The sequence below is a fragment of the Ptychodera flava genome, chromosome 19, assembly GCF_041260155.1.
Source record: "Ptychodera flava strain L36383 chromosome 19, AS_Pfla_20210202, whole genome shotgun sequence".
NCBI lineage: Eukaryota > Metazoa > Hemichordata > Enteropneusta > Ptychoderidae > Ptychodera > Ptychodera flava.
Window position 1 is genome coordinate 26,513,215 of NC_091946.1, and position 116,401 is coordinate 26,629,615.

Consider the following 116,401-nt stretch of genomic DNA (forward strand, 5'->3'; position numbering starts at 1 on the left):
GACGCAAGCAATTTGCGTCTTTTTCTGCATTTTCTACACCTGATTAAATTTGATTAAATTGTATTGAATGTTCCATTTTTTGTGTCATGCTGAGTTGCCTTGCCAATTATATTTGGTTTGGTTTTAATATAAAACCAATCTGTGCTGGGTGAATTTTACGACTTATTATGGTTTTCTTAACTTGAAAGTGCCGCTCCAAAATGTTATATTTATATATAAAGCAACGCCTAGCCATGAGGGTAAAAGTACGGAGAGTAACACATGTATTGATATCGGACGAAAAGTGTACATACATTACACTAGGCTCAGCTTTCAGGTACGTTAAAATTTTTGCTAAATTTAGCGTGTCAATAACGACTTGTAAACATATGGTCACGCACAGAGATACCAGTACTACCTACCAACTTACCTACCTACATACATACATACATACATACATACATACATACATACATACATACATACATACATACATACATACATACATACATACATACATACATACATGATCATGCTTTTTAAACATTCATATTTTCCGAAATTCCGCATCAAAAATCGATTCTAGATCATCTCTGCATCATATCATCCCTCAACCCAGGTTCATTATTAATAACACGTAAATGGGGTGAAGTTCACGTTAATAGAATGTCGGATAATGTTAGATCAAAATTTAATCGAGATCAAAAATTTTATTTTATTTTTTCCAGCTAAATATGTTTCACGACAAAATGTCATTCGGCTTTATTTTGCGGATATTATTTCTGCTCACGCTGTCACAACTCTGTGGAATCCATGCTGACATATCTGAACAAAACGAACGCCGGGGAGGTCAGTAGAAAATAATGTTAACGCATTCTGTATGGCTGTACGTTAAAAAAACACAGAGCTGTCTTCCGTTGTTATGAATACGTGTGTATGTTCGGTACTAGTTAGAACGTTGTTAAAGCACGTGTACTTGCCTTATGGCGAACCAAGTTCTGTATCTTCGTTGGATGACATGCTAAATTTGTAACGATGTAAGTGTAGACATTGCGTGAAGATCGAGATTCGACTTAATACCAGACCTGTCCTCTGAAAGTCTGTCCAAGAATATTCTCAACTGAAAAGGCCAGTGAAAAAGTCTATAAAGTATATTTAATAAGGGATGGACCATTAGACCTTGGGAGGGGGGTGGTCACAATGAAATTGTGAAAATTTTTTTTTTACTATTGTAAATTTCTGAAATTTTTTTTTTCCAATTGAGATTAGCTGTGCAAATTTTTTTTTTCAGAGTAAATTTTCAGATTTATAATTTTTTTTTAGTTCGTCGCTGTCTGAAGATAAAGAGGGCAAAGATGTGGTGCCAAGCACCACAAGCGGCCAAGCAAGCGGTCACGGGGGAGGGGGGGGGTCAGGAGAGGGGTGTCCCCCTGCTGCTGTTGGAGCTTTTGAAAAATAGAGATTAAAATGGTGTTATTTGGTGGCACTTGGGGAGTATTTTTGCGGGGGGGGGGGTGTCAGGAGGGGAGGGGTGTCCCCCTGCTGCTGTTGGAGCTTTTGAAAAATAGAGATTAAAATGGTGTTATTTGGTGGCACTTGGGAGTATTTTGCAGGGGTGGTCAGGAGGGGGTGTCCCCCTCCTGCTGTTGGAGCTTTTGAAAAATAGAGATTAAAATGGTGTTATTTGGTGGCACTTGGGGAGTATTTTTGCGGGGGGAGGTCAGGAGGGGGGTGTCCCCCCTCCTGCTGTTGGAGCTTTTGAAAAATAGAGATAAAAATGGTGTTATTTGGTGGCACTTTGGGAGCATTTTTTTCGGATTACACATCTTCCTCTGAAACATGGTCTTCTTGCTCCTCAGTAGCTTCCTATAGTTTTGAAAATTGACTATTTTGGTTTCCTGGCTTCCCTTTCTACTGCGTGGTGAAATGCCTACATTCACCCCACCAAACATCATGCATATCTCATGATTTACAATTGATTTTGAGAAGCTGAGAAGCTAAAATAAGCTAAATAATATAGTTAAATTTGCATATTTGTGTTTTTAGAGCAATTGTTGCCCTTTTTTCATCAAAACATCTATTTCTCTGTAGCAGCATGTCCAAATTGATTGGATGTGTATAGATGTGTTGAAATTTCAACATTTGTCTTTTTAGGGCAATTTATGCCATTCATGGTCAAAAAATCTGTATTCTCTGAAAGGGCTTGTCCAATTTCTTTGAAATTTGCTACACAAAAATGATTATTCATGCAGATTTATTCAGTATTTGCTATCGAGAAACTTTCGAAGTTCAACCCTTTTGTGTTTTTGTGTTGGGATTTGTTGGATAGATGGCATTCTACGTAGTGTATTGTTGAATGTTAAAACATGTGTTGCTGTTGTTTTTTGAGGCTGTTTTTTGAGAAAATGCGTTTTAAAAGCAAAATAATACATAATGACTTGATATGTTGTTTTATCATTATTGACGTGTTTCTACTTGTTCACCCATTCTTGCATTCGTCATTGCAATAAAATGCTATGAAAAAAATGAAACTGATGTGGCCTGCATCTGTTTACCTTGATCTTAAAAGGCAAATGCAACTTTCTGTCTTGACAACCATACCATAGTTTTGATGTTTTACCTAGTGTACCTGCTTGGTTTGTATGCAGGAAACAAGTAGAAAACAGGCTCTATAATTTCATAATTTTCAAGTGATCAGAATACAAAAGTCCTGAAAAGATAAGATAATCACAACTTCCAGTATAAGGGATACAGTCACTCTAAATGTATAAATTAAATTAAAAATGTGCCGGGAGAATGTATTAAAAATACAGAAAGTTGCTTACTGTCGGTAAAATCTAAAAAAAATCAAAATTTTAAAGATTTTTGCAGATTTTTTTACGCCTTTGTCTTCTTATTTATTTTTTTTTTATTTTACAAACTAGTTTGAAGATTTTTTTTTCCTAACTTTCTGCTCTGAAATTTTTTTTTTCTGTTTTGACCACCCCCTCCCAAGATCTAATGGTCCGTCCCTAAGAGCTTTAAGGAAACTACATGCAGCTTGCCCTACAATGGGTGGATTTTCGTCGACCTAAAGATGTAAGTCTTTAGTTATCACATACTTGTCCTTGTAATTTTCCAGGAGCGAAACGACTACCAGTGGATTGTTATGACATCCTTACAAAAAAGAAGAACTCTGTAAGTGGAGTGTACACCATTCAACCTGACGACCAAGGAGCACCGTTTAAGGTCTTTTGTGATATGGATACAGATCATGGTGGATGGACGGTACGTAGGAGGGCGCACTCATAAACAAACTGCCAATCAAAACTGACGTATAATGCCATCATATTCAAAATATGCGGTTAGCAGTGTCGTTATTCTGTGCTGCGGACCATGTGCCTAAAAAACTATCACATATTTCTGAAAGTAGCTGTGACCGAAGAGTTCCTGATTAAAAGATTCATGCATTTACAACTGTCTCATCGAGAAGATTTTTTGTTGTCTTTTAGCAATGTAGAGTGCACCTCAATCTTGTTCGAAATAACAAAATGTATTGTCATTGCCAAATTAACGATAGAGTTGTAACATTTAGGGAGCTTTCAGTAATTACAAGGGGTGGGCCGGGGGAATTGGGGGAGGGACACTTTTTACAGTATAAGTCTATCTTTGGGGAGGGTCACTTTTGAGTAACAGAAGAGGATTTTACCATTGACATTTCCTAAATAGGACATTGCCGACAAAATACATTGATTCTTTTAAATATATACACATTATCGACAAGCTTCAAAAGCGAAGAAGATTTAGTGTTATCCTACATTAAACACCTTCAACAGTTAAAACTGATGAAAGACAAGAGATAAAAACATATGAGACAGATGGCAAAGTGTATATCAATTATCAAATGTCTATAAATGCACAGATATTGTTAGTTTTATGTTTTATATTGGCAAAAAATTGATCATAGATTCCTCATAAACTACCATGTATAGTGAGTGAATCAACATTTTGGTGAAATTCCAAAATCCAATGTCTTGCACACACATCCATTTGTAACCACCCTAGTCTAATCAAGTACATTAATATCAATAATCAAGCGTACATAAATACACAGATTTACCTATTTTTGTATTGGAAAAAAATATTCATGGTTTCCTCGTAGACTACCATGTATAGTAAATCAACATTTTCAATGAAATCCACAAATCCTATTTTTTGTACACACATGCACGTTTTACTTTCCACTTCAAGCAAAGTACATTTACATATATTGTCAAACATATATAAATGTAGCATGTTGTGTGGGGAAAATTGTCAATAGTTTGCCTGATAGACTCCCATGTATTATGATTTGATATTTTTGGGTTAAGCACTATTTCAACCACATCTTCCCGCCTTATAGTTGCGCAAAATATGGTGAGTCTCCTGCAAATGTATGATCCTTCAAAAATGCTTGCGTGATAAATTGCAACCCTGCCTTGCAAAACGCCAGCCCTCACCCCTGTAATTTCTGTCCGGTATCTTACATAACAATTAAACTAATTGTTAAGTAAATTAAATGATACTTTTGCAGTTATTCCTGGGGAGAATACTGCAGTGATTGGGGAGAGGGTAAAGTTTTAGAATGTCGGAAAAGGGGGAGGGTCACATGTTTGACTCAAGGATAGGACAGGGTCACATTTTACAGTACAGGTGCGCAAGGAATTCTCCTGGCCCACCCCCATCATTACTGAAGGCTCCCTTAGTTACAAATTAGTTTCCATGTGTGACTATGCCCCATGCAACAGCGTGAAATACAGTATATTTGACGTTATGTGAACAATTAGGAATGAAAACTTAAAATGAGAGACATCGTCATCACATAAGTTCAAGTAAAACCAGATACTAATACTCTGTCTAACTTTAGCTTTGCAACTTTTTGTAACCAAAGAAATTTCCTAATAATTGACAAACAAGTTCGTGTTTCATTTGTTTAAAGTTACTTTGGCCAACTAGCATGCAAACAGCCGAAAGGTTCTAGAACGGGAACAAAGTATTGATCATGCACTTGAAATTACAGTGAGGTGACCGCTGGACCATTCACTTCAGTTAAACAAGCTCGTAATCTTAACAATGCGATGATGGAAATGACTAAAACTCTTTTCTTTCAACTATTAGGTATTTCAAAGAAGACGAGATGGCAGTCTGGATTTCTATCGATATTGGAATGACTATAAGAACGGGTTTGGTTTCCCTGCTGCCGAGTTTTGGCTTGGCAACGACAGACTGTACGCACTGACTAATCAACGACGTTATGAACTTCGAATTGACCTTGAAGACTTTGATAATGAAACCAGATATGCCAAGTACGACAACTTTATCATCGGTGACGAATTCAGCAAATATAAATTAACTCTGGGCGAGTATTCCGGAACTGCAGGTAGGTACATATATATTGTGCTGTTGTGTGCTTCGGATTTCAGAACTAAAAAAGAGTGAATAATAGTCCCTTGATTACACATTGGCTGTGGCTCGCGAGAATGGTGTACGGTTTCTAACTTGTTTGTCATTACACCAGCAATATTGTGGACAGAATCCTATTTTAATTATTTACAGACTTTATACAAAATTCATCTATTTACTAATTTATCTAATACATCTATTTCTATTGTTAGGTTGTTCTTGTACACATTTCGTTCAATTTTGTTATTGTCATAATTCCATACAATCAAATCTTATGTAAAATATAGCCTCCTAAAACTGTATACTGTAAAACAACAGTCTGTAATGTTTATTTTTGTATATTTCGAATCTAAAATTTGCCTTCGCTAAGATAAAGGTATGTTGCAATGCCAATAGTTTGAATTGTTAATGCGAGTCTGTATCTTTTCGCCGACAAGTGCCACAGCAGGATCATGTGTGATTAATTTCCTGTAAACGTAAACTATTTCAGAGACGCTACACGCCTTTACTTTGATGAGAAAATAAATACGTCTCATCTCATTTTCATTACAGAAGACGATCTCGAAGTTCACAATGGCAAACCCTTTTCAACGAGGGACCGGGATAATGACAACACGTCTGAAAATTGCGCTGCATTATACACTGGTGCGTGGTGGTATGACACCTGTCATTGGTCCAATCTTAATGGCGAATACCTTGGTGGCGTGACGGAATCTTACGCAAAAGGCGTCGTTTGGTGCCAATAGAAGGGTTATTATTATTCCCTGAAGACCAGCGAGATGAAGATAAGACCAATGTTAAGAAAGTAGAGAGCGAAAGTTGAAGTGAAAAGAAGTTTATTGCCTAATATTAAGAGAAAGTACTGAGTATACTTCGCGTTCTTTGATTCAAGACCAGGCCACTTTGAATTTGAAATAAAGCATTTAACACATCATCCGCACGAAAATGACTCGTCATTTATTCTTTTCTCCTGGTAACAGTCAAACTTATTCGTTTCAAACCACTTCAAAAGGTCGATCGCATTTTGCCCAAACTTCCTCAGCTAAATCAAAGTTTGAAAGTTCGAAAATCCAAGGACGATATCATGACCCGGACTTCTCCCAAACGTGATCGATTGCTGAAATGTGTTATTGGATGTTTAAATTGTTGGCGGCCTGAGTTTTTGAAAGATTAATGAGTTTAAACAAAGTCTGGTTGGTGATTGATCATCATTCATGTACACAGTTGCTATAGTGTACCTGTGGTTTATATTAGTCCAAGTTCACAAGCGGCAATCGAAATAATCTCGAACCTCACTTTCTGAAGACGAAATCGTTTCCCATTATTATTATCGACGGCCCCAGTGTAAAAGAAAGAACTGTTTTACATGAATTTAACCACACTGGCGAAGATAGACTCGTTTCGTGTCATAGAGTTTGCTGATCAAACTCAGCTGTTTTCGGCAATGTCTATCTTTCCCTTCTCATAATATTCTTCGACTGCGAGGATCAGTGCAACTTGACTCGAAAGTTAATGAGCATCTAGCCGCTTCAGGATTTAGACCACAGGGTAGCCAGCTAGGAAGAACAAACAAACAAATAAACAAACAAATAAATAAATAAACAAAAACTATACAAACATACAAAGAGGCAAACAAATACATAAATAACAAACAAACATACACACAAACATAAACAAACAAACAATATCATGAATAAATAAACATACAAACAGATAAACATCTATTCATATTTATATTCTATCTATCTATATCTATCTATCTATCTATCTATCTATCTATCTATCTATCTATTTATCTATCTATCTATCTATCTCTATCTATCTATCTATATATATGTATATATAGATAGATAGATAGATAGAATATAAATATGAATAGATGTTTATCTGTTTGTATGTTTATTTATTCATGATATTGTTTGTTTGTTTATGTTTGTGTGTGTATGTTTGTTTGTTATTTATGTATTTGTATGCCTCTTTGTTTGTTTGTATAGTTTTTGTTTATTTATTTATTTTTTTGATTATTTGTTTGTTTGTTTTGTTCTTCTGGCTACCCTGTGCTTAGACCGGCAAAAGAAGGAGAGGAGGGGGGGACTATAGTAATGTGGATATGTGAAAAGGAAGTCGTGCATTCTTCATAAGTGACTGACGGGATGAGATTCTATGTTCTCACATTCCTGGCCGCTGGGAGTGCGGGATCGACAGTGTGGGAAAAATCGATATCGATCCCACACTCTCAGAAACTGTCCCACACTCTGCAGTAAATATAACACGAGCTCTGATTGGATGATAAACAGTCTGTTTTGTTCCACGCGCAAAATGTTATCCAATGGCACGACGAGTAACACACAGACCAGAACTACAAAGTAAGCAGGTCAAAGTACAGTGGCAGACGACAGCCTTGTCACGATTTTGGATAATGTTGTACATGTCCAATGTGAATTTAACGCATTTTGTGGTCATGTGAGAAAAAGAATCTCACACACCAAGGACCTGGGATCAGATTTCTCACACGAGTTGGGGATATTTTGTCTCACACTCGCCTGCGGCTCGTGTGAGACAAAATATCCCCAACTCGTGTGAGAAATCTGATCCCAGGTCCTTGGGGGTGTGAGATTCTATGAGTCCGGATTGGACTGTCAAATTATTCATGTGCCCCATGAAAAAATTGTGATCCCCTGTCGACTCTATACACAATGATGGCCCTTCAGAAGATGATAATAAATTCACGATCCCCCACCCCTTACCCTCGAGCGGAATTGCCTGAACAAATTTTGACATTTTGTTCTTCGATACAGTTGCAGTTATCAGCCTTTGGTTCGACATCACAGTTTATGATACACTATGACACGATAATTACGAACTCTTTAAATCTGGATTGATATTCCTGGTTGTGAGCGAAAACTAAACAATTATAGCAACTACCAGGACATACCTTTACATACACTTCGGATTAACAAAGACATCGATATGGACAGAGCTTTTTCCCAATAGCCCGCTCTTCATCCAAATTTAGTATACACAGTGTACTGTGTCTCGGAAGCCAGCAAAAAGCTATAAATGCGCTATCTTCATCATCTTCAGCAGAGTATAATTCTGCATGGTCGTGGTATGCCACAATCACTGTTCTGTAGTGTTCCTCATTCCTATTCCCCTTCTTTTCTGTTCTTTCATGAGTACAACAGGAAGTTTTCTTCCTTTTTGCCATGGTTGGCAGGTTTCCAACCATATTCTGAATTCTGCACTAGATTTGCTTCTTGGGCTTACTCCGGGGAGTAATGTTCAAGATAAACTTTGCTTTCTCACACAAATTCATTCTCTCGTAGGAAAGTACATTTTGAGTGTTTAGGAGTTGCTTGACGGTCGTCGTGCCTCACCTACATGTATTCAAGTGACAAGGCCATCAACATGCGCCAGTGTCGCACTCGGCAAATTTGCCGATGCGTCGTTGATTCACATAATAGTTAGATAATCTTGAATTGACAGAAGTGTAGCAGCGGAGAGTTCGGCGGATTATGTCAAAAATTTCCGATTTACCGATAACACGATTGGAACTAATTTGGGAAAATTGTATCTTTATATTTTTCAACTTTCTCAAAAGTGTTTGGTGTCATACAGCTAAATGTTGCTATATTGCAAAATAGTCATAGATACAAGGCCATTGCCTGAAGAGAAAAGCGGATAAGCTTACATTTGCAGATTAAACCCAAAATAGTTTCACTCATGTTCGATATAGTTGTAATTAATCACTTTTATGTCCCTCTTGAACATGCCGGTACTGTTATATTTGTTGCTATCCGGTAAGTTCAGTGGAGATCGGAATTTTTATAGGTAAATTTTGTTACTGGGGATGACCATTTTTTGAACTACTTTAAGACCATTTTGCCGATTGCATGGCACTGTACCAGGCTGTCTGTAACTATCTCTTATCGCCCGATTCGATGATGTATCTAGTTCATTTTAGATCTCTTATTTATTCGAGATGTGAAAGAAACAATGTGATGACATTAGTGGATTCTACATTTTGAATTTCTGAGAGATGGATATGTATAAAAACTACAAATTGAACCATATGGATTTTTAAAAAACCAAATGAGGAATGGGCCATGGCATATCAGTAAATTGGTATTTTTACCACCCACTTGTGTGTCAGCTATTGACTTCGTCTTGGTTAAGGCAGTCAGCGGGTTGGGGTACCACTGGTGATGAGGCTAAACTTTCAACATTGCTATCAAATAGGAAAACTTCAGTGTTCGTCAACACAGCATCTGCTCGATAATCATTGGTAAATCGTACATCCTGTGTCTGTCAAGCATGACTACGAAATTTTGCGAAAACAATGACCCGTTTTTATCTTTCAGGTCACCAAATTTTCATAATAAGTACACCATCGTCATTTCACATCTGTTGGCCTCCTATGGTAAGATAAAATTTGCCAGATGTTGCATCTAGGACATGTAAAGTATAATGGCGTTCGTGCTAAATTAATTTTCATGTGGCCTTGTTGAAGTCCAAATTATTAATGTTCTTTTATAGAATTATCTCCACTTCGCTTACCGCATTTAAAAATAATTAAAGGTAAACAATACACTCAGTATGTGAACTCTCTAATTTATAGATTTTAAATAGCAACTTAGCGATGGAAAAATTCTATAATTCTAAATGTAAGCTATGAAATTTATGTACTCCTTATAAAAAAGGAACAAATTGCTGTAAAATTAGCGAAGGACATACAGAAAAAATGAAGAAACGAAAAGCTTTAAAAAGCATCGTGTGCATAACAATAGCGGCATAGAATCGCAATCAGGATGCCCGTCAGATATCTTATCCATACGGCGATTGCACGATGTAAAGCTTTTAGAGACAAAATAAAAAATTAAAAAGGATGCAAGAATATAGGGGTCTAAGGTGGGCGATAAAATGCTCTGAGATAGAGTACATCATCTCCTCAAGTTTGAAATATGCGTGGTAAAATATATTTCGGTAGTGTGCTTGGTAAAATTATTCTGAATCAATTAATGTTGGCCTTAATACTGTTGTCAGTTCTTTAAAACACATATGCATGGCCTCGTTTATGTATAAACCAACGTGTGGCCACGCTGAAAACAACGGTGAAGCAGTCATCACTTGCAAGCCATCCATTCTATCCCCTGTTTTTTTTTTCATTTCGCCTGATTGACTTTCATTGAATATTTTCAGCTACATTTGTAAAACTCACGTTGCTATGAACAAGGTTTCCTCAAACTGAAAATTAATTAATTTTTAAAAGTGACTTGTGTGGCTAATTTTTCTTCTTAATGTTTAAATAAAGTGCCAACACAAATGTAATATAAAGCCCGCTCTTGAACTAGCGATCCAATACAGATACAGGAGTGTTAGCGTCTTACAACTGACGATCACGGTCTCTCCACTAAAGGTGCAGTATTCAGGGTATGTTACAATCTTTGTATGTGTGGAAATGGGCCTACTGTGTGAACTATTATCTTTCTTATTTTTAACTCATCTTCATCCATCGATGCATCCATCAATAGATAGATAGATAGATAGATAGATAGATAGATAGATAGATAGATAGATAGATAGATAGATAGATAGATAGATAGATAGATACATACATACATACATACATACATACATACATACATACATACATACATACATACATACATACATTGTAGATCGTGTCTGCATTAAATCATCTGAAATGTGATCGCTCAACAAGAGGTGATTACTTATAACATAAAATGAGTTGAAATTCATGTTAATGAAATGTCTGATAATGTTAGATCAAATAGTTGAGAGTGATCAAAAATTTTATTTTCCAGCTAAGTACGGTTCACGACAAAATGTCATTCGATTTTATTTTGTGGACATTATTTCTGCTCACACTGTCACAACTCTGTGGAATCCATGCGGACATATCTGAACAAAATGAACGCCGGGAAGGTAAGTAGAAAATAACGTAAATGTATTGTGTACCTCCAAAAACATAGCTGTCTCCTCTTGTTATGAATGTATGTTTATGTTCAGTATTTAGAACATTGTTTTATGCATATACTGTACTTGTTTTATGGTGAATCAACTTCTGTATCAATACTTCATTGGATGATACGCTAAATGTGCATGTACTGGATATTGCGTGAAGATCGAAGATTAGGCGCTCTTTCATCTGAAAGTCTGTCCAAAAATATTCTCAACTGAAAAGGCCGGCGACAAAGTTTATAAAGAATTTTTCAATGAGAGCTAGAAGCAAAATACATATAGGACTAATATACAGCCAACCTTAAATATGAAAGTCTTGAATTATCACTTACTTGTCCGTGTAATTTTCCAGGAGATAAACGACTACCAGTGGATTGTTATGACATTCTCACAAAAAACAAGAACTCTGTAAGTGGAGTATACACCATTCAACCTGATGACCAAGGAACACCATTTAAGGTCTTCTGTGACATGGATACAGACCACGGTGGATGGACGGTACGTGGGAGGGCGCAATGACTAAAACACTGCCAATCAAAACCCACGTTTAATGCAACATGGTTAGCAGTGCGAATCATATGTCTAAAAAATCTATGACATATTTCTGAAATTGACTGTGACTGAAGTGCTCCTGATTAAATTTTTTGCATTTACAACGGTCTCTTTGAAAAGTATTTTTGTTGTCTTCTAGGAATGGAGAGTGTGTTTCAATCTTGTTCGAAACTGCAACATATATTGTCATCGACCAGGGTTACTCTAGTAGAGTGACCGTGCATTGACAAACTAAACAAATTCCAGTGTGATTGACAAATTAACCAGAAAGTTTTGTTACAAATTAGCTTCTTATGTGTGAATATGCGCCATGCAACAGCGAGAAATACAGTTTATTTGACGTTATGTGAACAATTAGGAATGAAAACTTAAAATGAGATATATCGTTATACTAATACTCCGTCTTATTTTAGCTTTGTAACTTTTTGTAAACAAAGATATCACCTAGCTACTAATAATTGACAAACAAGTTCCTGTTTCACTTTGTTTAAAGTTACTTTGGCCAACTGGCATGCAAACAACCGAAAGGTTCTAGAACGGGAACAAAGTATTGATTGTCAATGATGGTTTTGAAAATTTTCACCGTGCACTTTAAACGGCTAAGAAAATTCCAGTGAGATGACCGCTGGACCATTCACTTCAGTTACAAAAACTTGTAATCGTAATTATGCTATGATGGAAATGACTAAAACTCTTTTTTTTCAACTATTAGGTATTTCAAAGAAGACGAGATGGCAGTCTGGATTTCTATCGATATTGGAATGACTATAAGAACGGGTTTGGTTTCCCTACTGCCGAGTTCTGGCTTGGAAACGACAGACTGTACACACTGACCAATCAACGACGTTATGAACTTCGCATTGACCTTGAAGACTTTGACAATGAAACCAGATATGCCAAGTACGACAACTTTATCATCGGCGACGAATTCAGTAAATATAAATTAACTCTGGGCGAGTATTCCGGAACTGCAGGTATTACATACATTTTGCTGTTGTATGCTTTGTGATTTCACAACCAAACAAGTAAATTATTGCTTCCTTGATTACATGTAGGCCGGCTTCGCAAGTAAATGGCGCAAGATCTTTCAGTTAAACATATAATATAAATAACAAGGTGTTACCCAGGTTACCAAATTAGAACTTATACTACCTAGCAAAACGGACTTTTCTTGCCGATCACTATATTAAATAGCGATTCTCAACGTTGTCACATACGGAACCTGTCGCCATGAACGTTTCACACTTAAACAGTGTTCACAAACACCTTCGGGGGTGTTTGAGGTTTGGGGGAGAATCCAGAAAAGTGTTCTCTTTTCTAAGATCCCTTCTGGCACCGAAAAAATTTAAGTACCGTCTTCCTACTCATAATAATAATTACCCATTTCCTCTGAGAATACCACCACTGGGAGTCGACATCAGTGAACTTGGTATCAAAAGTTATTCGCTATAAAAATTGAACGATTAATAGTAGGCATAATTGTCATGACCAGAAATGTGTAAATCATTGTTCTGTTCATTTTCATTTTAAAACTGATGCAGTTCTAGTCATTGAAAGTTCGATTCATAACTATCTAATACATCTATTTCTATTGTGTCTTAGTTCTTGGGTCTCTTTGTGTACACGTTTCGTTTAATTTTGTTTTTATTGTCGCAATTCAGTACAATTAAACCTTAAGCAAAATATAGCCTCCCATTACCTGTGCACTTTAAAATTTGACCCTCCCCCACCACGGCAGTCTGTGAAATTCAGTTTTTGTATGTTTCGAATCAATAAATTTGCCTTCGCTAAGATAAAGAGATGTTGCAATGCCAATAGTATGAATTGTCAATGCGAGTTTGAATGTTTGGAAGTGCGACGACAGGATCATGTGTGATTAATTTAGTGTGAATGGAAATTATTTCAGAGACGCTATACGCCGTTTATTCGACGAGCAAATAAATACGCCTCATTTTCATTACAGAAGACGATCTCGAAGTTCACAATGGCAAACCCTTTTCAACAAGGGACCGGGATAATGACGACAGTTCTTCAAATTGCGCTGCATTATACACTGGTGCGTGGTGGTATGAAGCCTGTCACAATTCCAATTTGAATGGTCAATACCTTGGTGGCGTGACGGCATCTTACGCCAAAGGCGTCGTTTGGTGCCAATGGAAGGGTTATTATTATTCCCTGAAGACCAGCGAGATGAAGATCAGACCGATTTTAAGAAAGTAAAGAGCGAAAGTTGAAGTGAAAAGAAATTTATCGCCTAATATTAAGAGAACAGTAATGAGTTAATTTGCATTCTTTGATTCAAGACCAGGCCACTTTGAATTTGAAATAAAGCATTTAACTCATCATCCGCACAAAAATGGCTCTTTTTTTATTCTTTTCTCCTGGTAACAGTCAAACCTATTCTTTCAAAACAATTCGACTCGTCAAAAAGTCAATTGAGTTTTACCATGAACTCCCGCTCAACTAAATCAAAGTTTTGAAGTAAGTTCGAAAATCAAGGACGAAATCATGATCCGAACTTCTCCCTAACATGATCGATCGCTGAAGTTGGTTATCAGAAGTTCAAATTTTTGACGGCCTGAGTTTTTTTTTGAATTTTATACAAAGTCTGGTTGGTGATTGATCATCATGCATATACACAGTTGCCATGGTGTATCTGTGGTTTATATTAGTCCAGCGGCGATCGAAATAGAACTCTAATCCCCCTTTCTGAAGACGAAATCATTTCGCATTATTATTATCGACAGCCCCAGAGTAAAAGAAATGACTGTTTTACATGAATTTAACCACACTGGCGAAGATATCGACACTTTTCCCGTCGTAGTGCTTGCTGATAAAAGCTGTTTTCGGCAATATCTATCTTTTCCTGCTCATAATATTCTTCAACTGTCAGTGTCAGTGCAACTTGCAAGTTAATGAGCATCTACAGTCACTTCAGGACTGTTAGACGGCAAAAGCCGGAGAGGTGGGGGCGGAGTTGTAATAATGTGGATATTTGAAAAGGAAGTCGTGAATCGTTCATAACTGACTGACGGGATGAATATATTGTGAATGAGTACTCAGAAATAATTACCATCAGAACAAATAAACTTTGGCCTGACTATTTTTTGTCATTGCTGGAAGAGATCACGAGAGTCACGTCAAAACTCACTAACCATTTTGTTTTGTAAAATATGTATTCTCATTAGAAGTGAATTATTTCCTGAAATTGTATTTCATTTTGTATTCATTTAGTGTGTCCACATAATATATGAATACTAGAATATAGATAGCGGGTTGTTGTATCCTAAGTGCTTTCAGTGTCTTATGGTTATACACGGTTCCCCGGCCACTCTAGTTTCAAGAAAACTGCCCAATCATTAGCTGGTACAACAGTTCGTCCGCCCACTGCGTTGGTACTAATGATTACAAAAGACCCTTGGAGCAAGAGTCTCTATTGTTGTCACCGGGGGGGAGGGGGGGTATTGCACTGAGCAGAATATCCGTTAAGGCTTACTATCTCATGAAATATTTCCAACAAACAATTCATACCATGGTTCGTACCTTTTGAAGGCGTAGAATACTGAGTATTGGCCAAGGGTGCCACACTTGCTAGTGATACACGAGTTTCAATCCTAATCTTGTGGAGAGCGCGCTTCAAAAATATGCGTGAGACTCTACGGCAGGAATTGGACAGCCTTATTATTCATGTGCCCCGGGAAAAAATTGTGAACTCCAGCCGACTCAAAACAACTTGACGACCACTAAGAAGATGATAATATTTCACGACCCCAACCCTTATCCTCGCGCGCCATTGCCTGAGCAAATTTTTATATTTTGTCCATTGATACAGTTGCAATGAGCAGTGTGTCTGGTTCAGCATCACAGTTGATGATATACTACACACGATATTTACGAACTCCGATATTTTCGAAATTCCATTGTCAACAACAACTAAACAGCCGCAACTACCGGGACATACTGGTACATGTATTCGGATTAACAGAGACAGCAGTGGACAGAGCTTTTCCTCAGACCCCGTTCTTCTGCCACATCTATAGTATTTACTGTGTACTGTGTCTCGGAAGCCATTAAAAAGTTATTCAATGCAGCCGCAAATTTCATTGGTTACGATATCTTCATTCATCTTCACCAGAGTATAACTCTGGTCGTGATACGCCACCATCTCTGTTCTGTACAGTTTCAAAATTATTTAAAATCCGCATCCTCATTTCCCTTCTTTTCTTGTCTTTCCAGAATAGAACAGGAAGTTTTCTCCCCTTTTGCCCTTGGTCTGCAGGATTCCAACTAAATATACATTCTCTGAATTTTGTACTAAAATTGCCTCTTGGGCTTACTCCGGGGCTAACTTTTAAGAGAAACTTTGCTTTCTCGCACAGATTCATTCTCCTGTAGGAAAGTACATTTTGAACTTATGCGACCAAATATGCCGAACAGCTGGTGTGAGTAATGCGAAGACATTATGCACCGGAGTGTTCAGAAGTTGCTTGACGATTGTTGTGTCTCACCTACATGCATTTAAGAAAGAATGTCATCAACATGCGCCTGTGTCAAACACGGTAAATATACCGATGCATCGCTGATTCACAAAACAGTTAGATAATCTTGAATTGACGGAATATGGCAGCGTAAAGTTCGACGGATCACGTCAAAATTCCCGATTTACCGATAAAGATGTGATTAATAGTTTTACATCCCCTTTTAAGATCCCAGTACTCTTTTATTTTTTCTCCGATGGAAGGGACCAGAATTTTCAGAGGCAATGTTTGTTATCGCTCAACGGAATTGTTTCTAATGAAATTGACGAAAATGTCTTGTCGGACAATTTTTAAATGTAGTTTTTGTAGTACTTAAAGGCCATTCTGCCGATTGCATGCTGTACTATACCAGTTTCTGTATGATTCCGTAATATATACCACCCTGCTATCTTTCTCCTATCGCCAAATTCGATGATGTCTCTAGTTTACTGCAGATTTTTTATTTAATCGAAATGTGAAAAAAACAATGTAATGACGTTCGGTTAGTGGATTCTATATTTTTAATTTCTGACAGATTGATGTGTATAAAAACTACAAATTGAACCATATGGATTTTAAAAAACACAAATGAGGAATGGGGCCATGGCATATCAGTAATTTAGTATTTTTTACCACTCACTTGTGTATCGGCTATTGACTTCATCTTAGTTAAGGCAGTCAACGGGTTGAAATACTACTGATAATGAGGCTGAACATTCAATATTTCAACCAAATAGGGAAATTCCGGTGTTCGTCAACTCAACATCTGCTCCATAATCAATGGTAAATCGTACATCTTGTGTCTGTCAAGCGTGTGTACGAAATTTTGCGACTTCAATGACCTGTCTTTATCTTTCAGGTCACCAAACTTTCCATGACAAGTACACCACCGTCATTTCACATGGCGTGGCCTCCTATGGTCAGATAAACTTGCCAACTACATCGCTGTGCCAAAGTAATTTTCATGCGATGTTGTTGAAGTTCAAATTATTCATGGTCGTTGTTAGAATTATCTCCACTTCGCTTACTACATTTAAAAATAATTAAAGTTAAACACTACACTCAGTATGTAAACGCTCTAATTTATAGATTTAAAATAGCAACTTAGCGATAGAAAAATTATTCTAAATGTAAGCCATGAAATTTATGTACTGCCTCCCTTTTAAAATGGAAACAAGGTGCTGTTAAATCAGCGAAGTACATATGGACACAATAAAAAAACGAACTCCTTAAAATCACTGTATGTATTGCATATAAAAATAATTTCAAATTAATATTAATGATTGCGGCATAACATCGCTATCCATCAGATATCTTATTCGTACGGAATTTTGCACGATGTAAAGCTCTAACCGACAAAAATAAGATAAAAATGTATAAGAGGGTCAAAACTGGGCGAGAAAATGTCCGACTGAGATAGAGCACGTCATCTGATCAACTTTGTAATGTATTTCGTAAAATCTCGGTAATGTGCTTGATAAAATTATTCAATTGATCTTGGCCTTCAGTAAAACATGTCGGTCTGTTATCAGCTTTTTCTATGCACAGCTTCACAACCGCTAAAGCGAGACGCTGCAAACAACGGTTGATCATGTCAATACTTGAAAGCCATCAATTATATATTCTCTGTTTTCTCAGTTCACATGATTAAATTTCATTTAATACTTTGAGCCACATTTGTACAGCACAACTTGTGTCCTATGAACAAGGTGTGCTCAAACTGAAAATTAATTGTTTTAGGGGACATGTGTGGCTAATTTTTCTTCATTATGTTTAAATAAAGTGCCAACACTAATGTGATATAAAGCCCGCTCTTGAACTAGCGACACAACACAGGTATACAGGCGTATTAGTGTCTTACAACTGACGATCACGGTCTCTCCACTAAAGGTGCAGTATTCAGGATATGTTATTATTTTTGTATGTGTGGAAATAGGTCTACGGTGTGAAGTATTATCTTTCTGATTTTTAACTCACATCTATCCACCCACCCGTCCGTCCGTCCGTCCATCCATCCATCCATCCGTCCATCCATCCATCCATCCATCCATCCATCCATCCATCCATCCATCCATCCATCAATCCATCGATAGATAGATAGCTGCAATAATTGTAGCCCTGGTGGGCTGGGCTGTGCGGCTTGGACTAGATAGATAGATAGATAGATAGATAGATAGATAGATAGATAGATAGATAGATAGATAGATAGATAGATAGATACATACATACATACGTACGTACATAAGTAGATACATACAATATTATATTCATATATTCATACACAATCATATAATATCCGTAGTATAAAAAGTAAGAATATCCGAGAATTGATGAGAACAACAAAATCATTCCTAGATTGCCACTGCATTCTACAGTGCGATTTCTTCACGTCGATTATCAGCCAACATACATAAACGGGGTAAGGTTCACTCATAGCATTAGAAATGTTTGATCAACATAGTAACACAACATTGATTTACTTTCCAGCTAAATACCTTTCAAGATAAAATGTGGTTCGGCTTCATTTTGCGGATATTATTTCTGTTCATGCTCTCACAAATCTGTGAGATCCATGCTGAATTATCTGAGCCAAGTGAACTACAAGAAGGTTAGTAGAATCAGAAATGCAAAATAAATGAATTTCTAGCCGATAAAATCTCCAAGATATAGGCAGTATCTGTATGAGGACATTATAGTCGGCAACTTCCCTTATATGAATGGGAATGTTATATGAGCAAGCTTATGAACCGAACGTTTCTTATGACACTTTTGAGCCACGTTAAAATTCCCGATTGTTCAAAGAACACGCGGTAGCTGTCTCCCTTGTTATGAATATGTGTGTATATTCTCAGTGTTTATAACGTAGATCTAGTTAGGTAGTTCTTTAGGGCGATTCAACTTCTTTACTACGATGGGATTCACAATTAATTAAGAATGGCGTTATTGCGTTAAGACTAAGGATCTTGCGCTTTTCAAAATTGTTACTAAACGACGCGTGGTGATTGAATGTCTGTCCGATAATATTCATAGCTGAAAAGGCCTGCTAACAAGTCCATCAAGACTGTTTAACTTTAGAGAAAAACGTATGAACATACGCCCGACCTTCCGATAAATGGATTGTCGCTGACTGAAAGATGGATGTGTTGTTGCTGCTTTTTTGAGTTATTTACTTTTTCGTTAAATAATGACTTTCCAGGATCTAAACGGCTACCAGTGGATTGTCACGACATCCTTGTCCTGGAGAAGAGAACTGTAAGTGGAGTGTACACCATTCAACCTGATGACCAAGGAACACCATTTAAGGTCTTCTGTGATATGGACACAGATCATGGTGGATGGACGGTACGTTGGACGCAATTTTAAAGAAAATGTCAAACAGTGTCACTTATAAGTGCCACAGCTATCAGGTAGTTAGTTAAGAATAGTACTATCCGGGCCCAGGGTTATTTATTTGTACCTTAAAGTTAATGTGTATGACATAATATTAAGTCTAATAGTGCCATAAACTGAAGTGTTCCTTTTAAACCATTCGTACGTCGCTGTCATCTGTCACCTGTCTCTTGTGGGAGTTCTTGTGGTGGTTTCTGCAGGAATGTAATACGTCCACTTCGTTCAAGCGAGACAGCAAAATCTATCGTGATTGACAAAGTAGAAAGTTGAATCAGTCGTAAATTAGCTTCCTATGTGTGAATACACACACACACACACATACATACACACATACTTATATATATATATATATATATATATATATATATATATATATATATATATATATATATATATATATATATATATATATATATATATATATATATATATATCATTTGGACCATATATGCCAGGTCTTGTCTTCCTAAAGCTGCGCAAAAACTTGTGACCCTCCCAAAAAGGCATCCGCGAAATGTCAGGACCCTTAAAAAATGTTTGCGGCAAAACTGGCGACCCACCCACATACAACATCGCCCGTGTAATTCTGTCCAGTCCCTAACACTATGTAAAAGCAATTTTATTTCACGGAAAATACATGTCTTTCTGGTGAGATGACTGATGGACCATTCATATCTGTAGACGATATCGAAAAGGACTAAAACTCTTTTCTTTCAACTATTAGGTATTTCAAAGAAGACGAGATGGCAGTCTGGATTTCTATCGATATTGGAATGACTATAAGAACGGGTTTGGTTTCCCTACTGCCGAGTTCTGGCTTGGTAACGACAGACTGTACACACTGACTAATCAACGACGTTATGAACTTCGAATTGACCTTGAAGACTTTGACAATGAAAACAGATTTGCCAAGTACGACAACTTTATCATCGGCGACGAATTCAGTAAATATAAATTAACTCTGGGCGAGTATTCCGGAACTGCAGGTCAGTACGCAGATTGTGTTGATGTATCTTTGCTCATCGGGCATTTGAAGTAAAATAACTCCTCCCGTGGTTACATTGAGGTTTTGATCATGAAGCCCACGATCTCTCAGTTACGACGCAAAGATCACGGCGTGTGTCTTTCCAAGCTAGCTCATTTTACCACCTAGCGAAAGGTTGTCTTGCAAATTAACACAGTGTTTTTCGACACTGTTAAAGAAGACAATTTACTGTAAATGAGCTATATTGCAGAGACCGATTATTATACGGTGAATTCTCACATAACGCACGTTTATTCAGCATTTCAGTTCAAAATGATTACGTCTGATTTCCCATTAGGAGACTCTCTCGGAAACCATAATGGTCAACGCTTCTCAACGAGGGACAGGGATCATGATGCCGTTTCGTACAATTGCGCCGTAACGTTCACTGGTGCGTGGTGGTATAAAAGCTGTCACGAGTCTAACCTTAATGGTCAGTACCTTGGTGGTGTAACTGGAGCATATGGTACAGGTGTTGTCTGGTTCCATTGGAGAGGCATCTACTACTCATTCAAGGTTAGCGAGATGAAGATAAGACCGATTATGCTAGAAGTGGAAAGCGAGAAATGAAGTGAAAAAATGTATTTGCATCAAATAATAAAAGAAGATGTCTGAGTAAAGTTGCATTTTCTGATTCGATAGTAGAATACGCTGAAGGGCTAATTTGAAATAAAGGATTTATCGCATTATGAACAGACACATTTGTCATGTATTCTTCACTTAATGTTGACAGCCAAGGCGAGGTTAACAAACCCATTACAGACCAAAGCGGCTAAGGTGGCTGGTAATAAGTTACACGACCCTGAATTTTGCTGTGAACGCATATGCATAGTTCTCGTCATCTTTAATTTTCATCAATGTTGTTGTGAATGACATTTTCCATTGAGGACACGCAGGGTTATCTAAACTTATCGGACTCAATCCTAACCCTCCTGAAGGAAAGTTTGGAAGCTAGTGCACGTGTGAAAATCCGACGGCGAATATTATGATTTGAACTTCCCTCAAACACGGTACATTTTTAAAGCATTGGTGTAGTCAGAAGTCTAAACTGGCAGAAGAGTTTTCATATATTTCTCAGCCAAACTCTTGCTGATTGAGTGTCATGCACATACACGGTTGCCATGGCATCTATTTTATTTTGTATTGACTGTCTCCATATGATATGCAGAGTTAAGTTGCTATGAATACTGATGGTGGGTTTCTGTGTCTAAGTCGGTACTTTTCATCGTCATATGGTTAAGCTGGCATAGAGTGACATAGGATGTGTGTGGAAATCATATCCCCTGAATAACTTAATTAGCTACAGTTTGATTTAAGATTGTTCTATGTTAAATATGAACTATTGCCCGTCGCTAGGCAAAGTTTAGAAAAGAAGAACCCGACAAAGCGGAAACTAAGGGAGGTTGTGAAATGTTTATCAGTAGTAAAGTAACGTGGGCAACTGGGATGAAGTAAGAATTTTACACCCCATTTTATTCATTTATCTACATGAAGCGAAGGAAAAATTAACCATCCATGTAACTAAAGTATGACCCTGACCTATATACGAACTCACGCACGCGCAGCAGTGCATTGTCCTGAACTAAGCGGGCAAATTCCCTGCTGAGTCACACACAACATGTTTATACATGTACGGGAAATTCCGTGTGAGTCATCACCATCAAACTAGCCTATATAAAGGAGCTTTTTTTTACCCCCGTTGTCAGTCAGTCGCGGAGTCTAGCTTATGTGAATTTTTCTACTGCATGACTGAGGTCTGAACTCGGAGTTCCTATCGGTGCGAACTTGTTCACCTGATAGATAAAATTTTAGTAATTTCCTCTGAACTTAAAATGTGACGGAAGACCATTACTTCAAATAATATGAGACGTTTCAGATGAATGGTACTGATATCTAAAGTGTTCACTCTTTTATCTCTACGTACAAATGTAGTTCCTAAGTCGTTCTCTATTCTATTCCCACCAACAAAACATTCAATACTCATTTCCCCTCCCCGATCTTTATCAATACTTATGATAATATCACAAGTTGTTCTGTTATCTGTTTTCATAGCGTAATATCCAACCAAATCATCAAACTCGTCTCCTGTAGCTAACTTTACACATCTAATGAGAACTGTACCATGTTGAAGTATTTTCATATTATCAGTCATCTGTTGATTTACTGTCTGTAAAGTTAATTCAGCTGCCTCATCACCAACACTTTTAAGACCTAGTTTCTTAAAGTTGTGTCCCAAAATAATCTAACTGGAACTCCGCTAGCTGTATACGAGCAATAATTCTCCCCCTCGTTTATCCACCTTCTTAGTGTATTATCTGCCTTCATTATTGTATTAAGAGGACTAATTTTAAGGTGAATCGGTATACCAAGAAGTGCAATGTATGGATTCGTAGGAGTAAGCCAACTACGAAAATCTAACAATTTATATTTGTTTACATTGCTATCAAAATAAATCACATTCGGAGTTCCTGGTGGTTCAGCAACACCACACTAATTTCACTATCCAATATATCTAAGATGTTACGCGGCACATTATAAGGCATGAATTTCTGACTAGCCGAATCCCATGTCAGAGCAAAAGGAGTAGGATCATTCGAAGCCTTTGTGGCGTCAATTACAGTTTCATCAATGTCTTTAAGTTCGGAAAATTCTACAGCATGCTCGTGGGGTGGCGCCGCGGCATTGGCTAAAACGAAATATTTTTCGCGGTCTTTATAACGAAGGACGTAATCCTTATTATGATTAGCAGCCATCTTAGTATTATTGTTAACTTTAACATCACTCAGATCTTCAAGCTCAAGATTTTGCATACGAATTGTACCTAGACCGAAGCCACTTGGATCAGACATACTCCGTAGGGACCTATATACAGTGAAAATTAAAATAATACCTTGTAATATACACAACCATGGCTTCAGCAATAGGAATGACAGTTCTCGGTGCTGTATTAAATGCAACGGCATTCACAGGAGGAAATATTATCGGACAAAAGCTTTCTGGTAATGGTGACGCTCTTATTGAAGAAAAGGTCCGACATGATAAAGCATTAGAAAAATTTGAACATGATCGCAACGTCTGGTCAGAAAAAAGATTACTACAGGCTGACTGGGAAAGAGAAAATCAGGCAAAGGATGCACATGCTGCGGTAGAATTAAGAGATACAGATGCAGAAATCCTAGAAGAAGCAGAAGCGGTGCAAAGCCGTTCCGAAGGGGCAGTTCAATTCTCAGATTATTATCAACCCAGTCCTGAGCAAAAGAAATATGAGATGATCTATATTGCTGGAGGATTGGTCGTGGGATGGTTTATCTTCCGATAGGGTTACACCGGCCCCGCTTCGGGACTACAATAATTCAATACAAAAGCTAATTGGCCAGTTATTGAAATCGATCATGTTCCCATCCTGATCCGTTATCCAGATACGAATTGAATTCATGTAATCTCCCCTTTTCTCAATGGCATAGAAATTGCTCCGTTTTAAAATCGTAAGTAACCTTTTCACTTATTTCTCTCGTATCCCGGATGGGAAGTATTTGTAAACAGTTCGATACTTTCCCCTGTATGTATCCTCCGGAGGCACCCGAACCAAATGAAACATAATTTCCAGTAACATCGACTACATCTGAATGAACTATATATTTAGTGACTGTTAAGAAATCCACTTTCTTCGGACTCATAGTACTTTTTATAACTGGGTTGTTCTCAGGTTTATCTGAAAAGCCGACGACGTTGGCGAAGCTACCTGTGGCATTGAAATAGACTTTAATATCTTTAGCCAAAGTTAGATAAACATGGTTTGTCGGCAGATGTTTTTCAAAATTAATTTTTTGCTTCAACCCGATTGCTTTGTTTAACGTATCGATATTGTAGTTACCTGGACGTATTGATTTAGTCTTCTTCGGTTGGTCACCTTCTTGATATTTTATTACATTATTCGTCGATGTTATGTTATGCCATGAATTATATAGTCCACACTCTAGCAGTCTTATCTTCGTAAACTGTGTCGTGTCAATGCAAGGGTAAAAATTAACAGTAACAGGTTCACCTGTTTGACTTTCAATCCAAATGATCATTGTTGTGCGCTGTTATATATTACTAAGTATAAATGTTCGATGAATATTATTATTACGAAGTATAAGGTTCTGCAGGAATAATATTTTTCTGTTCAAGGAGATCTTTGGTCGCAACCGCAGCAGCAGTCGCACCACCTAATTTTGCCAATCGAGTCAAATTTGGTCGACTTGGATCGCCAACCTCTATTTTCAGAAATTTGCTGGAGATCATAAGATATCCCATCGCAAGTCCTGCGATTACAATACCATCGTACATTGTGTTTACAACTGTTTTAATATCCATGATTGCTGACTAGTATATAAAATAGAAAAATAAAAAATAAAAAATATGGGGAGTTAATCCATCTCATACAATGTAGAGGAGCTGGGTCCCCCCTCCCCTGTCGGAACTGTTCCGGAGGGAGCTGCTACGTGCTCTGTTTTTTTCGCTTTCTGGGGAGGATCTTTCCGATCTGGACTCGATCGATTAACGGGACAAATATGCCGAGCACGCCCCCAATATAGCCCTAATGCAGTCAATGAAACTCCCACAATTCCTAAAACAAGATAACATTTATTATACCAGCGTGAGCTATCACACTGTTCTTTCATTGTAGGCGGTAGGTCTGCTACCGCATCGCTATCATTCCCTCCATTGCTTTTAGTTTCTTCTCCCTGTTTTGCCTGTTCCATTCCGCTAGTCGCTTGCCCGCAGCAACTCTCCCTGGATTCTTCGTCGGTAACGTCATTTTCTCTATGTTGCACTGTGTCGGAGGTGCCGGTGTTGGTGGTAGGATCGTCCCTGGTAGGATCGTCCCTGGTAAGGTCGTCCCTGGCGGAGCCGTTTGCTGAGTCGGTGAAGTTGAATCCATTTATTTCAGGTACTATATTAAACCCGATTTTTTTAAAATTTAAATGTTTACCCGTAATTAAACCGGTGGAAATTAGAGCAATCAGGGGCCCCCACGTGTAAGCTATCCGTCCTGATAATCGTTTTATTTCACTGTTTAGAATAAAATCCTTTTTAAGATCAGTGGCATAGTTATCTCGATCATCGATTGGAACTACCTGACTTATTGCACGGGCTCCTAGATCTATGAACTTTGAGTGATGGTATCACTTATAAGAGAACTGTATTTCGCTTCATAGACTTTAAAGGCTCGTGTTATGAATTCATCTTTCCACGTTTCCACTTCTCTAACTGTAAACTCCTTACCAAAAAATAACTTACTTTGACCACTTGCGATGACACAGAGTATTTTTTCACGTTTTGTCTCTATTATGGATTGAGCGTCCGAAGGCACCGAAGGCGCCGAAGCCCCTTCGGAATGCGCTGCCATATTTGCCGCTGCTGATGACTTTATTAAATTCTCCATTGTTTGCAGTATGTTATCTATTCTTACTAAAAATAAAAAATTCGTTTAAACCTGAATCCGAAATAAAGTATTAACATAGTCTGGAATGTTAGTACCCCTAACGTTCCGATAGGGATTCCGACAGGGATTCCGGGAAAATTCTCCTCCATTTAAATCTATATGTATATAGAAACACGAATAATGAGTACAGACTTATTCCCAGTTGCTTTTCAATTGAATAAGACGAGCGTACCGACAGTACAGCATTCTGATATTCCTTCCAAACCGGACGGGGGAATAAAACCTATTCTCATGGACTTAGAAATATATGTAACGCCGACAGAAAAATTTACTTTTCATCCTCGGGATGTGTTCAAAGATAACGTAATCACTCATCGATCAGCTAAAGAAAGTAATGTCTGGCTGGGCAGCCCAAAGATGAAATACTGGGACCAGCAACTGAATTTCGCTGTATGGTGTAGCACTACTGGTTGTGGTATATCATTCGCCCATCTCTTTGATAAGAAATTTCCGCCCCAAATACGATCATTCTGCCGTTTCCATGTATACTTTACAATACGTCGTATCCTTCACGAAATGGGCGTTGCACTTCCAGACGATACCCCCACCTTCAAAGCGGGCGACAATCCGTACAATCTCGTCCAATATGAACTTCTCTGTACAGAATTTGGAAATATAAGCCCAACGAAGTCCGACTTTCGATATCGAAAAGGTCAAAATAAAGGTCTTGGTTATGGATATGAATATTACACTAATCGTGGCCCTGTTCGACAGCCAAAAGCGATATACAACGGTCGGGACTTTTTCCTCTCCGCCGACGGAGGTGTTTTCTATACACATACAATTTTTGGAAAGAAAAAACACGTACTGTCCGACAAAGACCGACCGCACTACTATTTCTTCCGAAATGATGGATCGGAGGGACAATATAATAGTTTCATTCCTCTGACAGGAGACTCGGGACTAACAAAGGCCGGTCTCGCTCGCCTCAATGAAAGCCTTGAAGCCTACGTATATTGCATACTCGGCGCACAAGCTAATATTCGCAGTACCATAGTAGGCGATACTGGCAGCGCAGAGCAAGTCCGAAAAGAATTCGGCGTTCTCCTCGAAGATGAAATTCGTAATACCGACAAAGTAATCAGTTATAGGCGATATCAAGACACAATAATGAATACTGGTGTCAAACTTGATATGGCAGTTTCGCCCAATTTACTTCTCTTACCGTCTGAGATGGTCATTCTTTCGGGCCCGGCGATCTCAGGTTATAATAATGAATTGCAATACGCAACAGAATCTATGTCCTTCGGGGTGAATGGTGATATAAACACGGAAGTTCGAGAAAGTGCTATACATGAGATGGAAGGAGGAGGGGAGGGGGGAGATACTGTGAAGTGGCAGGACGAGCCCGGAGAGTCACCACCACCTCACAATGACACGACTCGGGGGCCTCCCCTCCCCTCCCCAGAACGGGCAGCATCTGCAGACCCTATTCACGAATATGGTAAAATTGGTTTGTTATCTTTAGCAATATTCATTACTATTGTAGGTACTGGAATAAAGTCACTAACTATATAGTTCATTCAGATGCTGTCGATGTGACTGGGTTTCATCTAACTCGAACCAGTAACTTAAAAGAACTAGAAGAGATTCATTAATTTACAGTATATAGATCCAGAGGAAATGTCAATATACGTAACCCCACCATTCAACATGATTATAACTGGACCGACATATTCTGGCAAACAGAATTTATGTTGGACCTCCTCACCGGTCCGTACTTAAGGAAATTCGAATATGTGATATTCATTTGCCCAACATTCATGAATAATAAAGCGTATAATAGAAGATTCATTTTCACCGATGATAATGTGTTTATATTTCCAGTCGGACTCGATGCAGTGGATGATACATTAACCTACGTGCATAAAGAATGGGCTGGAACGAACACTTTAATAATCCTCGATGACTGCGCCTCGTCCAAAGATATGAAGAAGCGCAGTAACGTTTTAGTCCAACTTGGTTTCAGCGCAAGACATGACGGATTATCTGTCTGGGTTCTGACTCAACAATATACTAGTATTAGTAAACCATTTAGGGAAAACATACAGATGTTAGTACTATTTTACACACCGAACAAGATAGACAACAAAACTATTATAAAAGAATATGGAATGGAGGTGTCAGAACGGGAAGCCGTGGGCCTAATCAAGCAATTGAAAAGTAGGCCATTCAGTAAACTAGTATTTCGTTTACGGAATCCGTACGACATAAAATTATTCGTATAATATAGCAATTATGGAAGCTGAAGCCGAAGGTACTCTTAGAGAATTATATTACAACCCGAAAACTGGTTTTGGAGGTGTACAAAAATTGTATGACGCAGCACGGGCCAGCGGACTGAAAGTGACCAAGAAAGAGGTGCAGGAGTGGTTAAAAACTCAGCTAACTTATAATCTACATAAACCGGTACCTCGTTCTCGTGGGGGTGGTTCGGGCGGCCGTCGCGTTTTGTAACATCGATAGACTCTCAATGGCAAGCGGATCTCGTGGAATTCCCTCCCCGTTCGCAAAAGAGAACCGTAACATTCGATACATGCTAACAGTAATCGATGTGCTCAGTAAATACGCATGGGCTAGGCCGATACAGTCAAAAACGGCAGATGATACGTTGCAGGCACTACAAGACGTGATTAAGAAATCCGGGAGAAGACCCGACAAACTTCAGACAGATGAGGGGCTGGAATTTACTAATCGAAAAATGCAGGGGTGGTTGGAGGAGGTGGGAATTCACTGGTTTCACACCTACAGTGACAAAAAAGCTAGCGTCGTTGAACGTTTTAATCGGACTCTTAAGACGATGATGTGGAAATACTTCACATATAAACAGACACGTGAATGGCTTTCTATTCTACCAGAACTTCTTGAGAATTACAATAACACCGTTCACGGAAGTATCAAAATGAAACCCAGGGACGTAACAGAGGAGAACGATTGGCAGGCATTTTATACACTATTCGGTCCTGAGTTGGCAGCTGGGGGAGTTAACCCTGAATTCAAGCCGGGAGAACGGGTTCGAATTACAAAATACAAGACCACTTTTAAGAAAGGGTATTTACCAAATTGGACAGAGGAGATTTCGTGGTTTCAAAAGTTGTGTACGCAGCTGGACTAGGAACGCCACCAGTTTACAAAATAAAAGATCTGAATGGAGAGGAAATACTTGGCACTTTCTACTCCGATGAACTTCAGAGCGCACCTTCAGAACGCGACGAGCTGTACAGAGTAGAACGAATTTTGAAGACGAAAAAAATTAGAGGAAAGAAATATTATCTGATAAAATGGAAAGGTTATCCAGAAAGTTTCAATAGTTGGGAGCCAGAGGAAAATGTTATTAGAACTTCGTAAGTTCCTGTCCATGGTACTTGTCAAGTACTACGTAAGTTCCTGTCCATGGTACTTGTCAAGTACTACGTAAGTACTAACGTAAGTATTTACGAAAGTTATTCAATAAGTACCATGGAAAAAGTCTTAATTTCTTGAAAGCCGAAAGTGTCAGTTTACCACCCCACTTCCACCCCCCACCTGGCCAAGTATTTATCATGTACTGTCGTAAGTAATGTTCACTTACTGCATCTTTTTCGGCCGTATGTGGATGAGGTGGTAACTCGGTTCCTGAACATATTAAGTTTGCAAGATCTTCAAAACGACTTCTCATGTTGCCATAGTCCGTTCTTTCGAGTCCCCCTTTTTCAGCTTTATCTATAAGTTCTGGTTGAAGTATAATGTACACAACTGACATGAGCCATAGACAAGTAACTTCAAAGTCCCTTTCGGAACCGTAGGGTTTCATAATGTCAAGTGCTCGTAGGTCAAACGAAGCATTATAAGCACACACAGATTCACAAGCGTTAAGAAGTTTGTGTAGGTTCTTTAGTGAGACTCGAGGTTGTTCTAGTTGTTCTTGACTAGGTGGGAAGTACGCTTTTTTCAAGTTCCTCCTCCTTGAAACCGTCTATTAAAAATCCCTGGCTGCCGCTATCGCGTGAGCTGCCCCATGCAATTCCAAAGTCAAAAGCTCGTGGATATTCTACTGGTCCGACTGTCTCGGTATCAATTGTTGGATTAAGTATATTCTTGAGAACGAGGGGGGTAAGAGCGTTCCGAATTACCAAACATGGAAGTCTGTAGTCGTGGCAAATTTCTAAGAAAGTCTGTTTGAACTTGTTGTGAATCTCTTCTAGTTCTTCTAAGGCGCCTATTTCGTACGACCTGGCTCGAGTCAACACATTCCGCCTGCAATAATCCCAAGGCATATCTTTGAATATGATAATGAAACTGGGTAAATGGTCAAATGCTCTAGAAACAATCTTTTTTTCTTCCGTTGCCACGCCCCGGATTCGAGAAAAAGTCAGATGTTGAATTATGGAAGAGTCACAAATAATGTATTGTTCTGAAGGGAGGGAAACCTCCCTCCTCCTCCCAGCCTGACATTGTAAACTAAGAGTATGTTCTATAAACTGATTCTGAAAATCGGCAATCGAAACGTGGCGCCCATTATAAAAGTCGGCAATGTTGCTGGAAAAACTAGTGTCAAATTCTGGTACGTGATACGGATCCAAATTTACTGCATCGTAACTCTTACCACTTCCAGTTGGTCCATTTATGAATATGTATGACATTTTAGTATACTATATCATAGAAAAAAATTTTTATTAAGATATATACGATAAGACAATGACAATCCTTTCTATTTCAACTGCAATAAAAATACTTGAAACCGGAGAAGAGAATATTCAAATCAGTGACGAAGGGAAACTCATATTTGGTGAATCTTTGGTAGATCCTATTATATATGTAGACAGTGAGCTAGAAGTGGTTTTCAACATCGGACCTAAATATGGATCCAACGATCCTGCTACATGCGATGAAATGTGTGTCCGTTGGCAACCGAGTCTTCAAAAGTTTACTGATTTAATAATATTCCGTACCCTAGGTGAAAGTTTCGATGCAAGCGGGGCTAAAAGTTATGCTGCAAGCCTGGCCGCTCACTCCAAGAATACTACCGGATTTTACAATCCATCTAAAGTGTATCAGAAGCGAGGGAGCGGGGCGCAGCCAGTGGCGTATTTTAAATTTCAGTTTAAAAGAGGGGGAGGGAGAGGGGCTCACGATTTCGCTACATGTATTGATATGGTTCAAGAAATTGACTGCGGTTTTAAAACAGTGAGTCCATTGCCAGTCCGAGAAAATCCTGCTATTGTACCTCGTAATATCCGAAAAGGTAGTAAGATAGAATTCTTAGCATTTAAACCGCGCTTAAGTAAGCGTGCTCTTTCTTTCACTGTTGAGAGGTTATTTTGTGCTGCGCCTAATAAACCAGAAATTCAAGATGCGGAAGAACTAGTCGACTTAGAAAGATTAGGCGAGATATATAAACAAATAAATGCTGCCAAAAATATTATAGTGGATTTTGATGACCTATCATAGAATAATTATTTTTTCATTTTAAAAATTTTTAGGATAGTATATATCATAAAGATTATTATGGCCCGTCGATTACATACAGCATTCAAGGGAGCAGTTTTACGAAAAGAATTTCCTGAAGTCAAGCGAGTCAAGGATATCGGGGAGCTGGTGGATATTGAAGGTATGGTTAAAGAACGAAAGATGTACTCTGTTTATACCGAAATGGAAGTCAAATTATCGGATCCGAAAACTGGTAATACACAACCGCGTTCATTGTATGTTAAATTAAATGATACATACACAAAAGATGTAAGAGGATCGGGATCGGATGTGGGGCAACAATTAATAGATCGCTACGATCGTATGCTTGATACAATTGAAAATGTTGAGGGTTCTGGTCTCGTTCTCGAGGAGATACTTAATTTTGAAGTAATTCTAGTAGAAGTTTTACTCGGGCTGGCCCGGGGGCTGGCGCAGTCCAACTTCCCAGATGGTTAAAAAATAAGCATTGTGTTAGCGATCTGGTGCTACCTTCGGGCAGCGAGAACTGTTTTCAATACGCCATCGTAGCAAGTTTAAAGTTGGCCGACCCCGAGTTTCGTGAAAAGAAATGTGGTCAGGTAAGGAGAAAATGGAATACGTACGCCCCATTTATGGCTGACTACTGTTGGGAGGGAATACCCACGCCCACGCCTGCCGATCTGACTGTATTCAGGCGCTTCGAGCAGCAAAATCCAGGCATCAAACTTCAAGTATTTCAGATCTACGAAAATGATCCCGCTCCCCCGTCCGACATAACTGTGTTATATAGTGCCCATTCCGAAGGTGAAGCCGATAGGAATCAAATAGCAAATATCTTACTGATAGTTGGCGAAGACGGCGGCCGTTCTCACTTCGTACCAATTACTGCGGAAATCGCCTTCGTAATTCTCGTACTAATCGAAAGAATGAGCGCAGACGGAAGTGTATTTGTATGGTTTGTAAAAGAGGTTTTAAGTCAACAGAAGAATTAGAAAAACATCAGGTATACTGTGGAACAGACACTGCCCAGCCAGATTTTCCTAAGGAAGTGTGTCAATTTGAAGGACATCGGAAGAAGGTTCCTTCTCCCTACGTCGTCTATGCAGATACTGAGGCAATTATTGAGAAGGGGACCGGCCGACACATTCCAATTTGTCTTTCGTATGTTATGGTGGAACGGGGGTGGGGACCTTCGGAACGAGGCCCGGGCCGACCCACTGTTTATGGTAAAAGAACATTCACAGGTCTCTCCTGTGTTACAGACTTTCTAAAGGATATGAAAGAACGGGCCGAGTATTATTCTAAATCGTATTATTGGAAAATAATACCGATGAGGGATCCTTCTAATTACCGGCGCGACGGATGTGATCCAGTCTGTATTGCATGTGGAGAGCCGGCAGGATACCGAGTAGTGAAGGAGGAGGCGACCTTCTATTGCGAAGGATGCCGGCCGTCGAGAACCATTCCTATCTACTTTCACAACCTCAAGGATACGATGGTTCTTTTATTTTGAAAGAATTACATGAAATCGTTACCGAAGGAGATGATGGGGGTTCCGGACCAGAGCCTAAAATCATAGCTAAGACGAGCAATGGTGGAATTATGGGTCTCTCGAAAACATTTATTTTTCACGCCTCAATTGTTGTTGATGGGAAGAGGGAGATAAAGAGACGTTTCTTTTCTATAAAGTTTATGGACAGTGCTCAGTTGATGATGGGGTCATTGGCGAAGTTGGCAAAAACTGTGCCGGAGGATGGGTGGACGGCGGCGCCACTTTCGTACCCGAACATTCAAAGGGCGAAAGGTTTCTTCCCCTACGAATATTTAGACTCGGTTGACAGATTAGAAGAGGGTGAGCTCCCGGAGAGGGGGGAATTTTATAGCGAATTGACGGAAGAGGGGATTTCTGAGTCTGATTACGAACATGCTTTGCGAGTATGGGACGAAGTTGGATGTAAGACGATTCGTGATTATATGGAATTCTATTGTGAGACGGATGTTCTCCTTCTTGCTAATATATTCGAAAATTTTCGCGACACATGTTTAGAAGCATATAAGTTAGATCCGGCCCATTACATGTCAGCGCCTGGCTTGACATGGGATGCTATGTTACTTTACACGGGTAATAAGTTTAAACTCATTCAAGATGCTGAGCAGATGACTTTCGTACAACGGGGAATACGAGGAGGTATCAGCCAGTGTAATATTCATTATTTACAGACAAATCATCCGGCTTACGCTGGCCCCGCCGGCGGGAATTACGATCCAGAGAAGCCGGTGACCGAAATAAAATATCTCGATGCAAACAATCTCTACGGCTGGGCAATGAGTCAGGCAATGCCTACGGGCGGACTTCATTGGATGACGATGGAAGAGTGGGAGGAATGGGCCGCCGGCGGAGCGGGGGGCGGAGCCGGCGGAGCGTGGGGACCTGGTTCCACCTTTCCACCAAGTTTTCTAGAAGTAGACTTAGAATACCCAGCCGAATTACATGAAGAACACAGCGATTTGCCATTAGCACCGCATCACTATGAATTTCCGAGGCAGGGCGGTCGACTGATTACAAGTGTGATGGATAGAGAGAGATACGTCTTACACTACAAGTTGCTGGAATTCTATCTTCGGATGGGAATGAGATTGAAAAAGATTTATCGGGTGCTTGCTTTCGATGAAGCTCCATGTCTCGCGAAATATATTGACTTTAACACTAAAATGAGGGCAAAGGGGAGGACAGATTTCGAAAAGAATTTCTATAAGCTGATGAATAATGCAATGTTCGGTAAGACAATAGAAGATGTTCGAAAGTACAGAGACTTTAAATTTGTTTCGGACTGGAACGGCACGGATAGTGGACGTAAAAGATTCAGAAGTATAATCCAAAGATGAAACATATAACTTTCATAACTTCCGAAGAGGATGGCGATTCCTGCGACAGTGCCCTACTGGAACTGAAAACGGATGAGCATAGATATGTAAAACCAGTTTTCATCGGCGCCGCAGTACTGGAACTTTCTAAGCTGCTTATGTATGAGACGCATTACAATTACTTTCGGTCCCAGTTCCCTGGAATACGATTAGCCTACATGGATACTGATAGTTTTGTTTACAGTGTGCCAATCCCGGATCCGGACGTAACTTTCAATGATATAGTCCGAGAAGATGTGGAAAAGAATGGTGAGAAGTCTATATATGATACTAGTGGGATGAGCGGCCCCGCCCCCAACTTTCCGAAGATTAATAAAAAAGTGATAGGTAAATTTAAAGATGAGTTGAATGGTGAACCTATTCTTGATTTTGTTGGCATACGCTCGAAAGTGTATGCTTTTCGAACTCCAACTTCGGAGACGAAAAAAAATAAAGGGGTGAAAGATGTTTGTGTTAGAAAACATTTGAACTTTGAAGATTATAAAGATCTGTTTGAAACTGGGAAGAAGCCGGAGCCGGCACAGTTTGTACAGTTTGTACGGAAAAAGGCTGGAGAAATCCGTAGTGAAAAGCGTAGTAAAATCATGATGGCGCCAAATGATATAAAACGTGTGCAGTTATACAATCCAGACACGGGCGAATGGTTGGCAGAAACATGGCCGATAGGACGGACGACGGGTCATGGTTAATATTGTAAAGACATTAATCTACTATTTTCAATAGAGACCAGGGCATCACTGATAACATAAATGTGGGCAAATATATTATCATTGTGAGCGTCATCGCCACCCCACTCGGTATCTTTCTTCAGGAACTCAAGTTGAATTCCGTCCTTTGTGTTCATTACTTTTAAACCATTTCCATGAAACTCAATATCTTTAAAACTACGCAGATCGATAAACAGACAGAATTTATTCTTCAAATAATCGGCCTCATCTATATCAATTTCACACCAATCTTTATCTTCAGCAAAATACCGTCGCACCTCTCGCCAAAATTGTCTTGGTATCATCTTCTGAGCGTACACTTTATTTGCAATGCCTTCGATTGATACAGACACAGATTCAATGGATGGGTTAAAGAAAAGTTCACTGTTCATTTCTGCCTGATTCTGATTTTTAGTGAAGAGTATAGCGATACCTCTAATGCTACGTCGTGGTACATTTATATTTTCATTGATAACCGTGTCCGATTCTTTGAATGGGATTGTTCTAAAATAATGTATATGCTCGTAAAGGTAACTTTTTCCACCGTTGTAATAACCAGCAGTTGACCTCGCGAGATCGAGGTCAGAAATTGTCTCGTATTCCATTTGAATGTTTTTTAATTTATAATTGTTGTAACAACCTGATTACTGACAAGTAATTGGGGGGCGGGTGCCAACGTAATTTCCCATTCAATATGACTCCCTAACGCTTTTGGATATGCAACTCCATGGCCTGTTATTAGGGGGTGAGTGAGACGAATAGCATATTTTGTTTTATATGTGTCGAAAAGTAACTTATCGCCCACGACGTTTTGATCTGCATCGGTCGAACCGCTTCTCAATTTTCTTAGATTTTCGTTCTGAATTCCGTACAGTGTCATGTTCGTTCTCTCCTTTTTATGTTTGAAGAGATCGCGATAACATTCAATAAGGTTATATTTATTCAATCGAAAAGTGTCTGACCCTCAAATGTGAGTTTCATACGCTCCACCAAATTTTTTGCAACATTTTGTACTACTCGGTTATATTCATCTCCCATTACTTCGAGATCAAAAACCAGGTCGAAAGTATCTGGAACTAAGAGTACTCCGCTTTCTAACTTCGGACATCGTATGATAAGTGTCTGGCCTGGATCTGCTTCACTTGGATTATGAGCAATCACGTGATGAGTTCTTTCTGACTTTGTTCCATTCGGTATTCGTTGGTGAAAGTCGGTGATAATGTTCTATCGTACCCCATTTTTTTGTGTAATGTATATAGTAGAAGAAAAAAAGAAAATAAATCACATCTTTACGTAAATATTTCCGTCTGCCTGAAAGATAAATCGATTGCCTGTGTCGCGAATCAATCGAAGAACCCAATATTCTTGGAGATGATGAGCCTCTTGGTCATCCTCAGTATCCTGGAATACAGCTATGAATTCTAGTCGCTTAAAGAATTAGTCTTTTGACATTCCTTCACGAAAGCTAATATGTTATGATAAAGATTATCATCTTTGAGTCGGACACCTGGATTTGCTCGAAGGATATGTCGATTTACTCATCGGAGTTTGCACCATTCCAATTCGACGGAGAAACCAAACAGGTCTTTATTTTTAGAAAGAAACTTTGCAATATTCTTTTCACCAAACATGTTGATGCCGTAGGGGAGTGTCATATATTAATACATAATTTTATTTATAATGACTAATGTTAAACCAGTTAAAAATATCCATAGCTGTTCTCCGACAAATCCAACCACCGATCCTGCTGTTTTTAATAGAAAACTGACGAGGGAGCCGATTAAACCTGGTATTGCAGCAGCACTTTTTGCGGCCAAGGTTTTTAACCATTCGCCAAATTGCTTTACAATTTCTTTCGCTTTTGTATATACTTTGGGCGGACCTGAACCTCCTGCGTTTGCTCCTCCTCCCCCTGCTCCCGCTCCTCCCCCTCCTCCTCTAGTCACAGCCAGGGCAATTGTTGATATTGTCATTCCAAGGGCAGTCAGTATTGCAGCGATTGTAATACCATTCCGTTTAAATAACTCTGTCAGCTTCAGCCTGAGTGACAATTCTGGATCGGAAATTACATCACGAAGAGACCTAGTCGTAGCCAGTCTTTCATGTGCCCCACTGATCATATCAAGTTGTACTTCAATTCGATCATCAATTTTAGCTAGTCTTGTTCTGAGTTCAGGTGTAAGTTCTGTCTGCTCTAACAGATTTTCTCTTTCACTGTAAGCTCATCAAGACGCATATTTGCCATCTTTAATTCATCAACAAAAGCTCTATATTCAGGGTTTAGATTGTTCCATTGGTCGATTTATTTTCAAAAGCTTTTATTTTATCTGCATTACCAGAAGCATCTCGCCGTAACTCTGTCAGTTTATCTTTGTATATACCCATGTCTTCTGGCGTCATCTTCTCAGCCGGTATTTTATCGGTTATCACATCTTCAGAATGCAATTCACGACTCACATTTTCGGACTCACTATAATTATATACTTTCCTTACAAATTCAGATCCTCCTTCTACTCTTTTTACTGTCTCGAGTGATCTAAATCCACGTCCTGTAGTTTTTGATAGCCTGAGGTTTTTATAATACAGCTTTCCATCCCTAATCTTTGCATTCAAAATAATTCGTTTCATGCTGCTTCATCAGTAATATTATTCTCATTTAAGAATTTTTCAGCCATTTGTATTTCGATTGTTACTCTCTGTCTAGTCGAAGGATCTACCTGCGGGCTCTTCGCGCTTGAGCTATCCCGGTAAGGATCGACTTCTGCAAGGGCATTATCATCGTCTATAAAGAATGTTTCAGCAGTAGCGTCATCATCATCATTTACATTTGCATCATCTAAACCCTGGAGTGGTATATCTTCTCCTCCTTCTGCCATATTGTATTTCTATATTACTACAATTATTTTTTATCATCCCTTACATATACAGTAAAAAATGCACATCTCAGTTGTTGAAAGCGTTGAACAATTGGCTGATTACATAGAAAGAACAAGTGCTGCATATCGACGAAGTTATAAATTAATGGGTCGAATTGATATGGCTCTCAATATTACTAAGGGAATTCTTGTAAGTTCTGCTGTAATAGCAGCAATTCCAACAGTTCCGGTACTGTTAGCCTTAACTCCTATACCTGGTGTCGTTATTGATGTAATACAAGGGAAAACGGGTGTAGCAAAGAGACGAGAGAAGTATAAACATTATTACGTTCAATATAAACAGCTGCTTACACAAATACAAGAAAAAGCTGCAACAACAGAGGCTCCGGGGTCAGAACTTATTCAGAACATATTTCATCAGGCGCTAGAAATTCAAAAACAAGAAGGATTTAGTCCACCTCTGGAAAGATATTTAAGACATTATGGATTGAATGGATATGAAATTTAGTTCGTACCGATAGGAACTTCGTGTTCAACATCAGCTAGACTCCGCGACCGGCCGGCCGGACTGACAACGGGGGTCCTTTATATAGGCTAGTTTGATGGTGATGACTCACACGGAATTTCCCGTACATGTATAAACATGTTGTGTGTGACTCAGCAGGGAATTTCCCCGCTTAGTTCAGGACAATGCACTGCTGCGCGTGCGTGAGTTCGTATATAGGTCAGGGTCATACTTTAGTTACATGGATGGTTAATTTTTCCTTCGCTTCATGTAGATAAATGAATAAAATGGGGTGTAAAATTCTTACTTCATCCCAGTTGCCCACGTTTACTTTACTACTTTTATCCATCGTGTATGGTCAAGCGAACATTCATATAGAACACTTTGAAAAGACCGTTGATGGAAAGCAAAATCATATATTACATCTGAAGTGGCGAATGATAAGACCAAGCCAGTGCGCAAAGCTTATCAAACAGGGTACCCATCGATATATTTCATATTATGATTTCTGCAAATGGCAATCACCAAATTCATCATGAATTATAGTACGGCATGAGATTTCTATCTACATTTCATAGTTTTATACTTTGGGATGGAAGTTAAGCGTTTCAGTTGTGCCATGCATCCGTCATGATAACTATTTCACAAAGAAAGACCACGCCTTACAGTACTTCTTCTGTTAGCTCAATACAACCACCGTTTCCATCATTGATCAAAGTCGTAACTTTAATTAATTCCATAGGCGGACTGCTCAGGGATTTTTTACAGTGTAATTAACAGACAAACAGACGAGCAAACAAACAAATGAAGCATGAATCGAGTATTTCGGTGGAGTTTGTCGCTCGACGTAAAGAAATCCCAGGTCTGTCATTACATGTGATGTTTTTCGTACAAATTTTGTCGACATTGTTGTAGAATTCTCCAATTTTGGAATGCCATAGAAAAGTGAAAAAAAGGAGCAATGACATGTTACTTCTTGTGTATTTGTGCGGCAACATTAAATAAGGGAACAGATGTGATGGTGGAGACGTTGATGAATAATTTCGCTGCATTTTAGCTCATAGGCTGACGCTTATCAAGTCGCCATAAGCTTCACTATTCCGTCTTCTAGAAACATGATTCAACGCGCAATGACTGTTTTATTACTGTGCAGGATTCCTTGGTAGACAAGTGAGGCAAAATTAATACCTTTCGGACGAAAATGACTTTAATTCATGTTTTAAACTGGGAACTTACCTAATATACGTATAAACAGATGATGTCAAGGTCACCGCACCTATACTCACAGTCTTCCTGATTTAACATCATCAGTAATTAGTTGCAATGTTCACTGTCTTACACCTCCAAATAGAATGTAGGTGATGCTGAAACAGTGCAGTTCTCATTCATGCAAAATCACCGGAGAAGGGTTTACATGATTAAGTTGGCGGACCTTGCAGATGTCATTTCAGTGTTGATATTTCCACCCCGTCCATAAGCTTACTAGCAACTGAGAACAAAGTAGTTTAAATGTGTAAATGAAACTTTGGGGATGCTCTTATAAATGTATAAAACAACGCCAAATTTATAAAGCAGCTTACAATAAGGCTTCCTCAAACAGCTGTGGGTCCATAGCTGTGGTGCGTACTGACGGGGTTCCTGCCTTTTTAAGTCGTAAAAGTCAAAACCAGCCCGTAAAAGGCAGGAATGCCGTCTGTAGGCACCATAGCTATGGACCCACAGCTACCTCAAACAGACTTAGGGGGATTTATTCAATTTCGTTAGAGTGCTTACATTCTAATACTAGTATCTTCCTACTTTAATAGGTTGGTCGCTAGAAATCGTTTGATCACGTTGATGAATGAGCTAAGTGAGGACACAGTCCCTTGGTGGGCTTTTCAGCTCTGGGACTATTCGCCCCATAGACGCTTCTGTACACTCGTCTATGGGGCGAACAGTCCCAGAGCTGAATAGCCCACCAAGGGACTGTTGTGAGGAGGGCTCTTTACGTGACAGAACAATCATGGGAATTGTCCGATGTAACCACAGGGAATGGAGTAATCTTGTTGTTGTTGTTGTTGTTGTTGTTGTTGTTGTTGTTGTTGATGGTGATGATGATGATGATAATGATGATGATGACGATAATAAAAAATATTAAAAAACAATGTGTCATTCCTTGCTGTTGTTTGTCGATGTTGTAGATAATTGTAAAAGCAAACTGTAATCGTGACCAAAAAACGACGTAGGTCGATCTATCGGCATACCAATGGGTACAAATTGTGCACCCTTCTTGCAGACTTATTTCTGTATTCATATGAAGCAGAGTTCCTACAGTCTCTCTACAAAGCAGGGTCTAAAAAACTTGCAAGGCGCTTTAACAACACGCACAGATATATCGATGATCTGATTAGTCTAGACAATCCAGACATATCAAATTACTTACATAATATTTACCCTGATGAGTTGGATATCAAAGAAACAACAGAGGGTAGGAACTCTGCTTCATATCTTGATCTGTTCCTACAAGTGGGTACTAATGGGCTACACACTAAGCTGTATGACAAAAGGGATGATTTCGATTTTGAAATCATAAATTATCCCCACTTGTCAAGTAATATTCCATCTGCACCTGCTTATGGTGTGTACGTGTCTCAACTTCTCAGGTATTGTAGGGCTTGTAATTCCTACACTGATTTTCAACTGAGACACAGCTCATTGGCATCAAAATTACTGAGACAAGGATACACAACAAAAAGACTCGTTAGGACTTTCAAAAAGTTCTACGGTCGATATGACGACATTGTGGCCAAATATGACACCTCGGTCACACAAATGATTAACGACAGCATTCCCGGCTTTGACTTATTACAGTGATTCATATCCTGTATCTTTTCATACAATATTTAGGCCTAGACATTTTTGGGACCAATCCTGTCGGGTGTAACATGCTAGCAGGGTACGCTTACCCATTCCGGACACCTGGTACCACCACTAATTATCAGTGGTTCAGGATGGTCCTACTTAAATTTGTAAATCACAATTGTCCCATTGACCTGTAGTCCAGTCAATCTACGAGATTTTGGCACCTAACCCACCACAAATTGCAACAGAATTTTTTTCTTCAGAATGCATTTTAGAGAGGTACCCAGAACAATATATTAAAAGTTTACTCGAATCCACCTTGGGGAAATATGCCTAATTTGCATAAATCAAATATGGCGGCCAACCATCCAACAAAATAACATAATTGGCCATATATTACATGTTGAACAAGCTATTTCAGTGATTTCAAAGTCTGAAACTAGTTATTTGGCCCAGGGAATCATTTTGGAGGTATAATGTTTTATATAGGCACTTCATTAATTTGCATAATTCCAATATGGCTGCCAACATTCCTACAAAATACATTTTCGGTCATAAACAACGTATTAAACCAGCTATTTAATTGATTTTTAAGTCAAAAGTATGTTTCTTTGGCATGGACAAACGATTTTCGAGATGCAATGATTTGCATAGGTACTTCGTTAATTTGCATAAATCAAATATGGTGGCCAATAAACCTGCAAAAGACATTTTCTGTCATATACTACGTATTAACCCTTTGAGCGCCAAAGTCTATTTTTTATATCAACTTTATAAAATGTAGCAGAGTCAATTTTTGTGCTATTTGCCAAAATTTGACACAAAAACCGTAGCTGATGAAAAATGTATCCATTTTGTCCAAAATTATGAAAAAAGTACAGAAAAGTTGACAGAAATTGGTAAAATATTGCATTATAATTTTGGTGTAAAAATTACAGCAGTCAAAGGGTTAAATAAGCTATTTCTCTGATTTCAAAACTAAAAGTATATTTCTTTGGCATGAACAAACGATTTTCGAGATGCAATGATTTGCATTGTTACTTCGTTAATTTGCATAAATCCAATCTGGTGGCCAATATACCTACAAAGGACATTTTCTGTCATATACCACGTATTAATCGTTTGAGCTCCGAAGTCTATTTTTATCAACTTTGTAAAATGTTCCACAGTCAATTTTTCTGCTTTTTGCCAAAGTTTTGATAAAAAACTGTTGCTGATGGAATATGATATCAATTTTGTCCAAAATTATGAAAAAAGTACAGAAAAGTTCACAGAAATTGGTAAAATATTGCATTAAAATTTTGGTGTAAAAATTACAGCAGTCGAAGGGTTAAACAAGCTATTTCAATGATTTTAAAGTTAAAAGTATATTACTTTTGTATGGACATACGATTTTGAGGTGCAATGATTTGCGTTGGCACTTTGTTAATTTGCATAAATCCAATAGGGCGGCCAATATACCTACATTTATTGTCCTATATCATGTATTAAACAATCTGTTTCAGCCATTGTGAAGTTTAAATATATTTCTTGAGCATGAAGAAACACCTTTGGGGGTTCAGTTTTTTTAAAAGACACTTTGATAATTTTCATAAATTAAATATGGTTGCCATATAATGTCCGAATGGCTTCTAATATAAATAAGGTTCTGGTAGAGTTTTAAGAGCTAGGAATATCAAGAAGAAACTGTTAAGATGACACTGCACCCAACACACCGTATTTTGACCAAAATATTTTTTTTTGCAAATATTTATCCAATTGTGATTAATTTGTTAAGCCAAGATTAAAAATTGGTTAAGTTCACTTTTTAGCTGGCAAGCAGTCGTAAGTTGCATGATATAGTGTTAATGTATGCAAATGTATGCTAATCACCCGATTTCCTGCTTCCTTTTTTCCAATTTTAAGATTTTCAAAGAATTTAACTCCAGTGCAGTCTGGCTGGGTCAAATATTCTGAAATTTTCACATTATGTTCTTTAAATGCGATATAACAAAACAATTATTTTGTTTTGCAATAAATGCCTACGTTTTGAATAAGATTTTATTTTGCTTATCATGATTTTAAGAACAGTTTCAATTGTCATTCTTTAAGCCCATGCCATTTTAGAATGAAGATAGATAATGAAAAATAAACTTGTCGTTTTTTTCTTCATATACTCTGAAATATTACACTTCACAAAATAGTTTCTATGGGTTTCCTTGTCATCTTAGATAGGAAATATTCCTTTGAAAAAACTGTATTGGCAATATGCAGCCTCACCTTAAGTCCTTGAACTTTTTAAAATTAATTTTCTTTTAAATGTCGAAAATATACTATAAATTTACTAACAATAACGATCCATTTAAGAATGCAAGTTTATTTTAATATGTGTCTGTGATACCTGAATTGGTTAAAATACTCCATAAATATATTGTATTTTAAAAAAAGTGTTAAAGTGAATATGAAGGACTTACATATGACTTCCGAACGGATTAAAATACATATATGTTTATGTGCGTTTACTAATGAGATGTAAGAAAGCCATGCAATTTTAATTATTTTGTGATTTTTGTACATATGACAACCGTTAATGATTGTTAGTTGTCTTATAATAACCTCTTTCTGAATATAACATTGGATTCATATGTTTACGGCATTACTTATGCTTTTATAAACACGATAAGAACTCATTTGGGATAATTGGATTTTCATATCTTTCAATTTCTCAAAAATGTTAGGTGCCGTACAGCTGAATGTTGCAATATTGCAAATTACTCATAAAAACAAGTGTGTAACGTAAAACGAAAAGCAGATGAGATTAAATTTGTAGATGAAATTGCCATTACTTCGCCATCCAATTATCCAAAATTAGTTCCAATCGTCTTTATATGTGTTTTATACTGTGTCAAAACATGTAATCATCAATGTTTACCTTTTTAAAAAATGTGGCGTACAAAATATTTAGTTTTTGCTTTAGACTGAATCCCCTTCTTAGTGACGAGTGCATCTTATAATTTGGTACATCCCTTATTTGATAGGCAAAAAGTCATCACATATAACAGCAAAAATACAATAAACACAACAAAGGTAATAACAACGTAGAAACAAAAAATAATGCGACCAAAAATAACAAATGCCACAATACAGATAAATTTTGTCAGACTCTTAAAAACTTGATCAACACACAAACTCACAAAACTTGAAAACTGCATGCTTAGCAAAGGCTAAAAATTAATTCAAACAACTCATCAGCCTAACAGAATTCAACTGTTACACGATACAAACATGTACATCTGGAAAAATGACACTTGGAAAAATGACTCATGATGTACTTGTTTGTATTGTGTAATAGTTGGATTCTGTGTTTGGATTAATTGTAAGACTTTGTTAAAGCATGCAGTATTCAGTTTTTTGTAAGTTTGTGTGTCCTTAAAGTTTTTATGAATCTGACATTGTTTGCAATAGATCAAAATTTTAATTTTTGTGTATTATGGCATTTTTTATTTCGGTCATATCATTTTTTCTGGTTTTTTTTAGCTTTGTTGTATTTATTGTATTTTGCTGATATGTGTGATGACTTCTTGCCTATCATCTAGGGGATCTTATAAAGATGCAATCATAAATAAGACGGCGGTTCAGCCCAAAATAAAAACTGAAGATTCTGAACACGTCTGTTTTCGACATTAAACATTACAGATTACATATTTTGACTCTGTACAGTGTTAAACACCCACACAAATTACAAAAATGCCGTACACAGATGAATCTGATGTTATGTTCATAAAGAGAATATATTATTCATAAGACTAACAATCATTAACAGTCGTCATATATAGAAAAATGTCCAAGGACTTAACACTTTCTTCTTGATAGATTCCTTAAAACTATACCAAACCCGTATTTATATCAGAAGCTATTAAGCAACGGGCCATTTATATGGCAGCCATATTTAATTTATGCAAATTATCAAAGGGCCTTTGTAGAAATTGAACCACTAAAAGTGTTTCTTTATACCCAAGAAAAATATTAAATCTTTAAATCACTGAAATTGCTTGTTCCATGCCTGGTATATGACTGAAAATGTTGGCCACCATATTGGATTTATGCAAATTAACAAAGTGCCAATGCAAATCATAGCATCTCGACAAATATTTGTCCATGCCAAAGAAACAGACCTTTAAATTTAAAATCACTGATGATGGTTTAATACGTGGTATATGATGGTTTAATACGTGGTATATGACCGAAAATGTCTTTTATAGAAATGTTGGCAGCCATATTGGAATTATGCAAATTAATGAAATGCCTATATAAAACATTATACCTCCAAAATGATTCCCTGAGCCAAATAACTAGTTTTAGACTTTGAAATCACTGAAATAGCTTGTTTAACATGTGATATATGACCAATTATGTTATTTTGTTGGATGGTTGGCCGCCATATTTGATTTATGCAAATTAGGCATATTTCCCAAGGCGGATTCGAGTAAACTTTTAATATGTTGTTCTGGGTACCTCTCTAAAATGCATTCTGAAGAAAAAAATTCTGTTGCAATTTGTGGTGGGTCTAACCCTATTTTGACTGGACTAATGGTAATATATTACCTTGAATGGAAATGATTATTGGACCAGTTTAATGTCATATTATTATCGTCATCATCATCATCATCATCATCACCATCATCAACAACAACAACAACAACAATAACAACAACAACAACAACAACAACAACAACAACAACAAGATTACTCCATTCCCTGTGATGTAACTCTGCTTTATGTTACCTGAATGCTCCTCTTCATTTCGAGTTCTGAACTCACGTAAACAAACTGGCTCATCTGAAAGGGCGACCTCAGTAAGTTGGGTTCTAATACCGTTTCGTTTTTATGTTTTTTTTTATATTTACCGCCGCTGCATGCGCTAACGCGTATGGCGCTGTCAAACCGTCCTATGACGTCACGTTTGCCGCCATCTTCGAAGGGAGACAGAGGGGGAAGGAGACGTGCGACGGGTACGGCTAAATGACAACAATTTGATCGGGTAAGATACGGGATTTACTGTATATTTATTTCTATATCGTTCGAAAGGTTAACATCACATGAAAACCATGGCAAGAACAGGAAAGTTTCACGTAGATGACTGATGTTGACTGCACCATGCATGGTCAGTGGTGCTGAGGTGGCATACTGATAGGCGAGGGGCGTGAAAACATTGCATTACAATGTATAGTAATTTGCAAACAACTTCGCGGATCTTTCACTGACTTGATCTTATCCTCGGTGGTAGGTACTGTATTACAGGAGTGATAGGAACCAGATACTATACGCGAATATTCTCGAACATTGAAATGCACCGCTTTTGTCTTCATAAGTGCACTTCCACTTGTTGTTTTTGCATCCCATACGCGCTGGCGTCGACTGTCGCGTGTATCCTGATGACATTCATGTGCACACAGCTTTGTGGAGGGACCGTGATGTGCATCTCTGAGGATTTATACCGGTTCATGCTCACGGCGGTGGGCAGCGCTGTGCAGTGTGCTGCAGCCACCCGTAGTCTACCAGTACCACTCCTGGCCCCGAGTAGCTGCAGTACTGTAGTTCGAGGTTTTGACCGGATGTTATGGGTCGGACGGCAGAACCAGACAGTACCCCAAGTTGTGCTGGGGCCCTTACCTACACTCCTCCAAACAACACAAACACCACGCTGAGGTAAAAAAAAGAGAAAACACAGCCAGAGCAGTTGTGGGGAAATGGATCGCAACGACAGTACATCATCATAAAATTATAATATATACAACAAGTCCACCACACTCAAATTTGAGATAGGCTTTCGATACTGGTTTCTCTGAACAAGCAGTAGGAAGTTCAAAGCAGTCTGTTAATAGAAATGCATAGGTAAAACCCACAAGCCACAAAATGCAGCTAGATACAGGTTGTAATAGTGATGGCGGTAGCTGTTGCCCCGCGAACAATGCTGTTTATTCGCTGTGTTATATAGCCTCCCATCACATGCATCACAGCCCTGCTGACTGCTATAGACAAAACTGGTGACCGCGGTCCCAATTTGGACAGTGCAAAAAAAACTTCTTTTCTAACAACTTTTGGCTGAAATCAACTCGATTCTGATCTCTACCTACACTAATTACTCAACCGCTCACAGACTGCAAACAAGTTTGCTCTCGTGATGTCCCAAACCGTTAGTTTTACAATGATGCACGGTCAAGGGCCCAGTGGCCAGCCATAACCACAGTCCCTTTGTGCATGAACGTATCAAATGGCGAGCTAACAGTTTGGGACGTCGCAAGAGCAAATTTTTAAAAACACAAACAATATGACTGAAGTAAACTGAACATGAATATTCAAAATAAAATATGTTTTGTAAACTTTTCCTTTGCCTTACAAATCTGTTGGTTCATACTGGCCTTTTTTTCTGTATGTGTTCAAAGTCCTTGATGATAACATGATAACATTCCACCAAAGACTACCAGGTAACCTCATAGTTACATAGTTTGTTTTGTTTATTTGATCAACCACAAGTGCTGTCTGGTAATGCCACATGATATCCTCATTGGCAGTTTTCCCGCCAAATTTCCCTATAATGGACTGATCGGAATGCACTGCCCACTGTCAGGCCATGAGATTGATGATCCCCAGATGCCATACTGGTAGAAACGGCAAAAACAATTCCTGCTCATTACACAGCAGGGTGCTTCCACCAAGAGGGACCAATTTCGGCAGGGCAAGGAAACTTTTTGTCCAGTTGGCAAAAGCAATATTGAATTAGTAAAACGTCTTATCATCATGGATAGTTTCTCCTGAAGGTAAAAAGAAGTTACATAATAACAAGAATAGAAGTAATTGAAGACTGGTATTAAAATGCCAATTTGACTGCCACACTGTTACACCTATAAAGCACCACTTAGTAGCCATTGGAAAGTAGCTATTGGCAGCCTGGTAGTTTGGTAGCATTGTGATGCAATATTACACATGATGATCAAGACCATGTTCATTAATAATAGGTGAAATATCTTGCTCATGTTCTGTGTGAGTCACAGGTTTGCTCTTCAATACATACTTGCTGATCAATCTTTTTTGTGATTTGAAAATTTCCTCTAAATTTGTAGAGTAGTTTCCATGCTGCCAGTGATACTTTTTTATTCAAATTTAGAAAAATTTCCTAAAAACTGCATTGCCCCATTGTTTTCACTTCAGGGGCTATGATAAGATGCAAATAAATGCCACACACCTCAAGTGGTCGTGCCATAATAAACATTCCTTTAAGGATGTACGATCGGAAAAATATAAGCGTACTGCGCCGATTTCTGCGCAGAAATGTATCCATAGTAACCACGCGCGCATAGTGACGTTCCGAACGTTTTTGCGTTGTACAAAATGTCGTCTGCAGGTAAAGGAAAATCACGTCGAGAAAATGTTCAGCGTGCCCTCAAAACACGCTGGAAGGAACGAGAATTCAGCAAAGAGATAAAAAAAAATGCAACATGACTGTAGCCTGTACAGCGTAAGTCAGAAGTGTGACGTCTGATTCGCTATACAAAAGCAGGTCGTGGTTATAATTCCAATGATAGTGTCGCTAGTAGACTAGACCTACCGGAGAATGGAAGAATGGCCGTCGCATTGTCGATTTGAGTGAACTAGCCGAAAATCTTGACACTTGTGTCAGTTGCGGGCTTGCCTTTACGATTGTCATCGTGTATTGGAGAAACGTCAAGTTCACGGCCTCAGCTCCTGGCTCCACGTAGTGTGTGACAACTTAGTCTACTTAGACTGCATCGAAGTCAACCTAATCCCCACCGATAAGCGTCACGGCAATAAATATTACGCGATTGGTATGCTGTATTATATATTGACTCTAAAAATTAGAAGAACCTAAAAGTCTTTGCTTTGTTCTGTCATTTCCCTCTCATTAAAGTTTACAGGTAGGCTTGAATCATAACCATGCCTGGACAAGGCCACTGCAGGTAGCCCCAGGTAGCCACTGCAGGTCAGCAGCAATTGAAGAGCGCCCTTGCGCGACGAACTCGAGAGAGTACGGTTTATCGCTAGAACCTGTAAATCCTAGTTAGATTTTGCAAAATTTGAAAAATCGAGCTCGGTGACCTACTAAACAAAATGTGGTTTTGAAAAATTCACAAAAAGAGCTATTATTTGGCAAAGTTTGAGAAAATTGACATTAGTAGAAACTATCAATAATTAATAAATTACCCTCTCCCATTCCTAAAATTTGGGGCATATTTGTTGCAATTTTGGTTAAAAAATAAATATGATGACTTTTTAACTCAATTTAAATGTAAGTAAAATCTTCACACTTGCTTAGGTTTATAATTTCTTTATTCTTTTACAGTGTAAACGTTAAAAATGCAATCATGATATAAATATGAAAATGATGACCTGTTTTATTGATTTTTAGTGATTTTGTGAAAAACCGTGAATTTTTAATGTCATTTTGTAAAAAAACAAGTGCGGTGACCCCATGTTTTTTTCCCAGTTTTGGACTATTCACATATGTAGGTATTCAAAAATCCCCATTTGAAAAAATTGACATTACTTTTACTTTTTCCGATCGTACATCCTTTAATGGTGCTGTATTTTTTCCCACCAAAATTTCACTGTAACATTTTACCAATTTCCATGATATTTTCTTTAATTTTTTTGATAGTTTTGGACCAAAAGGACATAACTTTTCATCGGCTACAATTTTTGACCAAATTTTGGGAAAAATCTGAAAAAAATTGTTTAGAATTTAAAACAATCATTGATATTATTTCCATAAGGGCAACATAAACTGACTCCAAATAGCTCTCAAAGGGTAAATAAGAAATAAGCATTTACAGGCTTAACTTATCAATGTCACAGAGGTCGCGTTTACGCGTAAATCACGCGTATTTGACGCCGAAAATATTCATTTGACGCGAAAATATGAGTTGACGCGTCAAGCTTGACGCGCACATCGGCCGCATGAGACGTTCAATTCACGGCTTGCCACACTCACGCAGTTGACCATAGACCACCAATATGGAGTTATATCCATTGAAATCAGCCATGTTTGATTGACAAATGCACGTGCACGCAGACATTGAATCTGTGAAATTGTATCATATTGTATTCTTGTCGTTACAGTATACATAAAATTAGAACCCCTTGTTTTGTCTTGTCACAAAGGAGACTGTATAGTGATTGAAACATTTTAGCTCAGTGGGTCACATGAGCGTCGATACGTCGCTACTTGTTAAATACCCCTTGGCAGAAGTGTGGGACGAAGCAAGGGCAACTAGGTGAGCAACCCAGTGGACTTTTGTCAAGTACAAAAATTTACGATGATACGAATAATTACTACGTTGTTTTGGCGACCTGTCATGACCCCATAACAAACTTCGATTGTTTATCTCAGATCTGATTCATTATTTCATCGCTCATAATTGTTGCAGTTTACAAAAAAATTAGTGCAACCGGATTTTTTAAATACTATTGGATTGAAATAATAGATTACGTCGACTGAGACTGAACCAGCTTTGTATTAAACTGAGGTTCGATGAGCGACTTTTACGGCGTCGGATCGTGTAAGCACGTGGAAAACCCCACAAAGATTGCAACATTGTAATAAAGGACGTCTTTTGACCAATATGACATTTAACGGATCTCGCAGTCACAGATTCAAACGAAATTGTTTGTTAGTAGTGAACAGAGAATTATTGAAGCGATGTCAAAGAAAATTCAATCCAGTTTATTTTCCTTCAATTTCGGCCCAGCCCGTGAACGGGCGGCACCGGCTCCAGACAATGACACGCCACAGTCACCCGAACCTGGCTCGGCCTCTGGCATGTCCAGCCAAGAGGTCGCAAGCAGCCCTCCTGAGAAAAGAGCAAAATCCGCGACGGCGAGAAAGTACCGACCCGAGTGGGAGACGGAGTTCGTGTGGTTGAAAAAACAGAAACTGAAAATTGACGGCCATGAAGTCGATCGAATGTTTTGCTCTATATGCCGTTGCAGTGGAATGAATAATGCTTTCACAAGTGTTGAAGGATGTGGCGACCTCCAGCGATCGGCGCTCACACGACATCGAGAAAGAGAAGATCATAAATTGCGGTAAAATCTAAGCCGCTGAAGTCACGCATGGAAACCGTCGTCAAGCAAAATGCTGATAGGAGAAAAGATTCGCACGCTGGCATGATTCGTACGGTATATATGATGGCAAAAAACGAAATGGCAGATGATTTGTTTTCATCACTTATCGAACTTCAGCTACAAAACGACTGCAAGGCACTATTGGAGGCACCCCTGTACAAACACCACAGTAGCGTTTCTGAAATGCAAGAAGCAATCGCTTATGTTATAAACGAAGATCTTCAACGTGAAATTAACGCCAGTCCGCTAATATCAGTCATAGTTGACGAGACTGTAAATGTGACCATTGATAAAAAACTTATCGTGTTTCTGAGAATTATTGCGGACGCGAAACCGAAGAACGTTTTTTCGGGTAACATTACTATCCCAGCTGGTAATGCGGAGACAGTGACTGCAGCAATTTTCGCAGAGCTTGAGCGACGAAACATCGATTCAAGGAAGGTAATCGGTCTTGGCTCTGATGGAGCCTCGGTCATGACAGGTCGCCATAACGGAGTGGGAGTACGTATGCGTAGGGTAAACCCGTACTTGACACAAGTCCACTGCGCCGCTCACCGAGTCGCTCTTGCTTCGTCGGACGCTTCAAAGGGCGTTGAACAAGTAGCAAAGTATCGACGTACTGTGAATTCTGTGTACAATTACTTCGAGTACTCTGCCTCGAGATACGAACGTTTGAGGGAACTTAACCGCGCACTCGACAATCTTGATTTCTTGAGCCTAAAACAACCGTGCTCTGTGCGCTGGCTATCGTTATCACGCGCCGTGAAATCAATTCAGAGCAATTGGCCAGCCTTGTCATGGAGCTCGATGAAGATGCTCGCACTAATCCTACTGCTGACGGAATTGTCCGACAGTTAAAGCAGTACGCGTTCATTGCTTTGACGCACACATTGGCTGATGTTCTGCCAATCATGGATCGACTGAATTTGGTCTTTCAGCGGGAAAATGTTAACTTATCGCTGGTAAAACCATGGTAAACGCTACGATCGCCAGCCTTGATGAATTACAGCGTGGTCAAATGTCAGGCGTCAATGAGCGAAATTTTGATCGGGAATTTCGGGAGTCAAATCGCTACTTCAGAGGCACCTCCTGACATATGCCAGTGACACCAATGTTGCAGCCTACGGCCGAGTACGCGTGGATTTTATCGCGCATCTCACCGCAAGTCTGAGGGATCGCTTTCCAGAGGAAGATCTCAATTTATTGAGCTGCCTTGACAAGGTTTTGAATGTCCGAAACTATCCAAATGAAAACTTGAACGAGTACGCGATCGCCGAAATCGCAGTGTTGGCAGACTACTTCGGAACACCAAAGGTCAATGATGCTGGTGTGGCAATCGCGCCACTGCTTGACGGAAATCAATTACGCGAACAGTTTGCCACCGTAAAGCGATCATTGGTGGGACACGGCATTGGAAACTTTGATGATGCCTGTCGCGTTCTCATCGAAGATTACGGGGATATTTTCCCATCATTCAAATCACTGGCAAATGTGGCACTTGTTTTGCCGATGTCTAGTGTACCATGTGAGCGGGGATTTAGCACTCAAAATAGGATCAAGACAGCCAGGCGATCTCGGCTGACGGACGATCATGTCAATACACTCATGCTAATTTCAATACACGGACCGCCATTAGCAGACTTCGACATCGATCGCGCGGTGACAACATTTAATGTGAAACAAAGGAAGAAATGATGAGGTTGATTAAAGACAGTTGTGTAAAGTACAATTTTATTAGACAGTGAGATACTAAAATGTTGTGTTGACTCCATTACTGATATTTCCATGGGCATTTCGTCTCTCCGTGACTGCAGAGTTGTCTTCTGGTGTCTCCGTCACGCTGGTTTTACAGTATAGTTATGATAACATTTTCTCCTGTTCAAAGATGTGAAGAATACTTACCATGTTTGTTTATTTTTCCCAGTCTCAGTCAAATATCGAGACTTGATTTATTGTTGACACGGTGTTGAACGTTAATTTTGTAAAGGGCATGACCCCACTATGTAAACATGTAAAGCTTATCTCGCTTTCTACGTCAATGTGACAACTTGTTACATACAGTGTTCAAATAAATGGGCCATTACTCAAGTTTACGCGTAATTTTGATGTTTCGACGCGACATTTTTTATGGACGCGTCAAAAATACGCGCAGCCAAAAATCCTAGCGCGACCTCTGATGTCAGGACAGCATTCTGACCCATGTTTTTTGTCTCAGAGCCTCATTGTAGACACTGACAAAGTATTGTTAATGTTGATACTGCTGTAGTCTGTCAAGGGATGAATGTCATACAAAGTGACAGTAATTACATGTAAGTCTGCTCACTCCACTGACCAGATGAATCAGTCCAAATGGAAAGATACTACAAGAAAAGCTAAATATTGATGATAAACTTGTCAGTCTAATATTTGAAGAATGTGTTTCTGGATACGTTGCCATTGAGAGAATGTTTTTAATCTACAGTTCTGTTTATCATTGACTCGATTGGGTATGTGCTTCCTCTGGTCAGTTCAATAGACTTTCGTTCACCCCCCAAGCTTTCATCAGTGAGTTACAAATGAGAATCAAGGTCGAAGGTCAAATGGTGAAGTTACATGTTCCGACTATACAAAATGTGTTTGTGGCAGGAATCTGACAGCTGGTGTGAATAAGTCAACATGTAACAATTAATTCTCAGGAGCTAGCTAAAAATCTGTTTGGTTCATGATGGTCCTTCTGACAGATCGTAGGGATTACCCACAATGCAACATGGTTTATTCACGTGGATATTGTGTCTTTTAGTCTGTTAAAGTTTTCGCAGTGGTCGTCGCGCTGCGCGTGCGTGATTTTTTTGTTGATAAACATAAATTTTTGTAAACATAAGTCTTCTCAACTTCAATAGGAGTGAGATGGGAGCAGTCCCCCACTTTGTTAAGGCCTTTGTAAGACTCAACATCATGCAATAGTAAACTATTAAGATCGGAAACGAACTTCAGTGGTGTATTTCTATCGATAAACTCGTGTAGAGCTACGAACATTGGGACACTACACTCAGCACATTATGTCGCTGAGTTTACTGCACGAAGACACAGTGAACAAATGGGTTTGATCGCGCGCGTTCACACTGGTTGTACACAATGCTATGTACAGTACAGTGAAAATACATAACTAAAATGATCAACAGTGCCTATATATGTAGACCAGCAACAAGCACAATGCCTAACACAAAGGTTACACTCAAGACCATGATCGGCAAGCCAGAGCAGGACACGGGAGATGTTGTTGGGAGACGGTCACCGCGTTGACGTACACGGATATAGAGAATCCGGTCCCACACGTACCGGCCCGCGACGACTTGGCCCACAACCAACTGTTGATGACCATGTCTTCTCCTAGTATTACGTGGTAAGAAATAGTAAAATGACAGGAAACAACAGACAAAACGAGCGGGTTTTCGCGGCATTTGGCAGGAAAATTGCACGGCTACACCGTGCATAGACGTATCGAGAGATCCCGTGCCCCGGTCCTGTGCACGGTCATGGCAGTGATCCAACCGCTAGCTGGTGTAGGCCTACCGGTGCTGGGCAAACTTCGTTGTTGTACCTCCTGATTGCCGGGTAGGTCTGAATCCTCTTTCAAGTGAGATAACCCCCACATAACAAGAAGACCTATGAAAGGTCCTTCGCTTGACTTGATACCTGTACTCGGAATTCTCGTTTGCACCCCCAAACGGGGTAAACTTTGTAGTTGAGTTGGATTCTCCACAGCCGAGCGTAGCGCGCCATATACCCGGTTTGACACGGACGCGCGGACGTTCATACAGACCACGGAACGGAACAGATGCAGAGATGCTTCTTGCTGCAGCGGGCATTGCTCTGCGAGCTGTAGATTTCTGTAGTTTGGGTTGTTGTCTTTGTACTCATGTCGGGCCTCTTGAAATGAAAGCTCTCGTCCTTGCTAGCGATGTCGAAAACTAGCGCCCGGTCGTTAATAGTCTGTTGGCGTATACATGCGTACACATGCGTACGTCTAGCTCTATGGCTCGAGCGATAACAGTAGCCGAGCCCCAATCAACTGATTCAAGAAAATCATGAGCAAATGTGATCTCGATCCAGCGCGCAATTATTGTTCAATATTCAGCAGATATTTAACTTAGATTAATTGACCTTTTATTGCGTGTTACATTTGGTTAGTTGGTATGCTTGTGACAGATCAGCCGCCATTTTAACAAGCGGCAATATCGCAAACATTAAAATCAACCCGTAACATGTGCGGCGTTCTTGGATTTGTTTACAACAGAGGGGGACCCCCTCAGGAGGATGCGCAGCGCGACGACCACTGCGCTTTAAGTTTTCTGATTTCTCTCTATGGAGATATTCACATAGCAATATCCTTAAATTTTGAGAACAAGAAAGCAGTTTTAACTCCTGTGTATTCGCATTGAGCACGATAAAGTATTTTTATTTCTGTTTATTCTCATTGCGTTGTGAATGAATGAATGAATGAATGAATCGGGAATTGAGAATTTTTTGGAGGATGTTGAAATTTTATGAGAGTTTCAAGTGTAGTAGTATGCAAACTACCGTACTGTAGAGTTAATGTAGATGAATGAAAATAGGGAAGCCAGTACCTCTATATAAGCAATGTCAAAGGCAGTAACTTTTTTTGAACTTATAACTTATATAATTTATAAATGAAATGTACATGTTATCTTCTTTTCTGGCCTCCTGAGTTAGCCATTTTAAGCTTTTGAAATGTGCAATAGTTAATTTGGGATACTCCAAAACCTGCTTCCCAACAATCTTCATGGTTGAATTTTAAACATTTTCAGGATTTGAGAATGTGCTTTTCTCAAACATTTTGTGATTGTAGTTTTGAAGCTAAATTATCAGCTGTTTCTGTGAAGTAGAAGTTAATAGTGTTTAAAAATCAAGGGGACTTATTGGTATTTTGTCATACCTTGTTCCCCAGGATTAGTATCAAGGTAAGTCCAGTTGTACTTCATGTACCATTCCAGTAATTGTCACAGGTACACTACACCAGTTTATTGGCAAATTCACTTATTAGGCAGAAAAAAATAGGTGGCACATGTATTTGATCTCTAACCTCAGATTAGCTTTAATTTCTAACCCATGATTTTGCAGGGAGATGTATTTTGTCTATAGTCCAATTCAGGGGATATCTGTCCAGTTCGCAGGATATCTGTCCAATTCATAGGATATCTGTCCAAATCATAGTACATCTGTCAGATTCAAAGAATATCTGTCCAATTCACAGGATATCTGTACAAAAGATAGGATATCTGTCCAAATCATAGTATATCTGTCTAATTCTCAGGATATCTATTGAATTCACTTAATATCTTTCCTATTCACCAGAAGTACCGTATGTCTAATATACAGGATATCTGTCCAATTGACAGGATATATGTCCAATTCAATCATAGGATATCTGTACAAATCATAGTACATCTGTCCAATTCATAGGATATCTGTTCATTTTACAGATATCTGTCTAGTTCACAGGATATCTGTCCAGTTCATATGATATCTGTCCAATTTATAGGACATTTGTCCAATTTACAGGATATCCGTTCAATTCAGCAGAAATATGTCTAATAACACGGGAAATCTGTCCAATTCACAGGATATCTGTCCAATTTATGGATGTAGAAGATGACTACTAGAAGACACAGATCACAAACGGATGAAAATGCTCCCCCAACCAAGAGGGTGCGTCTGCAGGAGCCACGGAGAGTTGAAGAGTGGGAGGAAGATGAGGAGGGGGAAGAAAGTGATGAGATGGATCAATCCCAGAATCCAGACTTTGTCCCTCCCACAATGGTAAGAAGGATTGTAGCCTCTATCCCTGGTAGAAAGGAAAATCATGAGGGTAGTGGGAGGTAGTATCAGGATGTGTCCTAGTCCTCAATAACAAAAATAAGATGCAGGAATTAGAATGGACTCATCGTCTTAGGGACCGTCTCAGATTGTCGCATAAGTTCAAGAAACAAAATTTCTTCGTTTACATCAAAACCCCCTCCCCCTAAATGAAAGTTCAAAAGTGTGAAATGTTGATGTCTGCCTGAGAGTACAATGTAGCATTTTGCTATAGCTACTGAAGAATATGTATCCACTGAGCACATTATATCATCACATAATCAATTAAATTTGAGTACTAACCATGCCATGACACCACCGAGCTGGAAACAGTTACAGCAAAATTTGTTGGTACAAGTGTGCAGTTTTTGTTCATTTTTACATATAATGTAAAGAGTACTTGTAATGACAAAATAAAAGTGCGAAAGCGAAGTTCACTAATTGAATCGAGGTCAAACCCCCTCCCCCCTAAACGAATGAATTTGGCTTGTTGAACTTACGCCACAATCTGAGACGGTCCCTTAGCTTGTCTCTGCAGGGTTCTCCACAAGGTGATTTTGAGAGGTGGGACCGCCTCTAGGTTATTAGTCCCCACGGACACCGTCCGGGGGGACTTATAGGTTTGGTCGTGTCCGTGCGTGTGTGCGTCCGTGCGTGCGTGCGTGCGTGCGTGTGTGCGTCCGTGCGTGCGTCCGTCCGTTCACGCAGATATCTCAGAGATGCAAGGAGCGATTTCATTCAAACTTGGTACAAGAATTACTTCATATGTCATACAGATGCACGTCAATTTGTTTTGTGATACGATCCAATATGGCCGCCAGGCAGCCATTTTATTACGATTTTTTCATGTACAGAGCCATAACTCAGACATGTTTCAACCGATTTTATTCAAAGTTGGTACAAGGACATTGAGCAATGTCATAGATATGCACGTCAATTTGTTTTGTGATACGATCCAATATGGCCGCCAGGCGGCCATTTTATAACGATTTTTTCATGTACAGAGCCATAACTCAGACATGTTTCAACCGATTTTATTCAAAGTTGGTACAAGGACATTGACCAATGTCACAGATATGCACATCAATTTGTTTTGTGATACGATCCAATATGGCTGCCAGGCGGCCATTTTCTAACGATTTTTTCATGTACAGAGCCATAACTCAGACACGTTTCAACTGATTTTATTCAAAGTTGGTACAAGGACATTGACCAATGTCATAGATCCGACGTCAATTTGTTTTGTGATACGATCCAATATGGCAGCCAGGCAGCCATTTTCTAACGATTTTTTCATGTACAGAGCCATAACTCCGACATGTTTCAACCGATTTTATTCAAAGTTGTACAACTACATTGACCAATGTCATAGATATGCACATCAATTGTTTTGTGATACGATCCAATATGGCTGCCAGGCGGCCATTTTGTAACAATTTTTTCATGTACAGAGCCATAAGTCAGGCATATCTCAACCGATTTTATTCAAAGTTGGTACAAGGACATTGAACAATGTCATAGATATGCACGTCAATTTGTTTTGTGATACAATCCAATATGGCCGCCAGGCAGCCATTTTCTAACGATTTTTTCATGTACAGAGCCATAAGTCAGGCATATCTCAACCGATTTTATTCAAAGTTGGTACAAGGACATTGACTTATGTCATACATATGTACGTCAATTTGTTTCATGATATGATCCAATATGGCTGCATGGCAGCCATATTGGTTACAATTTTTTCGTGTCCTTAGCCAAAACTTGGGCACGTCTCAACTGATTTTATTCACCGATTTTATTTAAACTTAGTACAGGGACATCGACCTATGTCATACATATGCACATTGATTTGTTTTGTGATACAATCCAATATGGCCGCTGTGTGGCCATTTTTTCCGATTTTTTCATGTCCGGAACCATAACTCAGACATGTATCAAGCAAATTTATTCAAAGTTGGTACAAGGACATTGACTTATTTATACATATGTATATCGATTGGTTTCACGAGATGGTCCAATATGGCGACATGGTAGCAATTTCGTTATGGTTGTTTCATGTCGAGAGCCATAACTCTGGCAAGTCTCAACTGATCTTATTCAAAGTTGGTACATGTACATTGACTTATGTCGTAGATATATTGTTGATTTTTTAAACAGTAAGATCAAATATCGCTGCATGGCGGTGAATTTGTTACAATTTTCTTTTGTACAGAGCCATAACTCAGACATATTGCCACCAGTATGTATCATTCAAAGTTGGTGCAAGGACATTGACCTATTTCATACATATGCTCCTCAATTTGTTTCACGTCATGTAGCAGTAACATGTCAATTATTGAAGTTTCGTAAATAGGCTGATATGTCAAGAAATACTGCATCAAATTCATGAAACTTTGTACAGATGTTAAGCTCACATTGCTTTAACACTGAAAAAGACATTTATCAGTGTCATTTTAATTAATTTGTATTTGCATAAGTAATGAACTTTCCTAATTAGGGTGATATAGCCACAAATTAATACAACGTCAAATGTGATGAAACTTGATACAGATGTTGATCTCATAGTGTTGTAAATACTGCATCAAACTTTATGAAAATGGTACAACTGATAATCTGTTAAGTGTTAGGATTGTATGCAAAAATGTTTTGCAACATCCTGTTGATTAATTCCTAGTAGACTCATTTTATGAACTTTAGGATGGTGGCCTACTTTGGTTTTATGTTTTCATCACCATGGAACTCATTCTTGGTCATTGAGTGCCATCTGTATCAAAGTATTTTATCACAGACCTAATTAATGAAGAGGACTCTATCCTCTCTGAGGACATGTAACAGGGCTCGACGCAAGGTCAAATCATCCACTAGCCCGAAGGACTAGTAGCAGTTCATTTTTAGTAGTCCTAAATGAAATCTACTAGTCCTGCTCAAGCAAAGCCAAATGTTGCTCTCATGTTGTAAAGAGGTGTATATGACCATTCTCATATTTTTTGTCGCAACGGTTTTTTAAACCCAATAACTAACTTTCATGCAAGACTAGCACATTTGCTTACTGCAAAATGTTTAACTTTGAATCATATATAAACCACAAAAATAACCTGAATGAAATGTCCTGTGTAGGAGGAGAGGTCATGAAAATAGCCTATTGCCATCAAGAATAAAATCAGAGGTAGGGATGAATCCTTCATAGCTCAGGTAGTGCACCATTAATTTGCAAAGAACATGTTTGTCATGGTGGGGACAGATTTGTTTCTCCAGAACTGAAATTCATACAGCCATTCACAAATGTTCCAGTGGAGTGCCTTCATATTTTTGACATATAAGCTTATCACATTTTAAAATTGACCAGCTTGTGGGAGGACCTCTCATTTGTAATAATGGTTTGTGAAAAATTTTGTTTTTAATAGTAAAAATGTTGCATTTTACCATTTCATGTGCTTGTGTCTTTTATGAGTTTTTACCAGTTACTGGTAACAAAATGTGATTAGCACAAAAATAACCAATGACTCCCAGAAGTGATTGGATACAACAGTCTGATACACCCATTTCATACGTTGTTTTTTCACTACTGTTTTAAGGTTCACTTCACTGTTATTGCCCCAATAATTTACACTTTTCCACTAAAATGGCAAAACAATAAGTTGCTAGCACCAAGTTATTATCTGTGAGGAATTCCCTCACCTGTACAAGCAGTAGCAACTTGCCATAGCACTGTTTTGGCAAGCTAGATGGCTCTTTTTAAGATCAGCTTCAATCAAGCTAGGGGGTCTTGACTATATATGGAGGTCAGCATGTGGAGGCATTCTAAAGCAGGGTCAAGCTGGCTACGAACTATCGGAGGTGTTGTTTGGGAATGCCCCTGAAGAAATCTTGAGAAAAATCTTCTTTGAAAGGCAAGGATACAGTGTTTGAACGAAATTGTGGGGTTGCTCATGTTTTTAGGCGAAGTGATGAGCTTCAAGCAAACCAAAATACACGACGTGCAGACCGGGGCCATGTTACTGGCATGTACAGTACAATTTGATTCTCCGTAGCAGGTAAACTGTTTCATTTTAAGTTGGTGATCAATAAAGTTTGCTTCACTGTTTCACTGTCCAATTTGTTTGGGTAAAAGTTAGTTTATTTTTATATAAAATGTTCGAGGCTTGGTTCATTCTTATCGAATGAGTGGCCCGGCGTCCCATTAGTTTTGTAGCGATAAACTTTCCTGGACAGCTACAGAACTTGAAAATTGCACTAGTCCGCAGGACTACCTCCGAAGACATTTTACTAGTCCTCTCGAAAATTTACTAGCCTGGGGCTAGTGGGCTAGCGCTTATGTCGAGCCCTGTGTAATGAAAGTACCCATTAACAAGTGGGGACTGTGTCATCAACGATGACTTGTTCCAGAGTGCTATTCATTCGTCAATAACCACGTAGAAGAATATATTTTCACAATAAAGGAATATGCAAATCATGTATTGTTATGCAAAGTGGCCAGCCCTCTTTCCCCCCCCCCCCCCCGCCACAATCTGTGGAGAATACTGCTATATGTATGTACCCTAACGGAGAGAAGAGGATACGAATACAAAAGCAAATGTAATGCTAGAGATCAAGCATTTATCATCACCTGATTGTAATTTCAGTGAGTAATGACACGTGCATATTGTACAGAGTTGTTAGTAAGATTTCCTGCGAAATTAGTAAAACAAATTATAGATGTCATATGGTCATTTGGATGGGTAGTGTCTTCTTAATTGTAGTCAGATGAATGATGTTAAAATTCATAAATTTCAAGGAGTCTTGGACACAACCAGGTGATAAGCAGATCCTGCACATGTCTGCAGGTCTGGCACACGAAATGTTTAAGGTAGTGACTCAGTTTCGTTGACACATATTTTCGATCAAAAGTTTCACATAGAAAACAGGGTCTCACACCCATCATGTGGTACATTTTCTAATAGGTCTATATTTGAAGAAGGTAAAAATTTTGTTTAGTTGTCAAAACATGCATTGGTATGTTTGTTAAGTCAAAAACATGTGATTTTGAATTTTTTCACCTAAAAGAGTACAAGTAAGAATTGGCAGCACCCCTAAGTGATCTGTTAACGGCACTAGACAGCTGCATATACAGGGGGAAAAACCGTGTTTTGGATTTTGAAATTCGCTTTTGTTTCTGCACAGTGAGCCTTCGAAGTGTGAACTGTCGGATTTTTGCATAAATTATCGGCTTTTGTTCACGTTTGTCAAGTTATCGTCACTTCAGGGGGGTTTATCAAAAATCTAAGACACGGTTTTTCAGGTCTATTCATGAAGTGTTAGCATGCGAAAAATCGGGGAAATCCGCCCACGCGTCGCCGACTTACACTCATTTGAAGGTGCGCATACATAGCAAAAATCGGAACTGAGAAAATCGACGATTTGTGTAAACGTCCCATTTTTCACACAAAATCGCCGAAAAAGTCGGATTTTTGTGCGTTTCAAAAAAAAATCATTCGATCTGGGTCTAGGTTAAATATTGGGCATCAGGTTAGAGAATTTCTGACAAGTCCTAAACATTAGTTCGCCTAAAAATGATGAAAATTGTGCGTAGAAACGTGAGGCTGGTCAGCATAAGCGGTGGGTACTATTTACACCATAAACACTAGAAAGATAATTCAGGGCATAATCTGTTTGTCAAATACGTATCTAGCTTATAATTATATTAACTGTACACTGTTGGTAACGGTTAGAGTCTGGTTACAAGACGAGAAAAGTTTTAAAAATCATACAGCCGGAATGGTTTACTGGTCTGCGTTCTGCCGACGACGCGCGCTCGCTCTCTCGCAAGCGCTCGACTTCCGGTCTCACAGCCCGTAATTTATGCACGTACCAAGTGTGAAATGGTTGCCCAGTTCATTTTAGTGCCGATTTTTGTGCCTATAGTACAAGACGTCACTTGCTTGCTTGCTTGCTTTCGAAGATGAGACGACCAACTCTCGATGCTCTAAAAAATTCTGTAGTTGAGAAGTTCAAGGAATGCGGGAAAGTCGCACTTGTTTTTGTGGTTTTCACATGTGATCTGCTGCAGTCCTTTTGCTCACCATAAAAAATGATCGGGTTTTCTTGCGCTATTTCGCTTTCCACTGTGACATGTACTATTATGGCCTCGGGTATGAAACCAGAGATGCTAAATATCGCCGATTTTTGCCCTTTCCATCGAATTAAAGGATAGGTGTGGTAAGTACAGGACATGATGCTGCCACAAACCCAATATTTCAATTGTCCGGCATTTATTTGGTGTGTTTTTCTTGACTTGAAAATACAGATGTTGGAATCCCACTTGCTCCCCTTGTCTCCATATATAGAGGGAGTGAATAAGCCTAACCCTAACCCTAACCCTAACTTAACCCTAACCCTAACCCTAACCCTAACTTAAGCCTAACCCTAACCCTAACCATCGGAAATACGTATCAACAAACAAGTAAACAAATAAATAAATAAATAAACAAACAAATAAACAAATAAACTGCTCTTTATTGACAAATATTAACAAAACAGCTTTTCGCTGTTATTTTATTAAAAATAACAAATAAACAAACACAAACATACACACAAACAAACAAACACAAACATACAACAAGCCCGTGTACCTGTGGCTAGATCGCTTCCAAAAATGCCAGTCTTTTATTCACTTTTCGTAAATAACCGTCGATGTCGGCAACTCTCTCGCTAGCCCTGCGTACGATGCTGTGTGTTAGCTGTAGCGGCCAACACACAACATCGCGTCCATCAGCTTTCCATTTTGCTTCTTCGGCCCCGTTTGCGTTCTACACTGCTTATACTGCTGGCAGTCATCAGCCATGTTGGATAGCGTCTCTTATGAAGACGTGCGCGCATGCGCAACATGGTGCGTAAAATTTACATAATCTCCTCAAGGTATAACGATAAAGCTGACAGTAATCCGGACCGTTAAAACAAAAAGAAAATAATAACTCGCGCAGTGGTTAGAAGGCCGTGTTTTCACTAAAATTTAAGACATTTTCCAGTACAATGTTACCTCACAGTTTTCTCTAATAAAAAGATCATATTTCAGGGGTTCAGAATATGAAATAATCACAAAATCGCTAAAATTTACAAAGGAACCTGAGTCACTACCTTAAGTTGTGTTTTCACTCCCTGTTAACAGGTTGAGGCCGAAGTTGGCATCATTGAGAGAGTTACCTTGAAGAATTTCATGTGTCACAGCCGACTTGAATTCAACTTTGGTCCGAACGTGAACTTCATCGTGGGACGCAATGGAAGTAAGTGGAATAAGAAAAGTGTCACATGATTAGTCTCATGATCAGGGTCTTACAGTCGGTATGATGAGGTTCAATATTTTCTTTCAGTCATGTGTGTAGTATGTGCCCAACATTTATTACTTGTGGAAACTGTGTGCAAGCATATGTCGTGTCATTCTGCAGTCTCTGTCCCACCAGGTGTGACTGTCACTAAAGTTTCACAAAGATCAGTGCCCAGTTGACCAGATATTTTGATGGGCAATGTAATTTTCCTGTAAGTAGCATAACAGGATTGAACTGGAATGAAGATGATTGGCAGAATTCTTTAAAAATATTGTTGTAAGCTGAGGTCTCATCATTTATAAATCAGTCGCTGAATATTCAGTAGAGATAACAAAATAGACTTGTCAGCAGTATTGCAAGACAAGAGTAGTTTGCTTGGTCCATTGAAAATTGATTTCATTGAAATTCTTGTTGCAATTACCATATTCAGTATGACAGTTCATGAATAATTACTTATTGGTCAAAGTTCAAGCAATCTTGACAATTATTTTAAAGTCGGGGCTTTCAGACTGAGAAGCCATGAATAGATTGTGCTGTATTATAATCACAGGTGGATGCTTCATGATTCGAAATTTCTAAATATTGATTTTCTTGTAACATTTTTGGGAGTTATCATTTTGAAGTTTGGAGGTGAGACAAATTTTTTGAAAAATTGGGCTTTAATTTCAAGGAGCAAAACATGGGAAATTTTTCCCAGTAATTGTTTTTTAATCGCCAAATTCTGATTATATGTACAGAACTACTCGATTTTAATAACAGTGTGGATTTTATTCTTGGTTTGCAGGTGGTAAGAGTGCCGTATTGACTGCGATGGTGGTTGGGCTAGGGGGCAAGGCCACTGTCACAAACAGAGGATCTTCCGTGAAAGCTTTCATCAAAGACGGACAGAAGTAAGTCTTACAAAAATGATAATGGACATACAGTACCCTGCATGGTGAAGAATTTACCCAGTTATCCTCAGAAAGTATTGAACCCTTGGTAACCCTGTATTTTCTGTCGTCAGGTTTGGCTTTTTTGTACAAGAAGGGTTTTAGGAAGGATTGACTGTGTTAGAATCTTGCTAACAATAAACAGACATTATTGACATTACAAATGATGCAATATTATAACATACAATCAACATCTGGACATCTTCTGAACTATTGAACATCCAAGAAATCAAACCACTGTGGAATGTGGAAGGAGTATTTCATACTTTCTACACTCAAGTGTATGAATATAGCACAAGGTGACCTTATGGATTTAAAAATGTTTTGATCATCTTGATCAGGGTTCAAAATATCCACATGCGCACTGGATTACATGTGTCCATGTTACCTTGGTGCAGATAGATTGCCAAACCAACCTGTACACTGTAAATGTTTAAAATACAGCATATATTCTGATCTATACAAGACACTGTTCAATCATGTAGTACAATCGGCCACTGAAACTGGCAAAATTTATGTAGTTTATTAGTCCCCACGGACACCGTCCGGGGGGACTTATAGGTTTGGTCATGTCCGTGCGTGCGTGCGTCCGTGTGTCCGTCCGTTCACGCAGATATCTCAGAGATGCCCAGGTCAATTTCTTTCAAACTTTGCACAAGGATAGTACCCTACCCCATACAGATGCACGTCGATTTGTTTCACAATGCGATCAAATTTGGCCGTGTTAGAGGACTTTTTAGTTTTCACCTCCATAGACTCCCATGTATAAGGCAGTCTCCATAGACTCCCATGTATAAGGCAGTCCATAGACTCCCATGTATAAGGCAGTCCATAGACTCCCATGTATAAGGCCAAGAAAAATAAAAATTTAGTTTCTCATCGTATTCATATTGCAAAAAAGATGCAGTGACACAGTTTTTAGTCCTCACGGATGAAGTCCAGGGGACTTATAGATTGGGTCATGTCTGTCAGTGAGTCCATCCGTGAGTCCATCCGTTCACGCAGTTATCTCAGATATTTTGACAAAATGTCACGTGACCTTGGTGACCTTTGACCTCAAATATATATATATGTCCATAACTCGGTAACCACAAGTGCTACACCCTTCATATATAGTATGATGGGACACTTTATGATCCCACATATTGTACCTCATTAAATTATGTGCATATCTAATTTTGAGCGAGCCAATAGAGCTAGAGGTCTGATTTTTGGTATATAGGGATAACTTAGCAATACAATTATTTTGACAAAATGTCATGTGACCTCGGTGACCTTTGACCTCAAATATACATATTTGTCCATAACTCAGTAACCACAAGTGGTACACCCTTCATATATGGTATGATTGGACAGCTTATGACGCCACATATTGTACCTCATTAATTATGTGCATATCTAATTTTGAGCAAGCCAATAGAGCTAGAGGTCTGATTTTTGGTATATAGGGATAACTTAGCAATACAATTATTTTGACAAAATGTCACATTACCTGATTTTTGGTATATAGGGATAACTATAGGATAGAAATTTTTTGACCGAATGTCATGTGACCTCGATGACCTTTGACCTGAAATATACGTTTATGTCGATAAATACGTAACCACAAGTGCTATGTCCTTTATATTTAGTAGGATGGGAGACCTTATGACAACACACGCTTTACCTCATTAATTATGCACACATCTAATTCTGGCCAAGGGAATAGAGCTAGAGGTCTGATTTTTGGCATATAGGGATTAATTAGCAATGCAATTTTTTTTCAAAATGTCACTTGACTTTATGACGTTTGACCTTGATTATTAATATATATGCATGACTCAGTAACCACAAGTTCTATACCCTCCAATTCTGATAGGATATTAGACCTTATCCCTTTTCCTGCCAAGTCCATATTCTACCACCAGGTCAAGATGGTTAAAATTAATGAAACACAACGTATTCTATATGATGTATTTTAACATAATACTGCACATTTGAAGGCTGTTGAAAACATAATACTGTAAAGTTGATTTTTTTGGACAAAAGATGCTATAACATACCAAGCCAAGTGGGTGAAAATACGTCATGTTTTGGCTCAATACCGCTTTTTACTGACTTGGCTGATGGGGAAGTGATACAGTTATTACTGTCTGGCAGGAAAAGGGTTAAGATGTCACATCTTGTACCTCATTTATGCACATATTTATTTCTTGGCTGGCCAATACAGCTAGAGGTCTGATCTTTTTTCCCGATTTAGAACCATAACTTAGACATGCCTCATGTGTTTCAAATTGGGAACAACGATATAGACCTATGTGCCCATAGATCTCAACATATACACTCCAGTGATACATCTTAATGACCACATTTCCCTGCCCCATCAAAACTAATACTCATATTACAAGTGGGGACTATGTCATTGTCAATGACTTGTTTCAAATGAAATAAATTGAATGACTTTGAGCAGGAAGCCACATGTCATTCTGGATTAAAATGTCGTGATTGTGAAATGCAATACTCTGTAAGCATGCCGAGCTTCAAAGTAGTTTTATCCCACAAATCATGGGCCATACTCCATGAATCTGAAAAGAAGACCATGAATGCGATGATTGGGAGGCTGACTTGGAATATCTTTTCGATAAACTACTAGACTAGCTCTGTCAGTGTTTACGTACTGAGAAACTGATGCATGCTGATGCAAAACGTGACATGCAAATGTGTGTATCCTGGTAAAAAAAGCTATTTCGACCCCCCCACTCCCCGCTTGATGTACCTGGTATACACAAAGATATTTATGATTTTGATCATAAACATTTCATGAATTTTTTTTTTCAATTTTTACAGTTTTGCAGAAGTAGCAATCAAGCTGAGGAATCGTGGCACTGACGCTTACAAACCAGAGTTGTACGGTGATTCTATCATCGTTGAGAGGAGGCTGACAACAGATGGCTCTACGCAGTATAAACTCAAATCAAGCAGTGGGAGGCTAATATCAAGAAAGCGAGAGGACCTATCTTACATCCTGGATCAGTACAATATACAGGTGGGCCACCCCTTCTCATAGCAATATCATGGTATAAGCCTATTGTTTTCTTAGGTGTTTAGATTGGTATACACGAGGTAAAGGTATGATAGGATTGAAATGAGTGGGTGAATAGCAACTAATTCAACTGCTCTGAGGAAGGATTCTCTCCAGAGGACACTTAATAATATTTTACAGGAATGTTTCTGTGTCTTCCCAGGTTGATAACCCAGTGGCCATCCTGAACCAGGACACCAGTCGGAATTTTCTCCATTCCAAGAACCCACATGATAAGTACAAGGTGTCCGATTGTACCACATTTATGAAGTTGGGTTTTTTTTTGTGAAATATGAAATACAAGACATAGTGCTTTGCAACTGCACTGGCCATTGACATGTTCCTTCTTAAGTAGCTATGTTTCTTCACATTCCATTGCACTGCTGTTCAGACACTTTTTAGTCAAAATTTGGGAATTTTTTATATGTCTGCATGTGTCAATCGTATAAATAATACCCTGGAAATTTTTCTTATGTTTTAGAGCACTCATTGGTGGCTTTTGTATGTCTCCATCAGTACCATTCTGAAATGTCAAATCTGCAGTTTTGTACAATGTATTTTATAAATTATATATTTGCCTTTATTTGTAAATTTTTGTGTGCTTGACCATTGCAGTTTTTCCTGAAGGCCACACAACTTGAGCAGATGACAAACGATTACAGTACAATACAGGAACAGAAAACCTTGATGAAAGATACAGTCAAGAGGAGAGAGGAGGTTTGATATTATTTCTGTGTTTACATACATGTGCTAAAAGGAACAGAAAGTAGATAGATATATCATAAAAACACGCTGATGTGATCTTACTTTGGTTCCCTGTTGAATCTGTGACTGTTATAACTGCCAATGTCGCTTGTGTTTCGTAGTTGATTCCTACTGTTTCATTTTGGTGCATGTGACTTATATAGCGCCCTCTAACATTGAAATTGTGTCAACCAATGTGACCTCACTGTTCGCTTTAGTCAACCAGTACAGTTTGTACATACCGGTACTGCAAACAGTTGACAAAACCTTTTGAATAATGGACCAGACTGCAAACTTAAGTTTTCTTACAACTAAAACATCCAGTTTTTCTCGATGACTTCGTCAGGCTGATCTTCACCATTGAGCTACTCAAGTCATTTATGTAATCATTTCCAGTTGTGTCTTCTGTGGGGATACGTAAGGTCCTGCTTGAATAAAGTGTAATATGCTAAGTTTTGTTTGCTAAAAGAAAGCTCTATATGTATCTGACATGTGATAAATCCTTCAGTCAATGATGTCAAGTTAACTCAAATGTCATACAATATTGAAGTGGGCCCAGCTTTTATGTCTACCCAAAGTTTCATGTTTCACAGAATATCAATTTTGTTGATTCTGCAGTGTTTGCCAGATCTGGAAAAGGAAGTCTTCCTGCTGGAAAACAGAGTCAAGGCCCTGGGCAGCCTGGAAAAACTGAAGGAAAAGAAGGAAAAGCTGGAACACATGGCTGCCTGGGCACAAGTTGCTGAAATAGAAAAGGTAAGGCGAGAGGAAAAGTATTTGGACGGTGAACAATACAAAATACTTTATCTGTGTCAGTGGCTTTGGTTTGTACATGAAATTTTGCCGTGTGTTATGGTTGCAAATGCCAATAGGTCTGAGTAAAAAGGATGGGATGGTAATATATACATGCATTGTGTGTGTGCTGTACATCAGGTGTGTGTACTTTATATTTCAGTTTGTTGATATTTACAGTAAAGCTATTAAAAACCAGAATAGTACTAATCATGATTTCAGGTTTGTTACCAAATATAGCTGCACACGCACAACGTTGGACACCACTGCCTGAAATTCGGACAAATTTTGCTGTTGCATGCATTGCTGTTGTTGCAGCTTGTAGTGACAGCCATAAATTCCTTTCAAGGAGTGTGACTTTTAGTATCCACTGTAACACAGGCAGGTTTTATTGTCATCGTTCTTGTGGAAAATGCGGATAAACATTTATATTTTTGCATATTAATGAGAGAAATGACGTCATTTGTGATCAGTTCTATTTGGGACAGGATAACGGGGAGGTTTGTTGCATTGACAGGGGTAGGGATTTGAAGGTTCAGAGCCAGTCTGGCCAATGATTTGTACCGGGCATTGGTATTACAGGGATGGATGCAGAAAGTTGAATTGTTGAGTAGAGTATATATGGCGTATTATACTGGTATAATTTAGATGAAATATTTGTTAATTGATATGAAGCAATTAGAACCTGTTCGTCCCACTTTTCTGTAAACAGGTCCGCTATCACCACTTAGAACAATGGATTTGGGCCAAACCATGGTTGTGAAGGGGTGAAACCATATTGTTTATAAAAAGGAATTAAAATCTTGACTGAGTATATATACACAGTATTAATGGGTCAGTCACAATCAGGGTGCGCTAGATGATTTTCATTTGTTATGGACATATATCTGCTATTCAGACTGATATTATATTGCTTATTTGTTTCTAATAAATAGTAATAGTTGTAACTAACTTAGTCACATAAAGAAATATTGCATATATTGTGCAGGTTTGGTTGTACATCCACAAAAATGCCTTTAAAAACTGTAAAAAGTAGCGTTATGCTGTTTCACTTCAAAATTTACTTAATTTCAAAATGTTTTTTGGAACACAGTGTTAAAATTGTGGAATTTTTAGCTTACATATGTTATTGCAGAATACCTAACCTTTCTTTCACAAGTTATTTCATGTGATTATGTGCATCGGAACAGAAACTGTGGTATTTTTACCAAAACTGTAACATCGTTATGTTTTTTGTGTTTTATGACCATAAGTACATATACCTTTAGTTTATATGTAGAAAAATGGATAAAATATGGTAATATTGAATTTAATTCCAACCTCAACATCCATGGCAAGCATTTTATACACAAAAATTTAAATAAAATTGCATATTTTATTGTTTGTGAATAAATGAATATGGAGATCGTTGTGGTCGGAATTTCTTGTAGCGTCCGTGACACACTCATATCTTATGGACAACAGGAGTTACAAAAGATCTGATGTCACAGGCCTAAGTGTCAATAGGTGCCTACCTTAAATAAACAAATTGTATAATTACTGTCCCTTGTGTTCACTATTAATATTCCTAAAATATGGAAATGTAGCATCCGTGACGGTGTAGCGTCCGTGACGGTGTTTACTACATACTCATAATTAATAACTATTTAAAACATTTTAAAGCAGTTAATCCACTGAAACATATAAATACTAGTGTGTATTGTGTGTACATACATGGAATTGGGTTACAAAATGTCTTCAAGGCATAAAATTGTAAATTTGCACAAATTGATTTTTAAACAGTAATAAAACACTCAAAAAGTTATGTTGAGCCTCAACTGTAACACTTAGATTGGTGTTTTTTAAGAATGCAGTAATTATATTGAATATGTTATTAGAATTCTAGTGAAAAGAACAATGAATTCTGTCCTGTATATCCATTTATTATTGTGTATTCCATTTCAATTCATTATGTCACGGATGCTACAATAAATGCAAACATTGTTTTTCAGATTAAAAGCCAATCTAAATGTGAAATAATCACCACATTTTATTGTTTTTTATCACATTTTGAATTTTAAAAAATCAAGGAGGTAAGAAATGACATTTGTGTTAACTCGTCTCCACCACTTTCACATATTTAGAAGGCAGGACGTCCTATTATAAGTGGCTGTTCCGGCCCAACAAATAATATCTCTGAATATCTAGACTATTTCATCAAACCAATCGTCGAAAGACAATCAACATACGTCAAGGACACAAAAGACTTCATTAACAAACTAGAATCAATAAAATACCGGAAAATTCTATTCTGGTAACATTGGACGTGGCGAATACTATAAACAAATCCGTGGCTGCAGCATGGGGTCGCCTTTGTCTCCTCAGATCACTGACATCACATTCCATGAAGCGGAGAAAAAAAACCATTCTAAACCATTCTAAATCTCCACTCTGATCAAATATTCCTATGGAAACGTTTCAGAGACGACATCTTTATGATTTACACGGGAACAGAAAGTGAACTCCAAACCTTTGTCGGGAAGTGCAACATGCTGCACCCTACGTTCAAATTCACATTTGAATATTCTATCGAAAAAGTCTCATACCTTGACGTAACGGTCTTTAAAGGTCAGAGATACAATCGAGAAAGAAGGCTCGACTTCAAAACCAACACAAAACCAACCGACACGTTCCAATACTTATTGAGAAATTCGTGTCACCCGAGCGGCACTTTCAAGGCTTCATTAAAGGTGAACTTCTCCGATAATGCTCGCACATGCAACAAAGACATGGACTTCATCGAAAAGGTCAACTTTTTCACTTGCAAACTTCAACAACGAGATTATTGAAAAAAGATATATCTCGTATAAAGAAAGATGTTAATCTCACCAACCGTCAACGATACCTCACCGATAAAGATAAGGGGAATGACATAAGAACAAAACTGGTTTACACAACGACCTTCAGTCCATTCATCAAAACCAGGCAAATCAAACAATGTCTAACAAAAAATTGGAAAATAATAGAAGCCGATCAAACACTGGCCAAAGTTTTTCCAGAAAAACCTATCATAGCATACAAAAGGAATAAAAACATAAAAGACATCCTCGTTCAGGCACAAATCAAGCACGAGGATAAAAATAAACACGAACGGTCTGACCAACAAATCACTCAAAGTTCAGACCACAACATAACCATACTAGCATCTCTATTTGATGAACAATTGCTATTATCAAATTAACATGTGGGATAACAAAACAATTTGAGCGACTGATGAAGGAACCGCACTATGGTTCTGAAACACCGTTAAGATGAATCACTCCAACACATAACCGGTACTTTCCCGGGGACCCAGATCACATGACCAGAGTCAAAGCACTATCAATTCACCGGTGTCTCGCCATGTTTCTCCATATCATTAAACCACATTGATCGATTCAATATACCGCATCACTATCAAAGGTAGAAAACGATGTGTAAAGTTGCTCTCATTTTCTTATATATACAATATTACACACTTGGAGATTTTCTTGAGAGTGGAAAGGACATGTAGCTGTGTAGCGTCCATGACAGCACTCAAATAATTGAATACTATGAACACTTCTGTTGAAATTCAAACCTTTAGTGTCTTGTTTTATCTTGGTTTTACACTTTAAGGCACAAAAGCACTGTTAACTTCTGTGTTTCTTGACATATTGATAGTTTATTACTGGTATAGACATTTTTCACATACTCCAACTGATTTTTGCAGTAGTTGCTATAGCTTTCTTGTTCAATTTAAAGAAATTGTCAATGTTTTGACACAATTTTCACAATTTAAATGTTTGATAGAGAAAGGTTTTGGAGAAAAGAGACAGATTGTTAATTGCTTTTTATATTTCAAATTGACCTAACCTTCAAGTTTGATTTTGGTAGCATCCGTGACAAAATTACATGTCATACTAAACAGAAAATATTTTAGAAAGAAGTTCATTTTGATTACACTGAATGGCATTAATATTGTTGCTATAGCATGGTCAATTCATGACAATAAAGCTTTTAAGTACAGCATACCAGCGGAAGGACATAGAGAAGTTGAAAGTCCTATTAAAAAATATGATCAATATTGTTGTATTTCTCACTAAACTTGAGGTTGTGTTTATTCATGGAAAAATTAAGTAAATCATACCAAGTATAGCTTATTTTAATGCCAATATGCATCTTTTATATTGTAATAACATGAGAAAGCATTAACAAATCATTGTTTAAAATTTTATTATGACATTTGTGTTTCATGTACAACATTTCTGTAGCGTCCGTGACGCTGCGTCGACCATATAAAACAATGTGCACTGTGGTAATACTAATGACGTTTGCTGCACCAAATTTTAGGAAGATATGCTCCATACCATAACCTTTCAACATATTATTTAATTGGACAGTTATCATGAACTTGAAATTTTGACCTAAGTGACACACTTTAGCGCACCCTGATTGTGACTGACCCGATAGCTAATCCTGCGGTGATAGTGTCAGGAGCTCAATGTTCATTGATTGATTGGTAGTTCTGCTCATGATTATATATACACAACTACGATATAGACCGCAGGAGTTGCCATGACACTGGAGTTGCCATGACACTGGTGTTGCCATGACACTGGTGTTGCCATGATACTGATCAGTTGGACATTCAAAAACTTATGAACTTGCTTGCTCTCATATATAAATAGTACATGTATGTATGTGAATACGCCTCTAAGTATCCTATTAAAGGCCTGTATTTTGCTTTGACTGGTAGGATTTGGAGCCCATTGCAAAAGCTATACGACAGGAAGAAGCCAGGAGACCAAAATTTGACAAGAGAGTGGACGAATCCAAGGTAAGGATGCCATGGGGGACAACCACAGATGTCATTGCATAATTAATGGAAGGGCTTTATCACAAATAACTGTTGCTTTGAAATGTCAGTTTATAAATTACTTTGATTAATAAGTGCTCATCAAAAAACAAATTTTACCGATATTTCATGTGAAAGATTCATTTCCATCTTTATAAAAAGAAAAATTTGTTGTCTGCTTAACAAAGGGTGCAAAGTGCTCATTTGTTGCATTTTCCCCATTATACATTCAGAAACCTAGCAATGTCAGCTACAGCGCTAGCGCCCTCATGAGTTTTGCTTCATTTTGCATCACCAGCCACCATCCATGCGTGTTCGATATATAGATTGCTTTTACTGTATAATTTTCTGGCATAGGATTTGTTGTTCTTTAGCGCCTTGTTTTACAATTTTGAACGACACATCTTTGAAAATTTACTCAGAAACATTTCACAAAAGGAGCGCATCACTGAGCTGCCCAAACGATGTTTCAGTGAGTTGTATTTGTGTGGATATAGATGACCGTTTTTGTTGCCATATTTTAACACTTCAATGACTTCTGCCAGCATTCGTCTCTTTAATCTCATTTCAATTTTTGCATTCGCTGTTTTTTCAAACCCTACACCTACTGAATATATCAGCTATAGAACCTGGCATTGACTTTGACGTAGGATTTTCATTGTTTTGTTGGTGGTTTGAACTTTCAGTAATGTATATGTAGGTCAGTACATGGCGTGGGAATCAGGATGGACTTCGTACAAATCAAACCTCTTTGTATGACTGGATTGGTGTACCAAAGAAACCCCTTTGAAATCACCAGAAAGACCCCCTGTATTATTTACCAGTTTTTATATCACCATCACTGACCATTTTCTGCAGGAAAAATTAAATGTATGTTCGGGACAGTGTAAAGAGATCCAGGAAAAACTGAGTTTACTCGGTGAGAAACTGAAGGAATTAAAGCCAAAGCATGCAGAGGCAAGGAGTGGTCTGGAGAGCAGTAAAAAAGCCTGCAAATCAGCCCAGGTAAGTGTAAAGCCCAAGCATGTACATACCACATGTTCATAATATATGTACAGTTGAGGTCAGGGGTCATGTCGTAGTTCAATCATGCCACAGCTAACACTTAATATGTTGGGTAGATGCAAATCAGCCCAGGTTAGTGTAAAGCCCCTGGATGTAGATACCATATGTTCATAATATATGTATAGTTGAGGTCAGGGGTCATGTCGTAGTTCAATCAGGCCACAGCTAACACTTAATATGTTGGGTAGATGTAAAAAGATACTGATTACAAGTTGTCGTCAGGTTTTGTAAAAATAACTGCAAAATTCATCTATCGTACCATGGATGTACTGCAGGGGGCATTTGAGTTAGCCACAGGTTCAGATTCATACAAAGATCAAAATATATGCCCAATTTCAATGACAGGTAAGCTTATGTTTTCAGTGTTGTACAAAAACCAAAATGTATGGCACAATGGTTTATACCGCATAGGAATGTATGGCTGTGTCTTTTGAACAGTACTGGCTGTTATCAAATTTTAACCAGCAGTTATGTCACTTCTCTGGGTATGTTAGGAGAGGTCAGTGCTCATGCTCAGTGTTGTAGATGTCCTCACATGCCCTCAAGGGTCACATAACTGCTATCTCTGAAGCTCGTGACGTCAGGAAAATCTTTTAATTGCTATCTGACAACATGAAGTTGGAACTTACAATAAAACTTCTTTGGCTCCAAATTCTTTCAAAAAAAAAAAAGTGTAACACCATGCTGTTGGGAATCAAAATACAGGAAATCATAATGCAGAGAAAAGCTGCACTGACAGATAATAAAATCAGCCTCTGTTTATTAGTTCCAGAGGGCCTGCAAAGGCGCCCTCTGGAACCTGTTAGCTTTTGCTCGATGGCATCAAATTACCCATAATTTCACGTTTTCTTTCTACTCTAAAATATTACGTATTGTTTCCGTACAGGCTAATTTACGGAAGCTTCACAGTCATTTCCGGAACACAGAGAGAGACAAGCAACAGCTGGAAGAAAAAATTGAAGAGATGAAGAACACGTAAGAATCTCATTAAATATACTGTTATGAAATCAGTGGTTTTTGTGAAGTTTTTGGGAACTTTGGCAAACGAGAGCATTGTAACCCTCGGTAAAATTTCTGCTTTTCCCTAATCTGTTTGCATCGGTATACCAAGAGGAGCCCTTGGTAGAGTGACTTGGAAACCCCCGGTAACATTTTACCTGTTTACTGCCTTAAACAAAAACACTGAATGAAATAAGAGTTTCCTACAAGTTGTCATGTAAGTGCACGTCTTGTGATGCATCCTACACAAGAATGGTCCAAAATATGGAAAGGCTGTATCTGATATTCATAAGCCCAAAATCTACATATGCATAAAAAACCCAAATAATTCAAGAAATATACATATGAAATGACTGCAATTAATATAGATAAATGAAAACAAAAGTACTGATTGACAAGTGAAATAGTAATAGATCACAGTGCCTGCGTGGTCTGAATTGCAGGGGGCTGACATTTGAATATCGGACTGATTTCAGGAGGTCAGTGTGTGATATATCAGTCTGAATTGTAGGAGGGTAATATATGCGATAGATACTTTTCATCATGTTGGGGGGGGGGGGTGGAGGGGACTGAAGTAATCTGCAGGGAATGAGAGCACGATGGTTTTAGAACGACCATGTCATGGTCAAAATCAGTCTACATTCAATGATGAGAAGCATGTTAAACATGTACAGTATCTCACATGAGTGCTAATCAGCCTTTAATATTATCGTAGCTGCTTCAAAGAGTCTCTGCTTGCTGTCAGGCAGGTCATCAGAGACAAGGACAATAGATAGTACCAGTAGACTATACATTTAGGAAGTACACAACCCCTTGTCTTTGTGAATTGTCTACATGCGTGTCTCATTAGATTGCCCTTTCCTAATGTTGTAAATCTTGTGTCAGGCTGTAGTCATGGTAACAGACACACCTCACAAGGATTGCGGTTGCTACCGATGACTTTGAATATTAATAATTTGAGGAGACTCTACCACCCAGCAGGCAATACGTGTGGCAACTTCAATACATTTGGACGCAGCATGTGCACGCTACATGTGTGTGATTGAGGGGGGATCAAGTGTTAGCGAGTCAAATTGTTAAGTTTTTGAAATGAAGGATATGTTGTTTGTTTGAATTCTGACAAGTCCGATGTCTCTAACAGAGTAATTAAATATCTCGGCTGCCGTACCTCCCAGGTACTTCAAGGTGTATGGTTGCAGTGTTGGTAAAGCACTCCACCGTCTTCGGTGCATAATCCCCAGTGATTCTCCCAGGGGCGTGAGCCTCCCCTCGGAAATTTTGAAATTTTATAGATGAACGCCCTCACTGGTTGCACAGCAACTCAGTCTTCAGTGCAAAACAAAAAACCCACGGCGGCTTCCTTGTTAAGATTTTGAAGCCGTGAGAGGCTAACTTACAAAAGCTTGTATAACCATGTTGCCATGTGACTCCGTTTTAGTAACCCAACATTTCAGTGACACATAAGTCTCCTTTTTCAAGATACGCACTGATACAGGATCAAAATTATACAAAATGTTGCAAAAGAAACAAACTACCCAATATTTCTTAGTACTTTAAATTCAAAATAGCCACCATCCCACCGTAAATTCTTTTGGTTGAATGAAATTTTTGATTTTAACAAAAAATATGCTGGTGAAAGCTTTACTTAATGAACTTCAAAATGAACCCCCCACAAGAAGTAGGCAGAAAATTATTGTAAAGTTTTAGAGTTTGAATATCTGCCCCACGTTACTTTCTACCTCAAGGAATACCGGAAATTTCTTAGCATCAGCCAATGCTGCCATGCACCCGTGCTTGTTATATGTTACAATGTTCATGAACCAGAACTGTTTTGTCAGTGGCGTATCAGTTGCAGTTTCGAGGGACTCTCATTTTGTATTATTACCTAAATAAATCACGAACATGATTGCATTTGGAAAGTTGCACTGATTCCCTACAATGTAACTCCCGAATGACATTTTGACTTGATGGCAGAGCTCAGCAAGACTTCGAAGCTGAAAGAAGACAGCGCGAAGACCAGATACAGAGACTGGAAAATCAACAAGCAACTCTCACAGCTCAGCTGGCCACTACAGAACAACAACTAGATCAGTTTGCCAAGGCCATCAATCATGACAAGGAACAATCATACACACTGAGGTAATTTGACAGAAAACATGTATATTGCATAGCCACTAGATCCTTGAAGGTCACATGCCAGATTTCTTTAGGTCACATGACAGGTCATCCATGTCACATGACTTTAACAGATAGCAGATACTGGTTTTCTGCTAAATAGATTGTGAAATTTGAGATGTTGGATAATACCTCAGTGGTATTGATTATTTGAAGAGTTGGGAGTTTCGCAAATGTGACTTGCAAATTGGTATCTATGTCCTTGTTTTGAACCAGGAAATAAATATTGATGGCTCACTATTGCAGATAAAATGATATTAGCATTGCCGTCAAATGCTGTGCCCTTACAAATGAACCACCATATAAGTGGCCAGTAACAGTGTATAAAAACAATCATGTTTACAGAATCTATGTTTCCAAGGCCATCAAATGTTCAAGACTTTGTTTTAAATGCAACACATTTGGGACATATTGTGCCTCACTGGTGTTTACCAACTTGACTTGATAGTGACACATGAAATATTGGTTAATTCCACTCTCTTTCAAAGTTTGTGTGAAGTCGCTTTATATTTAGATTTTGTGGCAAGATCCTAGCAATGTTAATTTGATATCTTCCTGTCATACTCAATGACATTGTAGTTGTTGAGACTGTCATTGACAGTGAATGTCGTTTTCCATCTTTTTCTAATTATGTAGTTGTCCCTGGCCGGCAGTTCATTTGGGAATTTTCAAGGTTTGACAATGCCAAAACCCTGAAAATGTGTTAAGACGCGAATTTGTTTTGAATCCCTGAAAGAATCAACAGGTCTCACTGTTCCGCCTTTTTTCACCGTGCTTTGCAGACGGAGGGAACAAGATCTGCAGGGTAATATCGACAACACACAGCGACGCCTGAAAAATCTTGAGGCCAGCAGGGAGAACAAAGTGGCCGTATTTGGAAACTGGGTGCCGGCCTTGCTGAGAGAAATTGACAAACTCTACCAACAGAGAAGGTTCCGAAGAAAGCCTGTTGGACCAGTGGGTAAGAAAAACTACCAACTTAGGGTGTTTATGGAATAGGAAATTAGACAAGTTAGGTGGGCAAGGTTGTAGCTCCAGATTGTTAGGTGGACAAGGTTGTAGCTTCAGACTACGACCGCATAGCTAATTATGGTTGGGCAAGAGTCTAATTGGGCCAGTAGGGAATTACTATTGAACTATCGGTGGCAAAAATCAACAATTGTGACTCCTGTGTTACTTGGCATCCGTAGTTTCCAGTTACATGGTCTTTTTAGTTTCAATTTTCCAACTTCGTAGAATCAGAGAAATGGACACGGATTGTAGAATGAGTTCAGTTGAAACTCACCACATAAGGTAAATAGTGCAGAGTGACGGATGAAGAATATGAAATGACAACAAAAATGCCTAGATGTGAGGTCATCAGACGACTATTGCAGCTGACAGAATTGTTCTGATAAAATGAAAGGCTAGTTGTGTAAAATATTTGGTGAAATAAAAAACACGAGAAATTGGCAAATTCGCCGAAAAATACTGATAGAATTAGTGTTGGTAGAATGAGATTGCTTTGTTACAGAATAGATAAAGCTTGGTTTTGAACTTGACAATTGCATTGTGTATTTACTGACCAGCTGGTTGTTAAAGACAACACATCAAGTCAAGATTGAATGTACAGTACTAGGAAACAGGAATACTAGAAAGTAGCAATTACCAATTTGGAGCAAGGTGCATCTTCCAGCAAGTGCCATGGAGAATTTTGCAATTATACATCAATAGAAAAAATATGAGATCATGTATAAGTATATCTGGAAGAGAATTCAAACTCTGGCACATTAATTCACTGATAAATCTACCTACCACAGATGGGATGGCAGATAGCTTTAGAGAGAGAGAGAGAGAGAGAGAGAGAGAGAGAGAGAGAGAGATATTTTTACATAGCAAGTCCCTATTAGTTGACCGTGACTACTTTGCTAACCTTTGACCTGATTTGACCTTTGACTCCACCCCGCCCTACATGTACCATCACTCCCACACAGGTGCCCATCTCAGCCTGACAGACCAGAACTGGGCCATAGGAGTCGAAGCATGTCTTAAGAACTTAATCCATTCGTACTGCTGTGACAACCATGAGGACGAAAACCTACTCAACAAATTACTCAACGACTTTGTGCCACGAAATCGGCCTAGGCCTTCTGTCATCACCAGCCAATTTATGGTAAGAAACTAGAAAACCCCTGTAAGTGATATGCCCCTCATTTGTTTCATCTCTATAGTATACGTATTTATCTTTGAGTCTCTGTTTTTGTTATTTGCCTTTACTTTATATTAATGAGAATAGTAACATCGATATTTTTGCCAGTCATTTTAAGTAAATTAAAATTTTGTATTTCTGAGTAATTGTGTTTTAAAGTTTGTCTATGTCATCTTTGTCTTTCTTTACTGTATCTATATTTTAAAAAAAAACAAACGTTTTCTGTAAATGGCCGTGACTGTGCAAGTCATTATATATGCAATAATGCACCCCTCCTGGTCCATAATGAACAAAAGCAAACTATTGATGACATAATGTATGAGGCGAAGCCGAGTGCTTTATGAAGTACAAATTTTGGTTCAGTCGATTTTGGTCAGGAGGGAGTACATTGTCGCTGTTATTTTAAAGTTTTGGCAGTGCCAGTGAATTTGAAGACTTGGAAAACATCTTGGCTACAATGTGTACATTATTGGTAATATTGTGGGAAAATGATTTCAAAAATTTCACTGGTATTGACAAAGCTATAATGTGGTATAAAACAAAGTAAATAGATAGATTAGATAAACAAATCATGTCCTGATGTTTGATGCTGCAGTTTTGTCATTGCCACACATTGATGCATTCTGTCTGTCCACTAGACCAGCCTTTGCACTTCAGTCATACAATATTAAATACGAAAATGAACATCGGGATGATCGGAATTCCAGAAAAAATACAAAAGTCATCCATCTTTAAGATGTCTTACAAGTTTAACCCTGAGAAATTTTCTTTCCTCTTACAGGACAGCAACTATGACATAAGGGATGGTGCTGTACAGGGCAGCCAGTATCCGTCATTTCTAGACATAGTTAAAACTGACAACCCTGTCATATATAACTGCTTGGTTGACCAGGTGAGACACCTCTTCTCCCATTATCAAATGGTTCATAGGGCATGGCTCAACATGTCAAATGAGCAGGACATTAGATACTTTCAAAACAAGGATATTTGTGCAGTTTATGTTCAGAAAGCAGGAATGTTTTTGTGTAAACAATGATGTACCCACTCCAGCCCATATTGGTCGATAGCAAACTTTGCATGACTTAAATGTAGGAGGCAAAGTTGAGTACATTATGGAGTGCCAAGTTTACTTGGATCCATTATGGGCTTGGAGGGGTTACATTATTGCTATTTTGTGTAGTTTTGGGAATGCCAGTGAATTTGTAGATGTACAAAACTTCTAGGGCCACAATACTAGATAATTTGGTATGTTATCAGTAATAATCTTGCAGGATGATGACGTCACAAATTCACTTCTACAGACAAAGCTATGATATAATTACTCCCTCTGATGTAAAATCTAAAACAAAAAAAAGTTTTTTGTTTCTCTACCGTGTAATGCACTTGTAAAAGACAGATATTGGTACCCTTTAATTTTTAGCTCATATTTGGTATTTATATTAATACCAAAAAGAGCTTATATGGTGAGTCGATGGCATCTGTATGTCTGTATGTATGTATGTGGGTATGTATGTGAGGATGTATGTCTGTCACACGCAAAGGCTCCCATACCGCCAAAGCTACCATCTCAGTATTTGGTGTACAGGTAGATGCAGGGGCTTAGATGTGACGTTGTTCAAATGAACATGTCAGTGTCAAAAATATGCAAATGAGGTAAGAAAAAAAGGGAAATCCTGCAAATTAGCAGGAGTGGTGGCAGTAACTGAAACAGCCCAGACATCTGATTAAGAGGTTTTTGACCTTTATATATTTGTATGCAGGGTACCTATTATGTGTGGGAGTGGTTGCAGTAACTGAAACGGCTTATTAGTCATTTCCTGTCCTTGTTTATGAACTGTGACATATTAACAGACCTGCTCAAACCATGGATGGCTATTTTTGTACATCCATGGTTGAAACATTCTCTGCTATGCATGTTGCTAAAGTTGACCTCCAGTACCTAAAGTTTCAGACCTTATTTACTTCTGTCATTCTTGTTTTTCTGGTTTAAATATTTCTTGTTGTTTTTCTGGTTGTACTGTGCAGAAATCATTGTCATAACATCAACGTAGAATTTTCCTGCACTGAACAGATAGAAACAACACTTATTGTTTATCTTTGGTATGTACCAATTCTGATCAAATTTGAGCGACACCGAATAATTGCGGTATTTTTACCTTCTCGTGTCTATTTATAGACAGAGAAGGTATTAGAGTTGAAAAACCAGTATGCTGGTGTCAACTACTTCCGTCTGTCAATACTTCCGTCTGTCAAGATCCATTGACGTCATGCCATTGTGATGGGTCATATCATAAACTGGTGGGGGTGTTCATGGTTCAGGTTGAGGTGCAGGAGAACGATTTTGAGCTGTGACAAAAATCAAAAGGGACTTAGCGGCATAGCCACAGTGTTAAGCCTTTCTCCAAGGTTCTTAGTTGACTACGATCTATTACAGACTACTGAGCTGACGTTAGGGGTACTCACTTTGTGTTTGCTCACTCTGTGTGCGCTAGTGTTTGGTACTGAGTTGCGTGGATATCCCCTCATGGCCTCACGTGATATGGGCCTGTTGCATAATCTGCAGATGATCATATGTCTCTGAGTCTGAAAACGGTCATTGTGTAAGCCTGTCGGCATTTTCCTTGCATTTTTTCTCATTAAATTTTGCAAAATATCGGCAAGTACCTCAATATTTCAAGATAACTCTTTCTTCCCAATCGTTTCCTGGAGTTTCAGAGTCATATGAACGAAAATGAGTGAAAGTTTTAGACAGGAAAATCGGACGTCGGCCATGTTCAATGTTTACAGTACAATCAGAAGTTTATGTGGAGGAAATAACTAACTAACAAACACTGTTCATGATGCCCGCCCTCTAGAGGCAGACCTTCCTATATGAAGTACCACATTTGATGCTTGTGGAAAGCTTGACCACCACACAAAGGAGCATTTTAACTTTTAGAAAATGACAAATTGAATAAGAAGGTATTCTGAAAATGTCAAATACTGAGGAAAAATGCGCAAATATTCAAAATAAACAGGTTAACTGACTGGTCAGCTATAAAAAACAATGAAAATGTTTAAGATCAAAAGTTTTTGAGATGCGCACATTTTAACAAATACAGAAATTATTAATATTATAAATATAAGACCAAACTATTTTTTCAGGGATGGGACAGGTTGGAAATGAGGGGTGAGAGACAAAGGCACTCCTATTGCTGCATGTGGATGCAGCCACACCATTTCATTTACAGCATACTTATTCACTGTGTTGTGTTCAAGTTCAATATTGTACTGACTGTCATACAAGGATAACATAAGCAAAGCAAATCAAATTAGAAAAGGATCAATGCTGTTGTGTGGATTTTGCTGAACATGGCTGATTTTGATATTACGCCCTATATATTTGGTATCAAGCAAAGGCATATTTTGATGTAAAGTCAAAATTAACACTATATTGCTGACAATATATTTTACCGTTTCTGCATGAACTTTTCTTTTTTAAATTATAGTATACAGGGATAGAAATACTTTTTTATTTCTTGTGGCAAAAGTTTGCCACCGGATATGAAATCTGGTGGCAATTATGAAAAATCTGGTGGCAGTTTAACACATTATGTGATCGGTATAATACAACATTTTGTCATTGCCACATACTCATTCTAATTTATAAATTCTTGAAAATATGGTGAGTACACGTCACAAAAAGTCAACCCATACTGCATGCCTCAAAAAAAATTTTCAAACTTACTAACCGTGGGACACGTGAATTTCATTTTTACTTGCCCGAGAGGAAAAAGTACTTGCCCTAAATTTCTAATAGCTGTACCAGTAATTTGTAACAGAGAGCAAGAGTTTGGCCATATGAAGTGAATTCAAAGAGGGAAAAAACAGATTCAAACAAGAACTACATCTTGTTAAAATGAAGGACTATTACCAAATCTAAAATGTCCCAGAAGAAATGTGAGAATACTTAAGTCTTTTCTGTAGATTTTGGCCATTTAGAGAACATCTTTGAATTTGGAATTTTTCCACAACCTAGTCCAAATTAAAATCTTTGCATAAGAGTAATAAGATTGTGTGATTTACAATGTGCATGGCTGGCTGCTGCTCTTTATTATCAAGCTGAGATCACAAACAACTGCTCTGCTATCTGCCAATGCATACACACATGTACATCTGCAACTCTTTTACCTGTTTACATGTTTGCTCACTGAGCACAGCAGTCTTTCAAAGTTTATTGATAAATGTATTCGTCAAGAGAGCAGATTCAAGTTTCGTTTTCGTTACTCTTCAGTGCAGATTTGTTTTCTGTAAGTGAGAGCCGATCCCTAAAATCCAAGGTCACGTAATTTGAAACTGTCTGCATCTCATGCACTACGTAGCTGCAATATGTGGCCTCCTTGGTCGACTGAGCCTGTTTCGACTACGATGTAAACTTGTACTTTTTCATCTGGGTGTTGATTTACGTTGAACAGTAAGCATTGCCGAGATCTATGGCTTTGAATAAGTTTACATCCATTTACAAAGCACATGGTGCAATTACACTATCGCGTGAAGCCGATCGACTGTCATACAACTCATACGCTTGCACAAAGAGAATGGCAACCACTGTCAAGAGCATACCACTTTACGGCACACATACAAAACAGTGAGTTCACTCCGTGTCGTCGGAGAGAACATGTCGCAAAACTCTATTTTTACGACTTTTTGTGTTTTACAACAGCAAGAACGATTATTTTGCAATGTCGGGCGGATTTTCAAGGGTTTTCAGAAAACACTTCTGAGAGTTGAAGGACTTACAATGATTGTAGACGTGTACAGACCTAATGAAATACGTTTTCAAGCTTGAATTGTCCAGAGCTTAGTTAATTCAACCGCCGGTGGACTTGCCCGTCGGACGGGAAGCATATTGATTTTAATTGCCCGACCGCAAAATTCACTAGCAACGGGCGTCGGGCGATAGGAATTTTTGAGCCTGTACTGGCTAATGAATTGCAAGTATTTATTATTATTTAAATCACGCATGCTGCAGAGTTTGGCTTTGTTTTCAAAATGTCACAACATGCTTTTATCTTGTGCCCTATAACTGCATTATGCGGCTATCACAGAGAACAACAACATGTCAAGTGTACAAAAGCTGCTGTCATCGATATGGAGATTAGCCAATCACAAGTTTGGATTAACGCTATGTTTTCATTCATGCCAAAATGTCGCAATTAGTTTGGTTTTTTTTGCTAATGAGTTTTTTCCGCCGTCCGACAACGCGTGTTCCTTCAGTGTTCCTTCATTCAAGCCGTAGGATCGATGACATGATGACCCAAAATTTAGTGGCAGAAAAATACCACCAGAAAAAAATTTTGGTGGCAGATTGACAGTTTTTGGTGGCAAATGCCACCATTGCCACCGATTATTTCGAACACTGGTATAGTAGTACTTTGAACAGATTAACAATTATCGTGATGTCAACCCATAATTTTACATCACAAAGACTGTAATTCTGCCAATTTTTTTATTTTTCAGTCATTTTATAAATTTTGCACTGAACAAGATGATTGAACAAATTGCAATGTTTGAATTTGTAAACTCAAAGAATAAAAATCCTTTGGTCACAGATTAAATTATTTTTTGAAAAGAAATTTACTCTTAAACACTTTTAGCATATATTCTTTACACGGTCATGTATTTCAAGGAAAATATGCCTAAACAGTAATTTCTTCACTTTCAATTTTTTTTCAATACTATGACAATTATCAGCCATGAGGTTTTACAAACACAAGACCAGATAAGCGTTTTTCATCACTTCCACAGGACTCTTTGGAAAATCCATTAAAAACAGTTACAAGTAACTTAAAATGATCACTTGGTATACATTTAATTTACAGATGCCAGGTTGTGTATTTCACATGCACTCAAGTCAGTAGGGAAGTGCGTCATTACTATTTTGGACTGTTAATTCTTATTTCTGAATTATTTAACTTTTTTTTCCACATTGAACTATCTTTAGGCAGTTTATACTGTAGCTTAGAATTTTTTTGATTCAGATGTATTTAATCATCTTTTGGGTTCTTTGGGTCCATATCCCACCTCATGCCCCTACATCATCAACTATTTAGCAACAACTCCATGCCAACAACCAATTACCTGACCTGGCCACACATTAGAGAAGGTACAGCGTCATTGACGGTATTTTTTAGATTTCTTGCTGTGAAGCCTAGTGGGTAATTGTTGTCTTGTATGGGCAAACAAAAAAGAATTCCCTTTAAATCCTTTATTGTCTATGGAAATGATGCAAAACGTTTTTCCATATTCCCAGTCAACACCATGGGACCATGGACATTTTGTCAGATGCACACTTCATGGCATATAGTAAAAGTAAGACACAAAGCATCAGGCTGGGGTAGTTAACTTTTCTGTTTTGCGTCCCGGTATAAAATGTTTCTACAAAAACAACCCCAGTGCATTTGAATAGGACTTTATGGAGGTGAAAAAGAAACTTTTAACTTAATTCTCGCTTTGGCTCTTATAATACATGGTAACAATCAAGTAAATATAAAACTTGCCATTATAAACATAAACAAAAACAAAATACTTTTTGTCTCGTCTGGTCAAAAGGGTAACCCCACTTAAGTTCATAAGTTATTGTGGCTGTTAAAATGACGGAGTGTTTCTTCATAAACTTCTTCCACATGACAGAGGAGCGTTGAAAGCGTTCTCTTGATCGAGGATAGTGCTGAAGCCCGGAGCTATCTGCGCAGACACCCGCCCAGAAACTGTCGAGAAGCATTCACAATAGCAGGGGACCAGGTATATGCCGGTGCTGAACAACGATATTACTCAAATTTTGCAAGAAACGCCAGATACATCACAGCGGATGTGGAGCAACAGATAAGGTAAGACTGCTGTAATAATGTGTTTATTGACAGTATTCTGAATATATAATCTCCAAAATACAATGTCAATCACGTGAATATTGATCCTTGCTCAAATTACTATTGTAATATTTCACTCCGGATCAAGTGGAAGAGTACTAGCTTGCATAAAAAAGTCATGTTTATTTGCATATAATTTACATAAAAATATATTTGCATAAACAGATAACAATTTAAACATGAAAGGTCTGTGGTATACGATGAAGATATGTGACTCCCAGTCATAAAATATCAGTGTACTGATAATATCATTGGTTTTTGTTGTAACAGCCACTCTAATGAATGGTTTCATTGGGAGGTCTATTTTCTTTCACGTCAGTCTGACTTCACTTCACACGCACGAAGCACACTTAGGTTTACTCATTCAGCTTTGTAATATGCAACATTCAGTGCATTAGTACTGGAGTTGTGATATTGACGTATTTAAGAAACTGAAGCAGATGTTGTACCTGTGGTGTGAATTCAGCTTTCCTATTAAAGGTATTTAGAATATGAACTGTATTGGTGTGAGAGTCAATATGGGAGACACTTGAAGTTGGAACTGGAGGTAATATAGTAGGGGCCACCAATGGCATCATGTTGAAATGGCTTGACTCTTTAAGTTGGGTCACATCAGATCATTTTGAAACAAAATCGGGAGAACAAATTCTAATTTTGGAGTGGCTGAACTGAAACTCATTATGTGTCTGTAGACTGTCTGGTCTTATAACCTGTACACCCCCAATTCTCAGTTAACTGGTCCCCCATCACCATTGATAACAGCGAGTTTGAACCAAACCATGTTGGTGAAAGGGTTAAGAAACAATAATTTGGTCGATCCAAACAGTGGTGATTACAAAGTGTGTAAGAATGATTTTAATGAATTCAGAACAGCAAAGTGAATTTTATACCTTTGTGAAAGTAAAGAAGTGGACATAATAAATGAAAGCTAAGCTAACTTGGACATGCAGGAAATAAAGCAAGAAGTCCACAATAAATTGACACACTAATTAGGTTGTCCAACAGTGGTTGGAATTTATGGGCTTTCTGAGTGTTAATTATCTCCATCCTAAGAAATCGTCTCTGGTTTCATGCAGGGGTCTTCCAGGCATTGTGACAAGCTGTCATCGTTAACACGCATCTTCCCAATTAGATGATCGTATAATTACCCCTAGGTTGTTTGGATGCTGCCACCTTTTCATCGGGGTGGTCTGTCTTTGTATGTGTTCCCATGGCCATTTTGACAGTAAAATCCCAACGTTGTCCATAGTGTGTGAATTGTGCACAACTGATGAACAGATAATCGGAAATGCTGTCTGCCGTACGTGGAGAATTGACTACCCAAGTTAACTATTCGGCTCACAATCCCCTTTGATGCAATGCATTATGTCTTACAGAAAATAAGGATGTGTTACAAGAGAGGGTGATGAAAACAAGTGTACGTAAGATAAGATAGGGTGACATAAATTTATTAATCATATTAAGAGATATCCAAATGCTCACGAACAAAACTAATCTACAAAATAATAACTGTCGAACAGAATTGTGCCCTGCTTACTATTTTTAATGAGCATCTACTTTAATATTCCTCTCTTTGACTCAAAGAAATTTTACATTCAACATGTATTGGTACAGGGTTTGGAAATTTCGAGAAAATTCTGAAATTGACTAAAGAATTCGAAGCCTAAAAGTTGAGGCCGCACCCACTTTTACAATGCATGTACTTTTGTAGCCTATGGATGCAATTTTATCCATTCCTAGTTCTATTTCCTGTGAAGGAAAATATACCTTGAGCTGCTGCAAGGCCTGTGGAGAACTCATTTCTTTTGTGTCATAGTGCAATATGGCTGTTTGCAAATTATATCAGTGTACTCTCATTAATATGCAAAAATTAGTATTTATCCGCAAATTCAGATTAGGGACCGTCTCAGATTGTCGCATAAGTTCAAGAAACGAAATTCATTTGTTTCCGTCAAACCCCTCTCCCCTCCCCTAAACGAAAGTTCAAAAGTGCGAAACGTTGATGTCTGCCTAAGAGTACAATGTAACATTTGGATATCCCTCCTGAAGAATAGGTATCCCCTGACCATGTTACATCGTCAAATAATCGATCAAATTTGAGTACTAACCATGACACATATGAGTTAAGGCAAAATTTATTAGTAAGAATATGCAGTTTTTGTTTATTTTTACACACAATGTAAAGAGAACGTGTAATCACAAAATAAAAGTGCGGAAGTGAAGTGCATTAAAGCCCGGGGCGAAATAGACCGGGATCCGGATTAATGCCAAGTTTGGGTTGGCGTTTTGGGGCATGGCTCTGCATAATGAGTCTGTTGGTAATGGTTGCTATCGTTCGCATTATCTGCGTAATCTGTTTGCTCTCAACTCACGCTCTGACTATAAGCTTAGGTAAAGCCTTCGCAATACGCGAAAGAAAAAAGAAAGAAGGAAAAAATATCAATTTCATAAAAACAGGAGCGTGCTGAGTTGATCTACTGAAGTTTTGTTGAGTTGATTTACTGAAGTTTCGGGGTCATGTCATCGTTTGAGAATGATTCAGCTACTGACCGCCATATCTACATACGGAAATGGCGCCGTACGTAGTACGCGTAGTGGAAATAATCATCAAGAAAGTAATAAACATAAACATTAAAAATAATCCGAAGCTGGCTATTTCGTATGTTGAAATCACGAATTAGCAATCTAAACATTGACTGAGAAACATGGTCAGGAAAATGGTACGAAATAGGTGAACGACGCGACGTCATGACCGATCGCTAAAATAAAAAAATAAGTTCACTACATCACGGAAGGATCGAGATTTCCATGAATCTCGCGTACCACGATATCTGTAAGCGATCGAGGTCGGCTGCTCGGTTGCTTTGAGGGCATCTCTACTACCTCCATGTTTGAGGGTGACCCCGGACAACTCATCACAAGTTATGTTTATTTTCGGAGCAATGGGATGAATCACGGACTGGGTTCATAGATATCTTCGTTATTGAAGAAATTAAAGTCCAACCTTTGTCGAAATCATACGATGCAGTGCCAACTCAATGAGCCGATCTCGGACACACGTATCAATAGGCCTAAGCCTTTCAAAGAAGATCGGGTGATGTCGCGTCGAGGCTCACTTGCTCACCTTGAACTGACATTGACAAATACTGTTTTTGATGTCTTTACAAGCTTTGTTTAATTCTCATAAAAGAAGTCCAAACGTGACTGGGGCAACCGGTATGTCAAAACCTTACCAACCCTCCGAACACGACATGTTATTGCCATGTGTGAGAACACGTGTACATGTACCAACCATACGGCCGTTGTCAGGGCTAGCATTTATATCAAAAGCGACTGTAGCGTACCGGTACTTTCGGCCGTAGATTTGGGGGGCTGTTTAAAAAAGTGGCTCTCTTTGACTGACTGTTATTAAATTGATCATGGAGGCTACCGCCATGCTTTAATATTTAGTTGTTTTCGATGTCATTGTATGGACTCTGCCTGCAGTTCTGTAAAATACAGTGTACGCACTTTTCGTAAGGATACATCGTATCGGTACTGACTCATCTCTTGCTAAGTCACGACCGAAAATGGCTCACTTTCGCGATGTCATTGCATCATAAACGCTTGTTAGTAAAATAGTTTATGACAACCAAGAAGTTTTCATCCTGTGTGCACTCCAATATACATGTAACTCTAAGCGTACACATGGTTTGTTTACATCGTAATTATTCTCGTATGCACAGCAAATGTTTGACCAGTTTACACCTCTGAGCGTCACTGAATGATTGACAATTGTTTGAATCGCGGATCGACTGTTCCCTCGGGGCCAATTCCTTTGTTTCGAAAGCGATTTTTCCCCTAATCGTCGTAATTTTAAAAGGCTTTGTGAAACTTTGCGGATACCTGCATGGCCTACGTGTTTATGAAATCGTCTATGCTTATGGTATGCCAATAATGTTTGTTTGAGAATCGCTTCGGCTGATTTTCACGGAGCGATCTATCTTGCTGTTGCCAGTTGTCACTCAAGCGCCATTATGAATTTTCGATGAGTTAGGGGTCTTTTATACCCCGCACCGGGGTTTAATTGAATGGAGGTCAAACCCCTCCCCCCGTAAACGAATGAATTTCGCTTTTTTAACTTATGCGACAATCTGAGACGGTCCCTTACCTTTTTGGAAATCACAAATGCAAGAACAACCACAATACAATTTGTAGGCAACTGCCAATGTTACAGTGTAAACTAGAAAAGACATTAACAGCTCAGACTGTAAGTTGCACCAACAGCCATGCATGTAATACTGAGTATGTAATGTAATAATGAAAATTTGTCCACATTTCAAGCAGCACCGTCCAATGTAGCATACGTGCAGCTATACTTAGTAACAAACCTGTAGCCATGAACAGTGCTGAAGGGGAAGGCAAGTCAAATTTTTTCGTTGACTTTCTGTGCAGGGAAACGGAACAGGAACTGAACGGCATGAAGAGAGAGCAAGAAGGTGTTCAGAGGCAGCATACAGAGATCAATAGCAGCATCAGAGCCAACACGACTCAGAAGAACCAAATGCTAACTCGGCGGATGAAACTGCATGAACAGTGCTCCAAAGTGCAGTTTGTGAGTATCAATGATATCTTAAGGTAGTATGCGCCTCAACAGTCCGGGTCATTTCCAAAATTGGCGACACTATATCGTAATATTTTCCCCTATCATTAGCCAATCAGCGGCCAGCGCGCCTTCAGTAAAAATTGTATTTCCTGGCAACCTCCACATGCGTCCTTTGTTACATATGCCATACTGTGACGAACTCTCGAGCCGTATTCTGTCATAATGTCGGACAGTTGTGTGACCACTCTGTCAAAACACATTCTCAAAATTGCGTACCATTTTTATTTTGGCTTGGACAACCAAACCCCATATATCGCTGTGATTCCTGGACTCTGGCCTGAAGTCCTGCGAAATATAAATCGTGTACCTACACAGATCGTTCAGAAAACCCCATTTGTATCGGAGATGGCAGCGATCACAAATTCTACCGTATGTCGAACGGTTGTGTGACCACTCTGTCAACACATTCTCAAAATCGCGTACCATTTTTAGTCTGCGTAGGACAACTACAAAACAGGTATCATTTTAAAGCTCTGACATCGCTCTTCCTTCTTGCAAAACGCCATACGCGTACCTACACAAATAACATTTATAACAATATTTCTAATAGAGATGACGAACATCTACAAAATGATTCTCGGTACTTGAGCGAAATCGATACACTGGGGGTAGAAATGAATCGTCAATATTTCGAATATTTCTTCACTCATTGAACTCGTTGTTGGACATGAACTTCTGCAGAATACGTGGATTATGTTGACAGTCGAAATTAGTCGAAATTCACAAGGCACAGGCTTAATAAGCGGCCCAAAACTGCCGATCACACTTGGTGGGTAATTTGTAATCTGGCCGATGATTGGCTAAAAGCCGGAATACATTATTATAATGAGTCGCCAATTTTGGAAATGACCCGGACTACTCAAAAGTGAAAGACTTAAGCTTTTGCGCAAACTTTCCTGAATGAAACTTTCAACCATTCTTTTCCAAACATCAACAATAAAATCATGGGTCACCATGCAAAGTTTGGAACTAGCGAAACAAATTACCTAATAATATGTGAAATTCAAAATGGCCCCCATTCCTGTGTTAACTCTATGGGGGGAATTAGATTTTTGATTTTCAAAAAACTAGGATGGTAAAGGTAAAAGTCTTTTTCCAGCAGCTTTAAAATGAGCCCCCACAAGTGGTAGATCAGAAGAGAATTGTTGAAATTTGAGAGTCTGACTATCTGTCCCCAAGGTGCTTTCAACCTTAAGGTGGAATGTGCATCAGTAATAGAAACTTTTCTCAAACTTGTACAAGACTCTTCTGGTCTACCATTTGCGAGGGCTCATTTTGAAGCCAATTGAGTTTAATTAAGTTTTCACATGCTTATTTTTTTTGAAAATCGAAAATATGACTTTTCTCCACAGGGATGGTGGCCATTTTGAATTTCAACTACAGGCAAATATTTAGTAATTTTTTCCTCAAGTTCCAAATTGTATGACCCCAGATTATCTTGATTTCAATAGAAAATGGTTTACAATTCCCTTCCTAAAGTTTGAACAAAAATTTAATTTGTTCGATTTTGAGGCACGTACTACCTTAATTTTCTGGTAATGTAAAGATTTCTTCCTTCCACAGACCGTGTGATAGGTGTGTATAGCCTAGAACTTTATATAGGATTTTCAATGTCATAATAATGAAAATAAGCCATTTTCAAGAAATGGGGTTGATGTTACCTTACATCGTGATATTTTTTGGCGATATGAAATATCCCCCCTTCCCACATTCCAAATTTGCACTTTTTTGGCTTACAAAACTGACTGTTCTACTCTGAATTCAGGGAATATGATTGGGTGTTATAGGGAGTTGAATGAATTGTATATTCACGGCAGTGACAAAATGATTACGTAAAGTCATGGAAAGGTCATAAAAATGGCTACAGTGGATTTGGTGATATGCATATTTTATGCCGGTGATAATGGCATTGAAGCTTAGCTGCCATCCTTTGACATTTGACTTCTGCCCAGTTTATTGGATATATGCTGTTTAATGTAGTAGGTCAAAGTTCATGCAGATCATGCTTCTATAGTTGACAGCAGTTTGTCTATCATTTTTATGTCACGTCAAACAGACATCTTATTCAGTGTACCTCATAACTGAATATCAAATAATCTCAAAATAGGTGAGGAAGTAATTTCATATTTTGTTTAATTTGTCAACAGAGAAATATTGCTGAGTGAAATGAGTCTGTCAAAGGAAATGGAAAATTAATTGATGGTTGTATGGTTCATGGTTGTATGGTTTTGTGTTTAAAACTTCAGTAATATTGGTGATTTTAAACTAAATCATGTCCCTCCTTCCCGTTCCCCCGGTAGGATATCAATGAGCTGAAGAATTACGAGGAACCAACTCCGGTGGACGTGACAACACTAGAGGAAGAAGTTAAAAGCTACACGGATCAGATGCTGGAATACCAACAACAAATAGAAGTTTCCAAGACCAACTTGTCGGAGCTGGACAACCGGTACAAAGAAGCCGAGGAAATTTACAAAGACGTGGACCAGGATGTCAATGATCTCGCCGAAACAGTTGATCCTCTCAAGGTATGATGGCATTCACTTCACAAAGGGTTCCTAGAAAATCCTTGAAAAGTCCTCGAAAATGAAACTGACTCCTGGAAAATTGATAAGGTTCCAAGAATTAATAAATATGATGAAATGATCAGCCATGATATCATGGCAAAAACAACATATCAAAATGATCACCATGTGGGCGTATTTGAAAGTGTGCCAAATCAAATTTTCAGTGAATTTTGTAGATCAGACTGGTTTCCACAAGGTCCAATTGATTTGCTTTGTGATCGGTTCAATGCCTATCAACTGCCTAAATATGTATGTTTATCTCTGAAATATCGAAATTAATAAATTTGGTACTGGGAGTTATTTTGAACTTACTGTAGCAGTTTTATGTGTTGTTGGTGTGGTGTGTGTGTATGTGTGTGTATGTGTGTTGGTTGGGGGTTGGGAGGGGCACACAAAATCTATGAATTTTAACTTGGCCAAATGAAGATTGGGGTGGGGGGTGAATTCTACCGCTAGATTTGTGTCTCTTTAATCAATAATTTAAGGGGAGACCCACATTCGCAGACACTTTTCTTTAACCTGATTTTTCACCATTAAAATGAATCTTTAACCAACATGTAGTATATGTTTGGGTAGGTCGACAGTTGAAGATTATAAAAATGTGGAGAATATTTCAAAACCTGTTTGAGTGTGTTTGTTTTGCTCAAAAATGTGTGTTTTTGAGTTTTTTCACTTAAAAAAGTGTAAGTACGAGAGGGTGATGGCCATTGGTAAGCCGTTTACTGCAATCGATAGCAGGGTAAGGTGTGTAAAAAACCGTGTCTTGGATTTTTGATACTCCGCTTTGTTTTTGCACAATTAGCCTTGAAAGTGAGAAGTGGTGGATTCTGAATAAATTAACGGCTTTGTCCACGTTCGTCACGATATCTTTTGTTTTCGGAACATTATCGGAATTCTGAGACACGGTTTTGTAGAAGCAGTCACTAACTACAACCTATGCAAAGATAAGGCTAATCCGTCTACGCGGCGCCAAGTTACACTCTCCAGAAGTTGCGATACATTGCCAAAAACGGAACGGAGTAAATCGCAGAAATGTGTATGCGACCCTTGGAGTCACACAAAGTCAGCTAAAATTCCGGTTCGCTCACATTTTCGGTGGAAATTCCCAGCCCATAATGAAGTACAGGACTTTTTACACAATTGTCTGAATTTGTGGTATGAATGAAATTATACATGACGTGAAAATTGGAAGAAAATGAACACTGAAACGGCCAGTTCGCGGCGTAAGCGTTAGGCTTTATTTACACAACTGTCATTCCGAGCTAAATCGGGGGATAATCTTCTTGCTAAATACAAACTAGCGTATTAACTGTGCACTGTAGTGTACCAGCTAAAATTTGATTATCAAGCGAAGAAATGGCTGGCTGCATATATTCTTCGTAAAATTATGTGAGTTGCATGCCAAGTCCGATGACATTGTGTTTTCCTCTCTTTTGGTTGCGCAATCGTCACTGCGTTTTCAGCTTCCTGCCTGGAGAGAGACACGTGACAGTGAATTTACAATGTGGTACATACCGACAAAGACGAATTCATTCAGACGCCGTTTTGCGTACGTTAGCTTTTACGTTCCGTACTGCATATTGAAGTACGACCACAGTCCGCCTTGAACATGGCATGGAGCTAAAAACGGACAGCTACATGAACGCGGTTTCCGACCTCAGAAGCACCAGTGCCGGGCTAACTTTGTGTTGTGCCATGTTAGAACCCATCGTTAGGCTAAACTAAATATAACACCTGACAATATCTGGTATCTAAAGCGATTTCCTAATAGAAAGATAAAAAGTTGGCGAAAAACTGAAATAAATCGTTCTGACACGAAACTTGAACAATTCTAAAAGCGACTTGTTTTGGCTTCGCGAGTGCCATGGAGGCGAGTACCTAAAACAGATGTGAATCTGTGACCACGCTGATATTAAATGAATGGGTTGTTCTAAAATCGCGAGGTCGAATTTTGTACAAGTAATGAAATGCGTGAACTTCAATCAAACAGTTGAATATCGCGTTGGCTGATGTGTGGAAACGAGCATTCGTCGTTCTCCGGTGGCGACTGTCCGTTGACTATAATAGCGACGATAGACAGGCCAGCAGCACGCTGTTTTTCAGCGTGATTGAGTTTATCCACAGGAAAAAGTAGTTGCTGATTCGAAAAAAGCACGTTCATGGTTGTTTAATTTTTTCAAGTTCATGGAAATTATTCTCTCATTTTCAATTTTTGCTTCTTTAAATTTATTGCATAAGTTTATAATTACCTAATAACAATTCAATCGCAATGATTTTAAAGCTATACCGACATGAATTTGTGCTGTGAAATATCGCATACTTTTCAATCGAGATTGATTTCGACCCTGGACTTCGACTCACTTCATGAGCAGTCCGCCAATAAAAGTTCAGTTGATCGAGACAAATTATATATGCTCTATGATTAGCTCCGGTACTGATTGAAAACAAATGCTGGGTCAACATTGTGTTTACATTGTAAATCACGGCATCATTCTAAACTGTACGTGCATTACCCGCATCACGTTCCCTCTGTGTCCGCATAGAATTTACAAAACAATAAGCTCACGTTTCCAAACCAGGCAGAGCAGACACCGGCGCGATTTTCTCGTTATAAAATTTCGAACTATTGGCATATTTCTAATTTCTACTGAGAGGAATGTTGCTCGCCCAACTGTCGAAACAAAAAGACGTCGCAACCATTTTCACAAAAAAGATAGAAAACTTGTGGTGACGTACAGGAACGTAATCTTCATGGCATGCTTTACGTGTAAACCGTAACGTAGCGGTAACAATTTTGGTTGCCGGACTTCACTGGGCATTTGCAGACGTTAAAAAATCATCTGACATTTTTAACATCAGTCACAATTAGTTCGGAGCGGATTAGTTTTGAATGTCGGCCTTCATAAGGTGCAGACAAACATGTAAACTGTTATCAGAAAAAGACGTAATTTTTGGATTTTCGGAGTAGCCTAGTTTGATTAGGGCGGGGTCAGTTTTGAATGTCAGACTATACTTTTCATTGAGTCCACGTCATTTGTTAGCGGACACAAATGTTTGTTTTGGTTTTCGACGGTGATTAATTTTGAATGCTAGACTTTATTTAGCAAACATGTAAAGACAAAGACCTACTATTTGGATTTTCGGCCGTTATTTGTTTTGTACAGGAACAGTTTTATTAAATACGTGTTATAGGAAAACGAGGTAAAAATTACGTAAACAACAATGAGCAGCCTCTCTGTTGTGCGCAAGATGTATCACCGGTTTTTGTTCGAAGCTCAGTTTAGTGTTGAATGAGTAAGCGTTCTGCGTTACATTCCTCGCTTGCGACCATTTCCAGTTTACACCTTTTCAACGCATCGGAAACTGGAGTTTTAAGCCTGACTGTAACTCTGACAATTTTAACTGTTCTCTCATTCCCGGCCATATGCTTGATATTTCGCTTTTGTGGACCATGCTTTTGCAATCGACGGCTACCTTCAGCATGTTCAGTAGCCACGACATACTTCCTGCCGGCAGCTGGGAAGAAGACTGACGCATGCGCACTCCTCCGGATGGAAATAGCGTAATCTACTTACGCTCTTGAGATAGCATTGACTAATCTGGAAACCGTTAAGACACAAGAAAAACACGGCACGCGAACTAGCCTACAATGTTCATTTTTGTTAAAATCTAACTCATTTCCGAGTATGTTATGGTTGCAAACTTATCGTCCACTCAAAGGCCATATTAGACAGATTCAAAATTTACCATAAAACAAAAAATGACCAAATCACTCAAGGAAGGTGGGTCTACCCCTTAAAATAGTTCTGTCACCTGCACCATTTGCATCACAAACAGCTCAGACACTCTTTCCAATATTTCAAGCTTTTTTTAAGGAAAGTGGTCTAAAGCTTATCTTTACAATTACTGTCTTGAGTTCCATCAGATACAGAGGAGGATGGGCCTGTTTAGTAATAGCAACATCACAGTCGGAGAGATGCTTGCCATTGTCACTAATCAAAACACCGTCTCTGTTTTTGAGAAACGTAAACCTGATTGTGAAAATAAACTGTCATAACTATGAATATTTCATCAATTAGAAACTTGTTTGACATATGCAGAGAACAGATTTGCATAATGTGCTTGTGCTACTCCTGTGTGAGCTGTGATCTCGTACAGTGATTCTGATAAAACCAGCTGGGATTTGTCCACTAATGATCACAGGAAAAACGTCTCGTTATATAATTATGTTTCCTGTAGGTGTCAGGAAAACCCTGAGGTGTATTTGGGTTTGCTGGAAATTGGATTACTTTGACCTTGTACTGCCATGTGCTTTTGATTTCACATGCAATTTCAAAATATACTCTGGCAACATCGTCGATCGTTGAAATCTTTTTTCCGAAGTAGAATCGAAACAAAGAATTGGTCATATTTTCACAAATTTGAGCATACAAGTAAAAACTTTATTTACTGCATGAATGAGCCCCCACAAGTGGTAGGCCAAAAGAATATTTCAAAAGTATGAGAGCCGAATATCTGTCCTTGAGGTGCATTCCACCTTAAATTGACCAGTTGAATTTCCTCTCCTTTCTGTGTGTCTCCTCCTGACGACAGGATGAACTTACCAAAGCCAACATGGAAGAGGCAACTGCCAAGGACCACGTCAAACATTACGAGGGAAAACGAAAAGAGCATGAAACAAAAATCGGTGATCTGAGGAAGAAACATCAGCTGAAAGAGAAAGAGATTGCTGTAAGAAAAGAAAATATCTTGGAAGTTTAATTGATGTAATATGTGACCTTACTGGTAATTCTTTACCATGATTTTAGTACACCCTCAAATTGTTTTCAGTGATCCAATAAGCATTGTTCAAACATTAAAGGGACAAAGTCGCCAATTTCTCATGACTCTTGTTTGATACGAGATACTACTTATATTGTTTGACATGTTGAAAGATAATGAATGGGTGACCATGCATATATTCGACCCCAGTTTTAGACACGATACATGAAACCATCGCGAAAATGAATTAATGGTCATGACCAATAATTCAGTTTCGTGCTGGTTTCATTTAATTTGTCTAAAACCGGGGTCAAATATATGTATGGTCACCCATTCATTCAGCATCTTTCAACATGTAAAACAATATAAGTTGTATCTGGTATCAAACAAGATTCATGAAAAATGGGCGACTTTGTCCCTTTAATTACTTTGCTTGTCAACACAGTGTCTGCATGTGTAAAATGCACTGTTTGTGTACATTTGAATTCTAGTCCGGACCAGAATTCACATGTCAACAACAAAAATGCAGTCTACACATGCACAGGCTGAGTTGACAAGCTCAGTACTGTGTGCCTCAACATGCTTTTGGGAGTAGAACAAGAAACTGTAGTTGACATTAAAAACAAGAAAAAGTGAAAAAGTCACCGAGTCATCCAGTTGAGAAATTACTTAACTGGTCTCTGTCTTTGCAGGGAACCGTGGAGAAAGCAACGAAGATCTATCCTGAGAGAATGGTGGTCAAGCGTACTGCAGCCAACATCGACAGCGAGATCGCACAGATCACACTGAATATCGAGCTTGAACAACAAAAGTAAGTGGCTGTAAACCACAAGCACTGACACACTGGAAGTGTGGTTTATTTGTTTTTCAAACTTATGTGGTCAAACTACAAGTGTATACTGTATTTGAGATTGCATTTCAGGTAACTCAGTAAATTGTAACATGAATTTCACAAGGAATCGATTTTATGTGGAAAGAAGATAGGGGACAATAGAGGACAGTAAACATCTGAGTAATTTTTTTCCAAGGACTATAACTATTCATGTTGTTTGTCAGCATTTTTTGTCAAGATGTTATGCATACGATAAAGTGTAAATCACCACTAGCTGTAACCTTTTTTGGAGTTTTGTTTAGTATTTTTGTTCCTAATGTCACCCACAATATCTTGATCTACTTGCCAACGTATGTTATTATCCATGTTGACTGTGGACCTAGGAAATGGCAAAACAAGATTATAAATGTAGACATCTAGGCAAATCATGTTGTTTAAAGTTTTGTTCTATTTCCGTTTTTCTGCCGCTATAGTCAACCAAATTACTGCTGTTTTTTTACCTATTAAAAAAGTTAATTTGAATTTCTCATTTCCCTCGGGACCTCTTTTGCAAAACCATCATTCTTGTTTTTCTCCAACTTCCTGTTTATTTTTGCGCAGCTATGATGACCCAGGTGAAGTGTACAGACTCTACGAGGAATCCAAGAAGAAATACTCGAATATCAAGGCGGAAATCAAGAACTTTAATGCAGTTGTGAAGGTTTGATTGCTTTTTATAACCGAATCTCAGTGTTTTTTTCACAAAATTTGTGAACAAGAGGTCAGAGTCTATCCTTGCAAGTCATGTACTTGTGTATATGTAGCAACATGTTGGATGATGTTTACTGCTTTCATAACCACAATGCCCATCAGTCTACGAATAGTATGTGTTTGTTACAATTTTCTCTAGAGAGAAATATTTTTTCTCACATCTTTTTTTTTTTTCAAAAAAAAACAAACTGTTTGCAGTCTCACATGCTTTGCATCAAATACCAACATAGCTAGCGTCATGAGCAAGTGCCGTAGAATAGGTAGAGATTAAATCTTTCATCCACAGCTGAGAGCGCTAAATGTCATGGGCTCCAGAAAGTGAAAATAATTACTGCCAACACATTTACAAAAAACAGAAAAGCTTACTTACAATACGTTGACATTGTGAAGAAGTCAAGCGTATCCTTTGTTAAAAGAGGCTTTGAATATTTTGCAGATTTAACAAAGACGCATCAGATGGGTCATTTCTTTTCAAAAGATTCAATCCCGTTCGATATAGTACTGCGTTGTTTCTTATAGTAGAATACGCCTCCGGGGACAGATATTCAGTCTCAAATTTGTACAATTTGTTTCTGATCTACCACTTGTAGAGGCTCATTCCATCTCATTTTTTTTTGAAAATTGAAAAGTCTTTCAGTTTCGTAACTTGAACTAACCTAAAAGAAAGTGGAAGGGCTCATTTCAGATTGAATAAATTACTCTTTTCCTCAATAAGTACAGACAAACAGGAGGACAAAATTTAAAAAAAATCAATGTTTTTATGCCATATAACCAAGAAAAAGCAGAAAAAATGTAAAAAGGAAATAGGAGAATCTACGAAAATTTTAAAGGAGAAAATTTTCGGCAAAAAAGTCATCTATTTTGCTGATTAGAATTAAAAGAGTGTAATGTACATTTACTGCTCATAAGAGCAACTGTGACCTTCCAAGATCAAAGGTTTGGTGTTGAGTAAAAATTGTAATACAGAAGTGAAATGGTAGTCACCAGCCAGGTGCGGTAGTCACCAGCCAGAATTCTGCGAACACAATAAAATAATTGCTTCAAACAGCGAAACCTATATGTGTTAAGAGAGAAAAAGAATTTCACGGATGCTCAAAATCAAATATGACGGTGACATGACATCAAGAATAGGACTGCTTGATACAATTAGGAAGCAGGGGATGGCAAAGTTCACAGAACCAAAGTATTGTAAAACATATACCATTTTCCTTGCCATTCCTTCACAACATTTTCAAGTAATATGTCATATTGACATTTTTAAATGGTATCTAAAGACAAAAAGGAATTTAAGAACCCACTTTAACAATTTAAGACACCTTCATGATGCTTATGCATCCCTTGTAATACAAAATTTCTCTACCAAAGCTGTCCATTTTTTTATACAGATAAGTACAACTACCATGATGACCTTGAAATCGCCTCGAAATATGACCCATTAAAGATGTTTTTTAAAATCCATACTGCACTCGCACAATAGGCCACAACTAAACATATTTGATCATCCAAGTCACACTGTTGTAGCCTTTTTTTAACCCTATCCTGCCAGACAGTAATAACTGTATCACTACCCCATCAGCCAAGTCAGTAAAAAGCGGTATTGGGCCAAAACATGACGTATTTTCACCCACTTGGCTTTGTATGTTATAGCATCTTTTGTCCAAAAAAAAAATCAACTTTACAGTATTATGTTTTGAACAGCCTTCAAATGTACAGTATTATGTTAAAATACATGATATTGAATATTTTGTGTTTCATTAATCTTGACCTGGTGGTGAAATATGGACTTGGCAGGAAAAGGGTTAAATTTGTAATTTGAGCTACTCCAGGGTATGGTCTGATGCACTGATGGACAGCATTTCAAAAAAAAATCCCCTGAAAGTGGGGAGGATTTTATACTCTAATGAATATGGTAACCCCTTTTACAAACTGACCTCCCCTGTACAGGTCCTCAGCACTTTTTGGAGACCCGATGACATACAGGAAAATGGTTATTTTTACATCATATAGAGGACACAAGGAGGTTAACGCAAAGCATCCTTTTGTTTCTGTCATTCAGAAGTTTAACTCTATATTGAAAGAGAGAGAGAAAGCTTACGGTATGTTCCTTCGGCTCATTGCTGCCAGATCAAAAATTATCTTTGTGCGATTGCTCTCTTCTCGGAAAATATCTGGGAAATTGGACTTTAACCACAAAGAGAAGCTTCTTAAACTGTCAGTAAGTGTGCACTTGCTCTTTTTATCTCACTTCAGTGGCATAATTTTCAGTCACACTTCTTTCTTTTTTGTGTGTTTACTCTGTAGAAATTTGACCAAATGCTTAACGAACGCAGGAATGCGTACGTTCAGTTCCGTCAGTCAATTGCTCTACGAGCCAAGATGTTCTTTATCACAATGCTTTCGCAGAGGGGTTTCCTGGGAAGATGAAGTTCAACCATAGGGATCAATTGCTAGATTTATCAGTAAGTTCCCAAGAAATTTTTGAACATTACCTTTCAGCGCTCTGATCCAATCGGAAAGCACTACCTGAAAATGGGACGTTTTCATTGGTCAAGCCTGTATCATGTGGTACAGGTCAGCTGATTGTTGATGCCCAATGGTTTTCACAAGTTAGGCCCTGGAATATGCATAAATTAATGTTCTGGTTGAAAACTGGCTTCCAGTTTGTGACTGCAACAGAAGAAGAGAAAGACAGAATAAACACTCAGTTTAACATACTGTAGTTGTTACAATTGAAACACATTATTTGGAATTGTCAGCTTTTGCATCAGTGTCTCCATAAAATGATAAACATCGTTTCGTCCGAGTAAGTTGGAATCTGGCGTATATTTCTTGAACGGTAAACAGTTCTGTAAGTCAGTAGTCACTGACTAAAACACCCGATAAATTAACAATTTACATTTTGTACTCTCCCATTGGCTTGGTAGTGTTGAGTAACTCCAATTTTTGCCAGTTTATAAGTGTAACCGTCGTTTTTACGCCAGCATACATATGTTGCATATTCCTAGGCCGACTGTTTGTGCTGTGTGTTCTCTTCTGAAATTTTCGGTGGTAGTATTTGCCCTAATAATAAATTTTGAAATGATTGTCATTAATAATAGCTAGTCCAAACAATTGCCAACTGTCAATGGTTTTGGATGAGATGAATTTATTTACTACCCTCATGGTGAGCGGTCATATAGCATGCGTGTGTTTCCCTTTGGCATTTGAGTCGCTAAAATCCACAGCGTCGTGAATCGGAATGTTTTGGAACAACTCTCAGGCCCTCAGGGAAATAAATGTATGCTGGTGCATATACTCTCATGGCCTGTCATAGTGTGTACAGTGTAGGGTTCTGTACGTCTGTCCAGAGCCATTGAATGTTGGTAATGGTTGTGACATTGAATTATTTGTCATCCCTATGTTTGAACACCATGTTGATATATACCATATGTAAGAAATACATTTATTCTCCTGTAAAAATCTTTGCTGCATGCATTTACTTTAATTGTGTTCCGACATTTTCAAAATCTCTGTTCATTAAATGATTTCTATCATTGTTTACATCGAGTAGATTCATCCTGTTGCCAATATTTCAATCTTGATGTCTCATTTCTTTCTGTCATGCTGTGTGTGTTGTGTGACTTTTATCTCGGTTACCTATGTTTAGGTGTAGTCTTCTCTGATTAAAGGGGCAGTTGGTCATTAAAACACGCGTATGACAACAAAATTCATTGTGTTAGCATTTAATTTAAACCCTAAACATAATGAATTTCGTATTAATGTCCATTGCTATAATTGTGTGCAAAGGTTGCATAAACTATAGGCAACAGCTGTTGACCTTGCCACTTCAACAATCCTTTTTGGAGGAGTTCAAGGTCAAAGGCAGTGAGTCAAGTTTGTCATGTGCAGACTTTCATTACCAAAGGTCAGTTAGTCAATCACCCAGCCGTATAGAGAGATATCGTTTGATGAAACTTGATGGTTCTTTACCGTGTTGTTCCATGCAATACAGTGGCTCCCATCTTAAAGGGCCGATATTTCCAACTTTTTGCAATTTGCATACCAAACAAATACCATCCAATCTTCAAAGAGATGTTTGTGATTCCAGTTATGTTAGTCATATTGTCTTTGAAATTTGTCACTATTTCAATCCTGCATTATGGATTCAATCAATTTTTCCAGTTTTTATGTATTCACTGACAGCCCACCATATATGATTTGGAAGTTGAAAATTACTGAGTTGTTAAATCTTGCTGGTGTTTAAACAGTTTTCCTTGTACATATTTTGGTAAGCATCTCTACACAAGTTGCTTTTGATTTCAAACCATCTTATCGAAAAAAATGCTTTAAATGGCTGTCATATGTTTGGTGTATTTGGTTCCTGCAAAGTGAAACCTCAAGAAAGTAGAATATGTTGTTGTACTTAGAGTGATAAATAAATGATTAGCAGAAGATATGTCAGTTTAGTGTGTGTTCATGTTTTTCACTTTCAAGCAATAGAGTTCCTAAATATCATGGTGTTAAACGACCAGTAGCTGTAACTCTTTGATTATTTTTTTCATTACTTTTGTTTAGTTTGTCAATTGCAAAATTTTGTTCTACTCCCCAAAACATGTTGAAACACCAACTGTTCAGCTTGTTCAACACAGCGTCTATATGTGTAAAATGCACTGTTATTGTTTTTGCTCAAACTCGAGTCTGGACCGGAATTCACTTGTCAACAATAGCAATGCAGTTTACACATGTACAGGCTGAGTTGACAAACTGAATACTGTGTATGTCAACATGTTTTGAGGAGCAGAAGGTGAAAATGTTGTTGACATAAAAAATTTTGTGAATACAAATCATCAAAAGTTACATCTGCTGGCCTTAAAGGTATACAATCACCTGTAATATAAATATGCCCATATATGGTCAAAGGGGCGTTCCTAGGTATTCAAAATGCCCATGTGAGGGCGCTGTTTTTAAAAAGCGGCCACCCGCTTAAAATCTGTGATTGATTAGATTTTCTTTTTCCATGGTAACTGTGGCACAATTGGAACAGGTGACAGTATACCTTTAAACATAGATTAAAGATACTTAACGTGATATGTAAGTTAACAAGTGTCTATTTTCTAAAACTCAAGCCAAACCTTCCAGTGACTCAAAATTCACAACAGACTGTATCGATGGTTTTGTCTTCTTTTCATCCAGGTTCAACCAACTCAGGGAGAGAGCACGATGGCAAAGGATATGAAAGCTCTCTCCGGCGGAGAACGCTCCTTCTCAACCGTCTGCTTCATCATGGCATTGTGGGAAGCCATGGATTCTCCATTCCGGGCACTGGATGAGTTTGATGTCTTCATGGTAAGTATTATCCTTTCAGTCTGTAATTCCAATCACTCTATGTACTCTTCATTATATTGCATGCATTAAACGTTGTGTAATAGTATACCTTTTAAATGATTTATACAAAGTGTAACATGCCTATTTTAATTTTTTGGCATTTTAACACAATAATAATAGTAATGGTTGTATTTGTACACTAAATGTGATTTTACAGTGGAGACCTTGAATGTTTCATGGAATGTTTAATTTTGTCTTGCTGCAAGAGGTTGTGTATAGCATACAACATGAACAACTTTAGAATCTAACGAAATTCTTCAAAATAAAACTCAAGACAAGTGAATTGACTTTGTCTGGTTAATCAAGTGAACTCAACCTAGAACTATACAAATCCTATCTTTCCAGTTAAACATTGGATGGTGGCAAAACTTTGGTTGTGTACAGTTATGCCACCAAGCTCATCACATTCACATTGATTTGAAGGCAATAACTGCAGCTTTGATTGTTTTTTTCCTTGTGTTTTGTGTTTATTGTCAATTACAATTTCTTGTTCTACTCCCCCAAAGCATTTTTGTGATACACTGTTTTCAGCTTGTCAACTCAGCCTGTATTGTGTTATTGTTGACAAGTGAATTCTGGTCTGGACTTGAATTCAATGTGAATGATAACAGTGCATTGTACACATATAGGTGCCATGTTGTCAGGCTAAATACCGGTGGTTGGTGTTTCAGCTTGTTTTGTGGAGTAGAACAGGAACTTGTAATTGACATACAGAATAAAAATATAGTGAAATAATTATCAAAAGTTACAGCTCCTGGTCCTATAAGAGTTCACGCTTGTTTGATACCATATTATTATAATGATGATTTTTATGATCTTTCCAACCAGGATATGGTCAATAGAAGAATCAGTGTTGACATGATGCTGAAGGTTGCTAAGGAACAGAAGATGAGACAGTTCATCTTTTTGACTCCTCAAGACATGAGGTACGTTTATCCTCTTGACTCCTGAAGACATGAAGTGAAAAGAGACAAGTGGTTTGGTTACACATGCTGAGATACTGTATCAGGTCGTGGCAGTATGGGTGTGTGTGGTTAGGTGCTGTACTTAATCGTAAAGTTGAGTCATCTGCCTGCATTGTATTGCTGTGTGTATTTGTTTGGAGGCTGTTAAAATAAAAGGACCAGTAGCTGTAACGTTTTATGGTTGCTTAGCTTCTCGTCTATTTATAGACGGAGAAGGTACTGTGTATTCCAGTTTAAAAACGGTGTGAAAGCAGCTTACTTCTGTCAGCCTCCAACTTCCGTCAACCCAACGTCTCTCAACCTAACTTCCGTCAACCCAACTTCCGTCTATCAACCTCTGGGCATTCTGATGGGTCATATCATAAACTGGTTGGGGGTTGGGTGTTGTGTGTTCATGATTGGGGTTGAGGTGTTGGAAAGTGACTTTGAACTGTGACAAAAAAGGCACTGAGCCACTGTGAAGTCTTTCTTCAAGGTTAAAATAGTTGACTGTGACCAATCACAGACTACCCAGCTGATGTTGTAAGGGGACTCGCTTTGTGTTCGTCTGCCGTGTGTGTGCTAGGTGTAAAACGTACTGTTATTGTTAACATTTGAATTCTGGTCCAGACAAGAATATATGGTACATGTCAACAATAACATTGTAGTCTGCATAGGCTGAGTTGACAAGTGGAATACAAGAAACTGTAGTTGATGTTAAAAAACAAAAAGAGAGGAAACAATCATCAACAGTTGTAGTTACTGGCCCTCCAACTAGTGAATGCACACTCATTGTGAATTGTTTCATGTTATACAGCCATTTGTTTGCTGTTTGAATGTATCGGTCAAGTTTTCTTACTCTACGTAATTTGGTTTAACCAAAGCTTCCCTTTTTTCCTCTTTTTTTCAGCAAAATCACCGCCAACCCATTGGTCCGCATCTCCAGAATGCACGATCCGGAACGAGGTCAGGATCACCTACGATTCAACGAACAGGACGACGAGGATGATGACTCAGCCTGAGTACATGCAACCTGACCACCCCTGCCTTTGCTGATTGGACTCTTCCAAAAATTAAAAAAAGGAGTGAGACCGATCGGTAAATCTCAGCACAAAGAGAACAAAACTGCCGAACAAGGGTTTACACTTTTATCAACAATATACTTTTCTTCAGTCAAATTTTTACATTTCTAACATTTATTTGTAATACATGCATGTTTTTTCCTATTTTGTACTTCTTTATTTTTTTCTGTAGAGGTAGAAAGATTTTTAGCTACTCAGTTCGATCAGACTATTGTAATATTTACCTAATGAACAATGGCCAGTGAAATTTAGATAGCATTTTTATGGTCACCAAATATTACCTTGTTACTTTTTCAATGTTTATGGCCAACAAGGGCTTTTTCTGATGTTTCATTACACCTTCCACTACATGTGCTACAAACTGCTTGACAGCAAGGATGAAAATTAATAAAAAAACTTCATTTGTGATGTCTGGTGCTCCAGTGACCAATATGAACATTTTCCTGTGATGTCACCTTTCCCTGCTATTGTCTGTCAAGGTTTATGCTTATGTGGGAAATAAACATGTGACTGTAAATGGACGCAAAGGTCATAGGTCATAATTTGTGCTTGTCTGAAGCTTTCCTTCTTCACAAACAGTTGTATTACCCCAAGGGCCATCATGGTTGCTACTTTTGAATCAGTGCGGTTATAAGTTTTGACGGTCACAAAATCAAATTTCCCCCTGCTCACTTCTGCTGAAAATGTCAGACAATCCAATGCTTGCATACTGTTATGGATCTCATCTCCCAAAAAACAGATACAATATGCATGTCTACGTGGACTATTACATCAATCGTACTTATTCTGTTTTTTTTTCACCCAAAGTTAAACCATTTTTGAGCAATTGGCCACATCAAACCATGAAGAAACTGATTTGCATCGCTCACTTGTAAGAAAACATCTTTTGATACATTTTACCCAATATTAATGTATGTAAAATAAATCCTGTTGGTCAACACTATAGCATGCAAATGAGTGCACAGGACTCGGCCCCACCCATGCTCAATAGATGACCTTTGACCTTTAAGATCCTGCACACAGATCACCGCATTGAGTTAATGTTCCAATTTCAATAATGTTATAAAGTATGCCCATTATGCTGATAATGGGCATACCTTTTCCTCCGAAGAGTTTTTCTTTTATTTTGTTTAGCCATTATTCCACTCTTTTCATATAAATAGAAACCTTTTGAATAATCCTGCCAGTACAAAAAATGTCTTAAATTTCCATTGACAAGTATTTTTCACAAATATAATAAACATAAATTTAACATTACAACCCTGTTTGCCTGTACCTATTTTTTGTCCCTATCATATTAAAGTAATTCTTTTGGAAAATAGCCAAGCAAAGTAGTGATTAAAAAGTGTATTGTGTGCTATCCAGCTAAGATGCATACATCGTAATGGTATCACTTTTGCCGTTCAACTTCAACATTTACCTAGATGTCAGTCAGAAGGATCAATGTGTATTATCATGGTATCTGTTTGTGATGTTGATTGGTTCTGTCAAGGGAATATGATCGTGACGAGCTCCATCAGCGGTAACTTTTGATGCTCAAAACAGTTTCTTTTCTTCTCCCTGTACAAGTCAAAATTCCTATCCAAGCATTCAACTTTTCAACACAGCCTGTGTGTCTAGCTAGCTAGAATGTCTGATGTTATTGTCATAATTGAATGGCACCTTTGACCGGAATTTGTCAACAGACGATAACTGGTAAATGTTGTCAAGTATTGCCTTAGCGAGGTTAGTACTGTTTCTTTTGATCCAACATACGGTTGCAATTCGATGCCACAACTCTGAGAGACAGACACATTGTGTATGTACAACGTAAACGATTAGCTTGGGTACCACCACACACTTCAAAGTCACCGACTGGTTGATTAGTTTCAGTAAACCAACACTGTCTGGACCAATAGTTTGACAGTTGATTGCCCTTGATCTACAATGTAGCCGTTTTTAGTAAGTAAAAAGACAATTTTCTCAGGTAAGACTGAATCACACACCGTTGTGGCATCGAATTGAAACCCTCAATATTTCAGGGAAATTAAAGGGAAGCGGCCATCGGAATTGCGCATGTGTGACTTTCTTGTTTACAAACAATGTATTTCATGCACTATATATAGTCGATCATGTCAATATAGCTGCAACAGTTATAGTTTATGATGTGCATTATGACAAACATGTTTTAACTTTCAGCAATCACCAACGTACCTTTAATGCAGTGTTTACATCAGTCGTAGGGGGTCCCTAGCGACCTTGAGTGCTGTTCCGACAACCGCCTCCCTTTAAACATAAAATGTACATGTGTTTGTCCTACAGAGACAGAGTAAATATCAAAAATTGCAGTTGTTGACCCTCTAACCAACCAGCCTACACAATGAAAACAATATCAGGACTGCCCAGAAAAATCTTAAAAATCATATTTGTTATTGTATCAATAAACGAAAATTTTTGTACGACTTGAAAATGCACTCTTACATTACCTGTAGCTTGATTGGTGGATAAAAAGAGATGAACGGTCGTGGGTGTATTAAACAGTAAGGACATAGGTCCAGTAGTTGATGAGTGATGGCTTTCTTTCCAATTGTTGGCAATTGAATCATATACCTTTAATAATAGAAATCAGAAATCCGAATGACATTATGGTAGAGATGAAAACCCAGATTTCTAAGGTCTGCGTGAAATCGAAAACATTCATTCTTTTACTTGGATTAAATATCTTTGTGTGCCTTTTACCAACGACATTTTGCTGGGCCTTGAAAACTTCTGCCTGCTGTGGTGCCTTTCATAATGACACATTGTCATTATAGAATACGCCCTCTATAGTCAGTGTTATATTAGTACATGTATTGCAGTTTATGATTATTTCTTGTGTACGAGTCACAGCACTTTACAAATGTCGTTGCTGCAATATCTGAAACAACGTGAAATCATTTCGGATTACTGATACACGTTCACTAGATATCATCAATCTGCTCTTCTTGCCAACAGATCAAATCATATCGACTGGAATTCTCAAGATCGATTAACTTTACCTAGTCAATCAATTTGCCGCAAAATATGCTTTCGCTTTATGATATGAATTAAATAAAATTATTCATGAGCGATAATAATTTACGATACGCTGACTTTGCGCAATGAAATACCATCGATGGCCTTTTGAATTTGGAATTACTTATTGTTTCAAGGCCTTAAGTTTTGAATGGATGTGTTGTGGGTTGTCGCTCTAAAGGCATTGAAGAGGAATGCCATTGACCTTGTGCAGATTGCATTGGTATGCAAAAGACATTGAGGCACATCAAGTCAATCCTCCCCCTCCCCCCCCCCTCTCTCTCTCTCTCTCTCTCTCTCTCGCGAATAGAGACATCGATTAAAGAGCAAATGACGGCAGGAAAATCGAAAGTTCATCGTTATGACAAAAATATCAAACTTTTAATCACTATTGCATGCATGCATACATGCCGTTCTCCGCGTACTGTAATGAGCAGATAGTATTGAAGCCCTCCCCTACCCGGGTGGTTGGTTTGAAATAGCACTGTTCCGGAGTCAAATTTAGCTGTCCGTGTGGTCTCCGTCTGAGATGTCGCAGCTGGAGAGCCACCCTAGAATGTACTCACACCTCAGCTCAGCCTTTATAAATAAAATAACAGAATCAAGACAATGTTCCGGTGAAGAGTGATAGCGTACTTTTAGATTTTTATTCAAACCATGGAAAAATACAGTGACAAAACTTATTAAAACGGAAAAAAATATCTGAAACCAAATTGACGATCATGACTTATCAAATAAATGGCCTTGGAATAGCTGCTTTTACGCTATCAATCTGTCGTGAAAAATTGCCCTACATGATGTAGACATCGTTGTCTATTTCAGAGGATCGAGTAAAATAAATGCTTAGAGGTTTGAAAAGTCTAAAGATCGTATTGCATGATAGGATAAAGAACGTAAGCACGAGTTTTCATTCAACATGCAGTAAGAAGTTATATAACACATCATTTTCGCCAATTTCTGTGGATTTGGGCGCTTTGTTTTTAAAATGCCCCAATTAAACCTGTGTGGGGGAGTCTTGAACATGTAAACATGAGTTAGTTACCAGTCTTTGGGGAGTTTTAACGGTATGACAGCAGCTTTCCACGTTTTGCACGAAGGTCAATAAACCAGGACATGATAATCGGCTAACCGCCAAGCTAGGGGACTGGTTAGTCTCTCCGACCTCGGGGAGTGGAGGGGGGGGGGGGGGGGCCGCAGAGGATTATTTTTTGCCGACGTCAAAAAGTGGCTGAGCCCCAATTCCAAATTTCGAAAGCAGGATGACCCCGCGGGCAAAGGTAAAACAATCGGTGGAATATAAACTCTCTCTCTCTCTCTCTCTCTCTCTCTCTCTCTCCTCTCTCTCTCTCTCTCTCTCTCTCTCTATATATATATATATAGATAGATAGATAGATAGATAGATATATATATATTCCTAAGTTGGTGACTTGTGTGCGAGGCCCTGTAGGATCCCGTGGGATCCTTAGGCTGAAAGGTTAGGTGATGAGTTTAGCCGTCTTACTCACCATCCACGCACACTGAATGAAAAGCCCCATCTAAGAGTCAGGACCGCCCACATTGAGCCGACTGATCCAGCTCAGTTGGTAGAGCATCCGTAATTTATAGGGGGGGATGGGTTCAAGTCCCGCATGGGTCACCTTAGTCACCACTGTAATATATATATATATATATATATATATATATATATATATATATATATATATATATATATATATATATATATATATATATATATATATATATATATATATATATATATACCTGCAGTATTTTTCTTCATTATATATATATATATATATATATATATATAATATATATATATATATATATATATATATATATATATATATATATATATATACCTGCAGTATTTTTCTTCATTATTACAAAGGTCCCATTAATATTTAAATCTGTTACAACAACGTTGTCATGTCATTGATGTGCATCAATGCTCTAGTTCAGATGTCATTGAGAAAGTTTGATTTGTTAGCAACTAAAGTGCGCATTTACACTGAAAGACTTTAACTCTCGTTCAAACTTTCCTCGGAAAACTCAGCACCATTCTCTCCAAAAATAGAGAATAAAATTCGGGGGGGGGGGGCACTGTGCAAATTGGGTATATAAGACACAAAAATTACCAAAACTTTACCCGGCACTCCCGACATTTGAAATTCAAAATGGCCACCCTGTGCTATCTGTGTTGCGTTAAATTAAATATTCATTGTTCACAAAAACAACAAGACGAAAACTTTATTTACTCATCAAGCTTCAAAATGAGTCCAGACAAGCTTATTTAAACAGTAGAACAGAAAATTAAAACAATTGATAAAAATTGGAGTCTGAATATGTGCCCTCGAGACCCATTCTATCGTCACGTGACTCATATTTTTGAGACATCTGGAAGAAAAGCAAACCTCTTATTGACAAAACAGGGGAGTTGAATTCCCTTGCAGTGTTGTCAAGATAGCATAATTCCTTATTTCAGGGAGGATGTCCCCCGTGGACCGCATCCAACGGATGAACTACAACTCCGGTTCACATTTCCTTGCAGTGTTATCAAGATAGCATAATTCCTTATTTCAGGGAGGATGTCCCCCGTGGACCACATCCAACGGATGAAATACAACTCCGGTTCACATTAAGAAACCTTCATGAGAGCGTATTTTCCTCTAGGGAGTGAATTCATCCTCCTATTACCTGAGATCGAAATTAAACGGCCTGTATAAAGTCATCTTTCCTGATATAGTTTATGAAATAGTCCTTTAGGATAGCTTGTTCGTAAAACCTAAAATAGCGGCGTTGGGCCTGAATTTTCGTCTGTTTGTTTGTTTTTTCTTCAATATCATCCAAGTTGACTTCGGAAGACAATAGGCACCACCTGCGCAATGTCAGCTTTAGCCTGTGCATCTTCCCAGTGAAGTAAGTCGTGTTGCTTTGTCAGTTCAAGTACGGGTGAATTTGTCTTAATTTTTGAATGTGCTTCAAATATGTAGACATTTTGAGTACTTTGCCTTACAACTGTAATCAAGACAGCATATATCCGCAATACGTGATCGAAAAGCAACAAATATACCAAGCAGTTTAATAAAACAGGGGTTTTGGTGTTTTATATTGGGCTGGCAATCGCATGCCATTTCTACAAGTTCAGACAAGAAGCAATCTAAGCAAAGTAGACATGGTGAAGAATCCGGAGTTCAAATTGAAAATTAACTTGTGCCGATGGTTACTTTAAAAATTTAATTGGTATGAGAAAAAAGCTGGTTGAAGCCGTTTACTCTCTCACTTGGTATTTTGCTCACCGCTCTACCCTAGAAAATGAGTTTCTAAGGGAGTCGTCATTATTTACGGCCGAGGAGTCGGAGGAATGTGAGGGGGTGACTCAAAAAATTGAGAACTTCAAGAGAGGGGTTGCTCAAAATGTAGAGAGGAAGGAGGGGATACTCATTGTTTGTGCGAAATGACTGAATGTGCACACCTGATATTGAGCTATTGTCTATTTCTCTTCGTCCGTTCTACATTCCCAGAGAATTTTCTCAATTGTTTTTCACTTTAGTCTACGTACACCCACGAGCGAATGTTTCTACAGCAGCTGAACACATATCAAATAATTTACAGAAATTGGAATCACTTGCCCCGGATGCTCCGAAGTTTGTACTTGGTGACTTCAATCATTGTGACTTTAGCAAGAGTGCAAAAAATATCCAGCAATATGTTTCGTGTCCTACTCGTTTTGATAAAATACTTGATAGGTGTTATGGTACAGTTCCTGACGCATACAAATCTTTGCGTTG

The 116,401-nt window shown here is 38.4% G+C and overlaps 4 protein-coding genes across 5 annotated transcripts; all 4 read left to right on the forward strand.

The window, feature by feature from the left end:
* The first annotated feature begins 3,219 nt into the window (after positions 1-3,219).
* LOC139118116 (ficolin-1-like) lies at positions 3,220-6,319 on the forward strand. Its single transcript, XM_070681409.1, has 3 exons — positions 3,220-3,246; positions 5,116-5,377; positions 5,953-6,319. The coding sequence occupies exons 1-3, from the start codon at positions 3,220-3,222 to the stop codon at positions 6,144-6,146; spliced, it is 483 nt and encodes a 160-aa protein (XP_070537510.1). The 3' UTR covers positions 6,147-6,319.
* Positions 6,320-10,741: 4,422 nt separating this feature from the next.
* LOC139119092 (fibrinogen C domain-containing protein 1-like) lies at positions 10,742-14,280 on the forward strand. Its single transcript, XM_070682727.1, has 5 exons — positions 10,742-10,830; positions 11,226-11,346; positions 11,735-11,880; positions 12,647-12,908; positions 13,898-14,280. The coding sequence occupies exons 2-5, from the start codon at positions 11,247-11,249 to the stop codon at positions 14,152-14,154; spliced, it is 765 nt and encodes a 254-aa protein (XP_070538828.1). The 5' UTR covers positions 10,742-10,830; positions 11,226-11,246; the 3' UTR covers positions 14,155-14,280.
* Positions 14,281-18,292: 4,012 nt separating this feature from the next.
* LOC139119093 (fibrinogen C domain-containing protein 1-like) lies at positions 18,293-21,562 on the forward strand. The gene is made up of 5 exons (XM_070682729.1): positions 18,293-18,341; positions 18,939-19,059; positions 19,648-19,793; positions 20,566-20,827; positions 21,164-21,562. The coding sequence occupies exons 2-5, from the start codon at positions 18,960-18,962 to the stop codon at positions 21,433-21,435; spliced, it is 780 nt and encodes a 259-aa protein (XP_070538830.1). The 5' UTR covers positions 18,293-18,341; positions 18,939-18,959; the 3' UTR covers positions 21,436-21,562.
* A 25,010-nt stretch (positions 21,563-46,572) lies between these two features.
* Positions 46,573-110,837, forward strand: LOC139119094 (structural maintenance of chromosomes protein 6-like). 2 transcript variants are annotated; one of them, XR_011548845.1, is made up of 25 exons: positions 46,573-46,657; positions 57,383-57,579; positions 64,760-64,874; positions 65,701-65,806; positions 68,672-68,870; positions 69,070-69,150; positions 69,522-69,623; positions 70,269-70,406; positions 75,199-75,279; positions 76,156-76,302; positions 77,249-77,337; positions 79,336-79,500; positions 80,319-80,497; positions 81,510-81,688; positions 82,506-82,616; positions 88,397-88,593; positions 93,067-93,226; positions 95,578-95,805; positions 100,438-100,575; positions 101,298-101,416; positions 102,038-102,137; positions 104,489-104,646; positions 107,360-107,512; positions 108,380-108,477; positions 109,406-110,837. XR_011548845.1 is itself a non-coding variant. In XM_070682730.1 (25 exons), exons 2-25 carry the CDS (start codon positions 57,412-57,414, stop codon positions 109,515-109,517), a joined length of 3,324 nt encoding a protein of 1,107 aa, XP_070538831.1. In that variant the 5' UTR covers positions 46,573-46,657; positions 57,383-57,411; the 3' UTR covers positions 109,518-110,837. The 2 variants fall into 2 exon arrangements, 1 of the variants encoding a protein (XP_070538831.1); XM_070682730.1 differs by lacking the exon at positions 104,489-104,646 and adding an exon at positions 104,244-104,402.
* Positions 110,838-116,401: the final 5,564 nt, after the last annotated feature.

Bases quoted from the DNA above. Each gene is read 5' to 3' on its own strand.
- LOC139118116 (XM_070681409.1), top strand. From the start codon at position 3,220: ATGGATACAGATCATGGTGGATGGACG. The intron at 3,247-5,115 runs GTACGTAGGAGG...TTCAACTATTAG, and splicing joins CAGATCATGGTGGATGGACG to GTATTTCAAAGAAGACGAGA. The intron at 5,378-5,952 runs GTAGGTACATAT...TTTTCATTACAG, and splicing joins CGAGTATTCCGGAACTGCAG to AAGACGATCTCGAAGTTCAC.
- LOC139119092 (XM_070682727.1), top strand. From the start codon at position 11,247: ATGTCATTCGATTTTATTTTGTGGACATTATTTCTGCTCACACTGTCA. The intron at 11,347-11,734 runs GTAAGTAGAAAA...GTAATTTTCCAG, and splicing joins ACAAAATGAACGCCGGGAAG to GAGATAAACGACTACCAGTG. The intron at 12,909-13,897 runs GTATTACATACA...TTTTCATTACAG, and splicing joins CGAGTATTCCGGAACTGCAG to AAGACGATCTCGAAGTTCAC.
- LOC139119093 (XM_070682729.1), top strand. From the start codon at position 18,960: ATGTGGTTCGGCTTCATTTTGCGGATATTATTTCTGTTCATGCTCTCA. The intron at 19,060-19,647 runs GTTAGTAGAATC...ATGACTTTCCAG, and splicing joins GCCAAGTGAACTACAAGAAG to GATCTAAACGGCTACCAGTG. The intron at 19,794-20,565 runs GTACGTTGGACG...TTCAACTATTAG, and splicing joins CAGATCATGGTGGATGGACG to GTATTTCAAAGAAGACGAGA.
- LOC139119094 (XM_070682730.1), top strand. From the start codon at position 57,412: ATGACTACTAGAAGACACAGATCACAAACGGATGAAAATGCTCCCCCA. The intron at 93,227-95,577 runs GTGAGTATCAAT...TTCCCCCGGTAG, and splicing joins AGTGCTCCAAAGTGCAGTTT to GATATCAATGAGCTGAAGAA. The intron at 107,513-108,379 runs GTAAGTATTATC...CTTTCCAACCAG, and splicing joins ATGAGTTTGATGTCTTCATG to GATATGGTCAATAGAAGAAT.